Genomic DNA, 144,179 nt, shown 5'->3' with positions numbered 1-144,179 from the left:
TGTGGGATCTTCCCAGACCAGGGCTCGAACCCGTGTCCCCTGCATTGACAGGTGGATTCTTAACCACTGCACCACCAGGGAAGCCCCATTTGAGCAATTTTTAAGTGTACCATTTAGTGAGTGACCTTAAGTACATTCACACTGTTGTTAAACCATCACCACCATCCATTTCCAGAACTTTTTAATCTTCCCAAACTGAAACTCTGCATCCGTTAAACAGTATCTCCCAATTCCTCCTTCCCACCAGCCCCAGGCAACCACCATTTTACTTTCTGTCTTTATGAATTTGACTACTATAGGTCCCTCATATAAGTGAAATCATATGGTATTTGTCCTTTTATGGCTGGCTTATTTTACTTAGCATAATGTCTTCAAGTTTCCTCCATGTTGAAGCATGTGTCAGAATTTTCTTCCTTTTACAGGCTGAGTAATATTCCATTGTTTGTATATATCACATTTTATTTATCCATTTATCATTAGCCATTTTGAATAATGTTGCTATGAACAAGGATGTACAAGTATCTGTTTGAGTTCCTGCTTTCAATTCTTTTGGGTATATACCCAGAAGTGGAATTATTGGATCATATGGTAATTCTATGTTTAATTTTTTGAGGAACAATCATGCCATTTTCACAGCAGCTGCACCATTTTATATCCCCACCAACAGTGCACAAGTGTTCCAATTTCTCCACATCCTCCACATCACTTGTTATTTTCTATTTCTATTTTTTTGTAATAGTCATCCTAATGGGTGTGAAGTAATATCTCATTGTGGTTTTGACTTGCATTTCCCTAATGATTAGTGATGTTGAGCAGCTTTTCCCTGTGGTTATTGGCCATTTGGATATCTTCTCTGGAGGAATGTGATATGATCAGTGGCTTATTTGCTCTCACAAATTCCTATAGCCTCTGGGGACTTTCCTGATACTTGGGGACATGAATTTGAAAATAACGTCTTTCTCTGGGGACTGGAAGAGTTTTCTGTCATTTTCTTCAAGTCCTTTTCCCATTTTTAACTGGATTGTTTATATTTTTGCTGTTGGATTTTTTAAAATATAAATTTATTTATTTAGTTAATTAGTTTTGGCTGCGTTGGGTCTTTGTTGCTCCACGTGGGCTTTCTCTAGTTGCGGCGAGCGGGGGCCACTCTTGGTTGCAGTGCACGGGCTTCTCATTGCGGGGGCTTCTCTTGTTGCGGAGCACGGGCTCTAGGCACACAGGCTTCAGTAGTTGTGGCTCGCGGGCTCTAGAGCGCAGGCTCAGTAGTTGTAGCACATGGGCTTAGTTGTTCTGCGGCATGTGGGATCTTCCCGGACCAGGGCTCGAACCTGTGTCCCCTGCATTGGCAGGCGGATTCTTAACCACTGCGCCACCAGGGAAGCCCTGGATTTTTAAACTTTTAAAAATTGTGGGACTCTGCGTTCAAATGAAGTATTTCAGGAAATCTCAATGCATAAAGCAGATTAAACAAAGATGCCCCAGATAGTTGGGGACGAGACGGAGCCTAGCTCTTCACTCTTTCTTTCCATGGCAGCCCTGAGAGGGCTCCTTGATACCCTTAATGCTGCTTTTTAGCTCTTTGGGAAAACTACTGCCCATTGGCATTTAGAAAGAGATCCATGCTTCTAAATATCTGAGGAGACATAGATATTCACAAAGAAAGACTCATGTCTATGTTTTACCAGCTTCAAATATTGACCATGACAAGAGAAATGTGGTGATTTTTTACTGGACCACGTTAGTGTTGTTTTGTCACTTAGTTCCCAAAGACACACATAGCTATTGATCCTTCCACATATCAAGGGAAGCTCATAAATTATTGGGGAAGTGTCAACAAAAATGAAGAAAATGACAGAAAACTCTTCTAGACCCAGAGAAAGACATTATTTTCAAATTCATGTCCCCCAGTATCAGGAAAATCCCCAGAGGCAATGAGCATTTGTGAGAGCAAATAAGCCACTGATCACATTGCTATTTATCACAGTTGCTCAATTCTTGCTTCAGCCTTCAGACCTTGTTGAGTCAGGAGAATTTTAAAAAGTGAGTGTTTGTGGGCTTAAAGGGGTTTTTGAGTTTGAAAGTAAAGTTCTGAGAATAGTCCTATGATTCTGGAAGCTACCAGCTGGCCCTCAGCCAAGTGGTTAAGACTCGTCTCCCTTTTGAGGGTCCTACTCCCTGCTTTGGGTGACAACCTTCTAGGATGTTCATGTTGTCTGTGCAGGGTCCCCCCCACCCCTACCTCTTCCCCATTGGAATTCTCTATCCCCTGCCACCTTGAGAACCAAAATGCCCTTCATATCCAGACCACTACTCTTTGTGAGCAAGTAGGAAGCCCATCAATAGCACAGCACTTTTACTTGCCTTGACTTCTGAACAATTGAGAAATTTAAAGGACTCTGGAGATAGAGTCTAAAATATTAGCTTTAATATGGATAAAAGGTTAGAACGGAAGATGCGGCTTATAGCTATGAGAAAGCGGGCTTTCCAGTACTGTGCTCCTGCGTTAGGGAGACTTACCCCCTTGGTCACAAATTGTGCCCTAGCACCGCAGGACGCTATTACAGGGGCAGGCCCCTCTCATTGTTTGGCAGAAATCGGAGCAGAACACAACTCCTCTGTAGTCTGCCATATCCCGGGCAGAGCTATGCATGCAGAGTGCCTTGTCCCAAGCTTTACAACTACAAGCTCTTCTCTACAGGTACTGAAAGAAACATCCAGAGTGGGAAGAAGAGTCTCCCCTAATAATCCTCCATTTATTTTTCTCTTAACTCACTGTGTTTAACCATCAAGCCATCTCCATGGAGGGAGGAAGTCAGCAGTTTATGAGGACAGTCCTCTCCCACCTTGAGGAGGCTACTTCCCCAATAGCAATTACTGGGACCACTGATGGGCAGTATAGATGGTAGTGCACATTTCAGAAGGCTCTGAAATGTGTTCGAAGACTACATTAATTAAATCAATATCAAGATCATGCCATGCTCAAGGATGAAAATTTATTCCCTATTCTATTTCCCTTTTCAAATGATGTCCAGCTACATTAAGTTGCCTAAGGGAGCATATCCAGTAAGATCAAAGGACAGCATTAATAATAGCAGCGTGCTACACTAATGTGCAACAATAAGATGCCACTCATTTGAATATAATCTGCCATTATCACATTTCCAGGGGGATGTTAAAGTCCAAATATTAACCCCCCTTGTACTTTTCAGTTAAAGTCCAGAGAAATAAAAGTACACATTTCTTAAATTCCAAAGTTCAAACTAAAGTTTTCTTGTCCTCATGAGGGAAAGCACGAAGAAATTAAAGACCAAAAGCTATCTCCTTAGCTTCTTAATCTGCTCAGCCTTAACTAGGAAAGTTCTCAAGGCCTGTGCAGAGTTGGGGGTTCTTTAGCAGCTTTAGCATGTGCTATTTCTTACTGGACTGGGTATGGTCACTTCAGGGCCCTAGCGTTTGTATTAGTTCAATGCCAAGTCTCTGATGTTTCACTTAGTTCAAAGAATTAATAGAACTGACGAGCCAATCATATCACTGGCCCCATAATTCCCAGTTGGCAAACAAGCACACAATAAACGGTCTGTGATAGTCACCTCATGGCTCACATTGATCCCTGCTTCCTAGAATTCACCCCTTGTGGAGTCCTTTTCCTTTGTGTGTGTGCTGGACTTTGCTTCTAACAAATAGAATATGTCAGAGTGGTGGGGTGTCACTTCAGTAATTAGGTTACAAAGGGCTGTGACTTCCATCTTTGCAGCAGTCTCTCCCTCTCTGGCTCTCTTCACTTGCTTGAGTTGAAGAAGTCAGCTGTCCTGCTGTGAGCTGCCCTTGGAAGAAGCCATGTGGCAAGGAACTTGCCAGCAAGGATGAGGCCCTCAGTCTTTGAGGAACTGAATTCTGGCAACAGCCATGTGAGAGAACTTGGAAGTGGATCTTCCTTTACCTGAACCTTGAGGTGACTGTAGCCAGGCATAACACTTCGACTGCAGCCTTTGAAGGGCCCTGACATGGAAGGTCCAGCTAAGCTGCACCCAATTCCTGACCTACAGAAACTGAGATAATACATGTTCTCATTTTAAGCAACTAAGTTTGGGGATAATCTGTTAGGTAGTGACAGACAACTGATACATAGGCCAATCCACAGTCCCTAGAGAAGTTATCCCAGGCAAAATTATATTGTCCATATCCAGTACTCAGAATTGCTAAAGTTTGTGGCAGAAACTCAATATTATCTGAAGGAGAAATGATAGATGGAAGAAATCTTGGTTGTAGCCTTGCCAGGGAGGCCAGTCTATCCAAATATCTGGAGTCCATGGTCTGTGAACTTCAACTCAATTTGGAGAAGTTTCTCACCCAGCGGTTAATTTTGGCTTTGTATATTTAATAGCCAATTGCATAATTATAGAAACCAGACTCTTGGCCCAACATAAACCTCAATAGACTGCCAAGTTCGAAATATCTTGTCTAAATACTGAAGTCCAAGACCTACAACCACGTGCCCTGGCTCTACCCAGAGATTCTCATGTTATTTTAGTCTGCTAATTCTAGCTCTTGTCTATTTCTCCATGGTCTTGGTCCAATGCATCAGGTGTTTGGCTTTGAGGAAGTCCAATGAATAGCACCTTGAATTCTGAGCTGACAGATACTTAAGAAAAGGTGCAAGGCAGATGGGAAATGAAATTTGCCCCTTTATTCCCAAGTAAGCTGATATTAGAAAATGTAGCTTAGATCTGTGGATAAGTGAGCTTCCTAACACTGCATCCCAGAGGTATCCACCCAGAGGCTGCACGAGACCATTGCATTGCCTTTCCCCTCGCTATGGATATTTATGTTCATGTAAAACTTTCTGCTTAGAGGAGCAGAGCAGGACACACACTCTCTGTCAAGAGCTTTAATTCCAAGAGCAAGGGTAGGTAAAGGGGATACGACAAACAGGACAGGCTTTTTCTGACCACTTAGGGAAGTCCCTCTTCCTGGAAGGAAATGAGGAGCTAGAGTCATGGAAAGAAACATCGGGAGTGAGGAAATGTGTTCTCTGCATATCCTAGTTGTCAAATAAGGCTGACTAAATCCCTACCATGGTGATAATGAGTGATTATCATTCAGGGTTGTTCAGGGGCTAGTGTAAAGTAAGAAGGAATTATGTGATTCTTAGAGATGGGGAAAGCCAAGAGGGCTGGCTCTTGGCAAAATTGTTTAGTTGATTATGTAGTTTTATGTCCACAAGTCCTTTCAGAACCTGCTCCACCCCCTCCAACCCCTAAACTCCAGAAACCAGGACCTCCTTCAGACCTACATGCCTCTGGTCATACCCAAATGCTCTGGCTCTACCAAGATAAGGCCCCCTTCCTGAGAAACTAATATATGCATGCTCCTCTTTGGGGGCAATAACTTTTAAGCAGCACCTCTGTGTTTTACTCCAGAGGAGTGAATTTTGATGCTATATGGCCAGCTGATGAGGAATTATAAACATAGCTACCTCCTAATCAGGCTGGCCCTGGTTTGTACTTAAAATTTTCGGAATTAATTGTCCTATTGCCTGACGTAGTACCTTTGACTTCTAACGCAGACCTCAGGCAGGATCCATGGGAAATCCAAGCTTCTTGGGAAAACCATTTCTTGTTTGAAAGGCTTATACTACCGCACAGCCAAGAGGATTCAGATTTGGGTTCTTTGGGAAATTACCAAGGATGACAAACCCTCCTAGAAGAGATTATAAATTGAGGAATAGGGTGGCATTCTGCATTGTTAATTTCACTTGGACGAACATATGACACAGCCCTTTTGTCTTTACCAATGTCTGAGTGAAATGTCAAAACCCACAGCAGCCAGATACCCTAGCCAGGATCTTTTGCTCCCCTGGAAAAGATCAACTTACATCTAAAAGATTTGATCACACCTTATGGGCCACCAGCGTGTTCAGAAATAACCATGGCAGATCAAATATTCTCAGGAAGAGAAGGTTCTGACTGATTTTGTTCTGTGTTCAGCCTTTTTATGTTTATCAATTCTGAGAAGCATAGAAATATTTTTGCACATTTCTGACGGCACCTGTGCTCCCCTTCTCATGCATTATTTCTTATCAAATGCGTTTGACTACAACACAACACAACACTTACCCTTGGCCCCATGTGACAGAACATTATGATCTTTTACACAGCTTACTTGGTGTTTAAAAATATTTGCTTTATGTGTGTGTTTGCCTTGGGGGTAGAGGACTAGGATGTAGGGAGTCGGGGAGCTAGGGAGGTTGGAATAACAAAGGCTTGTTTGGTTTTGTTCGCTTGTTTTTTTTCAAAATAACATTTCAAACAGCTTGGCTTGAAAGTCAATTTCTGGAATACCTAGTGAAAGCCATTCTTCGCTCTTTTTCTCTTAGATTTGGAGGCAAACAAACACCCCAGTCAGGTCTGCATTTATACCAGATAGAATAAAAGGCTGGCTACAGAATGTGTGTGTACCCAAAATAAAACTGACCCCCAAATCTCTTTCTTTGGAGTACAGCACTTTTGTTTTTGTTATTCTTTGGGACAAGTATTTCAAATATCTCATTAAAATGCATATATGTTTTCATTAGCAGGTTGGGAGGTGATTCGACAGATCAAGCAGATAAGGTCTTGAGGAGAAACGGGATAAGTGTTTTGAGAAGAACCGGCAAGGGAATGATCTGGAAACTGTATAATTAGTACTACTTCCCCCACCACACCATCATGATTTATTGGATGACTAGGGTGTGCCTGGTGTTTTACAGACATTACTTTGTTTCCTACAACAGCCCAGTGAAGGGGATGCCACTACGATTTCAATTTTTCAGTCGAGGAAACTGAGGCTCAGAAAAACTCAAAGTAATTTGCACGGTGCTTCTCAGATAGAAGGTGTGAATTCAGGGTTTTAACTCAAGTCAAGCAGGGGGCAAGTACTGCCGTGGGAGACAATCTGGAACATTTTGCTCAGGTATGACTCAGCTTCTAGTCATGGGTGGGAAGAACACGAACAAGCTGAAGAACTCAAATGCTATGAGTTTCACTAATTTTTTATGAGGGGACGGTGGGCTCAGGATTAACAGATCCCAACTTGGGTTGGGCACCTATACTAGGAAACCTTATCAATTGAGGGAAAACGCAAGTATGATGATACAAATTCAGAATTTCACTGTAAAGGTCTTAAATGCAAGCTGTAGCAGTTCCCTACTTTGTAATAAATGAATGTAGATTGCTTGCTAGTTGTGCACAATTAGGGGTAAGCCATTTTACCTCTTAACTCTTAGGTTTTTCATCTGTAAAATGGAATGAATAAGTCCCTGTAGAATTGTTGAAACTATCAACGTGTGAGAAAGTGTTTTGCAAAGTGTTTTGTGTAGGACGACGTGCAGATACGGAAATGACAGCAGATGGATCATAATAGAAACCTCATTTCCTCATCAGAGATCTAGTTGGTTGTGAGTGACACTGAGGACCAAGGGGGAAAGGGAGACGAGTGGTTCTCACAGCTCTCCTTGCTCTGTCTGGTTTCTGCAAGTCTCTTTAGCCTGTCAAGTGCCGGCACTCACTCATGTCGAGAGACTTGAGTTTAGTTTCTGATGGATGCTTTGTTCCTCTGCAACATGCAGGTATTATGACTGGTTAATGAAACTGTAGCAACATTATGGTTTGAATGAAGATCATTTATATTCCTCTCTGACACTAGAAGATGGAGGATTTCAGGGTCCTGTGTACCAGGGATGGGGAGAAAGTATGGCTGATGCTTATAAGCTGGGGGGGGTCTAAGAGAAATGTTTCTAATAGTCCAACAACTCTATAGAGCATGTTTGTCTAGTTTCTGCATTGTGTTGCGAGAACATTCTATTCTCAGTGCTGTCTCTGGGAAAATTTGGGAAGTCATTAAGTTTGTCTTTGGCAACTCTAGCCTTTTAATAATAACATATGTCATTTATTGAGCACTTACCATGTGCCGAGAATTGTGTTATATGCTTGACAAAGGCTTTATCTAATCACATTTAATCCTTGTCACATGTTTTGGGCTGTTTTTTTACAGAGTGTTTCCTATGTGTCCTGCTCTATACTGTATACTTCCTGTACTTTACCTTATTTAATCTCCACAGTAAATTTATCAGGTAGATACTACTATTATTTCTCTTTTATAGAAGAGGAAACTAAGACCCAATGGCATGAAATTATTTGCTTAAGAACATACACACAGAAATTAGTAGAATTGAAATTTAAAATCTGGCTTTCAAGGAAAGACTTGAGTCCTATTCACACTAGGATGCAGTGTCGGGTTTAGGAAGATGGGGAGGAGAGAGAAATGTCTGGTTCGGGTGGAATATTTTTCATCTGATCATTCATTCAACTCGTTTTTTCAAGTCATTCAGGTCAAAATTCTTGGAGGCATCCTTGACGTTTGCAACCATATCCATTCTATTAGCCAATCCTTCAAAATATAGTACACTTGACCTTTGAACAGTGTGTGTTTGAACTGCGTGGGTCCACTTACATGCAGATATTTTTCAGTAGTAAATACTACAGTACTACACGATCCATGGTTGGTTGAAGCCACAGATGCAGAACCTTGGATTCAGAGGAACTGTGGGTTCAGAAGGTGGACTATAAGTTATACTCAGATTTTTGTCAGCGTGGAGGGTTGACACCCCTAACTCTCATGTTGTTCAAGGGTGGACTGTATATGCATAAGCCAGCCATTCCTCCCCACCTCCACTGCCACCACCTTAGTCCAGGCCACCATCATCTTTCATTTGGATGACTGCAACATCTCCCTTCTTTTGCCTTTGCTCTTTATGGCAGACACTACTAGCTTTTCGTTAAAACCCATTTGACTTTCCTATATAGCCAAAGAAATACAGCTGAATGCACAGCTGTCCTGCTGGGCCACATAACCCAACATTGCTTGCAGTTAGCTGTGGGTATGTGACAAAGTTCTCATCAATGGAATGTTAGCAGAAGTGACACGTGCCGTTTCTGAGTCAGGGGCTTGTGACATTTGGGCTTGCCTCCTCTAAACCCTCATCCTCTTTTTCTGTTTGCTGGAAGCTGGATATCTGACAATCTGGCTTTGACCTTGCAGACTATGACAAGGCGCTAGTTGATGGCAGAGCAACAACTTGGAAAGGATCTGGGCCTATGAATTACCATGATCAATAGACTTGCCCTATGGACCTGAAGTAGTCACATTAAGGCTATTCTGAGAGAAACAAATTCCTTTGTTCTTTAAGCTACCACAAGGTTGAGTCTTTTTGATACAGCAGCCTAGCGTTACCCTAAGTAATACACCCCTACAGTCTGTACTCTACACAGCAACCAGAGTAAACCGTATAGTAACATAAATCATATCATTGTGCTTCTCTTAGTAAAATTCTCCAGTGGATCCCTATTTCTCAGAGTGTAAAAGCCAACATCCTTAGAATGGGCTGCAAAGCCCAACAGGACTTGTCCATACTCCCACACCTGTATTACCTCTCTGACTCTTATCCAATCACTTTCCCACCATCCCATTCACTGGCCTCTTTTCTATTTTTGAACAGGTCAGCCACTCTCCCCCCACAGGGTCTTTGCCCATAATGTCCCTTCTGCCTGGAAAATTCTTCCCCAGATATCTGCCTGGCTCATTCCATCACTTCATTAAAATCTTGGCTCATGCATCACCTTTCTAGAGAGGCCTTTCTGGACCACCCGCCCTGAGATAGCACCCCCATCGCCTAGCCCTGGCTTTAGTTTTCTTCATAGCACTGCTCACTAGTTGACATATGTGTTTGTTTATTTTCTGTCTCCTCCATTTAGAATGTGCACTCCATGAAAGCAGGGAATTTTGGTCACAGCTATATCCCCAGTGCCTAAAACGATGCCTAGCACATACTAGGGGCTCAGTAAACTGGTGAATGAATGACTTTATTCGTTGATCTTCCAACATCCACTAAGTCACCTGAGGTGCCTGTTAAAATGCTGACTCCGGGGGCCATAGTCATTCGGATTTTGATTCAGCTGATCTGTGGTGGGTCCCAGGAATTTGGTTTTTGACACATATACCCACCCCCTATAATTCTGGTACACGTGGTAAGGTGACACCTCTTAGAGAAATACTGCACTGGATTGTAAGCCCCACGAGGACTTTCTCAATAGTGTATCCATAAGGCCTTGCAGAGTGCCTCACACATAGTAAGTGCTCAACAAATATTTTTAAATGGATCAATGAACAAATATTTATTGCAGTTTCTTAGGTGCCAGGCACTCTGCTAGATGCTGAGACTAATCCAGTGGGAGCACCTTAATCCTTAAACTTATGTACCCAACAGTCCAAGTTCCTGAGACCTGAGAGTCCACTCAGCACTGTTGCAGTGTGGACTAAGCTGTTCTTTAAGGCAGCACTTTTCCAATTTCATGCTCACACAGATCACTTGGGTATCTTGTTAAAAGACAAATTCTGATTTAGTGAGCTTGGGGTGAGCCTGGGATTCTGCATTGCTTACAAACTCCCAGGTGACTCTGATACTACTGGTCCATCAACCACACTTTGCGTAGTAACAAGGCCTTAAGCTAAAACAGGGTAGTGGGCAGAGCTAGCCAGGCGATTGCTGTTTACTTGGGGCTACTTGCTCCTCAGCTGCAGAGAAACTTCTGTGCCTAGAGCCCAATGGTAGCTGCTTAATTTTCAAGCTCTACCAACAACTATACATGTTTTAATTAAAAAAGACCCCAAATCAATTAAGATCGACATCTCTGCAACTATAAAATTCATGGATGTAAATTGTGTTGATGTTTTTCTGAGGGGGATGGACTAATGTTCCTGTCTTTGTTTAATTAAAAAGTGAGACAAGGGAGGTTTTGGAGGTGACAGACAGATGTCTGAAAGTGCTATAAAGAACTTGGATGACATAATTTTTGTTTGGTGGATGTATTAGTCTTCTAGTCTACCACAGACTGGGTGGCTTAGACAACAGACATTTATTTCTCACAGATCTGGAGGCTGGGAAGTCCAAGATTAAGGTGTCAGCAAGGTAGGCTTCATTCTGAGGCCCTTCTCTTGGCTTGTAGGTGGCAGCCTTCTTGCTGTGTGCTCACATGACTTCTTCGTGTGTGTGTTTGTGAGAGAGTCCTAACTCTCTTGTGTCTTTTCTTATAAAGACACTAATCCTATCTGATCAGGGCCCCACTCTTATGCCTCATTTAACTTTGATTACTTCCTTGAAGGGCCCATCTCCAAATATAGCCACACTGGGGAGCTAAGGGCTTCAACATATGAATTTTGGGAGGACAGGCATTTATTTACTTCATAACAGTGAACAAGACCTAGAAACAATACATCTCTTGATTGAGGCCATCTGTGTGGGATAGTTCGGTGGCCTTTCAAGAATCCTAAAATTTCCATCGTCAGTCGCTTAATTCTTTTGCCTCAATGTGTTTAGATTCCAGAAGTTCCCCCATGACAAATGAAATGCTTCAGAATTAGGAAAACAGTAACTACTTAATCATCATGAACTTCTAGGCTTTTAACTCTAGAGCTCCTTATTTAGGCTTCAGGGGATCTCTGAATTCCCCCAAATTTAGTGAAATATTTATGTACGTGCATATGTATTGTTTGTGATTTTTTTCCCTAGGGAGAGAGTCCATAGCTTTTATAGAATTCTCAGGTGGATTTTGTGATTTCCCCAAAGGTTAAGAATCTCCTTAAGTATGAGAATAACAGAGCTTAGGATAGGGGATTTTGAATGGTGGGGGAGAAATGTACAACACTTTATTGCAGTTTGTTTTGTTTTGTTTAGTTTTATGTGTCTCTTTCTCTCCATTATCTTGTGTCTTCCTTGAGAGAAAGTCATACTCATCTGTGTATCCCTGATGCCCAGCACGGTGTCTAGCACAGAAAAAGTATTCAACACATGGTTTTGAAATCAGGAATGAAGCTTGCTGCTAGGGTAAGGTGGGAGCTCAAGGTGGTGGGGGCATTGAAACACAGGGCTCTGGGTACCTAGGTCCCCGCCTAGGTGGGCATGGACAGAGAAGACAGAGGTACAAGAGTATCCAGAGGAAACTTGAGTTAATTAATGCTTATTACAGGGCTCAACTTCATACACACATATTCTTTTGGGGGGGAGTCATCCTCAGTAAAAGGTAAAATCCAAGTCTAACATCTCAGCTCGTCTTGTTTCCTAGTTAAGATGTGCTGTTCGATCAATAAAAATGAATAATTTAAATTCAATATCCCTCTGTCACTATCAATAATACTTTTGTGAGTGATGTAGTACTATGGTAATGCAATTTGTTAGTCGCTGCCACACTTTCACATGACAGTCTGCTGAAGTTGTAAACTTAATTTACTCTAGGCATTTGACATAAGTAACATTGATGGGTTTTATCTTTAAAAGTATCGATTTCCCCCCGCCCCAGAATATCTCCTCTGTGTTTGTGTTTATTGAATAAATAGGCACCTGTCTGGTTAAGGAAACCTTTTTTAAGCTAAGGAAGCTTCCCACTTGGTTTTACGCATACCTTTGTTGAACAACTTAGACTCAGAACCTCCGAGTTGGGAGAGACTTACGATGTTGTGTTGTCCTGTTTGCCCACTTCCAGGGACAGCTTCTTATCATCTAGGGCACGGACTCCACTGCTGGATAGCTCTCACAGAAAGTTCTCCACAGTGGAGACAAAACCTACTGTTCTGCAACTTCAGCCCCTTATTAGCTTTCCTGAGTGACACATTGTAAATCTATCCATCAGCTGCTTGCCAGTCCTTTCATGTATTTGAAGGCTGTTTGCATGTACATCCAAGATTTTTCTTGTCCAGGTTAAACTTTCAATTCCTTTCCATTCGACAAGGTTTCTAGATCTCCTCACCCATATCATACTAAAAAGCTGAGAAAATATTTACCAGCAATCTGATAAGTGGTTAATAACTAAAATATATAAGGCACTCACACAACTCAATAGCAAAAAAAATGAACATTTTCATGTTGATATTTATTATCAGGATATTGATTTATAGTATTAGTGACATTCAGTGCCATGGAATTCTAGTGTATATGGTCAGATAATGTCTTTATATTGTGCTGTACATGTAGTGTGATGTTTTGTGGTTTCCTCACTAATACTCGTTGTCTCTTGTCTTTTGGTAATAGCCATTCTAACAGGTATGAGGTAATATCTCATTGTGATTTTGATTTGCATTTTCCTGATTAATGATGTTGAGCATCTTCTCATGTGGTTTTCTCTTGATAGGAGGTAAAGAAAGCTTAGCTTTCTGTTGCCTTGTGAGCATCTATCTTTGCTTAAATTGAGTCAGTATAAGTTGGACTATGTCAAAGAAGGAAAGTAAACAAATATTAGGCATAATTTGGTTTTACTTTCCTTTTTGAACATGCAGTATCACAAATAGGAAGAGTATATGAACAAGGAAAGTATAATTGTTTGATAAGTCATTGAATATATTAAAAAGAACTCACATATAAAGAGAATATTTTTGAAGAAAATGTCTTTATGAAGAATATATTCTTTTATACATTTTAAGTATAGTTAATACATTTTTGAATATATCCTTGAATATACTTTTGAGTATGTTCTTGAATAAATTCTTAATATAGTCTTCAATAGCTCCTTGAATATAGTGACTATATTTAAAATATATTCTTAAATATACCTTTGGATGCGTTCTTGACTATGCTCTTGAGTATGAAGAATTCTTGTGAATGTAACCATGTTGATACTCTTGAAAAAATGTTAACAAGACTTCCTTTTTACAACAGCATATTCCCATGAATGCATTCTCCTTACACCCTCAGTCTCCCTCTTTCTTTCTGCCTCTCATTCTCCAGCTGTAGCTGGAGGGAGCTAAGGCAGAAATAAATTGAACATTCCTCAAAATGCTGTTATGAAGGCAAAATACAAACTAAAACTAAAAAGTTGAAAAAGCAAGGAACTTAAGTCCATCGACCAGTCAGCAATTGACTACAAAGCTGACGGGCAAATTTTGATGATTTGACTTAGACTTATATGGGTTGGACGGTATTTATGGCTGGAAGACATGGCATGTCCTCTGGTGCTGGTGTTGGGGAGTTCATTACCTTCTCCTTGGTCTTCTCTGTCCCCCAGGTGAATTTCCTGCTGCTGTCAATCAATAAACAGTCCCACTAAACCATAATTATTAAAACGATGTCTAAAATAAAAATGGTATCTGAATATCAGCTTGAGAAATTACCCTCTGATTAAATTAAACCACATTAGAACATAGACGTCATGATATCTACTTTTGCTTCTTTGAAACTTGTTTTTTGTTTATTATTTAATTTAGCTTTGTTTTTGCTTATTTTCCTTTATTTCCACCTTATTGCAGATAAATAAGGTTTCTGGAAAAGTGATCTCGAGTTGAGTGAAATATGGGAGATTACTGTATTTCTGTGGTCCTCACTTATAGAATAATTTGTTTGGCAGTTTATTTTAAAGTCTAAAGAAATTCCCAAAATTTGTTATACTACTGCCAGAATCATTTACATTGTTTGATCTCTAGCTACATTTTATCTACAAAAGAGATCAAATTTACTTTTGAAATTGAGTTTATTATCCCAGGTAGTTCTGAAGTTTTGACACGTGTAAAGCATTGAGTGGGCTGGAGGAAATTTATTTTAGAATATATATGTTTTTGTCCTGTGCTTTAGGAAGCATTCTGGAGTAGGAGCAGGGATTGAAAGTCCAAACATGTCAGAACACCTAGGCAATCTGGTTCCCCAGCTGGGGAGAAAGAGTTCATATCTGGATCCCAAGGAGGGTGATAAAGATTAGGGGTGGGTACTACTAAGTCTGTGGTCCCCTAATGTTAGAGTGCTCCACAGTCAACTGGAGGGTTTGTTAAAACGCAGATGGCTGGGCCCCAACCCCAGAGTTTCAGATTCAGTAGGTCTGGAGTGGGTGCCAGAATTTTGCGTTTCTAACAAGTTCCCAGGTGATTCAGTTGCTGCTGGTTTGGGGTCCACACTTTGAGGACCATTGCACTAGATTGCTATATCCCTCACTGGCTCTACCGAAAAATAAGCAGTAAGAGAATTTCTCTTTAGAACCCTCCCCTTTAGGAACCTACTTCAAGTACACTGAGTCATATTTATATCTACATATAAATATGTATGCATATATTCACACATTTATACTGCACTAATTTTACTGTTGGTGTCTCAAGGTCTGTGATTGGGTCTTATTTGGTTTTTAATTTCAGGCCTCTAGTTGAATAAAGGTTTGATAGATTAAATTATGCTGTTAATTTTTTCTACAAAATGATTCATCCAAAAAAATTCTTAGAATTCAGTGTTAGGACAAAGTTACTTTGTCTGATTTGCCTTGTTATTAGATAATGAGTGTTGCGTAATCACTCCACACCACTCTTGCACTGGCTGCCAGGAAGCTCAGAACAGTTTTTTTACACAACCACTGTGCCTATCATTAATCATATAGTCATATTAATTAATATTTTCTTTCACAAATATCTCTTTCTTCTCTTTATTACAAAAATTTGGCTCCATTAGTCTAGTTAATGGTTCATGTCTCTCTCTCTCTCTCTCTCTCTCTCTCTCTCTCTCTCCTGTCATATCTTTAATTATAAGGTATCTTGACTCCTTTACCAAACATAAAAAATAAATCAGTGGGGGAACAAATAACCCATTAGTGCCTATAATGGTAGGAGGAGCAGCGGATGTGATCATTTGGGTAAGTGGACTTCTGTACCCTGTATGCAGGCACCAATTCCAGAACTCCTCTTCTACCTTCCTTGGGGTAAAATAAGTGTCATCTTGGCATTGCCTGTCTGCTAGAGTGAGTATGATGTGTCTGCTTGTACAGCAAATGATACTCATTACATATCACCCTATATTAGTCCTTTGCCAAGGCAGGAAAAGGGGCATGAAATAGCTCTCCTGATTCCGCATATTTAAAAATACTGAGATTATACCTAGACGTAATTATTCTAGATATATGTTATTCTTTTCTGCTTTTGGACCTTAGGTTTAGGAAACAGGGTTGAGGAACAAATCTTCAAAAAAATATAATATCCTATTTTCCATTGAAGAGCTGTACGTAATCAGAGACAATGAGAAAAACTGCATTATTCAGAAAGAGGGCTTTCCATAATACCCTGTAAAGCATCGGATGCTCTTCAAAACTGACTTATTGATGTCGAGGGAGTGAGCATAATGAATACAGCACAGACGTGATCAAGAAATGTGGCTTATGTAAAAAAAACCTACTTGCTACTTGCTGAACCCATCAAATAAGACATGTTGCCCCAGTAGGCAGGCTTATGGAAAGAGCATTGCAAAAAGCTACACACTGCCACTTATAACAGAAGCTGAAATGAGATTCTCAGCATCCAACACAAGACACACAGCATCTCTGTATGTTCACCCAACCCTCCTATAACTTCATCATCATTATCCGTGTCTGGACACAGTCTTGGTGTTCAGTTAATTGTCATTCAAGATTCCCAATAAACGAAAGTTTGTGAGGTTAGCTAGACTTGGCAAGGTATCCTGGTTTGTGCTCTACTCTTTCAACTCAAAGAATATTTATTGAGCACCTATGAGAGGAATAGGTCCAGTGCAAACATAACTACAACTGATGTCAGAATAGGATAAGGGCCTTGAAAGGAGTACACAATATTATGGGATTTCAGAGGAAAACAAGATCAGAACTGATTGGGGGAGTCAGGGAAGGCTCTAAGAGGGAAGAATATGCACAGCTTAAAAAAAATAAAGCAGAAAACAGGGTTTGGTGGAGTGAGATGGGGTGGTGGTAGTGGATTTCTTTTTTTTATCTTTATAAATTTATTTTTTTTAAAACTTCTGAAAAGGAATAAACCATATTTTGGGTAGGATGAAATGGGTACAGGAGAATTATACTTTTTAAAAAAAATTTTATTGGAGTATAGTTGACTTACAATGTTGTGTTAGTTTCAGGTGTACAGCAAAGTGAATCAGTTGTACATATACGTATATCCATTCTTTTTCAGGTTCTTTTCCCATATAGGTTATTACAGAATATCGAGTAGAGTTCCCTGTGCTATACAGGGTAGAGGATTTCTTAATAAAAGAGTAACAAATTCAATAGGTCCCAAGTCTCTCCCCCAAAAGGATATGTTTTGGAATTTTTATTTTGTATATTACATACTTTCTTCCTCCCTTATTTTCTCAAGAACCCACTTTAATACGTGTTTTTTAATGCAGTGTTTCTAAAAACATGGTACGTGCAGTGTCACCCAAAGTGCGTAACTGATAATTATATTTGGTACACAGGTCAATATTTTATATTTTAATAGCACATGTGTAGCTTGATACACAGTGGGAAAACCCCATGGTTTCATGGATATTATAGCTTAGGAGGTGTAAACATTAAGCAAAGGACTTGATTTAAAGAAAATGTGGAAAAAATAATAATAAGGTCCGAAGAACTCCTCTTCCTAACTACAAGCCTACATTTGAGCATTTGAAAATATTGCAGAAACCTTAAGTCTATGACAATGAAAATTAATGCAAAATTAAGCTCCAAATAGAAGGTACCATTTCTGCCCGTTAAAATGATCATAAGGTTTTGTTTTAAAGAGGTGTATGGTATGGGAAATATAGTAATGAAGAAAAATACAGTTTTCAGTCATATTGTCCCTAAACTCTCCTAATGCCAGACGTTATTTGGCAGGAACAATGCTATCTGATAATGAACTATTTTCCATTCAAGGCAGCAAATCAAATATTCGTTTCTCATTAATAATTCAATGTGACAAATTTATTACTTTGAAGGTGCTACAAGTCAATTAGACAATGGGAAATTGTATCTTCCTTTTAGCCCATTTAATTGGCTTCCAAGTGTGACATTCATCAAACCCTTGACTTTTAATGTAAACTTTATTATATGAGCTGGAGTTTGAGTTTGACACAGGGCACACTTGACTAACCCTCAGCGGTTGGGGGCTCTGGCATCTTCAGAGAAGCCTGGTCAATCATTGTTGACATTTTGCTGTAGAATATCAGGACCTGGTTGTGCAGTGCCACTCCTGCTGATGCTGTGCATGGAGAAAAGCCTTTAAGATCTTTCTGAACTGTATACATTTTTTGGCATTTGCATCTTTATCTTTGATGAAATCTCATGATTTTCAAAATGATTGGACTGGGCTAATTTCGAGTTTCCCGAAGTATGGTATATGTGCCACTAGTAATATATTCTTTTAGGTAGTACACAGATGAACATTTTTATCTGGATTTTTTGATTATTTGGGCAATTGTGGATTATTTTGTAATAAATCCATAAATACTGAAATAAAAATGTTCATCTGTGCACTACCTAAAAGATTTCATATGGCTAGCACAAAGACCCACGATTTTATAGATATTCTAGCATAGAATGAGACTACGGTAGATATTTGAATAAAAGTTAATTTAAAGAAAATATTGAGTAAATAATAGTACTGCTGATACATAATGCACAGAAAATCATAGTACTGGCAATTCATGTATGGAAAGACTTGTGAAGTTAGATATGAATGGCTGAATTTGGGGAACACTGCAATCTGTGAGCAAGATTGGCTTTATACATTAGGTAGAAATGATAGGTGGTGTAAGGGACATCAGGAGTCCTTCTCAATCTAAAGGGCTTTCGCTCATCAGTCTGCCTGAGGAGGTCCCCATCATCATGTTTGCATCCTAAACATCCTATCCTAAGGCTCTTGCCAAGGAAATATGTATTTAAACTGGATGAAAACTTTGTCACAGAAAAATATACCAATATATCATTAATGGTTAGTTTAATCTGTTTATCAGATCCATTACTTCTTACTTACTGCAACAGAGAGTAGGATCCTGAGTAAGAGGGACATGGAATCAGCAAGGCCTTGTTGCTGGAATGGGGAAGGAAAAGTCATGAGCATGGATTTCTACTTCTAGTCTACCTATATGTTTGGGTAGGGTGCCTCAAAAGGAGACCCTTTGCTTTCAGGACCCCACGCTATTGTTTCAGTTTTACACTCACTCAGATAGGTCTTCCTTTAAGAAACTATACTATACTAATCCAACCCGAGGGAACATACAAATTAGGGGAAGATTATTCACATGATAAAATGGTGATTTTGTTTACCATGGGTTTCAATGCTGGGCTCTTTTGCATACAGAGCTTCTTTCACTCATTGTACGTTGTTAAATCATAAGCACTTGAGAAAAAGACCAAAGTGGACAGCAAAACTTTAGAACAAAAATGTTAGGACCAAATGTCTATGGAAGTTCATCTAAAATGAGGAGAGGGACTTCCCTGGTGGCGCAGTGGTTAAGACTCTGTGCTCCCAATGCAGGGGGCCCGGGTTTGATCCCTGGTCAGGGAGCTAGATCCCACATGCATGCTGCAACTAAGAGTTCACATGCCGCAACTAAGGAGCCCGTGTGCCACAATTAAGGAGCCCACGTGCTGCAACTAAGGAGCCCGCCTGTCGCAACTAAGACCCAGCACAACCAAATACATAAATAAATATTAAAAAAAATAAAATAGGGCTTCCCTGGTGGCGCAGTGGTTGAGAATCTGCCTGCCAATAATGCAGGGGACACGGGTTCGAGCCCTGGTCTGGGAAGATCCCACGTGCCGCGGAGCGGCTGGGCCCGTGAGCCACAGTTGCTGAGCCTGCGCGTCTGGAGCCTGTGCCCCGCGACGGGAGGGGCCGCGGTGGTGAGAGGCCCGCGCACCGCGATGAAGAGCGGTCCCCGCACCGCGATGAAGAGTGGCCCCCGCTTGCCACAACTAGAGAAAGCCCTAGCACAGAAACGAAGACCCAACATAGCAATCAATCAATCAATCAATTAATCAATAAAAAAATAAATCTTTAAAAAAAAAAAAAAAAAAAAAAAAAAATAAAATAAAATAAAATAGGGGCTTCCCTGGTGGCGCAGTGGTTGAGAATCTGCCTGCTAATGCAGGGGACACGGGTTCGAGCCCTGGTCTGGGAAGATCCCACATGCCGCGGAGCAGCTGGGCCCGTGAGCCACAATTGCTGAGCCTGCGCGTCTGGAGCCTGTGCCCCGCGACGGGAGGGGCCGCGATAGAGAAAGGCCCGCGCACCGCGATGAAGAGCGGTCCCCGCACCGCGATGAAGAGTGGCCCCCGCTTGCCGCAACTGGAGAAAGCCCTCGCACGAACCGAAGACCCAACACAGCCAAAAATAAATAAATAAATAAGAAAATCCTTTAAAAAAAATAAAAATAAAATAAAATAAAATAAAATGAGGAGAAAACATTTTGGAGAGTTAAGTGAAGAAGGTGGAGTTTACTTTCCAAGAGTTTAGTTTACTTGCGACATATTCAGGAATTCATTGCATTAAATGACACTTATGCTACAGGGATTTGATTTTCTTAAACCATATTTTTCCCTTTGTTTTCTCAATGCTTCCTAGACAACAAAATGACCTTTAGAAGCTTCCTTGCAGTCCTTTGCCTCTCAGGAGATGCTTTACTTCAGTCATTCCATTTGCATCTTTGTAGGGTGTGTTTGGCCATAGAGATTCATACTAGCCTCTGTTGAAGTAGGTGCTCGTCCTATTTTTGGATCTGCTGACGGTCTTAATCTTTTCAAAAATTTCTTTAAAATGTATTCTTCACCCCTAGAGGTCTTTCTCAAACCTCAGAAATAATGTGACTACCCTGTCAATACAGGATACTTTAAATAGTAAGAGTTCCTTTAAAGTGGAGCCCAAGGACCAACAGAAACTCAGATGGCCTCTCAGCCCTCTGCTGCTAGAATGCTTCAACTTACTGAATAGCTCCAAGATTCAAACTCTTTCCCTCCCACTCTGACAGGTGTTGGGTATATGGCTGTGAGATGGGTGGTGTAGTAAAGTGTACCGTATACAGGTTGAGAACTGAGAGTGGGAGGTACTCAAGGGACAGGAGCAGAAGAGAAGTGTACATGGTAAGGTAAAGAGAGATATTGGGGTATATGGAAATATTTATTTGAAGCCATGGAGCCCAGTAGAAACTATTTTCTCAATGATGTGTTCTTTTGAAATAGGTAAAGATTATTAGCCACTTGCCTCTGTCTCTCCCAGCTCTTCTTAGTTGGTCATATGGTTATATCAGGACTGCTGCAGAACTGAGCCAATTTCATTAGAGTCAAGGTGTTTAATAGTGTCCCTCTGCACCTCCTGAATACCCCTAAACAGCTTTGTGAAGCTTAGAATTAGGTCAGTCTTCATACCCAAGGATCTGGTTACACTGTCTGATAGTCCTGTCTGCTATTCCTTTCCCCCAGATCAGAATCACAATCTGAACCTTGGCTCAAGAGATGTTTCCACTGAGGGCCTAGGACCATCATTCTCCTTTGGATACTGTACTAGTCAGGGTTCTCCAGAGAACCTATAGGAAATATGTATCATATATATGATATATACATATCATATATATATCCTATTGGTTCATATATGCAATATTTGATATGAACTAATAGGACCTGGTGTAGCCTCACTACTATGAAGAATTGGCTCACACAATCATGGAGGCTGAGAAGTCCCACGATCTGCCATCTGCAAGCTTGACGCCCAGGAATGCTGGTGGTGTAATTCCAGTCTGAGTCTGAAGGCCTGAGAACCATGGGCGTCAATGGTATAAATCCCAGTCCAAGGGCAGAAGAAGACTGGTGTCCCAGCTCAGCAGGCAGGCAGGAGGCAAAAAGGGTAAATTCTTCCTTCCTAGACATTTTTGTTCTATTCAGGCCCTCAACAGATTGGATGATGTCTACCCACGTTGAGGAGGGCAGTTCAAATGCTAATCTCACCTGGAAACACCCTCACAGACACACTCTGAAAAAATGTTTAATCTGGGTACCCTGTGGCCCAGTCAAATTGACACATAGAATTAACCATCACAGATTCTTTTCTCTCTGTCTTAAAGGTATATTCTCTGAACCTAGAATCTGAAGTTAGGTTCTATGCAGGGTCAAAATCTTTGAGAAGTGTGTTTCCCATCAACTGATGAATGGATAAAAAATAATGTATTTTATATATATATATATATATATATGAATATTATTTGAGCATAGAAAAACATGCATGCTACAGCATGGATGAACCTTGGAACATTAAGGAAAGACACCTGACACAAAAGGCCATGCATTGTGTGATCCCATTCATATGAAATGTCTAGGAAACACAAATCTACAGAGACAGAAAGTAGGGTAGTATTTCTCAGGGCCTGGGAGGAGGTAGGAGGTGGAAAGTCACTGCTAATGGGTATGAGGTTTCTTTTTAAGATGATAAAATGTTTTGGAATTAGCAGTGATGCTTGCACAATTTTGTGAATATACTAAAAAACACTGAAGGGTATACTTTAAAATGGTGAATTTTATGGCAGTGAATTATATCTCAACAGAGTTGTTTTAAAAGTATGTATATGGCCTATCTGTGAGATCTTAGGCAAGTCACTCAAGCTTTCTTTATCTCCGTTTCTTCCTCTGTCAAAGAAAGGAGAGAACAATCCCTGACCTTTCTATCATGTGTGAGTAGGATGAAGATTAAATGGGATAAAAGATGTAAAGCATAAAATGCTTTATAAATTCAAAGTCTCATTTCTTTTATGCTTCTAATTCCTCTCCTGCACTTATGGCCAAGTGTCTCTGCCACCTACCCCAGCAGAATCTAGGTGGTCTGAGTGTAGTTAGGGTTGGGGTCATAAGGTGAGAAAGGCCAAAACTTCATTCTCTTATCATCCCCTGTACGTCACTGCTCCCCACCCCTCAACATACATACACACACTCCAGCTGAATAACATTTTCTCTGTTTCTCCTTTACGGGGTAAGGAAAGTCCTGTTTCCTTCCTTCCTTCCCAGAGGGAGAATGCAAGCGATTGCATTAAGATACATGGCCAGCTTTTAAGAAACTTGATTTAAGGATGAAAAAAATACACAGTCTACAGTTGAAAGCACAACAGGGGGGCTAGCAAAGTGGGCTACGTGGCTAATCTCCCTTATCTTCTTTTTTTAATAAATGTATTTATTTTATTTATTTATTTTTGGCTGCGTTGGGTCTTCATTGCTGCGCAGGTGCTTTCTCTAGTTGCGGCGAGTGGGGTCTACTCTTTGTTGCGGTGCGCGGGCTTCTCATTGCGGTGGCTTCTCTTGTTGCGGAGCACGAGCTCTAGGCTCATGGGCTTCAGTAGTTGTGGCACGTGGGGTCAGTAGCTGTGGCTCGCAGGCTCTAGGGCGCAGGCTCAGTAGCTGTGGCGCATGGGCTTAGTTGCTCCGCGGCATGTGGGATCTTCCCGGACCAGGGCTCGAACCTGTGTCCCCTGCATTGGCAGGCGGATTCTTAACCACTGTGCCACCAGGGAAGCCCCTCCCTTTTCTTCTTAGAGCAGCACGTTTTTACACTGTTCAAGTTGTCCTAGATCACATAATGGGCAATAACCCCCCCCCCCAAGTTGTCGTGTGTGGTTAATTCTGCCTTCCTGACTGAAGCCAGGAAGACTGGGGTGTGGGTGGAACCTGACACTCCTAAAAGAAGCACAGTCAAATGTAGCTGAAGGATTTGTCTATAAATACATATAGACACATGCAAACTTGTGCACATGTGTCTTCCTTTATTATATTTGATTGTGCCATTTGTGTATAACCCCTTGGGGTATAAATCAGTTTAACATTAATTAAAATGTATGAAGCCTCATAAAATGGTATTAAAATGCCAGGCTTCAGTTGCCACCCCTTTAGAAAAGGTCTATAAAAAAGATAAATCTTGCCCTGCTCATCTTTTTCACCCTGTCTCTTTTACATTTGTACATAGATATACACACAGAGCTCACAATCCCCTTTTCTGCAGGCCTTTGTATGAGTCTCTCCAATAGCTCCCTGTTGCCATTGGGATCAACTCTGCGTGCCTCGGCCTGGTTTTTATGGCCTGCCGTAAACTGGTCCTACGTTAGCGATCCAAACCTGTCTCCTTTTGCTCCCTAACAGAGATCTTCCACTTCAGGTCTGCGTCCTCACTGCCTCCGGCTCACCTCATGTCTGTTCTCCCCTCCTCACTCCCTATGGTCTATCCTTTCTACCCATTTTCAAGAAGTCCTTTTTTCCTTTGCCTCCATGAAGGCACTTGGGAACTACTTCATTCCATCGTAACCTCTGTCTTCTCTGAGCTCTTATGGGACCTACAGTCTCTGCCGAGTGTTCTCAACCATGTTATTGTAATACCAATGGTGAAACGTGTTTTAATTTGGTAATAATAATAATAACTTATTTGGGGAGGGATTATATCTATATGGATATACAGATATGTATATCTGTATATGTGTGTATCAAGTGGCTTAGTCCTATAATGGACATCCCTTTCAATCACTTTTATTCAAATGGATATGATTATCTTAAGCATGTATAGATTCATTCATACATTCATTCAATAAATATTTATTGAGTCCCTACTCTATTCCAAGTATAGGGAACATTATTCATTATATATGTTATAGAGGGGAAAAAGGTTGAGAACTGCTTGCTTACACCACACAATTTGGCACCTAATTATATATTGTCTGATATCAGTCTCTGATTGTTTCTTGGGGTTAGGTTTTGCTTCCCCAACCCCAGCTGAAGCTTTTTGAAGTCGGTGAAGTCTATTTGAATCCTCTGCAGCAAGCAGTACAGGAATGGGCATTCCATATGTAGATGCTTAATAAGTACTAGCAATTGGTTAAAATATTATTAGTGAGAGACTAAGATATTGGGAAAATTGAAGAAGTACACATGAGAAGCCAGAGAAGCTGATATTTATACTGTCCAATTAAAATTATAAGCTATTAAGTTGTCATCACTCCAGCTTTTATTTCATTTTGTCTCCACCTGAAATTACATTAATTAATGAAAGAATTGTAAATCTGAATGTTCTAGGAGGTTTAATTACTTCTCTTTTTATGTATCTAAAATTTGCTAGTTTAAGAATTTAAAAAATATATTTAGAAAATAGAATGTATGTATGTGGAAGGGGGATTTTCTAATAAAATGTATACTTTTCTAGTAATTTGCATTAGAATGCAAAATAGAATCAGAGAATTTTAGAGCCGGGGGAACTTTAGCTAATATCTAGTCCAAATCACTTATTTTGTAAATGAGGAAACTCATTTACAGTGAGGGTAAGACCCTCAGGTCCAGTGAGGGTAAGGACTTGCTCAAGGTCACACAGTCTGGGGACAAAATGAATGTTCTCAGTTATCTGGACGCACATGGATGGCTCTAGTACCCTGGATTTTATTTGTTAAGAATGGCAGAAGCATAGAAAGATAGAATGAATGCATGTCTATTACCTGGGAAATAACCTGCAAAATGACAAAGCTGACACACTCATCGACATGGTAAATTATAAGTGGCTTAAAGGAATTGCTAACCATTTTTCTGACCAAATGGCACAAAATGAGGAAAGATAAATAATCCTGAAATGACTGATGTGGTGATGATCTCCTGAAGAAGACAAAAGGCTAGCTAGTTAGTTCCATGCTTCACACTTAATCACACTTAATCATGGAATATTTCCTAAACTTCTGGCATGATTTCAGGATACATTGAACAAGGAAGTATTTTAAATAAGAAAGTATGCCATTCTTATGGTTTTCAGCATAGGTCTGTTTCAATCCACTTCTTTTTGTTCATCATCGCTCCCAAGCTTCAGTAGAAAAGTAATTTTGTCTTTACTATCTGGTTGATAATTATTTTCCTTTTTAATTGTAGCCTAAGTTCTACATGTATACTGTACTCTACAATCTTGCTATTACAGTATTGACTGAAGAGTAGCTTTTGGTATAAAAAGGACTAGGATCGAACCTTATTTTAATTCTTTTTGGTTAATTGAGGTACAATTACATCCTTTAAGAGAAAATCTGGTACCAACAGAGTCTCCCTCTCGGTGCTTTGTGACCACCTAGAGGGGTGGGATAGGGAGGGTGGGAGGGAGGGAGACGCAAGAGGGAAGAGATGTGGGGACATATGTATATGTATAACTGGTTCACTTTGTTATAAAGCAGAAACTAACACACCATTGTAAAGCAATTATACTCCAATAAAGATGTTGTTAAAAAAAGAAAGCCAGAGTCTCCCTCTGAGGTGAGTTTGCTCATCACAGAACCCTTTGGAGCTGGACTGGACCTGGAGAGCATCCAGTGCAGCATTTCTGAGTGTCAAAGTGTGTTCCTTGGAATGTTATCTCTGGAATGTGACCAGTGAAAGAGGTTCCTTGATCAACTGAGTTTTGGAAACACACAGCCCAGTCTGTTTCCTTCTTAGAGGTTCTCACTATGTGAGAACACTTTAAGTTTCTGGGAAGCAGTGCAGTAAAGAAACCTGCTTAACTCTAGCCACTGTTACAGTCTTTTGTGCATAACATCTGCTAACATCTCAGCAAACAAGAGTCTTGAGGGATACACTTGGATAAAACCGGTTTAGGCAATATTTTATTTACTGATTAGAAAACTGAGGATCTGCAAGGGAAAGTGATTTACTCAGGGTTGCCAGCTCCATAGTAGGAGAGCTGGGGCAGTACATCAATCAATCTTTCGTTGCTAAGTACAATATACTTTGGCACCTTTCAGTGGAGGGTATGATGCTGGGTAAGGACAGGACAAAGAGCTACTGTATCCCTTTTGTTTCCCTTTTTATGTACCATAGGCTTCTTTCTCATGGTGTCTTTCTCTAAACAGTTACAATGACATCCATCAATAATGTCATTTGGTCCTTTAACTTTTCTCATCAATGTTATAGGCAATAAACTCTGATCTATACCTTTTGAGTATGTGACCTCTCTAATTCTTCACATGACTAATTTTTATCTTCAGGTCTCAGCCTAAATGCTACCTCTTTAGTGAGGCCTCCCCAACAACTCAATCTAAGTTGCCCTTTCCCCTCCCACAATCATTATTCTCTATCACAGCACTGTCTTTCTTTTATGGTACTGCACAGTCTTAGGTATGTCAGCTGCTTTGCTCTCCACGTGCCCTCGGCACAGTGCCTGGCCCATAGTAGAGAGACGATAAATATTTATTGAATGAATGAATGAATAAAACAAGGAACTAAATGTGTCTCTGTTAAGTTTCCACCATATGATCAAAATGCCTCTCTTCACCTTCCTTGACACCCTGGGTTCTTTAGAACATTTTTTTCATTGGAGGATCCACTGGGTAATTTGTGGGATTCCTAACCCATCAACGTGACACGATTTCCCTGCGCATTCTACCCATGGACCCATACCTCTTCAAGTCAAATAACACCATTTATCTCCTTCACTCCAGTAAAGTTGTGATTCAATATTCCCTAAAGAGAGCATTTGATGATTTCTAGAAGTTTAGTGGGGGAGACTTAGTAGAAACATTTGCCAGGAAGGTAACAGACGAATGTCAGGTCTTTAGCACAGAAATGATATACTTTGATTGATGTGATAGATTAGATTCCTGTTCAAAAATATCTACTTCCTTCTCCCAAATCCATGGGATGAGTACACCTCCCCACCCGTTGACTTTGAACTCAATCATGTGACTTGCTTTGGTCAGTGGGATGTTAGCAGACATGATGTAAACAGAGACGTGAAGTATACATGTGTCTCTTGTGCCTCTGCCATCACATAAGAAGACCTGTACCTGCATCCTGGGTCCCAGAATAAACAGTCATAAGTGGACCTGAACCTGTCCTTTCTAAGCAGCCAAGCCCAGCTGAACCTGCAGCTTGACACAGAACTGCTCATCTGAACTCAGTCTAGATCAGCCAACCACTGTCAATCTGCAGACTCATGAATGAGAAGAAATGGTTGTTCTTTAACGCCGTTGAGTTTGTGGTGATTTTTGTTTATTTTTGTTTATTTTTTATTTTTTTTGCTTTTACTAGCAATATGTGACTGACCATTGACTTCTGGTCAATCTGTTAATTTTATCAAGGCATTTTAGGTATCTTTAAGTAGCTTCATTATGGTCTCTTTAAGATAATGCTTGCTAATGCCTTTCCGGTCTAGGGAGAGATCCACCCTTGAAAGTTGTGATAAGTTACCTGGAAGCTTATTAATTTAGTTACTGCCTAAGATTGAGAGGTGTGATGGAGCTAAACTGATAGGACAAGAAATAAGAAGAAGGTTGAATGAAGACAGGAGCAAGAAAGAGGAAGAAACTGGCAAACTGGCAGCCGGTTGTTGAAGGGGAGAAATGCCTATTGAGGATGTTTTTTCATTTTACTAATAGTATTTATTTATTTTAACTGAATTTTTATTAAGATAATTGTAAATTCAAATGTCATAAGAAATAATACAGAGTGATCTGATGTACTCTTTACGCAGTTTCTTCCTATGATAGATAATATCTTATAAAACTATAGTACAGGACCACAACCAGAATATTGATATTGATACAATTCAGCCATCTTATTCAGATTTCTCCAGTGTTACTTATACTCCTGTGTGTGTGTGTGTGTGTGTGTGTGTGTGTTCAGTTCTATGCAATTTTATCACATGTGTAGGTTTGTGTGTCTACCACCACCTCCAGATGCAAAACATTTCCATCACTACAAGGATTCTTCGTGTTGCCTTTTATAACCACAGCAACTCCTTCCTCTCCAGCCTTCCTAACCCCTGGCAACCACTAATCTGTTCTCCATTTCTAAAATTTTGTCCTTTCAAAAACATTACATACAAGGAATTGAGGATTTTGATGAGTTGCTTTCTCTTTGATGTAAACCTCCTTCTCACCACAGAATCTCCAGTAAAACCGACACCATCCACTACTACTTCATAGAGGGTTTTTCTTTTGATGTGGTGTAGTTCTGACTCCTGCTTTGGGGTTGACATGGGGAGTACCAGAGGCTAACCAAAGGCTTGGGTTTTAACACCTACGTTCGAACTGCTGAAATGTTGAAGCACTGGAATAGATCTATAAAAGGCAGGAAGGAGGACCACTCACAGGGAAAAAGTGCTTCTTCTAAAGCATAGTAACAACTTTGTAAGCTCTAGGTGCTCCCAGGTATTCCTTTTTTAATTCACTGCCTGCTCTCCCCAACTTGCTTTTTTCCATTCTTTTACTCTCTCCTTTCTCTTTTCTGCCCAGATCTGGGTTAGTATTCGAGAGATACCATGAACGCTCCTCCTGCTGGTTCCTAAATCTTAACTACTGGTCTGTGTTGGTACCTGAAATTCTAAATTAGGGATTCATTCATCTGGATTCAGGTATCATTTGTTTTTAAATGCAAAGGATGGGTATACAGTGCATACTCAATAAACATTTGCTGAATGGATAAACATTTTAGTAGGAATTTGCTTATAAGAGAAGTGCATTGGAATGGGCATTTTGATGGGGGGTAGGATACAATGTAATTCTTTTATCTTGTTTTATTTTATTTTATTTTATTTTTTAACATCTTTATTGGAGTATAATTGCTTTACAATGGTGTGTTAGTTTCTGCTTTATAACAAAGTGAATCAGTTATACATATACATATGTCCCCATATCTCTTCCCTCTTGCATCTCCCTCCCTCCCACCCTCCCTCTCCCACCCCTCTAGGTGGTCACAAAGCACCGAGCTGATCTCCCTGTGCTATGTGGTTTATTCCCACTAGCTATCTATTTTACGTTTGGTATTTATTTTTAGATTATGAACTATTTCAAACAGAAAAGTATAAAGATCAATATACTGACCACCCATGACTCTAACCCAAAGTTAATAAATGCTAATGTCTTGCCTTTTTTGTAAGAAATAAAGTGTTCTGGATGGAGTTGTTGTCCCCTTTGTACTCCAGCCTCCCTGATTACATTGCTCTCCCCTCTCTCCTCAGAGGTACCCTGTAGCCTGTAGTTTGTGTCTATGCTTCCCATGCATGTTAGTATATTGTGTGTGTGTTCACAGATAGTATACGGTATTACTGTTTTTTGAACTTTGTATAAATGACTTCCAGTACACGTGTCATTCTGCACATTGCATTTTTCATTTAACATTATGATTATATTTACCCACTTCGAAACATGCATGTCTAGATCAGTCATACCTTGTATTACACGGTATGACTATAGCACAATTGATTCATTTCTCTTTTGCTGAGTACCTAGATTGTTTCCTAATACAGTGCTGTGTCAAACACCTTGAACATGCTCTTTCTTCATGTGCGCAAGAGTTTTTCTAAGATAAATGACTAGAAGTGGAACTTCTGGGCATTGGGGAATGTGCATATTCAGATTGACTAGATGTTGCCAAATTACTCTCCTATGTGATATCCCAAAATACAGACAAACCTTGTAGATGATGCAGTTCGGTTCCAGACCACCGCAATAAGGTGAGCCACATGAATTTTTCGGTTTCCCAGTGCATATAAAAGTTATCTGGGGGCTTCCCTGGTGGCGCAGTGGTTGAGAGTCTGCCTGCTAATGCGGGGGACACGGGTTCGAGCCCTGGTCTGGGAGGATCCCACATGCCGCGGAGCAACTGGGCCCGTGGGCCACGGCTGCTGAGCCTGCGCGTCTGGAGCCTGTGCTCCGCAGCGGGAGAGGCCGCGATGGTGAGAGGCCCGCGCACTGCGATGAGGAGTGGCCCCCACTTGCCGCAACTGGAGAGGGCCCTCGCATAGAGGCAAAGACCCAACACGGCCAAGGATGAATAAATAAATAAATAAATAAATAAATAAATACAGAAATAAATAAATAAATAAATAAAGAATACTGTAATATCAAAAAAAAAAAGTTATCTGTACACTCTACTGTAGTCTATTAAGTATGCAATAGCATTGTCTAAAGAAATGATAATGGCCTATATGGGAAAAGAATCTAAAAAAGAGTGGATACATGTATATGTATAACAGATTCACTTTGCTGTACACCTGAAACTAGTACAACATTGTAAATCAACTATCCCCCAATATAAATTTTAAAAAAAGAAATGTACAAACTTTAATTTAAAAATACTTTTAAAATTAATTATTGCTAAGAAGTGCTAACTGTCATCTGAGCCTTCAGAGGGTCGTAATCTTTTGGCCGGTGGAGGGTCTTGTCTTGATGTTGACGCTGCTGACTGATCAGGGTAGTAGCTGCTGAAGGTTCGGGGAGATGCGGCAATTTCTCTAAATAAGACAACAATGAAGTTTGCCGTGTCAATTGACTCGTCCTTTCCCAGATTTCTCTGTAGCATGCAATACTGTTTGATAGCATTTTACCCACAGTAGAATTGTTTCAGAATTGGAGTCAATCTTTTCAAAATCTGCCCCTGATTTATCAACTAAGTTTATGTAATATTCTAAATTCTTTGTTGTCATTTCAACACTCCTCACAGAATCTTCACCAAGAGTAGATTCCATCTCAAAAAACCACTTGTGTTGCTCATGTGTAAGAAGCCACTCCTCTTCCACTAAGGTTTCATCATGAGATTGCAGCAATTCAGTCCCATCTTCAGGCTCCACTTCTAATTCTAGTTCTCTTGCTATTTCTACCACACCTGCAGTGACTTCCTCCACTGAAGTCTTGAGTCCCTCAAAGTCATCCATGAGGGTTGGAATCAATTTCTTCCAAACTCCTGTGAATGTTGATATTTTGACCTCCTCCCATGAATCACGAATGTTCTTAATGGCATCTAGAATGGTGAAAGCTTTCCAGAAGGTTTTCAGTTTAATTTGCTCACATCCATTAGAGGAATCACTATCTATGGCAGATAGAGCCTTATGAAATGTATTTCTTAAGTAATAAGACTTGAAAGTCAAAATTACTCCTGTTCCATGGGCTGCAGAATGATGTTGTGTTAGCGGGCATGAAAAAAGAAACCCATGAATCTCATTGTCTATCTCTCTCAGAGCTCTCGGGTGACCAGGTGTATTGTCAATGAGCAGTAATATTTTGAAAGGAATTTTTTTCTGAGGAGTAGGTCTCAACAATGGGCCTAAAACATTCAGTAAACCATGTTGTAAATAGATGTGCTGTCATCCACGATTTGTTGTTCCAAATACAGAGCACAGGCAGAGTAGATGTAGCATAATTCTGAAGGGCCCTAGGATTTTCAGAACGGTAAATGAGCATTGGCTTCAACTTCAAGTTACCAGCTGCATTAGCCCCTAACAAGAGAGTCAGCCTGTCCTTTGAAGCTTTGAAGCCAGGCATTGACATCTTCTCTCCAGCTATGAAAGTCCTAGATGGCATCTTCTTGGAATACAAGGCAATTTCGTGTATGCTGAAAATCTGTTGTTTAGTGTAGCCATCTTCATGGATTATCTTAGCTAATTCTTCTGGATAACTTGCTGCAGCTTCTGTACCAGCACTCGCTGCTTCACCTTGCACTTTTATGTTATGGAGATGGCTTCTTTCCTTAAACCTCATAAGCCAACCTCTGCTAGCTTTAAACTTTTCTTCGGAAGCTTCCTCACTTCTCTCAGCCTTCACAGAACTGAAGAGAGTTAAGGCCTTGCTTTGGATTAGGCTTTGGCTCAGGGAATGTTGTGGCTGGTTTGATCTTCTATCCAGACCGTCAAAACTTTCTCCACATCAGCAATAAGGCTGTTTCGCTTCCTTATCATTTGTGTGTTCACTGAAGTAGCATTCATACCTTGGCTAACTGTTTGGCTCAAGAGACCTAGCTTTTGACCTATCTCAGCTTTCAACATGCCTTCCTCACTAAGCTTAAGCATTTCTAGTTTTTGATTTAAAGTGAGAGACGTGTGAGTCTTCCTTTCACTTGAACACTTAGAGGCCATTGTAGGTTATTAATCGGCCTAATTTCAATATCGCTGTGTCTCAGGGAATAGGAAGGCCCGAGGAGATGAGAGAGATGGGGGAATGGCTGCTTGCTGGAACAGTCAGAACACACACAACATTTATCAATTACATTTGCCATCTTATATGGATGTGGTTCATGGAGCCCCGAAACAATTACAATAGTAACATCGAAGATCACTGGTCACAGATCACCATAACAAATACAATAATAATGAAAACGTTTGAAATACTGTGAGAATTGTCAAAATGTGACACAGAGACACAAAGTGAGCAAGTGCTATTGGAAAAATGGTGCTGATAGACTTGCTTGACACAGGGCTACCACAAACTTTCCACTTGTAGAAAATGCAGTATCAGTGAAGCACAATAAAGTGAAACACAGTGAAACGAGCTATGTTTGTATATGAAATTCCACCAGTGTATGAAATTCCTCTTTTCTCTATTTTCTTGACAATATTTGGTATTGTCAGACTTTGCCTTTTTTCTAGTAGTGGAAATGGTACCTTACTGTTTTAATTTGTATTGTCTTGATAACTATTGAGGTTGAATGTATTTTCGTATGTGTAATGGGCATTTGAATTCCCTCTTTTGTAAAATGCTAGTTCAAGTCTTTTGCTCATTTTCCTATTGTGTTGTTTTTCTTACAGATTTTTCAAAAACTCATTATATATTCTGGATCTCTATCTTTTGCCAGTTATATGCTTTGTGAATCCAGTCTGTGGTTTGTTTTTTTTGATGTGTTTATGATGTATTTTGTATATAGAAGTTTTACATTTTCATGTAGTGAAGCCTATCCATCTTTTTATTCATAGCTTGCGTGTTTGTGCTTTGTTTAAAGAAGGCTGAGCACACTGAATACCTGAGGGAACAGAGGACTAGAAGGGCAGATGATAGAGGGTGGAAACAGATATCCCCTTCATTCTTGTTTTTCTCTTCTTTCTTCTTCTATTATTTCTCCATTTTTCCTTATCCTGAAATCGATGCCTTTAACAAACAGGTTAGCAGCTTTTTTGCTTTGATTTGTTCATTTTTGTATCAAGATATCTTTGGCTCTTTTTTGCTGGGCTGCTTTCTTCAAACTTTTCCATCTACTTGGGGCCACCAGTAAATGCCAGTGGAGAAGATTGCTTTGTGCCTTCAAGAATAAAAAATGAATAAGTACACCTCGTGACTGAAATAATTGTGCCAAATGAATTACCTCATATAATGAAAAGTAACAAGCAAGAAATCTCATCTGGTGCATCTCTATTGTTTTTTGGTAAAGGAAAACTTTTTATACAATCATTTTCTAAACTTTTATTGCTTTAAATCACTGCTGCATTACCACAATGCCATGTCCATAAACCCCCTCACAATCTAATCAAAATCATTGTAACCTGGGTTGGGCATCAGGGGAGAACTAAGAAAACTGAAGGGCAATGTTGCATCAAGCTTTCTCTGGCTCCCCCTAGTCCTTCCTCTCTGCCCGCACCCTCTACTATACTTTGCAGCTTGAATTATTTAGTTGCTCAAATCAATCCATTTTTCTCTGTTTGGTGGTTGGACAATAAAAGAGGAAAGATTTACTGCAGCAAGTGAATAATAAAAAACGAATTAGCTGAAAACAAACAAAAAGCTGCTTACGTGGCAATCCTCTGTGTTAATCAAAACCTTGACGACAGGTCGGAGGATCGATATTTGACTACAAGATGAAAAGAAGCAAAGCTTCCATTGAGGGTCAGAGAAGAGGGAGATCTGGGGAGAGACAAAAAAGACCTAAGGGCAGGGTTCATCAGAAGTGGCCCATGGCAAAATTTCATCCAATTCTCTGGTCGACCTCTTAGGGAGGCCTCCTCTGTTTGAGAAATGACAGTGTTTTTTATGCACATATCAAAGTTCAGCTTGATTGTCTCATCTGGGGAAGAAAGCCATCTGTCAGTATTCTCCAAATAATCTACATAATTGACTTTCAAACAAGCCTCAAAGAAACGGGCATTTATCACCCTAACTGTGGCAGGCAGAGTGTGTGTCGCTGCCATTTTATCAAGATAATGGTAAACGGCACCCGGGTTTCTTCTCTCCTGCCTTCTCCCAGATTTCTTTCAATTTGTACATACAGCTACGTTCCCCTTTGAGACCAAATTCAGGAAAAGGTTTCCTGGGCCTAGAGCAGTGGGAAATTTTGCTTGCCTTGTGACAATCCCTGGAATCAGCCACCAGCTACCTGCCACTCTTCGCTCTGTTTCTAGAAACTCGATTCAGGGGTAGTGAGTAGGAGGGCATCACTAAGAAACTCTGTACCAGAGCTGGACCCCTGAGAAGCTCTATTCTCTGAGCCCAGATCTCCTGGCTTGAAGTTCCCTTTGGGTACCGATGGTGAGACAGGGGAGGGACACCCTCAGAAGTAGCTTGGCCTTAGCTTCGAGCCCAAGCTAACTGGGCTAAATGGCCTCCAGTACACAAACAGAATATCTTAAGGGATGGTGTGCTTGTTCCCATAGACCCAGGGTGGGACTGGGGTGGTGTCAAGATTATCATGAGGTTCTTTGGGAATTCCCTGGTGGTCCAGTGGTTAGGACTCTAAGCTTCCATTGCTTGGGACCCGGTTTTGATACCCTGGTTGGGGAACTAAGATCCCACAAGCCATGTGGCCAAAAAATAAATAAATAAAATGAGTTTCTTTCTTCTACAACTGAATACTGTAACTCATATCTGTAGGAAATTGCTGCTCCACAAAATATATATCAAAAACTTTGTCCATTCATCTGTCAATGGACATTTGTGGCACATATATACAATGGAATATTACTCAGCCATAAAAAGAAACAAAATTGAGCTATTTGTAGTGAGGTGGATGGATCTAGTCTGTAATACAGAGTGAAGTAACTCAGAAAGAGAAAAACAAATACTGTATGCGAACACATATATATGGAATCCAAAAAAAAACATGGTACTGATGAACCTAGTTGCAGGGCAGGAATAAAGAGGTAGACATAGAAAATGGACTTGAGGACATGGGGTGGGAGGGCAAAGCTGGGGCCAAGTGAGAGTAGCATCGACATACATACACTACCGAATGTAAAATAGTTGGCTGGTGGGAAGCAGCAGCATAGCACAGGGAGATCAGCTCGGTGCTTTGCGATGACCTAGAGGGATGGGATAGGGAGGATGGGAGGGCAGCTCAAGAGGGAGGAGATGTGGGGACATGTGTATGCATATGGCTGATTCACTCTGTTGTGCAGCAGAAACTAACACAGTATTGTGAAGCAATTATACTCCAATAAAGATCTATTTTTTTAAAAAAACAACCTTTATTCTCAGATCTTGCCTCAAATTCAAGATCCAGGACAACTCTGCCTTTAAGTGTAGTCTTTTGTCATCTTCAAGGCAAAGGCCACTCTTGGCTTTACCTTTCCAGACTCTATGAAATGTGTCTCTTAACCAGGCTAGCTTGAGACGTCCCCATCTTTCCTGTGTGTCCGAGACCGAAGACCTCACACTGCCCAGTATTTAGCAGAGAGGACCACAAAGCAAATTGTTGAAACTTCCTCCCCCAGAGGATTGTAACCACAGCAGAAATGGAAGTGTGTTTGGATTTCTAAAGAATGTTTGAAAATGTGTTTGCCTGTCAGTAGTCCCATTTCCCCACAGACAGTAAGTTACTCAGTAATCCATTAAGGGGGTGGTAGAAATTGAGGCAGAAGGCTCTTGTTAAAAAATAATCCACTGAGGGAAAAAATATAAATGAAAAGAGCAGTCACATATCTGAGAATGATTCTCCTTTCTTGTGATCTTGAACCAGTTTTGGCCTCTAGCTAGCATGTGCATATTTAAGCATCTGTACATGTCAGCTCTACAATCTTCTACATACACAGAATTTCATATAATGATAACTATTTCCCAGTGTCAGAAGAAGGAAATATTTAAGGCTTGAGTCTTGGATATAAGACATCCTTTTTGTCCCTACCCAGTTAACTCCAATATTGAACTGTCTTTTCTGCTCTGTTTTCTCTCTGATGCACACAGCATGTGGCGTTCTGTGTTCTGATTAAAGAGTGGAAAACAACAGCAGCATCTGGGCTGAATGGGGCAGGGAAAATCCAACTGGTGCAACCAGTTATGATGCGCAGTGTTATTCAATGACCTAGTAAGGAAATGAAGGTAGAACAAAACCTGACATAGGGAGGCAAGTACACTTGTTTCATTTGGCATGAATGTCTCTCCCCAGTGGTTTTCACCCGGTGTACTACAGGACAGTGGTGTCCTTGAAGCCTTCCCTGTTGCACAGGGAAATTGTGATCATCATGTAAATTGCATGCATGTCACAACTGAGGAATCACACTTTGAGAGTGATGTGTGCTGTGTGAAAGTAGAGCCAAGGACCACCTGCTTGAGGAAGACATAATAGACATAGTATGTCAGACCACATCAAGGAAAGATCGTGTGTGTCCTGGAACATCTGAGAATTTTTCTTGTGGAGCAACCAGTTTGACTTAAATGATTTAGGGCTGAAGGGCAGTGAAATGAACACATAACTTTGGATATTTTTATAAACACAGTGAGATAGTGAAACACTGCCACGGGGATTGTTTTGTATTTATTGCTCACTTGTTTAATGTTGTTTTGAGTCTTTTAGTCCCTTTGAGTGTGCTGTCCCCAGTACTAGTATGTCTGCCCAGATGCAAAAGAGTAAATACTGTACAATTCCCTGCAGGTGAAGTTCCAGAACGGGCAAAACTAATCTATACTGATAGAAGAATTTACGACACTGATTGTCTCTGAGTGTCTGTGTACATGGAAATGACTAGAAAGAGGCAAGGGGAACTTTCTGGGGTGATGCGGATATTATATATCTTGTTTTGAGTGATGGTTACAGGGGTGTATACATTTGTCAAAACATCGAACTGAAAACTTAAAATCTGTGTATTTTATTGTATGTGAATTCTGTCTCTACAAAAACAGAAAAATGCAGAAAAAGAAGTATTTCCAGATCACAAGAACACTGAGAAGCACTGATGTTCTGGCTAATTCAAAGTTCAGGTACTTTGGTTTGGGGCCATTTGTCATGGGTTTGTCAGGGGTTCCATGAAAAATTTCCTTTACATATAAACTCACTTCGGCAAAACCAAACAAAAGGTCAGCTCCCTTCATATTTTGTGGCATAATTTTATTTTTTGTTTTAAGTGATATATTTCCCCAAATCAGAGCTATTCAGTCTTAAATGTCATCCCATGTGGAATTTATTCCTTCCGCAAAACTTTCCTTCTGGTGCTTCTCAGCAAGGATATGGTGCCCTTGAGATCTTGGGCTTCTCTCTTTGTTGATTGTCTTTCCCACCAGAAAGTGTACCTGGAAGCTGGGCCTGTGTCTGATTTATTGCTGAATCCCAGCACCCAGCACAGGGCCTGGCCCACAGGGTAAGAAACTAAGGCAACACTCATGAAATAACGTGATCATTATACAAAGGGAAACCTGTGTGTTTAAATAAAAAAATAATTGATTCAGGGGATGGTCTCCACTTTCTGAGAGCTCACAAAAAAGACATCCGGGTAGGTGATTCCTTACGTGGTGTAATTTGCTGTAGCTCTTAAGACGCTACATCTTACCCCCTGTATTACTCTTTTTTTTTTAATATGCCTTCCGTCTTTATTTATTTATTTATTTTTGGCCACGCCACACGGCATGCGGGATCTTAGTTCCCCCACCAGGGATTGAACCCGTGCACCCTGCAGTGGAAGCGCGGAGCGTTAACCACTGGATGTCAGGGAAACCCTCCCCTTTATTACTCTTATTACCCTATTGCCCATCCCTCCAACCTGCCTTGGACCTCTCTATCATGAGTAAAATTAGATTAGACAACAAAAGTGGGGACACCACTTTTTCCAGAAGGCTCTAGAAGAAGTGCATCTATGCTAGTTTCCTGTAGACTCCTTTAGTCCCTTTCCGTTACTATGCCAATATGGGTTAGCATTCAAATTGAGTTAGCTGATACATGGAGAGCAGACAGTATGAACTATAAGAAGTGAAGACACTTCTAGGCTTTACACATTTCCGCTCAGTGGCTTGGAGTAGTGGGGTGATAAGGTGTTAGGCTAGACACCACAGGCCAAGGGAAAAATTGGGCTTCATAGGGTGGTGGAGGTGATGGTAAAGACACTTCAATTATATGATAGTGAAGGGTCCCTTTTTGAATGGTTGCAAAAGGCAAATTTCAGACAAAGAAAAGACTTATTACCTCAAAAGGTGTGGTGCAGGCTGCTGAGAATATAGTTTTTAGGAAGGCTCAAAGCCATGGATAGAGACCCATACTGAGTTAATGAGGCACATTTGAATACTTGAAGAGCCTCACGGATCTCTACCTGTGAGGTTAACTGGTTACAGGTAGAAGTGTTTTCTAATGGTAAGAAATGTCGGTAAAAAAGCAAGGCTGCTGATCACTGGAGCAGCCTCTCTATGGAAACCTAGGACCATGAAGGATAGTTTGCTCTTTAAGGCTATTATGAACTTATCCTCCTCATGAGTGTCCCAGCTCTCAGCTCCATAAAACCTGCAATAACTGCTGTTTTATGACTTACACCTGGTCATAACACAAAAGATTGATTGGGGCTCCCATCCTACAAGGGAGGAAGACGGCACTTTCAGATATCTGGCCTCCCAATAGATTTTTCTTGAGATGAGCTAAAAATCCGTCTTCAAGATTCACACAAGCAAATGTGATCAGTGCCCAAGTCGGTAAATAACATACCCAGTTTTTCAAGCTTACACTCTGAGCCTTTTGAGTTTGTGGTATCCTGATTAGAGCTAATAATATGTTAGAGATGAACTATGTTTTTACAAAAAAAAAATTTAGATCAAAGTCTTTTAGGGAAAAAAATATGGCCCCTCTCTCTGTATTCTTCCATTTTCTTATCTCCTCTCCCCACTCTTCACCCAGTTGAGGAAAATTTCTCTTAAATCAGCTTGATATTCTCAAGACTAGCATAAGCTGTTGACAGTTTTATGCTACTAATAAAGAAGATTAAAAAATAAACTCTAACTTTCTGTATTCCGAAATCCATTACAAAAAAAAAATCCCTCTTGTGTGGGAAATGTTAAATGCTGCTTTGTCAGAGGGTGCTGGAAATATGATAGGAAAGAACGACTTCCATATATCTAAATGGCATTCGAAAGAACAAAAATCAGGGGCTATTAATGTAGCTAGATCTTGGGATTCAGGTAATACGCCCTGTAATTCATTCTGACTGACAGTTGTGAGGAGAAATCAGAGTAAGGCTGGCCAAAATACCATCCCTTGAAAAAAAAATCAGCAATAGGACTTCAAAACTAATCCCTCACATATCAACCTGATCTCTCCAAGGGGACTCTTTTCCAGCTAAATGCTGAATTTAATTCTGTACATCACATTTCTTTGGAGAGATTTAGTACTTTAATTATATTTTTTATGTGTCACAGAACTGTAAACATAAATTACATTTTTGTTTTCTTTATCTTTAAAGGAGAGCTTAGAAAAATAATGATTAAAGGTGTATGTGATTTTTCTTTGAGTCTTTGTTGCTTGTGTGGCGGGGACAATAGTTCTCTGTATTTGTGACTGAGGAACCCTCTGGTCATACTTCCAGGCCATCTCAGGAAGACTGGAAAGTCTAAAAGCCAATCAATCACCTATCTGTTTTGCCTACAGAGATGATGATTGTTTTAACACTTTCTTCTTCCTGAAATGCTTTGAACTAAGCTTTCATTTCTATACAGTATTGATGTTATAGCTGCATCATGGGCCAGACGAAAATCATTGGAAATATTTTTTTAATTTTAAAAATATTTTAATTGGAACATTGTGACTCAGACCCAGAAAAATCTTTTTGACATAAATGTTGAAATCAGTGGTAATGTATAATATAGGCAGAGTTAATAATCTAACAGAACTGTCTGGGTATTCCTTTGCATATCAGTGAAACCGAGCAGGACCCTGTGGGGCCCTCCCCAATACAAAAGCCTTTCTGAGTCCTGAGTCCCTTATTTCTTATTTGTAAGAAAAAGGTTTCAGCCTCCTAGACCTTCCCTGAGTTCCAAAGGGCAGATTCAAGCAGTTACTAATTAGAGTGAGGCAATGCAGAAACAAAGGAAAGGCACTGAAGAAACAGTACTGCAGCAATGGGGCAGGGTCCTGGTTCCTCCTCAAGGGATATATATAACAATCTGATATATATCTCTGAGTTCTTCTACAGGAGCTAAGATCCCGACCCAGCTGGAGGCTGATAACTTCAGGCTGAGCACAGGCACATGGACCCCAGACTGATTGGAACCAGAAGGCTGATGATAGTGATTCCTGGAACATCACCCTGTTACCTCCCCACCAACCAATCAGAGAAAGGTCACACACCCTGCAGCCCGCCCCCCAAATTTTGCCTATAAAAACTCTTCCCTGAAAACCATCAGGGAGTTCAGGCTTTCTGAGTACAAGCTGCCCATTCTCCTTGTATGGCCCTGCAATAAACCTTTCTCTGCTCCAAACTCCAACGCTTCAGTTTGTTTGGCCTCACTGTACATCAGGCACATGAACTTGGGTTCGGCAACATCAATACTGCATGGAGTGGAGTGAGATATTTAAAAACCAGTTGGTCTTAAAAAAATCTTCTTGGGACTTCCCTGGCAGTCCAGTGGTTAAGTCTCCATGCTTCCATGGCCGGGGGCGTGAGTTCGATCCCTGGTTGGGGAGCAAAGATTCCACATGCGGCAGGCCATGGCCCCCCCAAAAAAATCTTCCTATTGTATCATGTCAGCAGTTATTTATAATGGAGAAGTTTGCTGGAAAGCTGTGTTACTCAAAGACCAACCTCTTCCTAGCCTTCATCTAGCTTGCCAACAATGCTTAATGTAATGGGTCACATCTGTCAAGGAGGATTATAAATTGTACCTGTGATGCCCTGTAATTAGTAACCCCCAAATGGCTCCAGCTGCTTTTTCCCTGAGCATTTGCCTTGGTAACATCTTATAGAAAATATAACTCAGGGGCTTCCCTGGTGGCGCAGTGGTTGAGAATCTGCCTGCCAATGCAGGAGACACGGGTTCGAGCCCTGGTCTGGGAGGATCCCACATGCCGCGGAGCGGCTGGGCCCGTGAACCACGATTACTGAGCCTGCGCGTCTGGAGCCTGTGCTCCGCAACAAGAGAGGCCGCGATAGTGAGAGGCCCGCGCACAGCGATGAAGAGTGACCCCTGCTTGCCGCAACTGGAGAAAGCTCTCGCACAGAAACGAAGACCCAACACAGCCAAAAATAAATAAGTAAATAAATAAAAAATAAAAAATAAAGGAATTCCTTTAAAAAAAAAAGAAAAAAAAAAAAAAAAAAAAGAAAATATAACTCAGAACCAACAGTATTTAGGTCCAAAAAACACTGCCTGTAGTGAAACAGAAGCATTTTCTTCTAATCGAAAAATCCCTCTTTTCTTGTTGCTCTCACCGAGTTTACCAGAGGGTCTTTCATCCAGAGACCAGTGTGGAATGTGCTTCAGCTTGTTGAAGAGAGAGATTTGGTTGTTGACTTGGTTTCAGAGCAAAATTCACCCTTGAATCGTGTGAAAAGTAAATATGTCTGTTTTCTTTGTGTTAGGACGATTTGAGAATGAATGTGAGTCTGTGATTGGAGACTTCACACTGGGAAGTTGACCTTTTGCTTGCAAAGGAGCTTTGCTATTTCGTTGGCTCATGGGTACCTCTGCAAATGCTGGCATGCTGGGTTGTGTTTGCAGATCAGAATTCATTACTTGCTGAAACCTAAGGTGCAGTATGGAAAATGTAGGTTTTGAAAAGAATTTTCACTAGTTCGAGAATCAGTACACCCTTTCCTGGATTTATTTTGGTGAGTTTCTAGTGAAAAATCATTACCCCATAAATGGCTATATACTAACAATAAACTAAAATCAGACCCTTGCCTCATACCATTCAATAAAAACTTGCTAGATGGTTTAAAAATTAAAATGTGAAAATAAAACTATAAAATAACAAAAAGAAAATATAGGTATTTATTGTATTTATATATTCTTGTAGTAGCATATCTTTCTAAGCATAGCAGCAAAGTCATAAAATCGGGAAGGTACACACCGAGAAATTGAGTTAATGCTACAAAAACAAACATATTAAGCCCCCTTTATAAATTAAAAATCCATAATAAACAAAAATTAAAGGAAAACAAAAATGGGAAAATGTTTGCAGCAGATATTAAGTATAATTGGTTTGTTTAAACAGTTCTTATAAGTTAATTTTTAAAAGATGAAAACATAAATAGGGAAATGGACAAAGGACATAAAAGGTAATTCACAAAGGAAGAAACAGAAAAAGGCCAATAAATAAATGAAGAAATATTGACCTTCATTAGCGATCAAACAGATACAAACTAAATCCATCCATCACATTGGCAAATTAAAAAAGTTGATAATAACTTGTGTTGACAAAGATTTGAGGAAATTGAACTTTCATATACTGAAGTCAGAACGTAAATAGGTAAATATCTTTGTGGGGTAACATGACAATATGTATCTAAATCCACAAATTATGCAATTCTACCTGTAGGAATTTGCCTTAAGGAAATAATTAGAGACGTGTGGAAAGCAATAATTATAAAAATGTTTACTGTTTTTAATGGCAGAAAATTATAAGAAAAAGACAATAGGAGATTGGTTAAATAAGTTAGGTACGCTCATAGGTCAAGATATTATGTAGTCATATAAAATCATGTTGTAATAGAATATTTACTGACCTGGAAAAGCAACCACAATATGTGCTGTGTTTAAAGAAATAAAAGCAATTTATAAAACAGTAAATACAGTACTACACATACACACACACACACACACACACACACACACACACTTACAAACACACACACAGAGACAGAGATTGAGACACAGACATAGGGAGTTATAGAGAAAGACTTAAGACAAGAAGTAAATGCTCCTAGCACAGGGAGATCAGCTCCGTGCCTTGTGACCACCTAGAGGGGTGGGATAGGGAGGGTGGGAGGGAGATGCAAGAGGGAGGGGATTTGGGGATATATGTATATATATAGCTGATTCACTTTGTAATACAGCAGAAACTAACAGAACATTGTAAAGCAACTATACTCCAATAAAGATGTTAAAAAAATAAATAACTCTTAAAAAGCTTATTGCCATTTCCAACAAAACAAAGCAAAACCAAAAAAAACAAAACCAAAAAGAAGTAAATCCTCCAAGTAAATAACTCTTTTTATCTTGGGGTGATGAGATTACATGCATTTTTTTCCCTTTCTTTCGAGATGTATTACTTTTGAAATTAGGAATTAGAAACAATAAAGTTATTTAAGAAAAGAGATAAATGCTATAAAAAGACACACCAGCCCAGTCATGGGGAAGTATTATCCACGACCAGCTTTCAGGAAAATGGTTACATAGGCCAAGATTGCCTTTAGAGTCCCACTGCCTTTTTTGTGCATCCTTCTTTCTTTAAGTCATCATGTCCTACCAACTTCCCGAGTCTTCAGTGTTTTCATTCATTCAGGTATTCATTCATCCATTCAACAGCCATTTGTTCTGTTCATACCACATGCCAGGCTCGGTAATTTTCCCTGACTTATGCTCTATATGGTAAACAATTTCCTAGTTGTTTCTTTTTTTTTTTTTTTTTAAAGGTGGTATTTTTTTTTTTAATTACATTTTGCAACCTTTTTTATTTATTTATTTATTTATTTATTTGTGGCTGTGTTGGGTCTTTGTTTTCTGTGCGAGGGCTTTCTCTAGTTGTGGCAAGCGGGGGCCACTCTTCATCGCGGTGCGCGGGCCTCTCAGCATCGTGGCCTCTCTTGTTGCGGAGCACGGGCTCCAGACGCGCAGGCTCAGTAGTTGTGGCTCACGGGCCTAGTTGCTCCGCGGCATGTGGGATCTTCCCAGACCAGGGCTCGAACCCGTGTCCCCTGCACTGGCAGGCAGATTCTCAACCACTGTGCCACCAGGGAAGCCCCCTAGTTGTTTCTTATCTGAATTTGCTTATCAGTCTTGGAGCCTTTCTCTCAGACCTTGTTAAGCGACTGACTAGGAAATATTTTTAACAAGTTCTCTCTGAATTAAATAGGTGATGTTAGTATGAAACTTGAACTTTAAGGAGGACGTTAAATGCCTTAACTCAAATAGTGAGAAATGTGAAAATTGCAGACAATTCTGCATGAATAGGCTTGCCAGATGACACCACTCTCTCCTGCCCACACATGTTCTAACTGGACAGCGTGCTTCCAACTGTGTTCTCTCTACAAGGTCTGGGCTCCCTGCTTTAGCATCAGTCCCCTGGCCTGAGGTTCCATTGTCAAGAGTGCTTCTAGGTATTAGTAATGCATACCAGTTCTTCTACTTTCTTTGTCCTGATCTCCCTCCTGTGGCTTTCCTCGTTCTTGCCATCTGCCCTGCTCTGCCTTGTGGCATTTACATCTTCTATTCCACCACCTGCCCTTTTGATTCTGGCTTCCACACTTGTTCTGATCCAAACATTTACTCTAAATTTCCTCAATACCAGCATAAATTTTCTATCACTGCTGTAACAAATTCCCACAACTTTAGTGGCTTAAAACAATACAAATTGATATCTTACAGTTCTGGAGGTCCAAAGTCCAAAATGAGTTTCACTGGGCTAAAATCAAGGTGTGGGTAAGCCTGCATTTTTTTTTTCTGGAGGCTCTAGGGAAAAATCTGTTTCCTTGCCTTTTTCAGCTTCTAGAGGCCACTTTCATGCCTTGGCTTGTGGCCCTGTTCTACTATCTTCACAGACAGCAACGTTGCATCTATTTGACCATTCTTCTGTAGTCACATCTCCCTCTGACCATAGCTGGAAAAGGTTCTCCACTGTTAAGGACCTGTGAATTGAAAATTAGCCCCCCAAAATATATGTCTACATCCTAATTCCCAGAACCTGTGAATGTTACGTTATTTGGAAAAAAGGTTCTTTGAAGATATAATTACAGATCTTGAGACAAAAGTTCACCCTGAATTATCTGGCTGGGCTCTAAATCTAATGACAAATGTCTTTAGAAGAGAAAGGCAGAGGGGAATTTGACATAGATGGAGAGAAGAGACAGAGAAGAGGAGGAGGCCGTGTGATTACAGAGGCGGAGATTGGAGTGATGCAGCTACAGGTCGAGGGACACCTGGACCCACCAGAAGCTGGACAAGGCAAGGAAGGAGTCTCCCCAGAGCCTCCAGAAGCAGCGTGTCCCACCTGACACTTTGATTTCAGACTTCCAGCCTCCAGAACTGTAAGAGAATAAACCTCTGTTGTTTCAAGCCACCCAGTTTGTGGTAATTTGTTACAGAAGCCACAGGAAACTAATACAGGACCCATCTGATTACACAGAGTCCTCCAGGATCATCCAGGATCACCTCCCCATCTCAAATTCCTTAACCTTAATCACATCTGCGAAATCCCTTTTTCCAGGTAAGATAATATACTCACAGGTTCTAGGGATTAGGACATGGACACCTTTGGGGGGGCATTATTCTGCTAACCACAGTAGGCATGAGACTGTTCATCCCTAAAACCATTTTTGCCCATGTGCCCTCCACGCACAGAGCCACCTCACAGGCTACTTTTTGTATTTTGCTTTCATTCTGACTTAATTGTCTAGGATCTGTCTCCTGGGTGTCGCTGTGGAATAATAGAAAACACATAAATGTGGAGTCAGGCAGACCTATGTTTAAAGCCTGGCTCTTTATTTATTCTCTGTGTATCCTTGGACAAATTATTCAAGCTCTATGACTTTGTTTCCTCATCTGTAAAATGTGAGTAGTCATGCACATATCATAGAGTCATTGTGAAGATTAAAGGAGATAGCATATGTAATATGCTTGCCACATAGAAGGCATTCAATGAATGTTGCTTTTTTTTTTTGCTATCATCCTATAATCTGTGAACCTGTGGCAATCTATGGTCTTGAAGGAGATGGTCTGGTAGAGAAGATATTTGTATAGGAGCTGTCTAATTTTCCTTCAAATCCCACTGTAGATATAGTTTCTAATCTGATAATAAGGTTCCCCCTGATATCTTTGCATTTTATTTTGGACTGTGATTCTACCTACACAACACTAAAGGTCTTGGGTGAAAAGGAAAAAATCCTACCAAACTGGCTACTGGGAATAACTCAGCTATAATAACAAATAAACAAATATTTCTTGTGTACCTACGATGCATTAAGTGTTGTTATAGTCACTAGGGAAGGAGATTGACACAACACTTAAGCTCCTGGAGTGGGGAAGACTGACAGGTAACTAGGTGATTCTAATGTAGTGTGATCGGTGTCAAGATGAGAACAAACACAGAGGGACTTAGGGATCACAGAGCAGGGAATAAAGGCTCCCTGGGGTAAGTGCTGTCTAACATGAGATCTGAAGGGTAAATAGAAGTTAATTATGTAGAGTCCCTCTTACCCTCCACAGAAAAGAAGGGGAGAAGAATAAAAAATGAAATCTTGTTTTAATAAATTCAGTTGACTTAAACATTAATATTAATAAAACAAATTTGGTCATATAAATTTAGCCATTCTTGTTTATTTAAAAAAATTTGTAGATATAGTTGCACTACTGTGATAAGAATAAATGGTCCATTGATAGACTTCTTTTAGGTCACTTGGAGAAAAAAAAGGCTTTTATTACATTTTGTGCACACGAGCCCAGTGGGCCGGCTGGTGGTTAGGAAACATACAAACACTATACGGAAAGTGCCCTTGAATATAAACTCTGACTTAGAGAAGAGGGAGGCTGTGTTGTGGTCATGGTATGATGCTGGGTAGGTGATGGTGCCAAATGTTTGGAAGACATAGTTTGTGGTTTATAGGAATAATAATAGCAGCAAAAAATATTGGGCTGGCCAAAAACTTCATTCAGGCTTTTCTGTAAGATGGTACCAAAAACCCGAACGAACTTTTTGGCCAACCCAATATGTTGTGAATTTATTACGAGCTAGGTACTGTTCTAAGCACTTTTTGTATATTAACTCATTAATCTTGTCAATGATGCATGAGGTAGGTAATACTATTACCTTTATTTTAGAGATAGGAAAAGTAAGATACAGAGGTTAAATAACATTGTCTAAAGTTACCAAATGACAGAGCTGGAATCTGAGTAAAGACAGTTTGACTTGAAAGCCCGTGCTCTTAACCTCTCTCTATAGTAAGTACTGCCCCTTTGGGGAAAGAGGGACCTTGTGGGAATGTATGGAAATGACATATAAAAAGGGAAAAACAGAAGCAAAAGTCCAGGACTTCCCTGGTGGCGCAGTGGTTAAGAATCCACCTGCCAATGCAGGGGACACAGGTTCAAGCTCTGGTCCGGGAAGATCCCATGTGCCATGGAGCAACTAAACCCGTGCGCCACAACTACTGAGCCTGTGCTCTAGAGCCCGCGAGCCACAACTACTGAGCCCGTGTGCAGCAACTACGGACGCCCGCGCGCCTATAGCCCATGCTCTGCAACAAGAGAAGCCACCATAATGAGAAGCCAGCACACTGCAATGAAGAGTAGCCCCTGCTCGCTGCAAGTAGAGAAAGCACACGCGCAGCAACGAAGACCCAACGCAGCCAAAAAATAAATAAATTTATTTTAAAAAATGAAGCAAATGTCCATATGACCATATGAACATATATCTAAGTGCCAAGAGGTTGGTTGAATGAGTAGTTACTGAACCAGGGGTTGGGACGGACTGGGGGTTACTTGATCAGGAAGATTTATAGAAAATCTTAAGTAGTGTTTTGTTAAGAGAGGAATGCACAGTTGACCCTTGAACAACATGGGTTTGAACTGTGCAGGTCCACTTATACACAGATTTTTTTCACTAAATACATTCTACACTACTATATGAACCGCAGATGTGGAGAGCTGACTGTAAAATTATTCTGGATTTTCAACTGTGTGGAGGGTTGATGCACACAACTCCCATGTTGTTCAAGGTCAACTGTATCGCATGTAGCAGACAATTCCCTTGGCTTCCAGGCATCGCACCTGGTTTTCTTCCTATCTCTCTGGCTGCTCCAGTTCCTTCTGCTGGTTCTTCCTTCTCTCCCCAGCTTCTTTTTTTTTTTTTTAATAGATCTTTATCGGAGTATAATTGCTTCACAATACTGTGTTAGTTTCTGTTGCAGAACAAAGTGAATCAGTCATGTGCATACACATGTCCCCGTATCCCCTCCTTCTTGAGCTTCCCTCCCATCCTCCGTATCCCACCCCTCTAGGTCATTGCAAAGCACCGAGCCGATCTCCCTGTGCTATGCTGCTGCTTCCCACCAGCCAACTATTTTACATTCGGTAGTGTATATATGTTGATGCTACTCTCACTTCGCCCCAGTTTCGTTCGCCCTCCTACCCCATGTCCTCAAGTGCATTTTCTATGTCTACCTCTTTATTCCTGCCCTGCAACTAGGTTCATCAGTACCATTTTTTTTTAGATTCCATATATATGCATTAGCATATGGTATTTGTTTTTCTCTTTCTGACTTACTTCACTCTGTATGACAGACTCTAAGTCCATCCACCTCACTACAAATAACTCAATTTTGTTTCTTTTTATGGCTGAGTAATATTCCATTGTATATATGTGCCACATCTTCTTTATCCATTCATCTGTCGATGGATATTTAAGTTGGTTCCATGTCCTGGCTATTGTAAATAGTGCTGCAATGAACATTGTGGTACATGACTCTTTTTGAATCATGGTTTTCTCAGGGTATATGCCCAGTTGTGGGATTGCTGGGTCATATAGTAGTTCTAGTTTTAGTTTTTTAAGGAACCTCCATACTGTTTTCCATAGTGGTTGTATCAATTTATATTCCCACCAACAGTGCAAGAGGGTTCCCTTTTCACCACACCCTTTCCAGCATTTATTGTTTCTAGATTTTTTGATAGTGGCCATTCTGACTGGCGTGAGGTGATACCTCTTTGTAGTTTTGATTTGAATTTCTCTAATAATTAGTGATGTTGAGCATCTTTTCACATGCCTCTTGGCCAGCTGTATGTCTTCCTTGGTGAAATGTCTATTTAGGTCTTCCACCCATTTTTTAACTGGATTGTTTGTTTTTTTGATATTGAGCTCCATGAGCTCTTCGTATATTTTGGAGATTAATCCTTTGTCTGTTGTTTCATTTGCAAATATTTTCTCCCATTCTGCGGGTTGTCTTTTCATCTTATGGTTTCCTTTGCTGTGCAAAAGCTTTTAAGTTTAATTAAGTCCCATTTGTTTATTTTTGTTTTCAGATCTGTTACTCTAGGAGGTGGGTCAAAAAAGATCTTGCTGTGGTTTATGTCAAAGAGGGTTTTTCCTATGTTTTCCTCTAAGTGTGTTATAGTGTCTGGTTTAAATTTAAGTCTTTAATCCATTTGGAGTTTATTTTTGTGTATGGTGTTAGGTGGTGTTTTAATTTCATTCTTTTACATGTAGCTGTCCAGTTTTCCCAGCACCACTTATTAAAGAGGCTGTCTTTTCTCCATCGTATGTTCTTGCCTCCTTTGTCATAAATTAGGTGCACATATGTGCGTGGGTTTATCTCTGGGCATTCTATCTTGTACCATTGATCTATATTTCTGTTTTTGTGCCAGTACCATACTGTCTTGATGACTGTAGCTTTGTGGTATAGTTTGAAGTCCAGGAGCCTGATTCCTCCAACTCCGTTTTTCTTTCTCAAGATTGCTTTGGCTATTCGGAGTCTTTTGTGTTTCGATACAAACTGTAAAATTTTTTGTTCTAATTCTGTGAAGAATGCCATTGGTGGTTTGATAGGGATTGCATTGAATCTGTAGATTGCTTTGGGTAGTATAGTCATTTTCACAATATTGATTCTTCCAGTCCAAGGACATGGTATATTTCTCCATCTGTTTATGTCATCTTTGATTTCTTTCATCAGTGTTTTATAGTTTTCTGAGTACAAGTCTTTTGCCTCCTTAGGCAGGTTTTTTCCTAGGTATTTTATTCTTTTTTTTCAATGGTAAATGGGAGTGTTTCCTTAATTTCTCTTTCAGATTTTTCATCATTAGTATATAGGAATGCCAGAGATTTCTGTGCATTAATTTTGTATCCTGCAACCTTACCAAATTCATTGATTAGTTCTAGTAGTTTTCTGGTGGCATCTTTAGGATTTTCTATGTATAGTATCAGGTCATCTGCAAACAGTGACAGTTTTACTTCTTTTCTAATTTGTATTCCTTTTATTTCTTTTGCTTCTCTGATTGCCGTGGCTAGGACTTCCAAAACTGTTGAATAAGAGTGGTGAGAGTGGGCATTCTTGTCTTGTCCTTGATCTTAGTGGAAATGCTTTCAGTTTTTCACCATTGAGTATGATGCTTGCTATGGGTTTGTCATATATGGCCTTTATTATGTTGAGGTAGGTTCCCTCTATGCCCACTTTCTGGAGAGTTTTTATCATAAGTGGGTGTTGAATTTTGTCAAAAGCTTTTTCTGCATCTATTGAGATGATCATATGGTTTTTATTCCTTAATTTGTTAATGTGGTGTATCATATTGATTGACTTGTGTATATTGAAGAATCCTTGCATCCCTGGGATAAATCCCACTTGATCATGGTGTATGATCCTTTTAATGTGCTCTTGGATTCTGTTTGCTAGAATTTTGTTCAGGATTTTTGCATCTATGTTCATCAGTGATATTGGTCTATAATTTTCTTTTTTTGTGATATCTTTTTCTGGTTTTGGTATCAGGGTGATGGTGGCTTTGTAGGATGAATTTTCTCCCCAACTTCTTAATGTCAGAATCCTCCACTGCTTCTCACTTCTGTCCACAGTCACTCCCTCAGTGTTAGCATCCCGTCTTGTGGCTTCAAATACCATGAACATGCGGTTGAATCCGAAATTTATATCTACAGTCCAGATTTATCTTCTCAACTCCAGATCTGTATATCCAACTGCCTCTTTGTACCTCCTCTTGTATATCTAATAAGAATCTGAAATGTAACAGAACCGAACTGCTGATATTTTCCTCACAATCTGATCCTCCCATTATGTGGCCCATTTTAGCAGATGGCTATTCATTCTTCCAGTTGCTCAGGCCCAAAACCTTGGCATCACCTTTGACTCTTTCCTTTTTGTCATCCCCCCACCTCAGTCTAAGAGCCATCTTAGTAGTTTATCCTTCAAAATATAATTAGAATCTAACCACTTTTTACTAACTTTACTGCAATCACAACTGCTTGGATTATTGCAATGGCCTCTTAACTAGTCTCCTGATTCCACCCTTAACCCTCTAACCCACAGCAGCCTGAGAGATCCTGGTAAAGCCTAAGTCAGATCATGTCACTTTTCTTATCAAGACCTTTCAATGGCTCCTCATCTCACTTGAAGCAAAAAGGAATGTCTGTACAATGGCCTGTGGGCTTGCCCTAGTGGTTTTTAATCATTATTACACATTAGAATCACCTGGAAAATTTAAAAAAATAAAGCCCCAATATCTGGACCCTGCCCTTAAATAAATTGAAGCCATATTTCCAGGGGGGATAGTATGTGGTGTGGTCTAGGTATCTGCAGTTTTTAAAAGTTCCCCAGGTGATTCTGAGGCTCAGGGAGAGCTGAGAATCTGTAAGCTCCTTACCTCTTGATCTTACCTTCCACTCCTCACTATCTGACTTATTCTATTCTAGTCTCATTGGTCTCGTTGCTGGAAGAAGCCAGGCTCACTCTTCCCTGGGGTCTTTGCACTAGCTGTTTCCTCTGCCCAGTGTGTCTGTCCCTAGTTCCCAGCATGGCTCACTCCCTCACCTTCTTTAGGTCTTTGCTCAAGTGCTACCTTCTCAGTGAGGCCTTCTCTGGTCTTCCATTTATTGATAAAAGCGCATCCATATATTCTGCTTTATATTCTATCTATAGCACTTGTCACCATCTCACATAACACTGTTTTATTTATTGCATATCTCCCTCAGCTAGAATGTAAGCTCTGTGAGGGCAGTGATTCTGATCTGTTTTGTTTACTGCTGTATCCTCAGTGTCTGGTGCATAGTAGGCATTCAATAAATAAATTGTTGAACAAATTGACTATTTAATAAAACAATGCACGATAAAACGAAGTTAAGATAATAAAGCAGTCAAGTAAAATGAAGAGCAGAAGGAATTCCACAGTTAAGTAGTTAAATCTATTTGCTGAGGGCACAAAATACCCATGAAGTAAATCTACATGTTCAGTCTTACAGCTTGAGCTTCACTCTCAAGTTAGCCAGGCATTCCTAAGCTTTTCTTGTTCATGAACCTTTTTGTCAGTCTGGTAAAGCTTCTGGAACTTTTCTCAAAATAATGTTTTTAAATGAATACAATAAAATCCATAGAACGTAAAAGAAGACCAATTATTCTGAAATACAATTAGAATAATTATTTTAAAATTGTAATATAGTAATAGTATATATGCCTCCATATTAAGGTATTCAATCAGGGATTAGTAAGCTTTTTCTATAAAGGGCTAGATAATAAACACTTTAGACTTTGTGGACCATATAGTCTGTTGAAACTACTCAACTCTGCCATCTGTAGTGGGAAAGCATCCACAGACAATATGTATATGAATTAACGTGGCTGTCTTCCAGTTAATATTTTATTGACAAAAGCAGACAGTAGGCATAGTTTGCCAAATTATAAGATCGACTGATGGGTCTAATAATTATCATAATTTTGAAGTAGCAACAAGCATAAATGGTATTTTGAGATATCTGTAACACCTGTAATGTGATATGAAAATGTCTGTGATTTTTTTTATTGGTGACAAACTCACAGTTACTGCTAATATTAACTGAGATTTGTACATTCATAGTTGAAGGAAATGCTAAATTATAGTTAGCCGTTAGTGAAAGTGCATATTTAAGTTTTTCCCATCCAGATTCACAGGACTTCTTAATTCTATTCATGGACCCCAGTATAAGAACCCCTGAGCTAGGAGTCTTGAGCAACAGTCAAAATGCACCCATTAACAATGGAATAAACAACTGGAAATGAAGGACAATGCCTTCTGAGTTGCATAAGCTTGGAATAGACACAGATCCTGGTCACGCATAGCTTTGAGGTGGTGATGTGAGGGTGATGGCAAGAACTGATCTCCAAACTATCCCACAGCCCCTAGTAAAGAGTGTTAGGAGCAGTTACTAAAAGGAAACAAGTCTAGAAGGACGCAGAGAGGGCTGACCACAATTCTTTTGAGTACAGAAAAGGAATGAGACACCTGGGATCTTCCAGCAATCTTAAAATTCTGAGAAAGTTGCACAAACTTATTGCATTGCCAAGATTGGAAGGCTTCAATGAGGCTGGCTGTGTTGTACACATATACACAATGAAAAGGAATATTGGTCAGGGAAGCAGTGGAAGGCCCATAACCTTGGCCAGAAAATGGTTGCTATCTTTTCTGTGATTCACACATTACCCAAAAGCCTCCAATTTCTTAGAATTGCTAATAAAAACTCCAAATATCCCAGCAATAACTTTCAAACACCTCCATTTTCACTAATGCTGCCTCATATGCAATTCTGCTTTATAGTGCATTTCAGTGTAATTGTATCTACTGCATTGATTGGCTCAGAGAATCTATGTGGATTTCTAACCACATCCGAGTAAGAGCTTTTTCAGGACCCAGAAACTTTAAAATGGTAGTTAAAAGAAAAAGAAATAAGCCTGGTATTTTGAATTTATGGCAATAATAGAAAAATTGCTAGGCATTTTTGATGAAGGAGTTTGAAGTAAATGTAACACTGCATATATTGACTTCATATTTCAGTGCACATCCAGATTTATTGATTAGAGAAGGACTGACTCAAGCCAAGATTGATTTGATAGAAATCACAGCCTGCTTATTTATCATGTGAAGAAAATTTACACATCTACCTAGGCATAGGAGTATTACTTTATCGACTCTGAATTAAGTCTTGGCTGAATGTCAAGTTTTCACCTGCAGCCTGTAGACCCCTTTCAGGACAATTTTTGTTTGCATTTGAGAAAAAAGTATGAAAAGAATTTTTTTTAAGTTTAAATGCCCAGAAGTACTTTGAAAAATCAAAATATGGTAAAATCTTGTTAACTGGTGTTTGTGGTGATACTAAGATTGTTGGCTGAATGAAGTTTTTTAAATATACTATTTGTAAAGAAAACAAATGAAGAATAATGTTAACAAGACAAAATTTCAAGCACTTTAGAAATACTCATTTATATATAAATATTAGTGTACCAATTAGAAGTCTCCACTTAATAAGGCAGGATGTTAAAGCAAGTAGTCTAAGAATAACCATTCAAAGGTGGCTAAGTAAATCTACTTAGACGTACTTGGTTAGATTAGCAGTAACTTAGCTAACATATAGGAAGCACTTAGAATAGGCCAGGATTATGCTATATACTTTCACTGATGATTTTTAAAACCTTTAGAAAAGGCCTATTAAGTAGGTATTGGTATATTCTCTTTTTTACATTTGAGGAAACTGAGATTCAGAGAGGCTCAGTGACTTGCCAGAGGTCTCAAGCTAATACATCCCTGACTCCAGAGTCTATGTTCTCAACTATTTCACTCTACTGCCCCTTGCTTGAAAGCAAAAACCTTTAAGTTAAAATATTATGCTAAAAAATAGATATATATGTATGTATAACTGAATCACTTTGCTGTACGCCTGAAACTAACACAACATTGTAAATCAACTATACTTCAATTTTTTAAAAAGGACCAGGAAAAAGTATTACACAATTCAGATATTTTCTTAACTGCGAACGGACTCACCTAGATGTTTTGAGTCATAGGCATTTTACCCTAAATTTGATGGGTTCTCCAGTTTGGGGGGTTCTTGAGTGAATTATTCCTCCCTTGGAGTAAGGAGTAGGTAGGGGAGTAGGGGAGAGAAGGACTAGATCAAAAATGTTTACCTGAAAATCCACATTTTTTCATCTTTCAGGAATTAATCACTCTGGGCACTGGTTCCTAACTAAAACTAAGTGGTATTCGATTTTGGAAGACAAGGCGTTAACCCAGTTTGTTACTGGTTATTTCCCTTCGGCACAACTGCATTGCAAGGGAAATAGCTGCTCATAAGTGTTAAGGGCCTTATTACTGTTCAAATGCCCTTTTCTTTTTTCCAAATGCCCTTTTAACACTTTTTATGCTGGCAAAGGTACATTACAAATGAAATACAGGGGAGGAATAATTCAAACTCCTAGGATGGTGGCATTTTGTACACCTCGAAGCCACAGTACAAATCTCTCTGGAAATCCATCTTCGTACCATAGAGTAGGTAGGAAGGGGCTTGCAAATCCTTTTCAACCTGACAGCTCAAAAACCTAACTTGTTTTCTGATGCCTCAGCCGTGATAGGTTGTTCGTGGTGTGTTTTTCACTTCAGAAGCTAAGGACTCTTGCTAGAATCTGGGGGTCCAAGCAGCTGGCTTTCATGTTAAATTCTGGGCAGGAGAGACAAAGGAAAGAGCAGAATAAATTATATGTCAGGCCTCTTCTGGTGTTTTGAATGAAAAGTATTTGATGATAAGCATTATGGTTTAGGAGTTCCTGTGCCTTTAGACACAATATCCTCTTTGCAAATTCTCAAAATGTATCTTGCTTGCTATCTGTACAAATCCATTTGCTCCAGTCAACCCTTTTCTTAACCCTTCCTCTTCAAAAAAGTCTATCTCCATACAATTTGAGGTGACAAATAACCTGTCTGCCCCCAAATGTTACTCTTACCATCCTTCCAGTGAGCCTGAAATTTCTACCATAGTGTTCTACTTATTCGATTAATTTTTCCACTTATATCTGTCTATCCATCCATTCATCCCTCCATCCCTGCATCCGTCAGTCTATCCCCCAAATATTTATTGTCTGCTCTGTGCTAGGCACTCTGCTGGGTTCTGGAAATTGTTTGGTGATTAAAGCAGATATGGTTTCTGCCCTTGGTGTGCAGCCTATTGGGAGAGATAAACAGTAAGGGAAGGAAGTAATTGACTTCAAATTGCGCTAAGTGTTATGATGACTCTGAATGCAGCAGGGAACAATGATAGAAAATACCAGGAAGGGAACTCATTAGTGTGCTCAGGTGTCAGTTCAATTGAGAGTGAAGCCATTCCCGTAGGGGGAACTCCGTTTAAAATATAAATACATTATGTAGCAGGAGTAATGCACTAAACTCACTAGCGTGGTCATATTAACAGAGGATAGGACTCTGAGGGTGTGGGTCTCAGAACAGTTTCTCTGGGTGGTGTGTGGGTCAGGGAGAGGAAAAGTAAAGTAACTGAAATCCCTTCTATGTGTGAGGCTCTGGACCAGGCGCTAGTGTTTGAAAGGTTATTCTCTTTTCATTCTCATTGCAACACTAAGAGATAGGTATCAAATCCATTACAGGGACGGGAAAACAGGTTCTGAGAGGCTAAGCAACCTGACCAAGGTCACAAGGTTAGTTGTTGGCCTAGCCTAGGGGTAGGAAGGTTGAGGTGTTGTAGGGAGATTGGGTAAAATCTCAGGGTCACCAAAAGAGTAACAGAAGCAGAAAGAAGGGAGAAGGGATATAGTGTCATTGACCAAAGATAAATTAAAAGACCTGGTCCTGTCTTTGAATTGCTTACAATTCAACTGAAGAAAGATGGAGAACCCTTGAGAAAGGACAGGAGAATATAATAAGCAACACTGATAAAGTCCAAACTGGTGTATTATTCCTGAAGAAGATAAACAAGGAGCATCAACGGGAGGAGTCAAGATACTTAGAAAAGGTGACTGGGAAGAGGTTGTCAAAGGCATCTAAAATGGAGACTTTTGAAAAATACAGTGCTTGCTTCCCTTTGCTTGGATAAAGTAGTTTTAGATTTCAAGCAAGTTAGACACAAAACAGTGATGACTGAACTATCCAGAAGGTCAACAGACACATTAAGATCATTGAGTTATGAATCACTGAAGGCTCTATGGGTCCGGGCAACATTCCAGCTGTAGGTACTGTTTCAGGTCAAAATACAGGATACCAATTGTCGTCCCCAGCTCCACTTCCCATCACTAAAATGTGACAGTGATTAAATGCAAAATGCAAATATTACAGTATGTAAGTACAAATTTAAAACAATAATAGCCTCTTGTCAGACAATATGGAAAGGCGAAGTTGCATGGAATTTGTTATTATACTTGCAAATGCAGCAATATTTACAATGGGTTGACACAGTGCCACATAACCCAGGACAAGGCAAGGCAAGGATTATGGAAAGCAGGACTGGAAAATTGTGAGCACAGAACAACACTGCCTTTTAAGGAATCACAAAGGAAGGCCCAGAGAGGATGAGTTTCAAGGTCAGTGTTCCTCGGACGTTTCTAAATAGCCCTTGTGCTCCAACTTTCATGAATCAAGGCAAAGGCCAAGGCCAAATTATCAGGTTACTGAAGTTGGCTTTTGGACTGAGGTCCCCAACCTCAATTCTAATTTCTTACTTATACTTCTTTGATGGCTCATTCTTCTACCAACTCTAGGCTCTGTGGGGCCAGAAACCATGACTCTGTTTTGTTCACCACTGTATTTCTAGTGTCTAAATGTGCCTGGCACATGGTGCATGCTAGATAAATATTTGGTATTTGAATGAATAGTTGTTCTAATGGCTCTCCTCTCTTACTGAGGAAATACCCCTAGGCTGTCTGCATCTCTCCTTGCCTAATTATTTTCACGAAAACATCCTCATTCTATATTTTATTCCCTCAGGGACTTTCAAAAGAGAGACGATTTTAACCAGTAAGATTAGTTGTTTCAGGCACAGCATTAATCCGGGTCCAACCAGATACAAGACAACCGCTCTGAGCGGTTAAAACAGAGGTGATGATATGCAGGGAGCTGGTTACACAGATGATGAGGTGCATATAAGGACAGTTTTATCTCTCAGATGAAGAGTATTTTGAAAGAAGCTCTCCTAAAACATAATTCTATATATGCTCACACGATCTAAGGGGTGGGAAGAATCTTAAACTTCATCCAACTCAGGCTCATCAGATAGCTGTTATGTCACAGATGTCAACTGCCTACCCCAATATCCCTTCTCCTCTTTCTCCTTAGATCCAAAATGCTGATTTTCAGATGGATACCTTTCTACCTAGATTGAAAGATCCTATTCTCCTGCCTTCTTTGCAGCTAGCCAAGGCCATGAGACTCACTTTTAGGCAGTGATATGGAAGCAGTGGTTTCATCTGGGACTTCTAGGAATGTTTCTAAAAGGGAGTTGGCACATTTAAGAGGGGCCCCTTTTTGTTCTTCTGCATTTCCTCCTTCTTCAGGCTGACACGGAGGACGTGGCGGTTGGAACTCCAAGGAACCACGAGGAATCCTTAAGGGTGGAAGACAAGTGATAGGATGATTCAATGGAAGGATAGGAACCTGGGTGTGTGAGGACACCATGGAGTCACCCCGCGGCTTTGCACTGCCTTCCTCCAAACCTCTTTCATATGAAAGAGAAATATACCTCTCTATATTATTTAACCCATTATCTTATTTTCTGATATATAGTTTTTGCTTTCTTTGTGTTATATGCAACTGAATAGAATCTGAACTGATCCAGCTATATTGTTTCTATTGCATCTGGGACAAGGAGCCATTTAACTATGGCTTGGGTACTTCGGTGGTGGGGAATTGACTAACCCTTGAGGGAGCCTATCTATCATGGGACAGCTATTAATAATGGGAACTTTATGGAGTGCAAATTTCTGTTTATGTAGAGTTCTCCCATAGGTCCTAGAATGACTTTGGGGTTCACAACTTTCTCATCCTTTTCCCATGTGTCACGTGTTTGAAGAAGTGCTCCTGTTCCTTTGAGGTGACTCATCAAGGCTAAATATCCCTTGTTCTCTCAACTCCTCCTCCTAAGACATGACTTCTTCATTTCAACAAGTTTAGGCTAGCTTCCTGTGTAAGTTCGCTCAACAAACACTTAAGGGAAAGTGCTCCAGGCTATAAAATTTAGCTGTGTTGCCTGCAGCCCTATTTATTTAACAGATTCCATTGAATTAAAGAAAAGATACTTTTGACTCTCTCTATGCCAGATTAACATGCTTCAGTTTACATAATGGACCTCACTATTTTGGGTGGGCTAAAATCTGGGTTAAAACAAACATGATCATTTAATCCTCTACTATATTATAATCAGTGTGTGCAGCAAGAGACTTAAAGTTTTAATTCATTATTAACCACACTGTACACAAACTAGCTTCTCCTTTTGCATAGTAAGAGGCAACGTTCCCAGAGTCATTAGCTGTTGCTTATCTGCTTAAACAAAGCTTCCTTCCTACCTGTTTTCTGTAGAGGTAACCCATCCAGACGGTCAGGCACTCATCTCCAGGACTGTCCGCTTAGCACCTGTCAATCACTTCTAACGGAAACATACTCTAGTAGTCTACTGAGAAACCACTTTGGATATGCATTAAAAGAACTTTACAGTCTTTCAAAATGTGTGTCTAAGAGTTATGCTTCTCCCCCTATCACTCCACAAAACAACACTGGCAAAAGTCCCTGACTCTACCTGTCAAATTCAGTAAACTAGTATGTTTCCTCTCAGCTGACATGTCTCTGTGGTATTTGACACTGATGACTAATCCATTTAGAAAATTAGTTCCTCCCTTGGTTGCTGACACCACATCCCTACTGGTTCTTCTTCTCTATGGCTGTTCCTCAGTCTCCCCTATTGGGTCCTCTTCCTCTAATCACCTATTTTTTTTCTTTTTTTTTTTTTTGGCTGCATTGGGTCTTCGTTGCTGCGCCCAGGCTTTCTCTAGTCGCAGAGAGTGTAGGCTACTCTTTGCTGCGGTGCACGGGCTTCTCATTGTGGTGGCTTCTCTTGTTGCAGAGCACGGGCTCTAGGCCATGGGCTTCAGTAGTTGTGGCACACAGGCTCAGTAGTTGTGGCTCGCGGGCTTAGTTGTTCCGCGGCATGTGGGATCTTCTGGGACCAGGGCTCGAACCTGTGTCCCCTGCATTGGCAGGCGGATTCTTAACCACTGCACCACCAGGGAAGTCCTCTAACCACCTTTTAATTGTTGCTGTTCTTCAGAGCCCTGACCAAAATCCTCTGTACTCCTCACTTTCTTTCTTTTTTTTTTTTTTTTAAATCAAATTCCTCTTTTATTTTTTTTTTTAAATTTTTATTTTTATTTTTGGCTGCTTTGGGTCTTCGTTACTGCACGTGGGCTTTCTCTATTTGTGGCGAGCGGGAGCTACTCTTCGCTGCGGTACACAGGCCTCTCATTGTGGTGGCCTCTCTTGCTGCAGAGCACAGGCTCCAGGCACATGGGCTTCAGTAGTTGTAGCACACGGGCCCAGTTGCTCCGCGGCATGTGGGATCCTCCCGGACCAGGGCTCGAACCCGTGTCCCCTGCATTGGCAGGCAGATTCCCAACCACTGCGCCACCAGAGAAGTTCCCAACTCCTCACTTTCTACCTTTCCCCTAGGCAATCCCATCCATTTCCACAGTATCAGCGTAGTCTGATGACTTTTGTGTCTGTATCTCTGGCTCTTACTTCTCTATTTTAAGCTCCAAACCAATATTTTCAGCTGACACAGGGGCAGCATTACCGTGGTGACTCATAGGCACCATAAACCATATATCCTCAAGACTCATCACCTTCCCTTCCAATTCAGACATTCAAGCCAAAAATCTGAGAATCAGGCACTTTCTTACCTTTCTATAGCCATTCCTTTTAACAACCATGTCATGTAAGTATAATATTATTCCCATTTAGATATGTGAAAACTGAGGTTTAAGACAGTTAACTGGTGTGCCCACCAAGCCCTCAGTGACCACATGGCAGATTCTAATGCATTTCAGGCTGACTCTGGAGCTGAAACTCTTGACTATGTTAAATTCCCCTTACTAGGGGATTCCATTATAGGATATTTTGTCTTCATCCTGAAAATCAGAGGGCAAGACCCTGAAGGAAGAGAACACTCAAGGGGAAAAGGTTACAAGGACTTACTGTGTAGCACAGGGAACTATACTCAATGTCTTGTAATAACCTATAATGGAAAAGAATATATATATGTATAACTGAATCACTTTGCTGTATACTTGAAACTAATACAACATTGTAAATTAGTTATACTTCAATTTTTTTTAAAAAGAGGAAAGGGTTATTGAGGTGATTAGGTTAAAAGGGAAGGTGAAGCCCCCGAGCAGCCTGGGAGAAGCACGAACTCAAGGAAGGCAGAGAGCAAAAGGTCATAGAAGGAACAAGGGAGTAGAGCCTGGGCAGCAGGACGGGAAGGGCCTCAGGCCAAAGTTGTCTTCCTTAGGGTCTTGGGGCGAGACAATTGACCTCACTGAGTTTCACTCATACCTGTAGGTAAGTGGTTTCCAGGTGGGGAAGGGAAAAGCTTTTGGTAATCCCAAACTTTGATTCCCGTATAACTTTTGTATTGAAATTAAAAGGGCCTATTGACTGATCCACAGGACTGGTAAACAGGATGAATAGCTGCAGGATATAATAAATGGCAATTAGTTTGGAACAGAACCCAAAAGGTACAATTTTCATAGAAAGCTCAGCCATGAAAATTATAAGCAAATTGAGAGAGTAAAATAATTATTCTTAAAATATTTTTTTAAACTCAGTTTGGTTAAGCATCTTTTTATTGCTGTCATTTTTATCTTCTCCTCCCCAAATTTCTTTAGCCATTTTTTTTTAACTTCAGGTTTTAAACTAAGCATTCCTTTTAGGAATAAACTCATATTCAGTACATGAAAGGCACTGGGACAGCAAATTTCTTTAATCTCAACATTCTATTGGTATCTGTTACTTGACCAAAGTGATGTATTCCAACAATGTTGACTATAAGACAAATCCTGTTTTACTGTTGCATCACATTAGAACACTGAAGATGTGTTCTCATGTGTACCACCCCATTGCCAAATAGAACATGTTACAAATACTGAGAGAGGTAGGTACCAAGAAGACATCTCTTAGATGGCATTGATGCCATGATTATTTGAGGGGGGGGTATTTTGTTTGGAGTCTCCCTTCTGCCATAGGTCCACTGATCCTCTTAGCCTTCTTCAGGAAACGGATTTATCCTAAGCCTGGGTGACTTCCTGAGCATACATCTTCACTCTTTCTATGGGTCAAAATAGTATCTAGAAAGTGTAGTGTGATGCTATATCTCACCACTAAGTACTATGTTTTAACACAAGGTACTCCAGCATGGAAATCCCTTAGATACTTCAAAAAGTAAATTAAATAAACTTTTAAAATCAATTATCTAAATTAGAACTCAGGCAAAGTGAATTTGTTTGAAACAAGGAATCATTTTAGTTAAAGCTCAGGTTTCTATCACCTCCTTCTTAACAACATTGTCAAAATGCTTTCATGTGGCTTATGGTTTAATTTATAAACTAGTTAGAAAAAAAAGCCAAATACTTAATCCTAAATAGCTACTGATTTATTACTGAGGCAACCGAGGCCATGCAGTCTTTATAAATTGATAAAAGGCAGGACTGAGAATTTATTTCACGTGTTTCAGTTTCTAAATGTCATATTTGTTATCTGTAGACAAGCTACATAACCTTTGGGTTGTTATATTTAAAATAATAATTTATCATTGCCCTGTTTCCTTATGGCATTATGTGAATTTATGAATTGATGATTAGAAAATGCTTTGAGATTCATGGATGAATCTGGCTTTTTAAAGATGCCTCACAGGCATTCAATGATATAACTAGTTTATGAATTCTGAATTTTCATATCCTTTCTCTGAATTATTTTGTCCCTTTCTCATGCATTTATAAGAATTTAAGGGGCTTCCCTGGTGGCGCAGTGGTTGAGAATCTGCCTGCTAATGCAGGGGACACGGGTTCGAGCCCTGGTCTGGGAAGATCCCACATGCCACGGAGCAGCTGGGCCCGTGAGCCACAATTGCTGAGCCTGCGCGTCTGGAGCCTGTGCCCCGCGACGGGAGGGGCCGCGATAGAGAAAGGCCCGCGCACCGCGATGAAGAGCGGTCCCCGCACCGCGATGAAGAGCGGTCCCCGCACCGCGATGAAGAGTGGCCCCCGCTTGCCGCAACTGGAGAAAGCCCTCGCACGAACCGAAGACCCAACACAGTCAAAAATAAATAAATAAATAAATAAGAAAATCCTTTAAAAAAAAAAGAATTTAAGACCTGCCAGATTGGGTCATATCAGTATTCTCTATAGCCTAAGACTGTACTTTCAACTGTGGCAGTAAGAGAAATTTTGTGGGAAGATGGATATATTTGCTTTTCATGACATCAACCTTCAAAGTTTAGGAACAATTCCTACTAATCTTAACTATTCCCCAATTCATTAAGGATCTGTCTTCCATAAATTTACCTTAACATCATTATTAAGTATTTTTCAGTTGGACTACTATGCTTTTCTATGTGCTGATAAACAACTGGCTTTACTAATCTTCATCCATTGAATTGCCTGACTTATTGACAGAATAAGTTGGATGTTTTGGTATTTTACGGAAGCAGCCAAAGGCGCAGACCAAATAAGAAAACTGAATAGAGAAAATGCTTGTTGACAGTTAGGCCTGAGGGCACTGTCAGCCTCCCCTGGTATTCGACAAGATCCCTTTTCAGGGAAACCAAAGGGCATGACAAGACCAATTGTCAGATCAGGTCAGCATCAAACATTAGCAACCATGGAAAAATGGAGGGGCTGGTGGCAGACCTGGGTCAGGAGCCAAGTGCCAGGTGGTATCAGACATATATGTGGGTATAAATGACCTCTGACCTTCTTGTCACGTGTGAACTGGTTGGTCATTGATTTCAAGATAATAGTCAAGATTGGAAACTCCTCTGGCCAGGTCCATGGGCTTCCAGATGATTCAGATACTGACAGAATCACTTATTTAAATTGGAGGACAAGAGAAGGAGGGGATATTTATAGAAGTATAGAATCCCAAACTAGCAAGGAAATGGGCCTGCTCTAATCCTTACTGACCAGGCTTCACCTGGAGTATTAGAATCCTTTTTGGACACTATCCTTTGGAGAGATATAATCAGGGGCTTCCCTGGTGGCGCAGTGATTAAGAATCTGCCTGCCAATGCAGGGGACACGCCCGTGCGCCACAACTACTGAGCCTGCGCTCTAGAGCCTGAGAGCCACAACTACTGAAGCCTACGTGCCTAGAGCCCATGCTCTGCAGCAAGAGAAGCCACCGCAATGAGAAGCCCGCGTACCTCAACGAAGAGTAGCTCCCGCTCACCGCAACTAAAGAAAGCCCACGCGCATCAAAGAAGACCCAACCCAGCCATAAATAAATAAATAAATAGATTTTTTTAAAAACCACTTAAAAAAAAAAGAGATATAATCAGACTGGAGTCCTTTCAGAAGAGGATTGCTAGTTCGATGAACGGACTCTAAACATGACATAAGGAACTCAGGATGTTTAATTAGGAGTGAAAAAAATGTTTAGAGAGGGCTGCTTTATCCACAAGGGATGAAATTTGTGGTGTGGCTACTTATGACAAATCTAGGGACAGATTATAGCTGAATACAAGGAAACATTTTCTATCAGTTGGAGCTGCTCTAGCAAGAAAAAGGCAGCCCTGATGGTGTTTCCTCTTATTCTAGGTCTTCAGGTACATAGATGCAGGCTGAACAGTGGGCAGGAAGAGGGAGAAGCGATCCTTGAAGTGCGTGAATGCTTGGAGCCAGTCACTTGTTGGTACAGTACTGGATCTCTATGACTAGTTAGTGAAGATTAAACAAAAAATTGAAAGTACTGATATAGGTTTCCAGCTTTTAATTTTTTTTTAACCAAGTGAGGCCTGATAAGATTTTTGAGATAACACTTTTCTGGCAATGGATAGCACTTTTCTTCTCTTCCTGAGTCTGAAACCCATTGGAAATTGGAGCCGGGCTGCTTGAGTCTGAATATAGACCTGTGGCACTTACTAGCTGAATAACCTTAGTAAAATTCCTTAAACTTTCTGTGTGTCAGTTTCCTCATCTGTAAAATGGGATAATAATACTTAACTCAAGTGTAAAGCATGTGAACAGTTCCTTGTTCATAATAAGTGTTCTATAAGTTTTAGCAATTAGCTCTTAATTGAGGTATAGATACAGGAGTTAGCTGGAAGATAAAATATCACTGCTAGCACAGATAAAGCAGAAATGGAGATTGGGGCTTTAGATCTGCAGCCAAGTGGCTGTGGTAATACTTCAACCCTGCTCAACTTACCCACCTGGCCATTGTTCCAGTTGGACAACGGTTTGGCGCAGAACATCCATAGACAAGATGGCTCCAGAAAGTGAGAAACTCAGAAGGGGCCAAGTTGAAGATGCGCAGCTCCTTCTTTCAAACTTATTAAATCAAATAATTCATTCCTTCTCCCATGGAGACAAGTAAATGAGGGGTGAGAGAGGGAGGAATATTATTTTAGTGGAGCTCTTTCCCCGTGGAGATCTGAGACAAGAAATTAAGGTTCACACTCTAATGAGGACACTAAGGAAAAAGAAAAACCTACCGTTTTGTACATCATCGTTTCATACCTCAAAAATAGAATGAAGCGAAGTCCATTAATAAATGTAGCTTTCTACTACATTGCCCCGATTTTTCATAGACCTGCAAAATTTCATTAGGATTTGGCACTGGTCCCTGGACTAGCCTTTGGGAGCCACTGAACTAGATGACTTTTAAGATCCTTCTAACCATGAGATGTTATAATTCTATGATAGAATTTCATTTGTACCTGGTCTGCAGAAGAGAACCAAGGGACTGAACCTGGGTCAAGGGACAGGCAGATCCTGAAAATGTGTTTGTGAAGGGGTTGGCAGTCAGACCCAGAGCAGGATACTTTTTCTCCTTGGAATTCTTAATCATATTTCCCTACTGTCAACATGAAGGCCAGAGGGTTGTTGTGAGGAGAACTTGATGTTGAACCTCTGTGCCCCATCTTGGCCTTTGGGATTTCCATTGCCAGACTGTGCGCCATGATAGTTGGAAGAAAAGACAGATATGTCAGTTTCAGCATCTCTCACAGTAATAACCTTTCAAATGTGTTTATTTCTTTGTCTTAATATTTTATTATCGGCTTGTTGTTCTCCTCATCCCACCTGTGGCCCCTCCCCACCTTGTGAACTGATAAAGCTACATTGCAGCAAATTGAAATAGAAAACCACATATCCAAGGTGATGTATTGTTAATGTGAAATTCTATCCTAACCTGAAAGTCGAGGGGCAGGAATCCCAAGCTGTTTCAAAATTCACGTTACAACACAGACAATCAGATGCCCCCAAACCACAACATCTTGTACTCTATTAATCGTACACTGACAGAGCCCTTTGGTTGCATTTGTATTTCCAAATAAATACAAACATATGTCACCATTTTTTATTGATTTTGGACTTTCCTAGGAAGGAAAATGCTGTTAAATTATAATAAATGGTGTCAACTAAAACAAATAACGCAAAACCCATTAAGAAGGCATTTGTTGCAGAGCTTGGTTTGATTTGTTGGCATCAGTTGAAATCATGTCAAAATAATGTCTTTGGAAACCAAATAAAAATTTGTTTGCAAATTTGTCTGCAGCAAGCATTTCTAGAGCATAAAAATCCTTAAGAATCAATATGGTTTTATTCAGTGTGCAAATGTACCAAAAAGCATTATGGCAAAAATTCCATTGCTGAATTATATGATAGTGCTAGTGAATTAATAAATAATAATAGATGATAAATAATATAGTGACGGAATTAGATAATAGATTTATGAAGAAGTAGAGGGAGAAAAAGATTAAGGGGGATAGTCTTGGGAGAAGATCAATTTTCAGATAAGTGAAACTAACATTTTATATTCAGAATATTAATGGAGTTTAGTCCACTGACTCACAAAGTCCAGTTCAGCTAAATTTCAGTGCCGCCTTTAAAAAAGGAAAGGAGATGCAAAACGCCTAGTTCTGAAGTGATCACCATTTGAGTTCTAATATTAGTCAGCCCGAATCGATAATTTGTGTAACTGTGTTTGCCTTCCAGGTAATTGGGAATTTAATTGCTATCAGAATAAAATTTGAGTCTTATTTCCAAATGATGTCAGTGCAACGTATCCCAATTTGCAGTTTTGAGAGTCACTGTAATCGGGCAAATGAGAGGGCTATAGGGGCAGCTGGGCTTCAATATAAAATCAGAAAAAAGTCCTCTTCTGCGACTATCCACATCCTCCTTTCACTGCCTCCCAGGGCCCAGTTTTTAAAAAACACCTCACCTGTGGAGTTTAAGCTGAGTCTGCCATCCTTGGCCCTCTCTGTTTCCTCCTCCCACTGAAACAGATCCGTCCTCCCTCCCTCCCACCGCCACCTTCTAATCTCATTCCTGGAATGTTTAAAGGAGCTAATTTGATAAACTAGTTAATGTCTTTGTCTTTCTCTCTTATCTCTCTCTCCCAGATATTTTATTTTATTTTTGCAAAGTAAAAACAACAACAACAAAAACCAACACACAACCAAACAAAAAAAAACAAAAAAACAGGTACCGAGCTGAATTTCAAGCACCAATTACTATCACCATAGTACTTAGGAAAATAAAAGAAAGGGCACTTTAATGCCCCCCTCGCCCCACAGTGAAAGTAAGAAGGATTGACCCCGGAATAAAGGACAGTCCTTTTATTTGCATACATTTAGCTTTATGACAAACTCTCATTACATTGACCTTATTTTTCTAATTTTGTAAAAAATCAGTGAGACTTCAGCCCAGCCCAGCACTATTTCGTAGACTGGTGTGTGAAAACCGCTGTTTTAAACTGATAGCAATGCTGTGGTGTTCAGGGGGAGGGCTTTGGTTCTTGTTACTGATTTTCTGTGGTGGAGTGAAGTATGGTTATGGAAACAAAGCAGGAAGAGGCTATGGGGCTCACCTTAGGGATGAGACAGTAACCACAAGCTCTGGGGTAAAGTAGAAAGGATGCATAGAGTGCAGGAAAGACAAATAAGGCCTGATCAGTGGGGAAGTGGGGTGGAGGGGGGCGGTCACAGAAGCTTTACAAATCTGGCTGCTCAAGGGGAAATGCCTATAAGTTCTTTTCCTGGCGCTCACAACCTCTTTGGCATGAATGATTGGAATTGTGGGGCTTTGTACAGCGGGGCTGGCCTTTGCTGTTCACATCACCCTGTGCAGTCAGCTTCCTTATTATGGTGACTGGATACTGCAATCCCCCTTCCTGTGTAAGGCACCACTGATATTACCCCGCTCCAAATCGGCAAGACAGCATTTTAAAATTGAGTTGAATTTTGCAAGGTGTTCTGTAAGCAAAGTCTTTTGGAATCAGGGAGAGCGAAGTTGCTATTATGCATGTTATATGTACATCGTATATTTGTATGTGTGTGTGTTTTCCAACTTCCAATACAGATCATACCAGTTTCTTTTTTTGTTTGTTTGTTTCTTTTGCAAAAATAGGACCCAAAGAGCTAAATCAAAGCTTGAGCTAAGTGCTGTCAGGGTTCTGGCTTCGAGGGTTGTTAGAAGTGTTGCGGAGGAAAAATCCAACAGAACAATGCCCTGTTGTTAGTTGTGAGTGAATCCTAGAGACCATGAGAGGGAGTACTTTAGCTGCTGTGAAAGGGCTCAGAGGGAGACAGATAATAAATGTACAACAAACAATCCAATGTCAGAAATGATCACTATTGCAAAATGAAACCGAAAGCCTATTTTTCAGCAATTTCTACAGAAGAAGTCCCAACTCTGGCTATGCCCAATATTAGCTGGATAATTCTCTGAATCTGGCTAATATGGAATCTTGCAAGGACAAAGAGGATTTGCTCACTCACCGGTAAGAGAGGTACTAGTCATGCATGCTTAAATGTGCTAATAGCTCTGGTCTTTAATGGTACCGATTTAATGAAGACGATGTTATGCATATTTAATTGTTTGCCTATGATTTGACATTAGCCATGCCTTTCCGACGAATACGAAGGTTTGTTGCCCAGCACTGACATTAGCTGAAACCTGGATCTTTAAATTGCCAGTTCCTCCCACATTCCCCTTGCCTTTGCCTTCCATAGTGCCTTGGTCTTCTATTGACAGGCCCCACTTGTAGCCCAGACCACTCCCAACCCTATTCCTAAATCAATTTTTTAAATGACAGAAAATATACCACCAACCTCAGACCTATTTAATGGAGCTGGAAGCACTGAGCCAGGAGCGAGCTTTATGTATTCATTCCACCCCCGAATTGCAGTGCTCCTCATCCCCCTTTCTAGGTGACTTTTGCTGTAATCTCCCACTATACAGTTTATCCAGTAATTCTGCTTTGTCTCCCCGTAGGACTGTGTCCCCACCCTGAACATTGCCTACCTCCTGCCAATCTTCTCTCCCTAGACTCTGCCCCAGCCTACCTCCTTGGTATCCTATCAACTGGCAAGATATGGACAAGTCATGATGCTGACAGACACTATGCTTGACTTCTGGGTTGGAACCTTTCTAGAATTTCTTGTTGCTGGGTTGGATCTCCTCCTTCTGACCATTGTTTGAAGCTGTGGACACTGCTCTGGAAATCCCAACTGTCCTGGCTGAGGCCAATCTCTATATTCTGCTCAGGTTTCCTCAGTACCTAGCCTAGTTAATGGGTCTTTGCTTTGGTCCAGCTTCCCCTTCCATCATCCTCTGTGGTTGAATGCATCTATGATTTGTCTTTGTACATGATATGATGGGTACTGCCAAAAGCTCTATCCCCAAAATCTCTATCAGTGATACCTGAAATCTATTGCTGTTAGAGATTCAGCTCTTTGAGTTAGGGGATTGTGTGTATAGCAGACATCTGTAAAAATGCATATATTCCAGGTGTCTTAGTAAGGGTAGGCTAGGCTCGTTTGTGGTAATGAGTAAAACCAAATATGGAATGTCTCAACACAATGGTTTATTCTTGCTCACACTCTGTATGAGTTTTCAGGCTGGCAAAATGGTTCTCCTCCCCACAGTCGTTTAGAGATTTGAATTTTCCCCATCTTGTGGCCCCTCAACCCCCCAAGGCCTCATTGGCATCTACACCTAGCTGGTAGAAGAGAAGAGTGAGCCCAAAGAGTCAAACCCTTTTCTTAAAAGCTTTGGCCTGGAGGTGGTACCTAGAAGTGATTCTCACATGTCATTGGTCAGATTCAACCACACGGTCACATCTAATTGGAAGGGAGGCTAGGAAATGTAGTCTAGTCATGTTACCAGGAAAAAATGGCAGAAAAGATTTTGGAGGACAGCTAACAGTCTCCGCCATACCAAATAGGATAACACTAATTCATTTTCAGTCTTTGATACCTCAACAGTTTTGTTCATTAAATTACTAATACTTTAGGAAACAGATTACAAAAGAATAGGATATAGGCTAGATTAGGGGAGCAAAATAGGGGGGAGTTGCCAATACATGGGTCAGTGATGGAAAAAGTCAGGTTTCTCTGAGGTGACAAATTTAGGGGGACAGGACTCTTAGAAAGCCAGGGATCAATACAAGAGTACCGGAAATATAAGAGACAAAGGGATGGGGACAAAGTAAAGATGAAAAGGATGTCTCGATTTTGTTTCAGGTTAAACCTGATTCAGTATCTATATCCAAAATGTTTGCCAAATGAGGGTCTTCAAAATGTGAGTAATCTAGTTTTCTGCCTATTTCTACCAGTCATCTGTCTTTGTCAAGGAGTGGGAGCAAAATACTTACAAAGCCCTGGTTCTCAGTGTGCTCTACTAGGTTCCCGCTTCTCATAAGATTTTTAATTTGGTACCAAACCAGAAGAATTAAAATCCCATCAATTTCATCATTCTTTGATCTTTGCTCAGGTCACAGTGAAGCAATAACTTTTTTATAGCTATCCATTTGGTGTCAGGCTGCCCACTGGGAGCCTTATTATGTATGAGACAAAATCTTTTCATATAGCATTGGGTTTTGTTTCCTGTTGTACTGGTCACTTTATACAAACAAGGACTGATGTCTAGTTCATTTATATCCTCCCTTCTTTCACAGCCCTACAGACTGTGAAAGATTGATCCATGCTGGTGACCTACCGACACATCCTTAACCACCTGGGTTGGAGCATGAGTTGATTCAGCAGGAAACAGGGAGGTGAGTGGAAGGGTGGAGGTTGCCAAGAAATGAGCCTCAGCGGTTGTCTGCGGTGCTGTTAATGGGGCTGAATCTGATTTGTGTTCAGCTTGAAATCACTTTGCAAAGGCAGACAAGAGGCAAAGGTCTGGAGATGCGGAGGCATAGAAACCATAGCTTTTGCTTTTTAGCTTGTGTCCTGGATGTGTTCACTGGATGGCAAAAGAATCATTGAAAGTGGATAGTAATGGGCAGTCAATCCATCCTGGATGAATAGATTTGTAAGGGTTTTAAGGCCTTGTCAGTGGTAGATGGTTATCCCTGCAATGTGATGTGAGGAGTGCTCCAAAATATGCTTTTCTTGTAGTGACTTAAACCCCATCATTAAAGATCATCCTTTAAGAACTTTCAAAAGCAATTTTTAATAAACTAACTTCATTTAATAAACACTTATGTAGCACTTACTGTATGCTAGGCACTAGGGGCCTTAGAGATGTTAACTATAGATAGTTATTCCCTGTTACAACACTTTGAGGTAGGTATTAATTTTAGTATCCCCATTTTAGAGATGAGGAAACAGAGAGAGAGAGAGAGAGAGAGAGAGAGAGAGATCCAAGAACACACAGCCAGTGAATGGCAGAGCCAGGACTGCAAATCCAGGCAGGCTGGCTCTAGAGTCTGTGCTCTCAACCGTTAAACTATGCTGCCTCTCATACCATAGGATGTTACATTTATTTGGGGGATGTGTGACCCGTTCTAGCAATTTTTTTAACCTAATTATACTATCACCCCTTCCCCCTAGTAGAGAGCAGGACTCTGAATGCTTTGAAGGGAAGGGGTATAAAAGGGCCTGATGAGACTGTTGGGGAAATGAGGGTGTCAAGATGAGTGTCTTGTTAAAGGGCTAGATCCCCCAGCACCTCTTCTCCCTAAACATGTATCATTCAAGGAACCATGCTTTCACCTCTTTCTTCTAGTCTGTATGAATTTGATTCCAGTGATTAGCACTTTCAATCTCATCTTATTTTGTTATGTTATTTTATTTTATATACTCAGAGGTGGACTCCCATTCACCCAGGGAACAAAGAATGGTTTGGGCTGACTGGAAGGCCATGGGCGACCGTCTTAAAACCAGTTCCCAGTTCTGTATTCAGAGTCGGTGCACCTTGCTTTCCTGGGACAGCCCCTGGAGGCTGCCCTGACAGGATTACCGCCTCTTCCCTGAATACTTTGCTACTGGACACTGCTCTCTGATCACTCAAAGCCCCCATTAGCTTTTCCCCATCCTGTTTCTTCCTCACACTCTATAGGTGACTGACTGCTTCCTCTGTCGGCAGCACGTAGCAAAGGGTCACTGCTGTCTCTCTAGAATGTTTTCACCTGTTGTCACATAGCCCATTATTTTCCGTCTAAAACTGGCTCTTTTACACGCCCCTGTCTATGGTTTTTCAAAACTTTAATTTTCTGTAGACTTACATGTTTCACTCAGTATTCCAGAGGACTATCTGATGGAAAAGGGGAGTGGTGATGATTTTGGTGGGTATTACCCTATGGATCCTTGTCCCTGGAACATTTGCCCCAGCCAGGTACTATAATTAAGTCAATCAGCCCACAGCAATCCAAGCACCTACTACGCACAGGACGCTGCATAAACCATTGCATGCCCCAGGCACTCTGAGCTGACCTCACTAGACCATTACATTCTCTGCTCCAAGAGAAAAGAGAAAAGATATCTTGACCGACAAACAGACCTTTCGTTCCCTGTGTGTAACTAGGAATTCAGCTCCTACACTTGGGCGCTGAGCTCATTGTCTTCATAATTAATGCTAAAAAGAACAGATTCGGAAAAAACACGGGAACAAGAGGCTAAGTCTCCAGAGGGAGCCTTAGAAGTGGATTCGGTGCATTTTCCCCACACCATTAATCCCCTACGGTCACACGTGGGGAATACAAATGCCCTTCTCCGGCCCTCTGGTTCAATTTCACCAGAAGACAATTGACCTATCGCCACCGTGAGGAGCCAAGCCTTGAACAAAGCAGCTGCCGAAAGGACTCTGTCAAGCTGGAAATGAATTATTAATATGGCTCTGAAAGGGAATGGCATCGGAAACCAGGTTCTTTATTATTTACATTAATGAGCCGGAAGACGATGCAGTGAACAAAAATCCCAAGTTTGGAGAATGCTACAACGAACGAAGAAACAATGCAATCCAACAAATGTAAATTCACACTAATATGTCTCTGAACAAAGAGCCCAAAGAGGGAATCGTTTCAGAGCAGGAAAAGCCTAGAGCAGGGTGTCAAGTCATTACTGAAATTCCCTACAGTCAGTTTGTTTGAGAATGAAGTTCAGACTTAGGAAGGAAGAAAAAGACCCAGATTGCCTGCTGGACAGACACAGTACGATGCACCTATCGAAGGGGGCAGCATTATCTCTCTGAGAGATGTGTGCCCAGTACAATATGCCATTCGCTTCTTATCTGGGTTGAACGGTAAATTATTCTAATACAATATCATATTCTGCTCCTCAGAGAGATTCCGAATCTTCTCAGCTTGATTGGCAGAGGCGTGTGTGTCTGTGTGTGTGTGTGCAGGCTTTCTGTGTACCTCCTCTAATGCTAGATGCTTTCCTTTCGCTGCATAGAGAGCCCTCTTTCCCATCAATAACCTCCCTCCCTTTATGAAAAGTGGTCTTTTGTTTAACCTTCTCTGTCTTCACTCCAGCCCCGAATTCTGTTTCTCCGGTAAGCCCCAGTGTGGCAACGCCATAGCAGCGATCCCTGCCTCCACAGCAAGCCCAGCTATCTCCTCAGATGAGAGACGAGGCGACATTTTTTGCCCAATTAAATTAGATCCTCCCCCCCAGACTGACATTTCTATTTTGTTTGAATCGTAATTTGTCCTCTATTATATCTCTCAGTTTCTGGATATTTGGCTACTTTTTCTACCTTTTACAGAGCTCCCAGTTTCTGTCTTATTCTGGCTTCAATCATCTGTGGCCTCTTGATTACTGTTTGTTTATCAGGTTTCTGACCCACTGCTTGCCGTCACCTTCCCAGTTGCCTTTTGTTCTGACTCTACCTTGCCTAGGCTGCTTGACCCAGACCCATTGCCAGCTGTGATTTCTAGAACTTGAATAACTGCTAGTAAAATTCCTTGCTTCGCTGGCCCGCCTCTTCTCCTATGTAGTACTTGGACTTGCTATAATTGATACTTCGAAGTGTGCCATTATGGATACTTCTTTTTTTTATAAATTTATTTATTTTATTTATTTAGTTTTGGCTGTGTTGGGTCTTTGTTGCTGCACGCGGGCTTTCTCTAGTTGCGGCGAGCGGGGGCTACTCTTCGTTGCAGTGCGCGGGCTTCTCATTGCGGTGGCTTTTCTTGTTGCAGAGTACGGGCTCTAGGAGCGCGGGCTTCAGTAGTTGTGGCTCGCGGGCTCCAGAGCGCAGGCTCAGTAGTTGTGGCTCACGGGCTTCGTTGCTCCGTGGCATGTGGGATCTTCCCGGACCAGGGCTCGAACCCCTGTCCCCTGCATTGGCAGGAGGATTCTTAACCACTGCGCCACCAGGGAAGCCCCATTATGGATACTTCTTGTACAACTCTGTACTCTTATTTTTTTTCCAATACAGCTTTGGGTCAATTTGAGGAGAGATAGGAGGATGGCTGAGGGGGTGTGTGTGTGCCTCTGTGTGTGGTGTGTGTGTGTGCGCATGCACATATACACATCTAGGGGCCCACTTGGAAATTACTTGGGTCACTTTCTGTTAAATACCTATTGCAGTAAGGCAGGACATTTTAATGTATTTTTTATTTATTTATTTTTATTTTTAAATTTTTAAAATTTATTTTTATTTTTTTATTTTTAATTAAAATTTTTTAAAAAAAATTTTATTGGAGTATAGTTGATTTACAGTGTTGTGTTAGATTCTGCTGTACAGCAAAGTGAGTCAGTTATACATATACGGAATATGATATTGTATTAGAATAATTTACCATTCAACCCAGATAAGTGAATGGCATATTGTACTGGGCACACATCTCTCAGAGAGATAATGCTGCCTTCTTTGATAGGTGCATATATGTCCACTCTTTTTTAGATTCTTTTCCCAAATAGGTCATTACAGAGTATTGAGTAGCATTCCCTGTACTATACAGTAGGTCCTTATTAGTTATCTATGGGCAGGACATTTTTAAATGATCTTAAACAGTGTCAGTGTCAGTTCCCAGTGATAGACCTGGCTGTGGCTATCGTAACCTTGACTCTTGAGTCAGGAAGGCCTTTGGCAAAATTTGGGAAAGAGGTTTGATTTGATTTAGCTGCTCTTATTAAGTGGAGCATAATATAATCCATATGCATATTTTCTGAAGTAGCAACAGTTATGACCGATCATAAACGATCTTTGGCATTTTACAGTTTAAAAATTGTCTTAAAATATGCTATTCGGTTTAATCTTTTTATTACGTTGAATATGAAATTGCTGATATTTGAACATTTGGATCTTCAAAAATGAAATGGCAATTTCATACAGTTCACCCTCACAGTTTACAGATGAGGAAACTGAGGCTTAGAGACATGAAGTGGCTTCTCCAAGGTCACACATTTACACACTAAGTAGTAGAGCTGGGATTCAAATTCCCCTGTCGCACCCTTGTTTGCTACATTGCTTCCTACCTCTGTTTCAAATTCAAGATTCTCTGAAAAAGCACTGGCTACACGTTCCAGAGCTCAAGCATTCGTTTTTATCTATAGTGGCCCACTGGAATTAATGATTTTGAAATGACCCTGAACATTTAAAGAACAGACCCAGAAACCTCAAACTGACCAAGACAAAAAATTAGCAAAGCCTCACACAAATAGTAATGCCCCACCTGTGTGTCCTCTGCTTTGGAATATGACAGTATCTGGATATCTGTCTCACTCTGTTTCTCCCTTGCTCGCTACTTTTTTTTTTTCACTTTGCTGTCTCTTTTTTTGTCGCCTTCTATTATTCTCCATCCCCCACCCCCACCCCCACCCCGCCCCCAATCTTGTGTCTTGAGCCTCAGATCCTGAGCTTCCTTCTCTCTTTAGGGGTCTTTTTCTTGGCCAAGATCTGATTGTACCAGTTGACCTCAATTCCATTCATCTCAGCAAATAATGTCTTGGAACAGGAAAACTGGAGTGTGGAATCAGACATCACAGCAGGGGCTACAGCACTTGCTCTCTGAGAGCTTCCTGTTTTCTAACAGGAAGAGTTTCAGGAAGAGGCTGGCAGGCGCCCCGCCCTGCAGTGTTGCTAATGCTGTCCCAAGGGAACACCCTTCAGACCTGCGCAGCCTCCTCTCTCTGCTGGACCACAATATTATCTTCAAGTGGTGCTTCACTTAATTAAGTCAAACTGGCGAGCACCGTGCATATTAATGAGCGCCCTAATGAGCATTAATTTTTGATGTTCTTCGTTAACAAGCATTCTAAACTACGACAAATTTTGGTTTGACTTTGTGCCAAAATGAGGATGAGTCGTTGTTTAAAGCTGTAAATCCAAAAGCTTCCCCTGGGACGTGGAGGGCTGCTTATTAATACTTCTGGAGCTCCCAATGTCAAATAAGACAAATAAATGGCCCGATATGATTCCCACTGGCCCTTCCCCTACTTGCCTTCATCACACCTTTCTTTTCTAAACAGACTCCTTAAAGCATGCGCGCACACACACACACACGTTTACTGAAAACCACTTTTCACTTTAGACTGTTGGAAAAATGCTCACATCTTGGGAGTTACTAGACCTAGTAATTGCCTGCAAATTTCAGATAATGAAACTTCCAGCTTCAAAACACAAACGCTTGGCAGGGATAAATAGATGGATGGAGAGATGTTTCTTTTAATTGAGAATTGGAAACTTCATTAGATTTTTTTTTTTGAAGAAGTCACATTTTGTTCTACTGCTGGTTGTTGAATAAGTGCAAGCAATGATGTGTTTAAGGCACACGTCAAACCCAGAAGGAAGGATAGGCATGAGAGGAGGGGCAGGAAAATGTCTTTTGGCTCCAAATCTTCTTCCCCGTGGGCCTGCCACGGTGTCCAAATTCCTGTCATTAGATTTCCTCTTTAGGGGTTTTCTCTTTTAATGGAGCTAATGCTTTATATTACCTGGGAGGGGTAACCCATTAGTTACCTGGTAACAGGATTTGATTATTTCATTACATTCATTGCTATCCCGCAGGCTGTGGAATTAGGGGCCTGAAATATACAATGAGTACACATACTTTGTTGGAAGAATAATGCTGGGATTTCTTCCCATCCTGATGAGGTGCTGTGGGTAGCCAGAGGGAAGTCATGTAGCAGGAGGTTATTACCAGGTGTCTGAGTGTGGATGGGCACCAAATAGAAACTTTTTCCTGCTTTCCAAATTTCCTGAATCTGCTACAGATATTTCCATCCAAGGTCTACCAAAATGAGGATAGGGGTTGTATCTAGAGTGTAGAGATTAAGAATATGGCTTTTGGCTTCAGGTAGTACTAGGTTCAAATCCCGGCTCAAACAACTCCTAGCTGGGCAATCTTGGGGAAATCCCTTAACTTTTCTGAGCCTCAGCTTCCTCATCAGAGAAATAGGAGTACCCATAGCAGCATTGATCTCACAGGGGTTGTTGTATGGACTAACATCAGTTGATTTGTGCAAAGAGTTTAGCACAATGGCTGACAATAAACACGCAAAAAATAGTGGATGTTATCCTTTTGTAAAATGGTCTTTATCATCGGATGTGTGGAATATACAAGGCCTCGAGGTTCTCTCTCTCTCTCTCTTCCTCCCTCGGTCTCCATCTCTGTGTTACTTGTTTTTATCATTACCTTTGTCGTGGGTTATCTATGCAATATTTATCTCCCTCAGATAGTCTTCCTTCATCAGCCACTGTGTTCTCAGGTCTCCCCTGGCTCCTTTCTCATTGTGTTCTTTTTATTTTTAATATTTATTTATCTACATGTTTATTTCGCTGCGCTGGGTCTTAGTTGTGGCATGCAGGATCTTCATTGCTGCTTGTGGGATCTTTAGTTACGGCATGCGAACTCCTAGTTGCGGCATGCATGTAGGATCTAGTTCCCTGACCAGGGATCGAACCTGGACCCCCTGCCTTGGGAACGTGGAGTCTTAGCCACTGGACCACCAGGGAAGTCCCTCCCATTGTGTTCTTATGGATGATCTCAACACTATTCAGGAAAACCCTAATGAGTTCACAGTACATCATAGAAGGGATTTCAAATCCAAAATGAAATGGCTTTTGGATTAACTGTGACATTATTTTCTCTTTCATTGCTGCCTATAATAAAAGTTGTTCTCTCAAAAAATATTACCTTTTTACCTGTCAGTGATGTGGAGCAAATAAATGAGACAATAATTTGGTATAGAGGAAGGAGGTAGGGAAGAGGCGGGTGGATTTTGCAGAGATTCTCTCTGTGGCTCTAAAAGCCGGGAGTACATTTTGGCAGTGCTTGTAGGCATGCAGCCACATTGAACGTGACAGGCAGGTTCAGTCAACTGACACCTACTTACTTTTTCTGTGTCCAGCCCGATGCCAGGTACCCCGGAGCTATTAAGACTTATGAGAGGGGAGTTCCCTGGTGGTCCAGTGGTTAAGATTTGGTGCCTTCATTGCCATGGCCCAGGTTCAATCCCTGGTTGGGGAACTGAGATCCTGCAAGCCACGTGGCGTGGCCAAAATTTAAAAAAAAAAAAAGACTTAAGAGGTACTATTCCTGACCTGAAGGTGCTGAAAATCTAGCTTGGAAGTTGAGATTCTTTATTTAATAAATAGTTAAATAATAGTTCATAAAACTATTGGATAAAAATGAAGTGGGGAAAGTTTTGTGGAGGAAATGGGACCTGAGCTAGGCCTTGGAGCTTGAGTTTGGATAGCAGAGGAGGATGGAAGACCTTCCATTTTTACATATTGGTGATGGTAGGGAACAAGGAGCGATACTGCTAATAGAAAGCTTAGGACCAGGAATAAATGTGGTGTATGAAGAAGACGATGAGGAGATCAGGTGAACAGGTGCAGAAAGTGCCTGGTGGAGAGCTGTGGGGAAAATGACTATAAAGCATATATATAGCCAACTCCTAAGGGGTCTTGAAAGGCAGGCTGTGGACTTTTTAAAAAATTTATTGAGGAATAATTGACAGACGTAATTGTATATATTTAAAGTGTTGGGACTTCCCTGGTGGCGCAGTGGTTGAGAATCTGCCTGCCAATGCAGGGGACACAGGTTCGAGTCCTGGTCTGGGAAGATCCCACATGCCACGGAGCAACTAAGCCCATGCACCACAACTACTGAGCTCACGTGCCACAACTACTGAAGCCTGCGTGCCTAGAGCCCATGCTCCGCAACAAGAGAAGCCACCGCAATGAGAAGCCCGCGCACCGCAACGAAGAGTAGCCCCCACTCACCGCAACTAGAGAAAGCCTGCGCAGCAACGAAGACCCAAAGCAGCCAAAAATAAATAAATAAATTTATAAAAAAAACTAAATGTGATGATTTGATATATATATATATATCATTGTAGAATGATACCAAGATCAAGATAATTAACACGTCCCTTCACTTTACATAGTTAACACAGTTACCTTTTTTTGTGTGTGGTGACAATGCTCTCAGCGTCTTTCAAGTATACAATACTGTATTATTAACTATAGTTACCATGCTCTATGTTAGATCCTCAGAACGTGTCTTCTTATAACAGAAAATGTGTACCGTTTGACTTGTATCATCCCATTTTCCCTTCCCGTAAGGCTTTGGCAACCACCATTCTGTTCTCTGCTTCTTTGAAATCAGATTTTTAAAAAAGATTCCATATGTAGGTGATACCCTGTAATATTTGTCTTTCTCTGTCTGGCTTATTTCACTTAGCATAATGCCCTCCAGATTCATCCATGTTGTTGAAAATGGCGGGATTTCCTTCTTTTTATGGCTAAATGATATTCCATTTCAATGAATATCCAATGAATGGATAAGGAAAATGTGACGTTTTGTTTATCCATTCACCTGATGAAGGACATTCAGGTTGTTTCCTTATCTTGGCTCTTGTGAATAATGCTGCAATGAACATGGGGTTGTAGCTATCTCTTGGAGATACTGATTTCAATTCCTTTGGGTATATGCCCAGTAGTGGGATTGCTGGGTCGTATGGTAGTTCTATTTTTAGTTTTTTAAGGAACCTCCATACTGTTCTCCATAGTGGCTGTATCAATTTACATTCCCACCAAGAGTACACAAGGGTTCCGTTTTCTCCACACCCTCTCCACGTGTCATTTTGATAATAGACTGCGCACTTTGACTTTACATGGTAGGTAATAGGGAACCAACCTACACTGGGAAACAGGGATGTAACAGGATTGGAGCAGAGAGATAATTGAGGTAGAGATTAGGTGAGAAGCTGCTGCAGTGGTATGTGGTCTGCTACTAAAGCAAGATCCAACAGCATCAACATTAGTAACCCATGGGGGCCTGTTAGAAATGCAGAATTTTTCCGGCCTTACACCAGACCTACTGTATGTTATCTACTGCTGTATAACAAATTACCTCAGAATTCAGCAGTCTAAAACAACAAATATTTATCTCACATTTTTGTGGTCAAAAATCTAGGAGTGGCTTAGCTAGATGATTCTAGTTCAGGGTGTCTCCTGAGGCTGTAGTCAAGATTTTGCCTGGAGCTGTAGTCATCTGAAGGTTTGACTGGAACTGAAGGGCCTCTTTCCAAGCTCACTCATGTGGTGTTGGCAGCTTCAGTTTTCACTAGCTATTGGCTGGACATCTCAATTTGTCACTATGTTGGCCTCTCCGTAGGCTGTCTAAGTGACTTCTCCACATGGTAGCTGGCTTCCCCCAGAGTGAGTGATCTAAGAGAGAGAGAGAACAACCAAGACAAAAGCTACATTGTTTTATAATCTAATCTGAGACACGACATACCATTACTTCTTTCCTATTTTTTGTTCATGGAGACCAATATAGGTTTCCTTGCAATATAGGAGGAAACAATACAGGAAGTGAATACTGGGAGATGGGGCTCATTAGAGGCCATCTTGTAGGCTGGCTACCATACCTACTGATGCAGTATCTGCATTTTAACAATCTCTCCAGGTAATAAGTATGCACATTATTCACTTTGGTCTAGAGCAATATGCCTGCCATAGCAAATGTGAGGAAGACATATGTGAAAGGGTAAATTGATGCATTTAGTGGATCTAGGGGGTGAAGTGGAGGGATGAGTCAAAGTAAAGAATCCAGTTTCTAGCTTGGGAGATAAAAGGGAGGTTGAGATGAGAGGGGGGTGACATGCTCACTTTGACATGCTGAGTTTGAGATGATGAGATATCTAGCTCTGAGGATGTGAGGCTGCCATTTTGGTGAAAGGTGCCCTGGGGAGCCAGCAGCAGAAAGGTAGTGAAATCATGAATGAGTGCAGAAAGTTTGAGACAAGTGAGGAGACTAGATGATGGAAAGGAAAGGGATACTAAAATTAGTAAGAAGCAACAGTGAAAGGCATGGAAAGTGGAAATTACGTACCAAAGAAGAAGATAAGTGGGATGAGATGAGGCCAAGTATTAATATGCTAGGGAACAGAAATCATTTATACTTAAAATTATTTAATTTTTAAAAATAGGTATTATTTAAGCTTTTGATACAATATTCAGAAGGTATAAGTATGTCTTTCATTCTTGTCCTTTAGCCAGATATAACTTCCTATGTAACCTCCCAAGTATATTCTCTGCATATTTATTTATTTAACATATTCTTAAATAGTACTCACTATGTGTCAAGCACTGTTCTCAGACTTTTACAAACATTAACTAAGTAATTCAATCCTCAAAAAAAGCCTGACAAAGAGGATTTTCCTGGTGGTCCAGTGGTTAAGACTCTGCGCTTCCACTGCAGGGGGCGCCGGTTTGATCCCTGGTCGGGGAACTAAGATCCTGCATGTCGCGTGGTATGGCAGAAAAAAAAAAAGTTAAAAAAAAAGCCCAACAAGGTAGGTAATATACTTATCCCCATTTCACAGATGAGGAGATTGAGGCACAATGTTATTAAGTGGTAGATCCAGGATTTAAATCCAAGCTAGTTGACTTCAGAATCCATGCTCTTAACCATTATGCTCTGCTTACTTTCATATACATATATTTTTCCCCAGATTTTAGACAAATTGTAGCATACTAAGAACGTTGTTATGTTCTTTTACACTTAAGTATATATTTTGCAGGGCATTTTCTACCAGTAACATATAGATGTCCAATGTTTGGGTCTACCAAAATTGATAAACAAGTTTCCTATTGATAAACATTTGAAGTATTTGTAATCTGTGGCTACCACAAAAATATTCCAATTAATATCTTTATACATTTGTCATTTATTATACATGAACATACCTGTAGGATAAATTCCTAAAAGTGGAATTTCTAGGTCCAAAAGTAAGTGCGTTTTAAATTTGATAGATATGGGCAAATTGATCTCCATACAGGTTGTATGGAGATTAGTTTCCCTTCAGCAACTTGGGAGAGTGACTATTTCCCTACATCCTCACTAGCACAGTGTGTTAGCAAACTTTTTCATCATCACCAGTCTGATGGGTGGAAAATAGTATCTCAGTGAGGTTTTAATTTGTATTTCTCTTATGGATGAAGTTGAGCAACTATCATGTTTAATTTGATGTTTCATTTTCTATAAACAATCTATTATCCTTTGACCATTTTATATTTGGTTGTTGGTCTTTCAAAATTGATTTATAGGAGATCTTTTTTTATATTAAAAAAGCTCATTTTCAGTGATATAAATTGCAAATATTTTCTCTCTTTGCCATTTTTTTTAAACCTTATGGAAGTTTTTGCCGTGAAGGAATTTTTATTTTTATGTAGTCAACTGTATTGAACTTTTTTTTTTTTGGCTTCTGGGTTTTGTGTCATACTTAGAGAGGACTTCTCCCCACTCAAAAGATTATTTTTAAAGTTATTTCACTTTTCTAGTCTTTTTCATGGTTTTATTTTTCATGTTAACACTCTGATCTATTTGGAATTTATTTGGCTCAGGTGTGAGTTGTGGAGTCAACTTTACATTTTTCTGCATTTCTCCCTAGTTCTGTCAACACCATTTATTCAACTATCTGTTCCTCATGGATTCAAATACCACTTTCAGCAGGTACTAAATTCCTGTATGTGTTTGAGTTTAGTTCTGGACTTTCTAGTCTGTTCTACTGAGGGATCCCTCATTTTTTGAAAGGACTCTTCAGCTTATTAAAAGATTCCCAAAGGAGTGCTCTAAATATTGGGCTGCCTTTCGTATTTGTGTTTGTTTATACCTCATTAAGTACTTGGCAGAGAAGATTGGGGGAAAGTGGGAAGGAGGCAGTGAAGCTTAAGACTAATTTGTTAAGAAAAAGTACATCTGGAATTTTCATGTAAATCAGTGAGAAAATAGCAGTTGATTTACAGAAGGAGTAAGGGATCCCCTGGGAATCTAACATGTGCGATGCCTCCATGAAGCCCCTCACAAAGTGCTATTCCAGAATATGACAGTGCTCTGGAGTCAGTCTGTATGGGTTCAAATCCTAGCTATAAATAATATCAGTACTAATACTTTGAAGAAATGCTGCGGCTGTTCTCTAAGGGCCTCGACATACTGCCTAGCTTATACATTCTTCCACAGTTCTTTTGGAACGTAGCTTGATAGATTCACCTGCTCTAGGTCCAGTTAACTTTGGTCACTTAAACACTTGGTAGGTTTGTGGTCTCACTACTACTGTTGCTTGATTGCTTAGAATTCTTCTAAGGCAGGGCTTGGCAAACTACTGCCAGCAGGTCAAATCCAGCCTACGGCCTGTTTTTCTACCCAGGTTTTTAAACAATTATAAAAAACAAAAAAACGGACCTGAAGAAGATGTGACAGAGGCAGTATATGACCTGCAAAGCCTAAAATATTTACTATCTGTTTTTTTGCAGAAAATGTTTGCCAACCCCTGTACTGAGTATGGATTGGTTCTTTGTCTTCTAAAAATCATATTCATCTTGCCGATAAGAAAGCAAGATTTCTATTACACTCGAACACCATGTAAATACGGTATAGAAATAGGGTCTTGTTGGTTTATTCCCCACCATGTAGCTCATCTAACCTTCATTTTCAATGTAGCAGCTGATGGAGATTTAAAAGCTCACGAGAGAATTTCCTTTGCATGACTTTGAGGCAGGATTCGTGTTGACAATCTGAGCGCGTGTCCAAGAAAGACTTTTCAGGCTGCGACCTATCCAGGTTGCAGACTTGTTTAGAGTAAATCAAAGTAACTAGACATCAATTTATTTTTAAACCATCTATTTTCTTCTGGTTGGTTTTCTTGTGCGCTCATAAAGAATTTTCTTTCTTTCGCTCTTCCCCTCCTCCCTCCTCTGTGCACGCACACACATGTACATGCTCTCAGCTGAATCTCTGCTGTCTGGAAATTATTTCTTGGGTACATGGGATCACTGAACATAGAATATTAGAGCAGTTATAATATCATATAATATTTTTATAATATTTAAGGAGCTTCGAGATATTTTACACAATTGCATTGTATACATAGTTACACAATTAAACCAAGAGTCTTATTTTACACACCAGATAACTGGAGTCATGAGAAGTTTAGTGAAATGCCCACGGTCACACAGCCAGGAAGGCACAGAGCTGCACTAGAGGATAGGTCTCCTGACTGCCGTTTCATTATCAAGAAATACAGCACTTTCCCTCCTATGTATGGTCTCCTCTTTTCTCTGAGGTGCTAAAAGCAAGCTGGGTTGGAAAGGAAATGTAAAGGCAGAGGCTGGCATTCTAGCTTGTTCTCTCTTCCTTAGCATTCAGATTGGGCCTGTCCATGTTACCAGTTTCTCTCTCCACAGTCCACAGTAAGGGAAAATATTCCATTCAGTTTTATTCTTTTATTCTTACTTGTCTTATTGTCCCTGGATTGCCATGACTGCTCTTCTTATTGTTTATTTTCAAAACTAAAGCTATTGTTGATTATTTAGAGACAGACTCTGTTCTTTTTCTCTTCCCAAATATTTCATCATTTCCAATCTCATCTGGGATATAATAAGTTGGATTACCTTTGTTAAGATAGAGAACCCACTGGTTCTGCTAATCTCAACCTAGGTATACTTTGGCAAGCAGGGGCTGTGATTTCTAGCCTTCATATTTTGGTCTCGACTCCCAGATCTTCCGTGATCTCAGTCTCTCTCTCTCTCTCTCTCTTCTCCCCCACCTGAGGAATATGTTTTGGAGACTTCTGTTAAAGTACTTAGGAAAGGCTTCTTTCTCCATAAATGGGAAGATAAACCACCTGGAGCGTTCACTTCATTTTAGAAGCTACTTGGTTCATTCTTTCACATCTCTACAGACCTAAAAGAAGTGTTTTGTTTTTCCCAAGGTAGAGCAGATCCTAGTGGTATATAACAAGTGGAAACCGTGTACAGAGTGACAGAGTTTAACTGAAGTGGATAAAGATTCTTATTCTTTTTTTCAACTCATGAGAATATCCTTGTTTGAATTCAGAGAACTCTCCGCATTTTAAGGCAGTCTCTTGGGGCTTTTGTCTCTCAGCTCAAATTCCAAGCTTTTCAGGGACCACCTAGCATTAGGCTAAGATATGTGATCAGTGACTGGGAACAAGTGATGGAGATGCTGAGCGGAGATGAGTCTGAATTAGTGAAGCACTTTAATATTCTATTGCCTCGGATATGGGTCCTTAGAAGAGCCACTTAAAAATCTTAACATGATTTACTCTTGGGTTGTCCATAAATGGAATGAATAGATTAAGTAGCCGCCTGATTAGCTTGTTTATAGTAGCCACTGGTTAAGTCATCACCAATTACATGTGTGTAGGGTCCAAATCAGCGGGTCTCCCATGTAAACCAGGCTCATTCTTTGGATTACAAGAAGTGATGCTACAGTCACCGGCAGGTACACCCACAGTCAGATCCCATGGAAACGGATGCATCTCTTAAGTATTAATAAAGGAACAAAAGAGAGACAGTTTCGTGCATTTAGAAGAAAAACCAGATGCTACAGAATGGAGTGGGAGGTGCAGGATTTTTTTTTCTCAAAAAAGCAAATATCTACCTCTGGTCACTGGGCATCTCTACCTGGCCTCATGCTACTTTTCTGACTTTTTCACTCAACACACATCGATCCAATGTGTACTCTGCCCAGGCACTGCCTTTTGTCCTATAACTCACAGGTCCCTTTTCTTCAGCGGCTGTTTAGTTAAAGTGAGCAGTGTGGAGGTCGGTTGAAGGTTTCTTTGTAGCTCCTGCTGCTGCCGATCATTGGCTTCACTTCGCTTCGCTTCCCCTATTCATTACTCTGACACTTGGTGAGTTGAGATCCACCCTCCCCGCACTGCTCTGAAAGGCTGCAGCCTCTTTAACCAAGTAGCGGGTGTTCACTGAGTACACGGACGTGGATGCAGCAGGTGCTGAACAAGAGGTGAGCAAGGAGGTTCTCCTCAGTGATTCCGTAAGTACCGCATTTTGAGAGAGTGGAGGGCGCTGAAGGAGGAAATATTTGAGATGCATGCAGAAGATGGTCAGATGTCTTGGGCCAAGAACCTAAGTTATATGACACTGGCAATTTTTAAAAAAATAAATTTATTTATTTATTTATTTTTGGCTGTGTTGGGTCTTCGTTGCTGCACGCGGGTTTTCTCTAGTTGCGGCGAGCGGGGGCTACTCTTCGTTGGGGTGCGCGGGCTTCTCATTGTGGTGGCTTCTCTTGTTGCGGAGCACGGGCTTTAGGCGTGCAGGCTTCAGCAGTTGTGGCACGTGGGCTCAGTAGTTGTGGCTCATGAGCTCTAGAGTGCAGGCTCAGTAGTTGTGGCACACAGGCTTCCTTGCTCTGTGGCATGTGGAATCTTCCTGGACCAGGGCTCGAACCTGTGTCCCCTACATTGGCAGGCGGATTCTTAACCACTGTACCACCAGGGAAGTCCGACACTGGCATTTTTAAGTTTCAGAGCTTTGATTTATTGCAGATAAAGCTTTATTAGTTAGGTCACTGATTCTTACCTTTTTGGACTTTCCACACCCAGCACTTTGATGATGGGAAAATCTTTGAAGAAGATATCTTGCTAAGATTGCCTTCTAGTGGCCCATTCTCTCGTTCATTCATAGCCTTGACTGACTGACATAGGCATCCAGACACCCACAAGTTGGAGCTCTATCTGGGCTTGTTTCCTGTTCTAGACTCTCTTAATATCCCCACCACCCATCTTCACTTTACCTCAAGAGTCCTGTTCTCTGAGGGCCTTATTCTACTCAATGAAAAAGGGTAATTGAGGCACCAGATACATGAATCCATTCCAATCTCTTGCTTCTCTCAAGCAAAAATGTTTCCATATAACTTCAATGCACATGATTCCAGAAGGGCCCAAATGTTGAATGTCTGTCTCTGAATTCTCTCACTGAATGGTGAAACTGTCAGGCATTTAACAAATTAGTGGAAGAAGGAATTTTGGTGGTGGTGATGATGTTCCTTGGTATTTCCTTTTGATATTCCTTGGAAATAACCACCTTTTTAGCCATGTGCAAAAATCCCAGTAAGCATTTTTCATTCTCTTGGATGCCGTGGCCTAAGTGGTTGCGATTCCTATGATACTGCCTAGAAGCACAAATGTTCAAAGAGACACAGTTACTCTAGAGAGGTGGGTAGAAGGCCACACTCCAGCAAAGGCAATGGAAAAAGACCCAATTCTACAAGAGGTAGGCCTCATTCTATATGGGAACTACTGCCAGTATTCAAATTTGCTGCTACTGGAGGGTAGCTATATGCTATAAGCAGAAGAGGGATTAGCACCCTTCCCATCACCACATCCAGTCACCAGGACTCTCAACTCTGCCTCCTCAATAAGTCTTCCATCATTCAATTACCATTTCCACCGCCTTTGTTAAGATGTTCATTGCCTTAAGCCTGGACAATGATAGCAGATGACTCATGAGTTCCCCTACTCCCCACCATAGTCTTTAGTTTCTCCCTCCTACAGTCCTCTCTGTGAAGCACATAATAGATACTGCAAAATGTTTACTCAACTGAATAGAATGCCACAAATTCAATTTTCCGATAGTGTGGTTGTGATTGGGTTCTTTTTTTTTTACTGAGCTAGAATTGACATACATAATTAGTTTCAGATGATGATTAGATTCATTCTTGCTCAAATCCATTCTTTATCTCTCTGTTGCCTGCTGAAGTAGGTACAGGATCCCTAAATGGCCCTCCCCAGTCTTTCTAGCTTCTTCTCCCACTGTGCTCCAAGATGGACCTGAGGTTCCTAGCACACTCACCTTAGCCTTTGTCCTTTCCTACTACACAATGCTTTCTGTGTGTACCCTTCCCCACTTGAAGTTCCTGCACTTATCTCCTTCACATTGAATCCCAGTAATTCTTCAAGGTCCATCTCAAATGCCTTGACCATCTTATATAAAATAACCACCTGCTGTCAGCTCTTCCTACCTTCCCACCCCAAATTATTTTACCCTGTATCATATCACCATCTGAAATGCATTTTACTTGTTTGTTTATTGTGTCCCTTCACCCCACTAGAATTTATATTCCATGATGACAAGGACCTTTGTAGTTTTAGTTACTGTTATATTGTTATATTGGTTACTGGTGTATATATATATATATATATATATATATATATACCAGTACCTAATAGGTTCTTAATATTTTTGAATAAATACATAAATATTTATCATGAAAACCTACTGAACATCTCAGTTGAAAGTCTTAGCTCCCTCCTCTGTGATGTTTTGGTACTTCGTTTATATCACACTTCTCACATTGTGCCTTGTACTGTGAATATCTGGTTATTTTTTATATACCTACATACACCTGTGTAGTAAGGCTGTAAAAGCATTCATTTTGAAATAAAAAAAATATCTGAGTCAGACTATTAGATATTTCCACATACCCACCACTATGACTAAAATTTGAAAGAGTGATAAAGCCAAGTGTTAGTGAGGATGTGGAGGAATTGAAACTGGCACACATTGCTGGTGGGAGTGTTAAAATGGTACAACCACTTTGGGAGAAGGGTCTGGCAACTTCTTATAAAACTAAAATATACCTACCCTATGACCATTCAATTCCATTCTAGGTATATACCTAAGAGACGTGAAAATATATGTCCACACAAAGAGTTGTATATGAATGTTCATAGCAGCAGTATTTCTCATAGCCAGAAAGTAGAAACAGTATCCATTAACAGGAGAATAGATAAATAAAGTGGGGTATATCCATAACCACTCGATAATAAAATGGAATAAAATACTGATTTACAAAATGGCATAGATGAATTATTACCCAAAAGAGTACATACCTTATGATTCCATTTATATACACTGTAGGACAGGAAAAACTAAATATGGTGGAATAATGTAAGAATAGTAGTTGCCTCTGGGGATGGAGGTAGGATTGACTGGGAAGTGGCATGAGGGAACTTTCTAGGGGGGACGTCAATGTTCTAAGTCTTTATAGCGGTTTGGGTAGCTAAGGTGTATGCATTTGTTAAAACCCAACAAATGTACATGTAAGATTTGTGCATTTCATTATAAGTAAATTTTATGTAAAAAGCTGTGCAAACAAATATTAAATGCTAGTTAATGATATGCATGCTATAATCGTATAGCATGTAGGCTGAAGTATGTTGATGTCTGCAATTACTCTGAAATGCACCAAAATTAAGATGGATTTATCAATGAATAGAGGGATACATAGATGGATAAAACAAACATAGAAAAATGTAAATTATAGAATTTAGGTGGTGAGTTTATGATTTTCAATCTCCTTCAACTTTTCTGTATTTTAAAAAATTTTCCAAATAAAATTTTGGAAAAAAACTAAGACCTGGGTTTGAATCCTGGCTCTCTGGCACTTAAAGTGACTGGGAAAATCACATAAACACTCTGACTTTCAGTTTCTCTCTCTGTAAAATGGACATGCTAATAGTAGCTACCTCATTGGGTATTCCTCCTCCTGACATTTTCCCAACTGACATTTGGGGCCAAAATATCAACATTGTGAATGCAGATTATGATTTTTTTTTTATTCAAAAAGTTTTGTTGCATATGGAGTTGCACAAGCCAGGGTTAGGCCACTGATCAGCAACCTTTCGAGGCTGATGTTACCCTGGCAGACTACTTAATTTGTTACTATCCACATCTGTCCCTTGCACATAGGTAATATTTTTGCAAAGACTTTTATCCATTCAAATTTTCAGAGTGAATTACATGAATTTCCTTTCGGTATTTTTTTTCAGAAAAAATGAATTTTTTTCCAGTGAGTTATTATAAGACAATGGCTGGGAACCCTGAAGCCCTTCATCACTCATTCGGCAAAGATTTATTCAGCACTTACTATGTGCCAACACTGTGTGAGGCGCCAAGGTTACAGAGTTGAGTAAGACACGGTTTCTGTTCTCCAAGAGCCCACAGTTTAGTGGGAAAAACAAATAGGAAATGCGACAATGACAATATAGAATGAGAAGAGCTGTGATGGTGGAAAGGATGGGGGCAGAAGGACTCCAGCAGGCCATTAAATAGAACTTGGTGCCCTGAAGTGTTGCTGTGCTGCCCCTCATACAAAGAGGTGACACTTGGAGCCAACCACCTTCTCTCGGTGACCCCTGTGACCAACGGCACAGACCTGAGATGACTGGCCAGAATTCAGGGGTCAGTCGATGGCTGTGGAAGAAAGCAGAGCTAATTGGCCCACCTGGGCTTCAGTTTGGCTAGCACAGCTTCGTTAGCCCTGTGTTTGCTCCTCCCTCCTGCCTGCTCTGGCTACCAACTCTGTTTCCCAAAGGGTCCTTTAGAATCCAGGGATCTTTGGTCAGTTTCTTGCTCTCTGGGTCTTATAAGTGTGCCCGAGAGTATTCTTCATCCTTGATTTTCAGAAATCAAGGCACAAAGAAAATCAGATTGAAGTGATATTGCTGACCATTTCATGAGGAGTTTTCTAGCTTCTTTGATGAGTTTTATATCCTCATCTGATCTGCTCACCCCTAGGGTGGGTAATAGAACTGCTTCTCCTACCAACACTCAACCTTCTGAGCTGTGGAGGGTTGCTCATCACAAATTGTAAGGTTAGCTCTGACAATGAGTCTTGCAAACACAGATGGGGGGCGTCTTCATGCCTCCTCCGAGTTCAAACCACTCTGTTCCTCCAAAATTTCAAGTTTTCTCCCCTGCACTCCCCAGTCCTTAACAAGCTGTTGACGTTCCAGGAAATGTCTTTTCCTATGAAAGACATATCAAGGCAGCTAAACAGCTGGAGTCCTCTGATAGCAAATCAGCCAGGCCTTGGGGTATCAGTGTGATGAGCAACTCAACCAGAAAGTGTCTATTCTCTAGCTGAGCAAATGTCATCTCCACCAGGAAGCTGCAAAAGGATGGCGAGAGACTGCACTGAAGTGTCTGTGAGGCTGAGTTCCAAAGAAAAAAAATCTATAAATACAAATATGCTGCATTATGGGAGTGCCTGATTCAAGGGTAAATATATGAATGCATCTCTCTTTAGAAGGTTCAGAAGCACTATTTACATGCTCTGTGCATTAAATGGAAGTGATTATAAGTAATGTGTCTTAATACCTTAGCTTAACAATATTAATTCATAGATTTCCCTATGATGGACTCTTGTAAGAAATTTATATTATTGAGGAACTAAAGTAAATAAAATTTACTGTCTTTTGTACTTGAAGAAAATGGCCTCCTACCACCAGCTGGATAAGACTGCTGAGTTTAGCTGTTAATTGGAATTGGTTTGCGCTAATCCTTCCATACCCTTGTTAAATTTATCAACATCTTTCTGAGCAGAGGTTCCCAGGCCAGTTGAAAAAAAAATTGTGTGTGTCTGTGTGTGTATAGGTAACTGTAGATATATACTTGGAGAACTAATATTAAATTGCCAGGAATTTATTTTGCCACGTAAGAACACACACACAAATACCAACTACTATTATTATTATTTGATGAAAGAAAAGGCAGTTTAAAAACAAGCAAGCAGGAAGGCTGGAGTATTAAAATAATAACAACCATTTTAGTTGACTACATTAAATTATATGACTAACTTAGTCGTTATAAAAAACAAAATTAAAAAGATAGACAAATCACAAAATAAGAACAAAAGCATAATTAAATTTAGTCTTTGTTATCTTTGTCTTTGTTTTCATTTCATCCCCAGCAGGGGTAAACTCTATCACAGACTGACACAGTTCCATGAGCTGGCGTATGGGAACCACTGATTGAGAGTTTGGGCAGATCCCAACTGTAAGAAATGGGCCAGGGACCTGAACTCTGAATCAGGTCCCTTCACAAAGCTTTGTTCCAAATGTGGACCTTCTCTCTGACTAGACCATGTCCTCTCATTATAGGATTTTGACAAGGTTTCTAAGCATTAAAAAAAAAAAAAGATCTAGGTACAGCTTGGATTCTCTAGTCTGCTGACTACCCAGTGAGGGATTGTACAAAAAATCAACAGGATGATTAATAGAATGTGAAAATCTGATGGATCCAAAAAATTGTCAGCATGTTACACAATGAAGCTACTCCTCTCCTACCTTGGAAGAGCCCGTCAATAATGGTAAGTCTTCCAAAATTATACTCTTTGTCCCAGATTCTACTGAAATAATTTGACATTAAACCAGCTGACCACTTATTATACTGCATTAAGTAATTAAACTTTCTGTATGGTTTTGACTATTCCCTTTCCATTAGTTGACTCTTTTTGACTTTATGTTCTGACATTTACCAATTTAAATTATTTGATCATTTTGACTCTTATGCTGGATTCCCATTGTTCACTTGACCCTGTGATCAGGATATTAGCAATTAATAGTTGTCCTCTTTATGACCTTGTGGTTTTCATCCTGGCACATTCTCATGCCAAATGGTTCACACTCTTCCCAGCTTCCTTTACCATGTAGATTTGTGGTAGTTATACATATTTCCTTCTGGCTTATTTCTTATGCTGGGACTATTCCGACATCTCTTCCACTTTACATTTTTTCCCCACATCTCTCACTGTTTTCACTTCTTTGTTTCACAGCAAGATGTAAATGTAGTTCTCGACTGAAAATTCAATTCAATAAAGATATATTTGGATCCACTATTGCAAGGCATTGTGTTAGACTGTGGAGAATTCAGAGGTGAGTGTGGCTCAATTTCTGCCTCTAAGGAATTTATGGTTGAGTAGACGGTGAGGATAAAATAATCAGCCCAATATCTACTAAAAGCTAGACCAAAAATATCTACTAAAAGCTAGTTTCCCAAGGGAGAAATATGAGGAAGAAGAGATTGTATCTATCTACGTGACTAGAAAAAGGTTCAGAGAGGAGGGAGTATTTTTTTTTTTAATGATATTCTTGTCTGCTTACATTCTTTTTTTTATGTATGTATGTATGTATGTATGTATGGCTGTGTTGGGTCTTCGTTTCTGTGCGAGGGCTTTCTCTAGTTGTGGCAAGCGGGGGCCACTCTTCATCGCGGTGCGTGGGCCTCTCACTATCGCGGCCTCTCGTTGCCGCGCACAGGCTCCAGACGCGCAGGCTCAGTAATTGTGGCTCACGGGCCGAGTTGCTCCGCGGCATGTGGGATCTTCCCAGACCAGGGCTCGAACCCGCGTTCTCTGCATTGGCAGGCAGATTCTCAACCACTGCGCCACCAGGGAAGCCCAGGAGGGAGTATTTGAGTTAGATCTTGAAGGTGTATAGGATTTTTTTTTTTTTTTTTAGGGTTTTGATAGGTAGGGATGAAGGGAGCAGAGAGTTGGAATGATTCCTGATGATTGGCCACGCCTAGAGCATTTGGAGTCTATGGCAAAGATAAATGAATAAAAATTCTACTAATTTAAAGGCTCTGTTGATTTAAAATCAGCAAATTATAATTAGTTTAAGATAAGTATTTTTAATTGTGTTAAGAGTAGTGAGTTGAATAAATTAATTTAAAAAAACACATGGAGTTAATTGGGTTCACATCTGTTAGCTGTGCAATCTTTGGCAGGTTACTTAGCAGATCTATGCCTCACTTCCCTTACCTGTAAGAACTGAGATAACGGTTAAAACAGTGCCTGGCGTATAGTAAGCACACAATAAATTGGTGCCACTATTTTTTGGAAACAGAGTCTGTTTATGGGTTGAGTTTCAGTTTCTCTCTTGAAGTCTCTCTGCACTTAAGGAGGTCCTATTGGCCAATTTGCCAACTGACCACTGAAGTTCTAGGTCTGGGATCTCTGCTTATAGCTGTGATCTGGAAGTCCTGTACTGGGTAGAGCTTAGACTTGAAAGATTACCAGGAAAAAGGAACAAATATGTGTATTCCAAATCATATGTAGCAGGCAGAGAGGTTTGAAGCTTACTGAGTCACTTTCCTTGAAGTAGACAATTTTCCAGATTCAGTCACAAGATGCTCAGAGCTGCTGCCACCTTTGCGAGCACAGGTGTGAGGCAGTTAGGCGTAGATGTGTGATTTTCTTGTTTTTTCAGCTGATACAAAGAAAGTCTGATTGCTTTGCGCTGGTGCTTAACAATAGGCAGCAGCTGTGGGTTCACGCAACCATTGCTGGGAGGGAACGTGTTTTCCTCCGGGGGTATATTTAAATCTGGGAGGTTGCTTTACGGAAGAGGGGCTGGAAGAAGTTGCTGCTGCAGGCGGCCCGGCTTTAGGAAGACCAGGTTTGTCAAACTTACTTAAAAAATCAACTACGTTATTGCGGGGTTATTTTTTAGGGTACAGAAGGGTTCCTAAAAATTGAAGGTGCTTCCTGAGTGTGTTTGTTAACCTATCATAGACCGTTGACGGAGAGGAGTCAAAACGAAAGCGTTTGCAGCTATGACTTATTAGGAAAATTCAAGTCTCTCGAGTTAGTGAAAAAGGATTCTCTTTATGTATAATCCTGTTTGGTTGCCACCTGTATTTGTTGCCGCGTGCAAGCTGGTACTGCTCACCCCACGAAAGGCTGATAAGTCGAGAGATGAGGTGTTGGGACAAGGAATAGCGACTTTGTTTGGAAAAGCCAGGAAACCGAGAAGATGGTGGGCCAACCATCCTAAACTACCATCTTGCCCGGGTTTGGATGCTAGTTTCTTTTGCGCTACTAAGAGGGGGAGGTGCTGGCAGGAGGAAAGGTCAAAAGGCAATAGGCCTGGCAAATTTCTTGGTGCCAGCCAGACCCGGAGGGGATTAGTTACATTCTTTGTTCCTGCGGCCTTTCAAACGTGGGCCTGGTTGAGATGTTGCCTTGAGCTACAAACAAATGCATTTTAATTGAAGGCTCAAGCGTGGGAGGCAGGGTTCACATAAAGGGGCCATTATGTATATTTTAAGCTATAGGCCACACGCCCTTAGCGATTCCTTTGCCTGCGTGTTCCCAAACACAAGTTCCTGTGGCCGATGCACAGTGAGGCCTAATTGAAATGTTGGAATTTGGAGCAGAGAAAGGTTTATTGCAGGACTGAGCCAGGAGACTAGGTGGCTTGTGCGCAAAACCCCCCAAACTCCCTGGTGGTTTGGGGGGAGAAGTTTTTATGAGCAAAATTTGGGGTGAGGGCTGCAACGTGTGTGTGGCTTTCTTCTGATTGGTTGGTGGTGAGGTAGCAGGGCGGTACTCCAGGAATCCCGTGCTCAGCCTGAAGTTACCATCCCCCACCTGGGTGGGCGCCTTTAGTTCCTGCGGAAGAACTCTTTCCGGAGGAACCAGGAACTTGCCCCACTGCTGCATTACTGTTTCTTAAATTTCTTTTTTAAATTTTCACTTATTAATTTATTTATTTTTGGCTGCGTTGGGTTATGTGCAGGGTTTCTCTAGTTGTGGAGAGCGGAGGCTACTCTTCATTGCAGTGTGTGGGCTTCTCATTGCGGTGGCTTCTCTTGTAGCGGAGCACGGGGCCTAGAGCGCAGGCTCAGTAGTTGTGGCTCACAGGCTCAGTTACTCCGCGGCCTGTGGGATCTTCCCAGACAACGGGTCGAACCTGTGTCCCCTGCATTGGCAGGCAGATTTTTATCCACTGTGCCACCAGGGAAGCCCTGCACTATTGTTTCTGGACTGCTCCTCCTTTGTTTTGCATTCCCTCCCTTCCTTGATTAGCAACTGTTTGAATCTGCCCTTTGGAACTCAGGGAAGGTCTAGGAGGCTGAATGAAGCCTGTTTCCTACAAACAAGAAATGAGGGGACACAGGAAGGATTTGTACTTGAGAGGGCCCCACAGGGTCCTGCTCGGTTTCATGCCTGCTTGAGCTCGTACGACTAAGCAAAGAGATCGAATACAAAGGTTAAAGTAAAAGAAACCAATCCAGTATGGAGTCAGATTTGTTCTTCCCGATTACACGTCGAGTTTCTGCGATGAACCAGGCATTGTAATAGGCACTAGAGAAACAAGGATATTCGCTGTCCTCAAGGATCTTCCCCTCCGGTTTGCGAGGAAATGGTGAGTCCCATAACAGATGTAAGAGGTAGCGTGTGGCTACTAAGGTGGGGTTATTGGGGATTGTGTTTTCTTCATCTCTGTGGTCTCATGTGTCTCCTGGTGCCTGCTTGACAAATAGTAAGAGGTAAAAATGTTTTTTTGAATTTACAATAGTAAGAGGGAAATTTTACACAAGTCTGCTGGAGTCCAGAGTGTGTGTAAAGTCCAGCCACTGAAGCAAGTCATAGCAGCCGTAGAGTCTTTTCTGCATCAAGGTCTCACCTCTGATGAATGAGCTCCCCCCACCGTCATTTCCCTACCTTGTGAGGGTCTGTGTTCAGCTGAGGTCTCTGAACAGCCCTCTCATAGGCTCTTAGAGCCTGGATGCACTAAACAGGTGAGGCAGCTCTAGGACCGTTATATCCCCGTGGCTGCCACTGTTATTTAGGTCTAGAAGTGCTCACTGCCTTCCTCAAGAAACGCACAAAATCAAGAGAGCAGCTACACTTGGCCCTAATCTGCTCAGAAATTGAAGGTGGTATATGTGAGTCGGGAATGAGGTATGAGGGAAGAAATGACAACAGAAGTAGAGATGCTGTTAACCGAGGCAACAGTTTTGAGAAATCCATCTTCTTGGCCAGTTGAGCCAGTTTTTTTAGTAGTAAAAGTTTGACGGGTTAGAATATTGAGGAACATTCCTTCTCTTTTCATTCCAGGTCAGAAGGAACGTTGCTCAGCTTGCTTTCTATAATATGCAAACCAACTCCTGGCAAAATGACGAAGTCAGGAAATTTGGCCTTTGATAGTCCCTCATCTTTACTGTCTTCCTAGCCTACTTCCTCACTTTTATCCCCTTGATGGTCTGTCCCTTTCTTTTTCCTCTCCTCCTAGATTCCCAGAGCCTGCAGCCTTTCTTCTGCCTGACCTCTGTTAAATCCTATTCTGTGAGAGCGTGGAAAACTGCTCCTTCATAAAGGGGAAATGACTGATGGCAGCTCTAAGAGCCACTGCATAGAAGGGGACTGACTCAGTTAACAGGCTAAATCTCTGTATGAAATGTTTGGCACCTGGCAGTTGGAGGCGGGTGGAGACGGGTGGGATGGGATGGAAGCGTTTTGTTTCCTTCCTGAGGCTCCCTGGGTTTGAATCTCAACAGGCAAGTGGACTGCCTTGCTCATCACAGTGGTAAAGGGCATAGGCTTTAAAATCAGACCGACCTGGATTATATCCCAGATGCATGGTTTAATAGTTGTATGGCCTTATACAAATTCTGTAACCTGTTCTGTAACCTATCTGTGCCTCAGTTTCCTCCTCTGTAAAATTTGGGTGAAAATACCTGGCTCACAGTGTTGTTTTATGGATTAGGTGATGTGGTAAGGCTCTTGGCATAGGTGTTAGCCCGTAGGGTGATCATTTAAGTATTTAGTATTCCAAATACCACCCTATTTCTGTCACTCCTCTGCTCAGAAAGCTTCCATGATTTCCTGCTGTCCTAGAGAATCAAGTCCTAAACTCTTATTTTGGCATTTACAACTCTGTAAGATTGGACCGAAAGTTAAAGTTAAAATACTCGAAGAATGGTTCAGACATTCTCTTTACATCAATTCTTTGAACTACAGAGTCAGACTCAATTGAAGGAAAGGGCTTCTCCTAGAGAGCAGTGAAATGTGTATAAGCATAGGTAAAGCCAGTTCTATTCTGTAGAAAAACATACAAAAATCCGATATACGTCCTCTTCACTTTGGGCTAGGCCCAGATAGATCGCAGGAGGCATGCAGGGCAGTGCTGGTAATCCCTGAATGGGTAGCAGGTTCTGGTCACAATTGAGAAACTGATGCCAGAAAGAATAAATCACACAGCTGAAACACCAAGACCTTGAACTAGGACCCTGTTGGCCTGACTTTCAATCTGGTGGATTTTTTAGGCCAGCTTTCTTTTACTGTACCATGCTGTCTTCTGTTTTCTAGAGTGGGATAGATGTGGGGCTGAATAACGAAACTCATTTTCAGTCATTAACAAATTAGGACTTCCCTGGTGGTCCAGTGGTTGAGACTCTGCGCTTCCACTGCAGGGGGCATGGGTTCGATCCCCGGTCAGGGAAGTTCTGCATGCCATGTGGTGTGGCCAAAAAACCCACAAAAAACCAACAAAAAACCAGATTAGTTGTAATTAATTTCTCAGAGCTGTTTGCAATCCCATGTGCTACCCTAAGGAAAGGAGTCACTTAGGTAAGTGTAGGTGAGAGACAGGAGATTCTGCAGGGAGGGCAATACCAGATGGTGCTCGGCAGTGGGACGCAGCAGGAGGGCACTGGGGAGCTGGAGAGCTTTGAGCCAGAAGGGAAATGCCCCAAGCAAGATTTCCCTGCCTTTCCTGTGTACTTCATTTGCCTTCGGGCGTGGCTGTGGGGAGGGGGGGATATATTGATGGCTGGGATTCAGGGTTGACTTGAAATCTGCTGAAGGGGGGTCACCTAATTCTGACCTTCAGTCATTGACTGATGCTGAATTCCGCATTCAAACAAGTCACTCTTTGCAGTTAAAAATCTCCACAAATGAGTCCTTTTGTAAGCTGTGCTTAAAATGCTCATGAATCATGGTTGTTTATGGATTTACTCTTGAAGGGCTTAGGAGGTGCAGTCACTCAAAAATGGCTTAGATCTTCAGCCTGCTTCTAGGATTGTCATTGGTATTCACCAGTGACAATTTGGATGCTCAGATTCCCCATTATGGCGCCTCACTAGAGCTTGGCCCGGACCCTAATTTTTATCTGTGCTTGTTTTGTGCTCTGACACCTTATGAGCCTTGCTATTTCTAAATATTATGGAATTTAAATTAAAAAAATATTTCCAGAGAATAGAATACCCACATTGGATGGCCCAGGAAACATTTCCTGATCTCCATGTACCCAGGAAACCAAATTGGTAAGGTAGATTCAGTGTATTGTCAAGAATACTTAACACTTACTAGCTGTGTGACCTTGGTCAAGTCACTTCCCCTGAGTCTTCCATGATACAGGGAATGATTTGCCTACTAAAGAAGACTGTGGTGTTGATTAAATGAGAAGGTGTATGAAAGTACATGGTAAGCTATGAAGTGCAGAAGGAGCTCATCAGAGGAATAACAGCCTGGAGGAGGCAAAATAATATGCAAATATCCAGTATTAATGTCAAGAGGTACTGGAATGCAGTGATTTAGAGAACAGGCTCTGGAATCAAACACCTTGGCCTCACATGGTGCTACCATTTACTAGCTGTGTGATCTTGTATGTTAAACTCTTAAGGCTCAGTTTCCTTATCTGTAAGATGGGATAATAATGGAACCCATTTCCATAGGGTAGTTATGAAGAGTAAGTTATTAATGAATACTAAGTGCTTATCACAGAACCTAGCACATAGCTGCTATTACAAACTAGCAAAACAGTAAAAATTCCTTGCACTGTGCAGCAGTGATCAACTTTCATACATAAAGTCACACCTGATTATTTTTTTTTTTTTTTTTTTTTTTAAAGAAATTCACGTTCTTTTATTTATTTATTTATTTATTTATGACTGTGCTGAGTCTTCGTTTCTGTGCGAGGGCTTTCTCTAGTTGTGGCAAGCGGGGGCCACTCCTCATCGCGGTGCGCGGGCCTCTCACCATCGCGGCTTCTCTTGTTGCGGAGCACAGGCTCCAGACGCGCAGGCTCAGTAACTGTGGCTCACGGGCCCAGTCGCTCCGCGGCATGTGGGATCCTCCCAGACCAGGGCTCGAACCCGTGTCCCCTGCATTGGCAAGCAGATTCTCAACCACTGCGCCACCAGGGAAGCCCACACCTGATTATTAAACACCTTTTTTTGTGTGGTTGGCAGGACAAGTATTGGATTGGCCAAAAAGTTCGTTCGGGTTTTTCCATAAGATGTTATTTCCCACATCTAATGGGAAACCGCGAACGAACTTTTTGGCCAATACCAATATCACCATTTTACAGAGAGGTTGATGATTCCCTCAAGGACCCTCAGCAAATAGATGGTAGGCCCTTGATTAGAACCCAGAGCTCTGGATTCCTTACTTCTTAAGGCTGAAGTGAATTCTGAGACTGTCCATATGATGGCAGCCCGGCAGGGGAGAGCTTTCTGGCCAGGGACCTCCTCCCAGGCAGAAGCCTCCCTCCTCTGCTTATGTTTGGGGCCTGACCTACCATATGGATTATTATCAAGTTACCAATTAAGCCATGGATGGGCAGGGGCAAATGAGGCTTCGTCACTTCCTCACTGTGTTGGGTAACATGCCTGAATCGGAGCCCCCTCACTTTGGCTCCTATTAAAAATAAATACATTTCATCATGAATTAGATTGCAGCTTCTTTCTAATATAATTTAAGAATGTTACTGTTTATTGTGCATTGTAAGCCTTCCCCACACCTGTTTCTATGAGGCTGTCTTTTTTTTTTTTAACTTTGTTAATCACAGCAGATATCGCTGTCATTTGGGGACCCACTCTGTATTAATGAATATGGATTGGACTCCTCCTAATTGTTCTCTGAATACCTCCCAATTTTCAGGAGGGTAATTGATTTCAATCAACTTTTTTAGTGCACTCTCTACACTTTTGAAGCCTGTAATTTTCAAGTTCAATATTTGTGTGCTTGCACCCTCAGGAGCGCTTCAGTTAGATCCTGTTATAATCCTGGAATTCTAACCAGTCACCAACTTGGAGTATATTTATCATTAAACTCATTTATTTTTTTTAGTATGGCTGAGCCATGCTTTAAGGCATAAGTCATATCCAACATCTAAACTTTCTGAAAAGCCAAAGTACAAGAGCACTTTTAAATTTAAACTATAAACAAACTACTTGGCTTTAGTGAAGAGTGTATTGAAATGTTTCCCATGTCTTTAGCTGTATAATATAGTCTGGGACGAAGAAACTAAAGGTCAGATGTTAGGTGTTTACTGTGGACAGTTAGAGAAAATAGCTCAGAAATGTGAGGAGCTCATTGGGAAGATAATAGTTCATTTACAAAAATTCAGTTGTAGTTTAAATTCTAGAAAATTTTAGATATAAAATAAATAAAATAATCCAAATAATATTTGGATACATTCCATATAATAGTGAGCTTTTTCAAGTTTTGAAATTTTTCCCCTATTCTAATCTCTTTCCTCTTTTTTCTCAAGTCCATATTCAAAGATCTATGGTGATGTACTGTTTCTCTATGGAATTTGGAGCAACAAATTTTACCCTACACTAGATAGTCTATCATTAGTTCCACCTCTAAGAGCGCAAAGCTTCTTATCAGAGTTTTTGGGAGGAATATCTAAATTGAGAATAGCCAGTTTCATCACTGTATTTGTACTAGAATTAACCTCATTGAGGTTCTCATTGCCATTCTTCAGCTGGACTATTGCAAAAGCTTAACTGGACTTCCTCTCTTCTCTCCCCACTTCAACTTACTACACACACTGTTGCCAGAATAATTTCCCCAAACATTATGCATTCCCTTGTTAGATCTGCTGTGGCTCCCTGTTACCACTGGCCTGGAATGCCAGATCCCATAATCTGAATTTTGAATTTACCTTTCCAGCTCTGTTCGGTATTATGACTTCACATACCATATGCTCCGGCCAGCCAAACTATCGTGATTCCTTGAACACTCCATGCACATTCACACAGACCCCTGTGTCTACTTAGGCTGCTCCTTCAACCTGCCATAATACCCTTTTCACCACCTCTCTGTCTGCATTTGTTAGGGTAAATGTAGGGCCCTTGGGGGGTGGTGTGTGTGTGTGTGCGTGTGCGTGTGCACGTGCGCGTGTGTGTTAAGCGACCATAGAGTAGAATGAACTTAGGTTCGTTTATAAGTTGTCAATTCAACAAGTTATCGCTGTACCATCCCCTGGGATGTGATTCTCATCTGAGTGGTCAAGGCTGGCCCATCTCATCCAGGTTCCAGCTGGAAGAAGAGGAAAGAGTGAATAAGATGGGTCCATTCTTTCAAGGTCGAGGCCTGGAAGTGGCACATGCCACTTCCTACATTCCATCGGAAATAAATTAGCCACACGCTCGCACATACCTGAGAGAGGCTAGGCAATGTAGTCTGAAACGGAGGGCAAATTTTGGCGGCCAACTAGCAGTTTGTCACATTGTTGAAATCTGACTCATGCTGTCTCCTTCTTCAGGTGTTTCTTGCGCCCCTCAGCTGAAAACCATTTCTCCTTCCTCAGAACAGTTCTAGCCTGGGGGTTCTCTGTCAAGTGTATCAGAATCCCCTGCGGCTCTTGTTAAACTAGAGTCTTGGGATTAACAGATACACACTGCTATATATAAAATAGGTAAACAAGTACCTACTGTATAGCACAGGGAACTCTACTCAGTATCTTGTAATAACCTATAATGGAAAAGAATCTGAAAGAATAGATATAACTGAATCATTTTGCTGTACACTTGAAACTAACACAACTTTGTAACTTTTCCTACTTCATACTAGCTATTCCTGTGCATATCTTAACCTCCTTACTAGACAGTTAACTCTCATAGCAGACTTGGGATTTCGTTGGCATCTTTCTCACCCTGCCTCCCTCCAGCACCAAGAATAGGGTCTTGTACATTTAGAGGTACTTAATAAGTATCAATATTTGAGTAATTGAGCACTGTCAACTAATTCAGAATGTTGAGCATAAACTTTCGAAAGGCATCACAGCTTGTGCCAAGTTCTGGACTATGCTTAGTGCAGTCTCTTGTTTGGAAATGCTCTGTTGGAAGCCCGGCTCCCACGTGGCCCAGCCAAACCGAGGGAGAAGCCGCCAGAGAGCTGAGCTAAGTGGAATTTAGCAAATGGAAACCACATCTTATCAAGGACCTTTCCCCTTGGTGTGCTGTGACCGTTTGAAAGGAAATGCTAATCCCTGTGTTTGGAATTCATTTCCAGAGAGCCTCTCTGTTCAACAAGAGTGGTTGTTTTTTGTTTCTTTGTTTGTTTTTGGGGAGTGCCCACAGAGCCTCATGAGCCAGTTTGATAAATTTTGAAGAGGTGGCGGTTTTTCCCACCTGGAAGCACTCAATGATCTTCCGTTTGGCAAGTCTCAAATTGGGTTCCAATTAAGGCTGGATAAGGATGACTCTTCTCGGCTTGACACCACGTTAGCCTGTTCTTTTTCTCAGTCCTGACATATGCAGTCACGTTCTGGGCCTTGGGTGGGAGTAGGAGAAGGGAGAGGGCATGAAGTAGGCTGGGGTTTTAAAACCGAGGATACTTGGTAATCTAACTTGAGCCACAGGAAGCAAAATAAGACCTGAGGTCTCCCGTCTCTCTTCTCTTGCCTGCAGTATGAAACCCCTACCTGGAACTATTTTCTACTTGGAACTTGTCCTACATGAGACAGGGCTGAAGTTTCCCTTTGGGGCTCCGTATGAAAAAAGGTCTCACGAGCAAATGAATCATGTTGCCAAGATCTTAGAGATTCTTAGCCTAGTTGAAGAAATGAGTCTTAGTCGCTGTTAGCCCCACTGGTACAGTTGACTGAGGCACCAGTCACAGCACGGAACTTCAGCGTGGGGTCCTCACTGGTCACCTGCAGGTTCGCCTGGTCCTTGGCAGTACCTTGTTAGCCCTTAATTCCGTTAGAAGGCTTTGGAATTGAGAAAGGGATATTCAGACATGCTACTGATTTCTCCTGACCCCTCTCTTTCCTTTCTGTGACGATGTAAGGATTTACGATATTATCTGCACAGTGTGTCCTGATAAGTTATTGCACGTTATTGTACATGATTTTGTAGCTGTTGTACATTTTTTGGCCTTCCCACTTCCTTGGTGAGATCTTATAGCATCAGAACTTAAGAAAAGAAGTTCCTAACAGGGTTGGGACTAGGGCGAGCCAAGTTAGGTCCCTAGGGAGCAAAATTTAAGGAGGTGCCCAGTTGACAAGTATAACCCTCTTCTTGCTGGACCCTGAGAGTGAGCGCCTCCTGAAATCTTGTGCCCTAGGGGCCTGGCTTGCCTTATCCAAGTCCTCCAGGTCCTGATTCTCATGGCAGAGAAGCTGAAATACCAGTTTTTCTGAGATCATTTGGAGAACAGAGTCCGCTCTCTAAACTCTCCCACCCCCTTTGTTTTTGGTAAATGCAGGGATTCTCCACCTGCACACAGGAGACAATAAAAATGAAATCCAGCAATCATGCATGATTGTATTCATCACATGAATGTAACTGTCAGTCTGTTCATTTGCCCTCTATGCTGCAGCTAAACAAAGTCTTGACTAGATTTTTATAACAAGCACACATTCATTATTGGCTTTGGGGATATGCTTGGATTTAACTCTTGACATTGGTCTCAAAGTCCCAGGAATTTTCAGACCATCAGTGGCGCATCTCAGTGCAGACAAACACATCATTCCTCTCCGCTTCCTAACTATAGCCACTTGCAAGGCATATTCGAACACCACCTAATTAGCTGTGATGTGCATTTTGGCATATGTCGGAAGTCAAAGCCACTTCCTTAGGGGAACTCAAACTCCGAATTTATCTTTATTAAGGCCTTGTCCAAATGATAAATATACACTGCCTCCTTGCTATCTACTGCTTGGAAATAAATCACTTTAGGATTGATTTCCTAACGGCTTTCTTCACTCCAAGGGTCCTCCTACCCCAGAGGTCACACTGTCCTTCTTCACAAACGCTGGTAACCAAACAGAAAACCGCAAGCTGACCATGCAGTGAACAAAGCAGGGAACCTGGGGTGAGGGGAAGTGATTCCCTTCACACAGTCCAGGAAAAAACAGCCTTACAAGGCACAATATTCTGGAAAAAAGCCCCCCAAAGCAGCGTGGAGTATGTGAGTAAACAGATGGGGTGCGTTCACTTTTTTTTTAAGCAAAATATTGATACTATGAACTTTGGTACTTCAGGAGTTACAAACTCCTCCAGGAGTCTGCCAGGTAGTATAAATAAGCAAAACTGGCTGAGTGTGAGGCATTCTCTACTGGTAGGGACTTCAGGGAAGCAGAGGATACACTTGCCATCCACTCCAGCCTCCTTTTACCACATGGGAACGTGGGCCAAATCTTGTTAGATCTTCTGATTCTTCAAGAGCAGGTATATGATTATTTTTTTTTCCTAATGTGATACTTCTATTTTTTTAAATGTTTGAAAGTTAAAGAAAATTTTCAAGTTACTATGAGGGACAAAATATCCCTGAAGGACAGATTTGTCTCACTAAGTCTTGAAGTCTATCTCCAGCCCATTTGTGTGGTTCCCTGCTCAGGACCACGACTCTTGATTCACTTGATGACTTTTTAAAAAATATATAATGTTATTTTAAAAATATATAATGCTATTGTTTTTTAAAAATTTATATATTTTTTATTTTTGGCTGTGTCGGGTCTTCATTGCGGCATGCAGGATCTTCGTTGTGGCATGCGGGGTCTTTCATTGTGGTGCCTGGGCTTCTCTCTAGTTGTGGCATGCGAGTTTTCTGTCTAGTTGTGGCGTGCGGGCTCCAGAGCGCGTGGGCTCTGTAGTTTGTGGCATGCTGGCTCAGTAGTTATGGCATGCTGGCTCAGTAGTTGTGGCACATGGGCTCAGTAGTTGTGGCACATAGGCTTAGTTGCCCTGCGGTATGTGGGATCTTAGTTCCCCAACCAGGGATTAAACCCGCATCCCCTGCATTGGAGGGCAGATTCTTTACCACTGGACCACCAGGGAAGCCCCCACTTGATGACTCTTAATGTCTCGGCCAGTCATGATTAGGTTGTATATTCTTAAGATGCCAAGATGTTAAGATTTTATTTTCAACGGTCAGGTTTACAATGATCTTTGTCTCACAGCACTCACTTAGGTCTTTCTCCTGTCATAACACAACTGTAGACACCTGACTGCCATTACCACAAGCAACTAACTGTCCTGCCTTTACCTTTAGAGCAAGGCCACAGGAACCCCATGGAAGCTCCTGCTTCCTGAGGAAGCATCTCATGGAAATAGTGCTGTCTTAACCAGCTTGGCTTTCTTAAAATTTTTCATACGTTGCTTGTCTCAACTGCTTGCTTCTTGGCCCTTTTGAATCTTCCTGGCCTATTTCTGAGTTTGTCAGGTGTTGACTTATAGAGGTGGAGCTTCAATCCAGGTGGCTACATTCTTGAGGGAATGTGTTCTCTAAATTTATTCCTTGTAGGTTGAAGTAACATGTCTTTGAATTGCCTTGAGGCCTATATGTTTTACATCAGCCTGGCCTGCCCTTATGATCTAAGTTGTGAAATTACTTCATGGCCTGTCGAAGTTCAAACACATCCCAGTGATTTTGGAGAACTTCGTGGGAGCCTTATATGCTCCCTGGTCACTCATGCTGTCCCTGTCCCACACTATATTTACTTGGTATGAAACATAGGGCCCACCTTTCTCCCTCTCAGGCCCTGCCTCTCTCTGCCCCCGGTCAGTAGACTTTCCCCAGCATGTATATGGGCAGGGTCACACCATCACCCACTCCCACAGACTTGCTCTGTCTTATTCTCCCTGTTACGCTTTCATCTCAGCTCCTCACCTCTCTTCCTCCCATGTTGTCCTGGCAATACTAAAGTTCTAAATTTCTCCTCTATACTGACTGAGCAGCCACCTCACGCTTCTGTGGTCTTGTTGCCAGTTAACACTCCGGTCACCTTTGTGAACCTATAAAAACAAATTCTTCTTGTTAATTAATAGAAGTATCTAGGGCTGAAAAATCTTAAAATCTTAGGCTGACAGAACTTTGCTGTTTGAAATTGTACCAGTAATAATGGAATATCCCATTCTTGCCTGGAAACAGCCTTGATTTCCAATCCAGTTGCAGAGCTTCAGATCAGGGGATTTTAGGACACACCATTCCACATTTATCTTACTTCTGTGGTTTCCAAGGAGACAGGACCCTGGGTCCACTTCTCAGCTCAGGGCTAAGGTTCACCCCTTTATACACAGCCCTGCCCTATTTTGAAACCATCAAACCATGGCTTCATTTACATTGTACCTACACCCTTCTCCCCCACAACCTGCCTGCCTGCCTGCCTGATGCGAAATAATGCTGTCCCTTCCTTTGTTTGGTGAGGTTATGCCATGGTTTCTCTGGTGTGCAGTCTCACTACAGGGGAGTCGGTGGTGATCTTTATCAAATGGGCTTTGTCACCTTCTCCACTGCTCCAAGCACTTTATTAAAGTATTTGTTCCAGTACGTGCAATTTTCTCCCTAAGAGGGCTTATCTTTCATTGTATTAAAACTTCCACAAAGGCAGGGAATTTTGTCTTTTTTTTTAAACTCCTATAGAACAGTGCTTGGGACATGTTGAGAGAATGAATGAATTCTGTTACTAGCCCCTAAAGTTATATAAGAATGTGGAGATCATTTAATAAAAGAGTATGATACCTCATTTTATCTTCCCTAGAAGTCTGCCTGGAGTTCTGGAATCAGAAAGACCTGGGATAGACCATGTCTTAGTCTCTTTAGGCTGCTATAACAAAATACCATAGACTGGGTGGCTTGTAAACAGCAGAAATACATTGCTTATAGCTCTGGAGGCTGGGAAGCCTAAGATCAGGGTGCCAGCATGGTTGGGTTCTGGTGAAGGCCCACTTCTGGCTTGCAGACCATGACTTGTATTCTCACGTGGCAGAAGGGACAACGGAGTTCATTGAGGTCTCTTTTACAGGGGCACTAATCTCATTCATGAGGGTTCCTCCCTCGTGACCTAATCACCTCCCAAATGTCCCACCTTCTAATACTTTGGGGGCTAGGATTTCAACATAGATATTTTGGGGGAGATATAAACATCTAGTCTATAGCAGAACCCTATTCCAACATTTAACTAGCTGCATGATTTGGGGTGAAGTATTTAATCTCTTTACTCCTTGATTTTTTTTTTCCAGCTGGACAGTGAGGATGATGCTACCTATCTTACTTGTGAAACAGGAGGGAAGGGGGCAGGGCACAAACTTTAAAAGAATGGCATAGACAGTACATGACGAAAACTAGTGAGAACCAACTAGGTCCAAGATGGCGGAAGATTTGACTTCCAGTAGACTTTGAGCCTCATTATACACTCATTGTAATACATTAGCATACTAAATGACACACCCACCAGTGCCATGACAGTTCTGAGGCTATCCATAAAAGGCCAAAAAGTGGGCAGTGGCCCAATTCCTGGAAATGCCCACCCCTTCCCCAAAATAATTGGAATAATCCTCCTGCTCATTAGCCTATGAAATTACCAGCCCATAAAAATTAACCACGCAATATTTCGAGGCCTCTCACCTTCCGAGATGGCCCACACACTGTCTGTGGAGTGTGTTTCTCTCTAAATAAATCCACTTTTTACCTATCACTTTGTCTCTGAATTCTTTCGCAACGAAGAAAGAACCTTAAATTCACCGCGAACACTTGGTGGTTGTGAGGATTAAGTGAGGTGATTTATGTAAGGAACTTATCATGGAATCTGGCACATGCTAAGTAAACATCAGCTAATCTTTTTCATTTTAACTCCCTTTGGCCTTCATCTTTCCAGATGCCAGGGACTTACATATCTCTGGGCCTCTGCCTCCATCAGCACTAAATTTCATTTTATTCTGTACTAGGGTAACATATGTATGTCTTCTTTGTTTAGTTGTAAACTCTGACAGGGCAAAGTCCATGCCTTATTTATCCATATATCATTTTAGATAAATATATCTATATATCATTGGCACATGGTAGACACTGTAAATATTTGTGGTTGGAAGGTTTGCCTAAAAAGGAAAATTTCAGTAAGTGTGCAGAGCCAGGCCTGATTGGTGAATGCAGAGCATGCAGTGAGTGCTAGATGATGACGATCCAACATTAACAGCTTCTTTCCTGAGCAGTTTCAGAATCTAACAACTAAAGAGGAGGCACAGGGGCAATGAAGGAGCTTTTCGGGAGTGCTGTGTGCCCCTGTGGAGTGCGCATTTGAAGGGCGCAGGGAAAATGAGAGGGTCCAAGGAGGTGGGAGTGGAGAAACGCGGTCATTTAATTCCTCTATTTTTGGGGAATTGCCACTTGAGTCCAGCCTAGCAATTTGAGCAGCTGGGGAATTATGTGCAGCTAATCTGTAACTAGGGACCATTGTGTTGAGCTGTACTGGAGTTTTGCTTTCCTGGCGACCAGGTGGGCATCTATGACCCCTTTGCCATTGAGTCCCTCAGGGGTCTGACACTAAAGGCAGAGGAAGTAGGCTGAGCTCTGAGTGGCTCTCCACTTGGGGGAATATTCATGGCAACTGCTATCTTGGCCCTTCCCACACACACTATCTAGTGCAGGACTGAGAAAAGGGAACAAGAGCCAAGACCTAGGGGATGGTAAGAAGGCAGGGTTTCTTCAACAATCCTTTCCCTCACAAATTTACTCCTTCTGGCTTTGCCCCCTCCTTTTCCCAGTGTCCCAATCCTCTTTAGTATCTTCCAGGGGATTACCTTTGATGATGACTAAGGTCCCTTTGAGTTCGTGATGTGCTAATAAACTGGATCTCTAGGGGGAAAAGCCCTGATGTGTAACATTTGCTGATTTCTGTGTGCAAATATTCCCATCAGGGTGGACTTAAACTACCACCTCGTAGTCACTGAATGTAGTCTTGGGAGGAGATGTGCATAACTGGCTCTTGTGAAACTGTGTTGGCTCCAGCATCCTATCGCCTTGAACTCTGACATGACTATGGTCTTGACCCTTTTTCTCTCCATTTCCCTATACAATCCACTTGCAATAGCTACAATACCAAAATTAAAGTATAAAGCACCTTCTCAAAGACGAGGCGAAAAAGGAAAATATTTCTTGCAGACTTAATATATATATTATGATATCAAGACTGTATCAAGGATGGGTGCTGGCTGCTAACTTTTAGTAGTAATTAGGGCCAAAGCAGCAGGAAAGACTAGGGCTTTGTGGTTCTGGAATAGTCTCTGTGTATTGACAAGAGCCTCTCAAAGTCAAGCTTCAGGTAGGCTGATGGTAGGTCCCACTGTGCCACCAGGGAAGCCCTGTATTTCTTGTATAATTTGTCACACATCTTGCTAAATAGTTCTTGGTGTGCCCATACACTTCAGTCAAAGTAATTGAGCAGAAAATACACAAAGAGAAGGAATGTTGCTGCAGATGACCAGAAACTGTTTTTCCTAGTTCTGTTCTTCTCCCATCCTTAGTCATTTTTTATGTTTATTGAATTGAAATATGTTTATATCTCTTGAGCACTTACTTTGCACAGGCACCGTGCTAGGCCCTAGTAGGGAATAGAGAAATAATTCAGGGATGGTTCCACAATTTGACGTTTCAGCTTGGTGGGGAAGAAAAATGTGTACCTAAAATACAATTTCAAATAATATGGAAAGGGAATAAAATTCTTGTTTAGGGACTTCCCTGGTGGCACAGTGGTTAAGAATCTGCCTGCCAATGCAGGGAACATGGGTTCGAGCCCTGGTCCAGGAAGATCCCACATGCCGCGGAGCAACTAAGCCCGTGAGCCACAACTACTGAGCCTGCACACTAGAGCCCGTGCTCCACAATCACAACAAGAGAAGCCACCACAATGAGAAGCCTGCACACCACAACCAAGAGTAGCCCCCGCTCGCCGCAACTAGAGAAAGCCCACGCACAGCAATGGAGAGCCAGTGCAGCCAAAAATAAATAAATAAATTTATATATATATAAAAAAAATTCTGGTTTATTACAAGCCCAACCTGCTCATTTTGGGAGCTTTATCTTCTGTGCTCTGCTTGATTCATCTTGACATTAGAATGACTCTGAGTGCGAATGACCTGGGCCTCTTGGAAATATTCTGAGACTCGGCGGCCAGCCTGGGGTTCCAGAGTAGCTGTGCGTCACCCACATTATTGACCAGTACAAGTTGGCTCTGGGCCTCTGTAGAGGGTCGGTGCTCCCAGTCCAGCAGAGGGCCAGATGTGGTGCTTTGTGCTTGCCTTGCTTCTGTTCACACTCACTGGGGGATAGCCTGAGCTTTCCCTAATTTCCTTTTGGCTCCTAGACCTCCCCCCCACCTTCAGGTTGCCATTTCCTTGCTTCCTCGCCATCCGCTCTTTCTCTCCCCAGTCTAATTAGTGGATTGGTGGGAGGTAGCCTCAGAAAGGGAAGGCTTTTCCCTGTGAACCTATTCTTTGCAGCAATCCAGCCATTTGGGCTTTAATTGGCTTCAGAGGTCCCCTCAGTGCTTTGTCCTCTGTGCATCAGGAAGTTAATTACTTAATAAACCAAATGGGAGTCTTTCAGAAATGCAATGTTAGCCCTCTTCTTTCTTAGAGCACAACCTGGGCCAGGCTAGCGTACTCCAGTCACTATGAAAACCAGCCTAAGACAAACGTGTGAAGCTGGGAGAAGCTTGTGTTGCGTGTTCCAGACTTAGGAGTCCTCTTTCATAGTATGGCCTCGCATAGGCCCCCAGGGCCCCTCCCTACGGCCCCTCCCTGGGGCTAGCCCTTTCCATGCCTGACCCTATGCTTTGACCCTTTTTTAGTAGTTCCTTCTATCAGAATATGTAGGCTTTGTGTTTCATTCCTAGGAGGCCTTGTTCACTTAATCTGATAAAGCAATTTACAGTAGCGTTAACAACTAACACAATGTAACCCAACACTTACAGGCATTCTGCTAAATGCTTTATTCGAGTTCATTAAATCCACCCGACAACGCTATGAGGTTGATTGTTCTTATTCTAGCCATTATTCAGATGAAGAAATCAAGTCCCAGAGAGGTTAAGTGACTTGTCCAAGATCCAACAGCTAGCCAGCAGTAGAGCTGGGATTTGAATCTAGGTTGTCTGACACCAGAGCCCATGCTCTACAGACCAAGTTGTAAGGCCCAGTGTGTCTTACTAATGACTAATAATGACCTCCTGCTGAGACATGTTTATACTTTCCGAATCCTTTCCCGCAGTGCCCATACATTTATTGAGTACCTACTATGAGCTAGATGACATTTTCATCTTAACAGTGACAATTTCTTAATTCTTAGGAGTGATTAATGTAGGCATCACGAAAGGATTAAAGGACAATTAAGTGTTAAATTGCCTAGTATTGATTGTAACTACACTGGTATTTTAGGAGGTGGAACTGTGCTAGGGTTGGATAGGTACAGATAAAGTAGGGGGAAGGCATTTTCGTCAGGGCGGACTAACACAGCAAGAATAGAATTGAGAAGAAGGTGAGAAGGGAGCAATAAGGAGATGTACTTGGCTAGCACAGTGGTTCTCATGTCTCTATGTAACTAGGATTAGAACCTCCCAGACCCTGTGGCCGTAGCTCTTCCTGCTATGTCTACCAAGGAATATCTCTAGCAGAGAAGGCATATCAGAACAACCTTATGAATCTGGAACTGTTAGTCTCCCCTCTTTTTTAAAATTAATTTAATTTTGGCTGCATTGGGTCTTCGTTGCTGCACGCGGGCTTCCTCTAGTTGCGGCGAGCGGGAGCTACTTTTCATTACAGTGTGCTGGCTTCTCATTGTGGTGGCTTCTCGTTGCGGAGCACGGGCCCTAGGCGCTTGGGCTTCAGTAGTTGTGGCACACGGGCTTAGTTGCTCCGCGGCACGTGGGATCTTCCCAGACCAGGGCTCGAACCCGTGTCCCCTGCATTGGCAGGCGGATTCTTAACCACTGTGCCACCAGGGAAGCCCCTAGTCTCCCCTCTTTAGTTGAGGAAACAGAGGTTCGGGGATGCTAAGAAACTTGCCCAAGGTCACATAGCTGGTAAGAAGCAGGGCTGGAAGATGAACCAGGGAGTGTGGCTCCAGAGAATTTGGTCTCCACCATAAAGCTGTACTTCTTATGTTTGGGCTGTACTCCTGGCTAGGCTCTTGTAACCCCTTGGTAAGCTTCTCCCCTGGTTTGTTAAGCCAGACCTAATATTTGAAAGGAATACTTTTGTCCTTCAGCCTGTGACCTAGATCAGAAGCAGACCAAGTAGTCTCTCTGAATTTTTTTCCCCCTAGGGCCAAACCTTGGTTTTTGGCTTTCAGTGTCATCCCCACTCTTTTGAAATACAGCACAGAAAAACAAAACCAAAGAAAGTAGGGCCCTCCCTCCTAAAGTCTAGAGCAGATCTGGCCTTATTTGTCCTTGCTGGGTTTCTTTACCTTGGGCTCAACCATGATCCTGTTGGGCCTTACAAGCGGTAAGAGCCCTTCCTGTTAAATGCGTGAAGAGGAAGACTTAATTCTAAGAGAAGGAAGCAATAGAAAGAGCAGTTTCCTTTGGCCAAAAAGTTCGTTCTAGTTTTTCCATAACATCATACAGTAAAACCCAAACGAACTTTTTGGCCAACCCAATATCCCTTTTCTCCACCAAAAGTTGTACCTTCTAACATGGTGGGTAGGTTGGGTTCTTGGAGGTCATTTTGACTCTCGGCCTTAACAAGAACTTCTATACTGTAGACTTAGAGAAGATGGAGAGAAAGGCTTGCATTCTCCTTTGGCCATAGGGCAAAGCCACCACTACACCACAATTTGTTGCTTTGTTTACCCGGGAGGGTTAACAGTCCAGTCTGTGGTCACCCAGGAGTGTTGTTCTTTTGTTTAATGAAAGAACTCAGTGGAGAGTCCCAATCCTACCTCTGCATCTCTGTGTGTCTGCCTTTCTGATTCTTGCCACCTGGGCCCAGTGAGATGGGAGTTGAGGCCCTTAGAACTTCTGTGAATGTCTCTTTCATGTGTGCCCCCTCTCCTAAAGATTCTGGAATTGGTCCACGCAGGGAGTTACTTCTATTCAATTTACCAGACTACAGCAGAAAGCTGCCTGGTATTTTCTCTCTCTCACTTCTTTTATACACAGCTCTGTTAGAACATCCTTGCCAGAGAGGATTTAGCAATGTTTGCGTTGCCCCAAATTGGCCCCCACCCAGAAAAGGTCAACACGGAAACCCTTCTTCTATTCTCAAATGTATCCCTGTTCTCAAAGAGAATTTAAAGTTCTAAGAAATAGCAACAAAATCCCCGCCTCCGCAAAACAATCTCCCTTCCCTTGTTTGCACAGAAATAGGCTTTATTTAGCATGGGGGTCTCCAACCCCTGGGCCAAGGACTGGTAGTGGTTGGCGGCCTGTTGGGAACCGGGCTGCACAGCAGGAGGTGAGAAGTGGGCAAGCGAGGGAAGCTTCATCTGCCGCCCCCCATCGCTCCCCATCATTCGCATTACCGCCTGAACCATTCCACGCCCCCGCCAATTCCCTGTCCGTGGAAAAACCGTCTTCCATAAAACCGGTCCCTGGTGCGGAAACGGTTGGGGACCACTGCTTTAGCAGATAGTAGGTGCCCATTATAAGTCCTTAAGCAGCCAGGATAACAGTGGTGTTACAGGAGGGTTGATCTGGCAAGCGCCCACGGCTAATACTTTGCAGGCTGTGTGGCTGGTCTCTGTGATAACACCTCGCTTCCGCTGTTGAGGTGTGAAAGCAGCCATAGACAGTAGGTGAAGGAACCAGTGTGGTCGCGTTCCCGTAAAACTTAAGTTACAGAACCAGGTGGCGGGCTGGATTTGGTTCACGGGCTAGAGTTTGCCAACCCCTGGCACAGAAGGAACTGAGTCGAGCAGGTTCTTCATCAGTGTCGCCAATAAGCAAAGTCATGCCTTGAGGAATAAGGGAACGAGGGGTTGCAGAGAGGCCATGTGTGTTACCCTAGTGGAAACTTCTACAGGGAAAACCTGAAACTTGGGAAGTGCTAGTTCCTTCTGACGGGGACCATTGACAGAACTGAAGGTAACTTGGAAGAGCATGTTTGTGGAGAGATCCTTACTTTTGGAGATGTGGAGCCTGAGGTGAAATTGGCAAAAGCTAGAAACCAGATTCTCCGCCCTTACCAGCACAGCCCTACATGTAGGAGGTGTGAGGGGTGAACCTGGGATACACTTGCAGGTAGGACCCGGTGAGCGAGTCATCTGCTTGGAGGAGAGAGCTGAAGTTTTGGCAGTGGGTGGGTCTACTGAGCGTGGGAAGGAAAAGAGCAAAGTAAACAAGTCAAAATACTTGGAATATTCACAGTTTAAGGTCTATAGAATTAGAAGGCGGCAGAGGCTTGGAAGAAAGATGGGAAAAGTAGAAGAAGAATGGGGAAGAGACAGTGTCAGTAAGTGGCCATCCCTCACTTCCTATGATGCTAAGCCCTTTGACAGACATATCAGAAAAAGACAGTTTACTCCCAGTCAACTACGAAACAAAAAGCTCTCATCCTCCCGAATAGATTGAGTGGAGGGGAAAAAGAGGCTCCAGGGAGCCTGTAGACCTTCCAGACAGACCCAAGGTTGGTCCCTTTTAAGGCTTCCCCCTTGGTCCTGCATGCAATTTCAGACAAGATCAAGGGAGACAGCACTATGTCAGCTGACCCAAATTCTATCTAACAATGCCCAACACTAAAAATTTAAAAGCCCTGAATTTCACATTATTGCACCTTGACTCACAAAGAATCTAGCCGCTGTTGTGGTTTAAAGCCTTGGACTGCCGTCCTAGCTGAGACATACAACAGTGGAGGAATCCTCCTAAACACACAAAAAAGCTGAGCCTATTAACTACTGTCACACACTCGAGATCAATTAATGCTCACAGTAGCTCCTTTTGAGGTGAGCCATTCCTGAGTCTAGTAAGGACCTTGCCCTTTTCCTGAGGAGTTGTGAAGCACGTGGAATTCTGCCACCTTTGCAGTCCAGGTGCCCCAGGATGCTTCTGCTGACTCTGGAGCTCGCTTTGCTCTTTCATAAGGTAATCCCTGTAAGGCCCCAGACGCCGAAAATAAAGCTTTGTCGGTGTAAATCATTGCCCTAGACCCAAACCTGAGGATCCCAGACAAAGCCACATGTAAGGCTGCAAACACCAGTGCTGGTAAAGCCCACCAAAAACTTTGGTTTCTCAGTATAGTACTTTAGTCCCCAAACACCACTCCTTGTGTTTGTCCCCTCAGTTTTCCAGGCCATGTTGGAGATTTGTGAGGCTAATCTACCTGTCTACCCTGCTTGGCTCTAACCAACTGACAACAAACACGAGGAAGTAGATGTGGATCATTGTCGTACCTTTACTACTTTTTATTAGTGATAATAACAAAAAATTATTAATTGTTTGCTAGATACTTGGTATCATATTGTTCCTTATATCAACCCCATGAAGTAGATATTAACGTTCCCATTTTATAGAGAAGATTAAGGAACAGAAATATTAAATAGCTTATCCAAGGTCACTCAGTAGGTGGCAGAGCCAAGAGAAAAACCTCAGTGACCTAAGTCCACACATTCTATCATTCCCCTGCCTGTATCTAAAAAAACAAGATTCTCTGTTAAAGATGAACCAGGGGATATGGTTTAGGCAGGAGATAGAATGGGGCTTCTGAATATTCCAAATTAAAATTAGCTATAGCAGGGGTCCCCAACCCCCAGGCCCTGGACCGCTACCGGTCCTTGGCCTGTTAGGAACCGGGCCGTACAGCCGGAGGTGAGTGGCGGGTGAGCGAGCGAAGCTTCATCTGCCGCTCCCCCATCACTCCCCATCTGTGAAAAAATCGTCTTCCACAAAACCGGTCTCTGGTGCCAAAAAGGTTGGGGACTGCGGAGCTATAGGTTTCGAGGCGGAAGAATAGAGGACATTTTTGCAATTGAGAGTCCCCAGCCAGATGGGCTTACTGAATGGAGTCTAGAAGCTGGGAAAGTGCTAGAGAGAAAAGACAGGCCCTCATTATCCTTTCAATGAAGTGACCCTAAACCTTCTGGTTAATGTTGCCCAATTAATGTTTGCTCTTCCCACTTTAAACAGGAGCAAATGTGGGATTCTAATGCTGTTCCCTCCTAAGCACTGGAACAATAGGCCCTCCCCCGTGGAGACATGAGGCAGGGAATAGTCTATGCAAAGGGGCTGCTACACAGTAGATACCCCGTACATGTTGACCGTGGCCCATTTAGATAGACGCAGTCTGCTCATACACATGCACAAGACAAGGCATTCCTCCCCTGGCTTCCAGAATTTCTCTCTCCCCACAGCTTGTTAGCTGCTCTGATTTGCAATGCTTCAGTTTCACCTCTTTTGGTTCTCTGTCCTGTCTCTTGCGGAGGAAGAACCAGACAATAAGGAAGTAATGTCTAGTAAGTGTCAAGAAGAAAATATGGTAACGGGAGAGACAGTGGCTGAGGGATTGGGAGACGTTAGTAGAAAGGTCATCAGAGAAGGAGGTGACATTTGGGCTGAAACCTGAGTGGTGGCCAGGCAAAGATATAGAAGATAGAGGAGAAGAGGGTCGCAGACGGGAGGAAGAGCTGGTGCACGACTCCAGGCTGGGAATGAGTTGGCAGGTCTAAATAATCTAGAGAAGGTCAGTGTGGATGGAGCTAGTGATGGGGTGGGGGGGGTGAGTATATGAGGTGACGTTGGAGAAGCAGGTGGAGTCTGGGTCACTTGGGGCCTCAAGGGCTATGCAGCTTGGGTTTGATTCCAAGGACAGTGGGGAGTCCACACTGGGTTTACCAGTCCGGCTTCTGAGATTTGCCTTTGGGCCCCCTTGTGTCCCTCATTCTGCTGCTTTCTATAGTGAATGATGCCTGGTTTTTACTGTCCCAGAGGAATGCTTGGATCTCTGGTGGTCTAGAACCATCCATTCTGTGCTGTCACTGCCCCTCCCCAATTTCACCTCCTCCTGCCCCGGCTCAGAGTGGGAACCCCTCATTGTTCTCAACAGAGGGGCACAGCCGGAACTGGGGGACAGGTCAGAAAAAGACCCCCCCACCTCCCAGATGGAAGGCAACATGAATCTTCCTGGAGTAGAGCTTTGCCACTTCTTGCAGCCGAACCTCAAGACAGGGGAGTGAAGGTGCAGCCGTGGGTGGGGGCATGTCTGATGCCAGACAGGGCAGTGCACCCAGGAAGGCATCTATCTTGGAGGGAATTCATGGCAGAGACCCTGCAGTGTCAGTCATTTCAGTGTGTGCTTTGGGTGTCTGATAAGGAGTTTTGAAAAAGGTGTTAGAGACTGAGATTTCTCCACGTGTCCAAGGCACAGAGACTACGTGTGGTGTCTTTGAGTCCTTAGAAAAGCCATCTCTATAGTGCAGTAAGGATTTTTTTTTTTTTTTGGTTCCACTGGAGTGAGGGTAAAACTGCCTGTAGAACACTCTAGCTCCTTTTCAGATTCTGTGTGCCCCAAACTGCCATCTTATTGCCGAACATAACCACTCCAATTGTATCATGTTCTCCAGTTCACAAAATGTTTTTCAGATAGCCTAAAAAAAAACAATGCTAAGTGGTAAACACTGTTCTTTTTTATACAGATCAGAAAATCCAGGCCCAAAGAATTAAGTTACGTGAAGCAATGAATGTAAATGTAAATGGATGTAGTTTATTTTCTCTTCTTTTGAGCTGTTTAATGAGTTCAGTTTCTCTCCTGGAGACCAGGTAGTGGGCCCAAGTATTCTGGCTGTTAGGTCCATCCCACCATCTGTTCGTAACTTGGTGGTCCAGGTTTATCAGTCTGTTTATTTGAGTTTGGCTACTGTGAACCAGGCCCTGGAGGTTGGGGAAGTTGACAGAACAAAGGTCCTGTAAAGTAGAGTGCCAGACCTTGGATTGTGACCATACCGAGGTGCAGACACCCTCACAAGGCCTGGCTAGAAAATAATCTGCTGACCTTTCCCAGACTCTTAACTGCAAGATCACTCAGCTGTTTCCACTTTGTTTTCAAGCTGCTTGAAAAAGAGCAAACAACTCTTAACTTCACTTAGCGGTTTGCCAGCTGGAGACGCTGCCTGGCATGGGGGAGCTGATTAAAATGAGGCGGTGGCTTAAAACTCAGGAACCAATTGACCTTAACTGTGTTTCTTCCAGCTTTTATGTCATTGCTGAAGCTGTAGGTAAGTGATTTGCTGGCCTCAGCTCTGGAGAGGTTTTATATATTGTTCATGTGGTCATAATTCTCACCCATTTTCCTTTCACACCTCTCAGGGGAATTATTACTGCCTTGGGTTCCTGCTTTTTGGGTATTATTACGTGATTCATTGAAAAGCCAGGTCTGTCTGTCCTTTCTTCTTCCTTCCTTTCTCCTTTTAACATCTCTTTGTTTAGAAGAAAGAAATCAATTTTTGAATTGATTTCAAATTGCATTTGAATTTGGAAAATTAAAACAGATGGACAGCAAAATACCATTATTTTTAGAGCTCATAAGACAAAGCGTGGCTGACTTGGGGTTTGGACTATTGGTTCTTATAACAAATGGCTCCTTTAAGATGGCACCAAAGTCAATACTAATGGTTATTATGATTAAGTACAGCTCCCTTGGCATCTGTTTGCTGCTTTCTGCCTTCCCTCCCCTCTCTCCAATGCACACACATGGCTTCTGTAAAGTCAAACGTCCCTCAGATGAACACGAGCCAAGGAGAGAAAGTTTGTAGCTGGCACTTCTACCTCGCTTTCTATGTCTTCCCTCTGCCTAACAACTCCGTGTAGTGCACTCACTCCTGAGCTTAAAGCGTTCCAAGGCATTTTAAGATTCTCCTCCCAGCTCCCCTTTCCTGAGATCACCTATCCTGGGCCCACCCTTTTAAGGATCCTGCTCTCTGCCGGGTAACAATGAGGTCAAGTGCCTGCACTAAAGGTTCGTAACAGTTTTCAATGTAATTTTGTCTTTGAGATAGCATTCAACCAAGGGTGTGACTGGTTTGATTTTTCAGGTGCCTGTGGTGGGTGTCCTAGAGAAAGCAGAGATACCGTTTTAGGTGCCTCACATAATAATAATTCATGTTTGTACAGGACTCTACATTTTACCGATTATTTTCACATTCATTTTATTTTTTTCTTCCAAACAGTATTGTGAGGTAGGTGATCTTATTTCATATAAAAAAAATGAAGAAACTGAGGCTCAGAAATTAGGCAGTTTGTCTGATGTTGTGCAGCTAGTAAATGGCTAAGCTAAAGCTGGAACCCAGATCACTTGATGTGAAATGCCCTGTGTTTTTGGCTTTGCCACACTGTCTCATAATCATTTATCTCAGTTTTTTGAGAACTAATTTTGCATGGCCCTGTGGGGATACAGTGAGTGAAACAGACATAGCCATATCTTCACTGGAGCTTATTATATTCAAGTATTGATACATAAGTATATGGAAACATAGACAAAATATGGGTGAATATATTTTTAGAGTTACAGATCGTGAGAAGTGCTATGAAAGAAAGCAGAGGTAAGGCATATTGCGTTAGGAGCTTCTCTAGATAGGCCTCTTGGAGTCGGGTGACATTTAGGCTGAGGCCTGACGACCAAGAAGAAGCTAGTAAGGAGGGGTGGAATCCAGGCGGAGGTTGTGTAAGAAGGCCTCGAGGCATATTCATAGTACACAAATAGTTGCCTGCTGAACCCCTCCATGTTCTCAGGAACCACATTCTGTACATGCAGATGCTTTTAGAGCTTGATAAAGTCTCAAGGAATTGTTACACTATCATGCCAACCATATACACCAGTTCCCTTACACACTGGGCTCATTTTCTTGCTCACTTTAAGAAGGACCTTAGAAACTAGGCTGATTTTTTTTTTTTTTCTCACCAGAACTTCACAAGGTTTGCTGTTGAATTTGGGCATTTCTCCCAAGCTGCACCTTTAGCCTCACCTGTCATTTTTACAAATACTGTGTCCCAAGTGTGAGATTGTGGATGGCTCAGGCAAACCCATCCCCCCTGCTGGAGACACAGCTAGCTCATAAAGGCTGCACTGACAGGGGGCCACAAGGATGTGACCAGCTGGAATTCTGTGTATGAAAAACAGCATAGTGAAGAACAGATCGTGGGTTTTGGGTTTGTAAGAAGAGAGGACTTGGGCATCTTTTGCCAACGGGGTTCTATTCCAGTAAGATGAATTGGGCACCTTACACCTCGGAGGTGCTCAATATCTTGACAGTGCAAGAATATTAGGTTAACCTGTCTACCTGACTCACTCATTCACTGGTAGCCTTCCTTTCCAGCATTTCTAAACCACTTCTTTTTTCAAAAAACTTTATTTTTTGGCCGTGCCGTGCAGCTTGTGGGATTGTAGTTTCCTGACCAGGAATCGAACCCATACCCCCCGCACTGGAAGCGCGGAGTCTTAACCACTGGACTGCCAGGGAAGTCTCTAAACCACTCATTTAATTAAGCCTCAGCTGTGTGCCCCTCCCTGTACCAGGCCTTGTGATAAATGCAGAAGTATCATGATCACAGCCCCTGCCTTCGAGGAGGCTGTAGTCTACGTGAGGAGACAAAACATAAACATACGTAACAGATAGAGAAGAGTCAAATATTCCTTCAAATGCTAGGTGTTGTCATAAACAAGTGCACTAAGAGTTCAGGAAAGAAGAGGGCACTTCCTGGAAGCTGTCCGGTTGGAGAAGAGGTTTGAAGGGGTGGTAGGAGTTGGCTTTGTAGAGAGCAAATACCAAAGGACATCCCAGGAGGGCCTGGGCTGAGCAGAGGGGTGGAGTTGGAATGAACATAATTCAGGCTTGAGGAGGGGAAGGGGCTGTGGGGAAGGGGATGGTCACAAGTGGAGAAACTTGGAGCACAACTAAGAACACTGCCCAGCAGCCTTCGAGCCCGCCACAAACACCATGGGGGTGCGTAAGGAGCAGGAGACATGGTCCACGCTCTCACAAACCATCTGGTTAGTACAGTTGCAAAGACACAGTGCACAGATAGAAATAGCGTCAGATGGCAGGAGCGGCAGACATATTCCATGTAGCTCCATAGGAAATCCAGGCAGGCAGATGGGGATTGGGTAAGAGGATGGCCTTTTAACCATTAGAGCTGTTCAACAGCAGAAGGGCTGCCGCCTCATGGTGTGCCAAGCTTCCTCCCGGTAGAGGTGTTCAAAGGTGGGTTGCTTCTCTGCCTGGGATGTTGCAATCCAGGGAGTCTAGTCGGTGTGTCCGCAAGCCTCCTCTTCCCTCCTCGAGTCTGGGAGTTTGCAGCTTTGTGCCTTTTAACTGACCTCACACTGGGAGGACCATGTAAGCCACCTGTGGTGACAGCCAAGGCTCGAGTAGCAGTTTGGAAGGGCACACCAGACGAAGAATTTGTCCCCCAGCTCGGCAGCCGTCCCGGTGCCTGGCTGGGAAGAAAGGCTGCGGAAGGCGGCACTGGCTGGAATGCTCCAGGGCTGCTCTGGGAAAGTGGTTTCAGCCTCCTTCCTTCATAGGCAGGTGTCAGCCAAATGTGTGGCGGCGTGTCCTCGCACCCTGGGAGGTGCTTTTATGCCCAAAGCCCAGGAAGCACTAGAACTAAAACATAGCCTGAGGGATTCAGCTGCCGGTTTGGCTCTGCAAACCTTCTCATCCAGCTAATGAGGAAGGCCTGATGGAAAGCGTGGAGGGAAATTAAAAAACAGAGGCAGCAGCTTTGATCATAGCAACCTCCCACCTGCTCTGCTAAAAGCTAAGGCCTGGACCCCATACTCCTGAGGAAAAGGAGGCTCAGAGAACTGGATTGAGTCTTTGGAGCTGAATTCTGGGTGCCTCCCATGGTTAGGTTCCCCAAGCTTGGAAAGATTCTGTTTTCATGATCTCCGGGGACTAGGGCTCCATGGAAAGCAAAAAGCACTTCCCAGCCCTTCACTAATCCGCAGTGAAATTCATGGCGCTAGGCTGAGTGAGCTCCCTTAGAGGAAGATAAGCTATTACTCAAGTTTCATAGCGGTCTCCAGGGGCATGATAAAGAGGCCGAGAAGCCAGAAAGGTCTGCTTCTTGCTGATGCAGTTTTTAGCCAAGGTCTGGTTCTCCACCAGGTCTAAAGGAATTATCACAGTGATTCATATCCATGGCTGGTCCAATGTAAATTTCCGTTGCCTACAGAAACCCCAAGGGACTCACTTGGGGGTGAAGTGGGGAACTGGACTCCGAAAGCAAGGGATCTGATATTTATCAAGACCCTGCTATACATTTAACTGAAAAGTTAGGTATATCCTGGCTCATCTTAGCAGTAATTTATACCTTTCTGGCTCTGCCATTCATCACACAGTTTGGTTTCCTTTATGCCCCACCTCTTGGGGAGAATGTGTTCAGTATGTGGGTGTCTGTCTGAAGTAGGACGGCCTAGTATTTGCCCTCAATAGTAAACTGCCCAGAACTTGACTTCCAACAACCAAGTGCCTTATTATGGCCCTTGGCTCTGGCTTGAACTATCGATGGAGTCTGCTTTGGCCTCAGTTTCTCCGGCAGGGGATCTTATAGATTGCCAGGGCATCCAAGATCATTCTGGGATTGTTCTGGATCATTGAAGTCTGCCTCTGCTCCAGCTGACTTGGGATAAGCCTTTTGTTTACTCCAATCTAAAGGGACTTGACAGAGAAACTGCTCAGGGCCAGGTGTGGCCCTGCTAGCTCTCACAGTAGGTTACTTAAGTTTCCTGTGCCTGGGAGGCGCACAAGCGCGCAGCTGCAATTTTGTTAAACTTTTTGTAGCATTTCAAAATCCGACGTTCCAAAGGCTCTGATACATACACCCCCTTGGCATCTTCATCATTCTGGGCTCTCCCTTTTCTCTCCTCTTTTCTCCTTGTTGAAATATGTTTCTAATCTTCCAGGCCTCTCAAACACATCGGTGTTTCCTGCTTCACTGGTCCCGGTGGAGTCGCTTATTCTGTATTTAATGTATTCCGCACTTTAAATGGGCCTGTTAATTACTTCCTCATCACTCTGAATTTACTAATTTATTGATCAAATTTCTTTTTGTGCATGTGAGTTTTATTTTGTATGTGCAAAGAATTTATTTGGATCAATTTTATTGACCCCCCCCCACCTCCCGGGATAACTTTCCCAAACTTTAATTAAGTCTCTGGGAAGTCTGTTTGCTTAAAGGGGAGCCTCTTGCTTCCTCCTTTTGTGAGGACTAATAGCATCTGAAGACTCCGGGCTACGGTGGGTCTAAGCACATTTTCGAGCAGGTGGATAGTTGAAAGGGTAATTAGAGTGGAGAACTAGGGCAGGGGCTCTTCTTGAAAGTATGGTCTCCGCACCAGGAGCCTCAGAATCACCTGGGAACTTGTTAGAAAAGCAGATTCTCAGACACCATTTCAGAACTACTGAATTGGAAACTGCGGGTGGGACCCAGCAATCTGCGTTTTAACAAGTCCTTTTAGGGGATTCTGACGCCTGCTGGAAATTGAGAACCACTGCTCTAGGGCAGGGCTTCTCAACCGCAGCACTAACATTTTGTGCCAAATGATTCTTTGTGGGGCTGTCTTCTGCACTGTGTGCTGTTTTGCAGCCCACTGGCCTCTGCTCACTGGATGCCGGTGGCATCCTCCAGTTGCGACAACCAAAAATGTCTCCAGACATTGCCAGATGTTACCGGGGAGATGAATCATTGCCAGTTGAGGGCCACTGAACTAAGGGTTCAAATTGCTCTCCTTTCCCTCTTTAGAACTGTCTCTTTATTTCACTTGGGGGTTTACACATCTCATAAAAGTAACTAAGAGTAAGTGCGTACCTCATGGCCTCTAGCATACTGCCTCGTTTTATGTTTCATGTGTATATATTTCCTATCCCCAACTATTCTGTCTTGGGCTAGGCGGATAATAAGCTCAATGCCTGATTTGTTTTAACAGTTCATTTAACCACCTAGGATCAGTGCCCCATCTCCTGGCCTTTGTACAAAACTCCTTAATTTTTCCAGAGTGATCTGATTTTTCCTGTCTCCACCCCCACCCCCAGCCCCGAGACTTGAGAGCATTTCCAGGCTGTGAAAGGAGTGAGTGGGTAGGGGATTTAGTGTCATCACTAGGGAGGGGCGTGGTGGGAGGGGGTATGCAGCAGCTTCTGCAACTGCCCCTCTCCCTGCTCAGAGCACCCAAATGCCACTGTGAAGAGGATAGGTGAGGCTTGTTATCTGTGCCTGGAGTAAATGGGTTAGGCTGAATGAATTTGCCTCTGGACACTAGTCTTCCTACTGCAAGCTGCTTCCTCTGTATATATCTTGCCCTCTTCCATACCAGCTCCATGGCAAGCCTGCCCTTCACTCCCATGAGCCGAATGACTCCATTTCCACTCCTGGTGGAGCACAGCTGTTAGTATAGAGACGGCCAGAATGCAGACTGAAGGAGGCGCTGGGTGTATGGTAATGCCACTTGTCACCTCCAGCATCTGGAGGCCTCCCACCGCAGAAGTGGGCCATAACACTTTGCTTTTTTCCTAAGTCCAACCTGGGAGATGGAGTGTCCACTCCTGAGCGGTACCTGCAAGCCCACAGGGCATTTTCCCCCCCACCCAGGCCATTTTCCCCCCATCCATGGTACCAGTCTGGCCGGGCCCTAAAACGTGACTGGGTTAAACCAGCAATGTATTGCTAGTTTCTTCAGGTTTTCATATGCGGCTTCACATAACTAGTGACATGCAGATTGGTTCTGCTCCTTTCAAAGTAGACAACGTCCTCGTGCAAGAATGAAAAAGAAAACCCGAACAAACCACCACCACCAAACTCACTTTACAGTCAGTCAGCTGAAATGCTGACCGCCTAATCACGTATAGCACAGTGTGGATAACAGCAACAGAAGATCTACTCACCAAACTTTATTCCCTTTAATATAACTCTTAAAAATTTATTTGGTTCAAAAATTTGCAAAAGAAAAAATGGAGAGCAAGAATGAAGAGAAGTAGAAAACATGCTGCTAAAATAGCCTTGGCTCCCAGGTGTAAATTAATCAGTGACTTTTATTAATAGCAAATCAGTTTTACTCCACCCCCCCTAAATTAATGTTAAACAAATATTTAAAGTGTGCCCAAAGCATCCCCAAGTCTCAAGCCTTCCCTTCCCAGGTCTGCAGGAAGGCATCTAAAAATGCACTGCATTCACTGGCTCAGGGAATTAAGCCTTTCAGCCCCCTTCTACCTTCTCACTGCCTGTGCCATGCCTTGCTCTGTGCGTGCCTGTGTTTTAAGACACCCTTGGGTTCCTGTCTTGGCTCTCCCTTCTCACCTTTAGAATTGGTAGCCTGGTTCCCACAGGAGCTGCCAGTAGGAATTGCCCCACTCTCCCACCATCAGAAATTCCGTTCGCGTGCACCTGCAGCAGCAATGAATCTCAGTCCCAAACTCAGGTGTGCATAAAATGTAGCTTTCTTAATTTAAGCTGTTGCGGGGAAAAAAGAGTGCAGACTCAGAATTTTTAATTGTCCTTGTCGTTTGTAAGAAGTGTACTATAAGAAGGAAGTTAAGTACACACTAGCCAGAGGCTGAAGCCCACCATACCCCTGATCCTTACATCCAAATCACAGGCTGTCTTATATATGAGTACAACCTAAGAGTCCTTCCCAAGAATTGTCTTTTGGTAGCAGGGGATGAAAGTTCTTGCGATCCTTGGATGGAGATGGCGAGACCTCGTGACATTCAACAGGGTATAAGAAGACATGGGACTTCCCTGGCGGTCCAGGGGTTAAGACTCTGCGCTTCCGGTGCAGGGGGTGCGGGTTCCATCCCTGGTCGGGGAACTAAGATCCCACATGCCGCGTGGTGTGGCCAAAAAAAAAAAAAAAAAAAAAAGCAAACTTCCAAAAGGCTATTTAAAAGAGGGGCTGTTAATCTCCATTTGAAAGGGGGATCATTGTTTGTCTAATGAAACGTTAGAGATCATTCTGCTGACACTTTCTCTCTTCTAATTACTGACATGGGACAGTGCCTTTTAATGGAGGAGCTAATTTCTTCCTCATATTCTATCCTCTGTGGATTGTGAGTCCACACATTTTTACCTGTACATGAACTTGGCTATGAATATGCTTCGCCAAGTATAACACTTGTTCACCATCACCATAACAGACGTTCAGGGGAGATGGACAAGGTGGAGGTAGAGAAGGAAGCTCTTCCTGGTGTATGATGGCAAACTACCGTGGTAAGCTAGGTGAATGTGGTTAAGACTCCGGTTGGCATTAATTAGCTCACATGTTTCCCATTTTATGTAATTACCCCTGAGGTTATCCGCCCATGCATTTCTGAGACTTCTTTGTGGTCTTCACCGCAGTGACTCTTGTGGATGCCAATAATGACTCCCTTCTCCCTTCTGGGCTAAAAATGCCATGGGCTTTGGAAGCCTAGAGGTTCCCATATAGGCCCTGAGATCTTCAGTTGTATCTGGGCTCTGCAGAGGAGTTAGGTTTGCTCTCTTTTATGGGCTTCTGGCTTGAGTTCTTGGCGCTCTGGTTCACAGATGAGGCAGGCTTGCAGTTAGATGTGTTTCTGTTGGGTGGCCTGGAGTCCACACAGCTATGTGTGTGTGCTATGGACTGAGTGTTTGTGTCTTCCCCAAAATTCTTATGTTGAAACCGAACCACAAGGATATATTTTATATATATTTGGCTCTTTGGAAGGTAATGAAGTAACGAAGGTGGAGCCCCCATGAGTGGGGTTACTGTCTTCATAAAAGAGACTCCAGAGAGCTCCCTTGCCTCCTTCCACCATGTGAGGACAAGCAAGAAGATAGCCATTTATGAATCAGAAAGCAGGTCCTCATCAGACACTGAATCTGCTGGAGCCTTGATCTTGAACTTCCCAGCCTCCAGAACTATAAGAAATGAATGTTTGTTGTTTAAGCCACCCGGAGTATGGGATTCTGTTACAGCAGTCCGAACTAGGGAATTTCATAGTACCTGCCACTTCTGAGTTTGAGGTGGTTTCTTTTCTGATATTTCTTTGCCTAGACCTAGTTTCCTGGCTGGCATGGATAACTTGCTGTGGACTCCAGTGTTGGTCTGGCAGCCTGCACACATTGTGAAAGGAAATGTAGACATTTGCCCTTGACTAGAAGACTGCAGTGTATATCCTTCGGCATTTGAGGGGAAGTGCTGGGCTGTTAGCTGGAGGACAATTATGTGTAGGCTGAGTTGTGACTTGCAGCTCACAGGTTCATCATAATTTGAAAGGCCTTAGGTCACTTAAGGCCTGTTTCATGGCAAAATGTACTTAGTCCTTAATGTCACAATTTGTTTTGCTTCTGTTTTAAAAAATTTGTTTATCTTTGGCTGCGTTGGGTCTTCGTTGCTGCACACGGGCTTTCTCTAGTTGTGGCGAGCGGGGGCTACCCTTCATTGCAGTGTGTGGGCTTCAGTAGTTGTGGCTTGCAGGCTCCAGAGTGCAGGCTCAGTAGTTGTGGCACGTGGGCTTCAGTAGTTGTGGCTCATGGGCTCTAGAGCGCAGGCTCAGTAGTTGTGGCCTACGGGCTTAGTTGCTCCGCGGCATGTGGGATCTTCCCGGACCAGGGCTCAAACCCATGTCCCCTGCACTGGCAGGCGGATTCTTAACCATTGCACCACCAGGGAAGGCCCTATTTTGCTTCTATTTTGCTGGAGCTTTGAGAGTGGTAAAGAAAAGGTGTTTGAAATGTGATTTTTTTTTGTTTTTTTACAGCTTTAACTACAGGTTGAAAATTTTATCCCATAAAACAAAAACGTAGGTCTGAGTTCATGTTAAAGGGAATTCCACAGAGAAGAAATTCCTGGAGCACTTTTTAAAAGCAGTGGTAATAGCATTCATCCTTAGTGCAGAGGAAAGCTTTGTGCCATCTATTTAAAAAAAAAAGTCACGCAGCTAAGATGTGGGAGTGTCCCATTTCCTGGAAACAGTAAAATCAATTTGCAGGTAGGTGAAAGTTCTATATCACATTTCCAGCAGCTTCACCACATTATAAGCAGCACAGAGACAGTAGCACATACACACTGAGAAAATGCTATATTGGAAAATCTCAGTATAATTTCAGCATTTAAAATTTATTCCATTATTCCTGCCCACCCCCACTTCACCCATGTGTGCTTTAAATGGGACGCTGGGCTAGGACAAGGGGGAAGGACACAGAGGCCGTAGCATTCCGGTCAGGGTTTAGAGGAGGCAGGTTGCTGTCGAAGCCGACTTTCTCTTAGGCCCATCATGTGGATGGGACAGGTAGGACCTGGGGGATAGAGCAGAGCGGCGTCTCTTGTGGGCTGACAGTCCGAGGGGGAAGCAATATTAACAGCTGTGTCGCCTCAAGCATGTCCCTTTTTAGGATTTTAGCTGTCTGATCTACCAGACAAATCCGCCTAGGAACTAAAAATTTCTTAAAAATTACATTTATAAAAATGACAGACCTAAGGGTCTTAGGTGTGTTAATACTGAAAAGAAGATTTTACCTTGAAATCATAACTCCAAATTAATTACCCATTTCAAATTAGATTTATAAGGCTCTCACTAACAGAGTAAATTCTTTCATGTATCACAAATATGCAAAATATCAAATATGCACAGCTCTCTTAACACAAAAATAAAAACATAATGGGTTATTTCACTTAAATATCTCTGTACCTAATTCTGAATCATCCCACAGAAAGAATTACCATACCAGGTAAGTTAGGATATTTACCACCAGAGATTTAGCCCTGGTGGCTGACTGGATTCTCATTCATGACCCAGAAGGGCATCTTGGACCCTGTTTGTGGTGGTTCTGTGAGTGATTCCATAACCTTAAGCTGTGAGCATTCAGCTAATGAGCCCACTCCCCTGGAGTAAAGTTTTACACATTACGTTATTAGTCTGCAGCTTCCATCTGGTTGATAAAACCTTATGATATATTAATGTATTTTTCCTCAGTCTAAAAAACTTGTAAATTGATGAGATCCTGAGGGATGTTAATACTTTCCACATTCATTGATATTCTTAGAACCATATAAATCTTAAGAATACTTAAATTTATACCGATTGAGTTCTAGATAATTCACTCAACTTTGTCTAATTGGGGACTGCAGTTTATGGGTCATTCTGATATTCCGCTGGAGTCAGAAAATGCCCTCCAACTGATGTATTTACCATTCTAATTTCTATATTTTCCACTGATACAATAAATTAATCGATAATGCCTCATGAATGAGAAATACATTCTATTCATTCTATTCTGTTAACCTTTTATAATCATTTATCTTTTCTCTTTGTGTCAATCATTATGGGCATATGGCTTCTCATATATTAAATATAGTAATTTTTCTCCTTTTTTAAAATCACTTTATTGAGGTATGATTGACATAAAATTGTCACAACTTTGACCAGTGGAGTCTCTTTAAATTTGTTCCTGTGTCCTTCTCACATGACCCACTAATTGTTGAAAACTTTGTTGCTTTCTGGCACAACAAGATTTTCTAGGCTCATTTTGTGCCTTTCTGCCCCAGACACAGAATCATTCATTTCTCCAAGGAGCCATGGTTCCTTTTAGTGTAAAAATAGTATCAGAGACCAGAATCTGAGCACTAGGGGGCACTGTGGGGATTTCATTGCTCTTGGGTCATTTTGATGAACAGAGCCAGAAAAAGACTTGTGCTTTTTCTTATTTCGTATTGATATTACCAGTTCTCTTCTAATGGTATAGAATTCCTTCATAAATTTTTGATTCCTGACACAATAAATAGAATTACTTCTTTGCTTAATCTGGGAAAACAAGAGTTCCAAAATAACAATACAGTATTAAAACAAACGATAAAGCTATTGAATAAAGTTCAAGATTTTCAGTACAGTTCCTTTTGTTCTTAGCTGCGTACCACTAAGTATGTGCAGTCAGATTTCTTTATTCTAAAATCACTCAGCTCCTCATTCTGTGTGGTTAAATAAGAATTTGTCTGATGGTTTTGTTCAATTATTTGTTTGCCTTCAATTTGAAGGCCTTGACTTTTAGCAGTTGATAGTTTTTTAAGTGAAAGTTTCTACTATTCTTTTTTCCTGGTGGAGATAGGAATTAAAGGAAGGGGAGGGTGCACTTACCTGTCTACCTGAAGATGATGGAAAATTTCAGATGCAGTTTACAAGGTTCTGTTCCATATATGATGGTATAACATTCACGTATATGATTTCTGGCTGAATAAACCAATTCTGACTTCTATTTAATTTCCAGTAATGTTAGAACTTCATATTTTCAAATATGTTTTAACTCTACTGAATTCTGTCCTTTTTTTTTTTATAATTTATGTTGACCCTCTTATTTATTTTTTTTGGCTGTGTTGGGTCTTCGTTGCTGTGCGCAGTCTTTCTCTAGTTGCGGTGAGCGGGGTCGGGGGGCTTCTCATTGTGGTGGCTTCTCTTTTAGCGGAGCACAGGCTCCAGGTGCGCGGGCTTCAGTAGTTGTGGCACATGGGCTCAGTAGTTGTGGCTCGTGGGCTCTAGAGTGCAGGCTCAGTAGTTGTGGTGCACAGGCTTAGTTGCTCCGTGGCACGTGGGATCTTCCCGGACCAGGGCTTGAACCCGTGTCCCCTGCATTGGCAGGTGGATTCTTAACCACTGCGCCACCAGGGAAGCCCTGGCCTTATCTTAATACTACTTAATTTCTTGTTCTTTTCTGAGCTACACACACTTCTCCTTTTTATTACATTGCAACATTCCCTTAACAATTACATATATTATGCTCTGTAATGTTAACCAAAGTTTGTAGTTTATGAAACGGTTTTTCCAATTACTATTTTATTTTACTTTTTATTTTTTATTGAAGTATAGTTGACTTACAGTGTTGTGTTAATTACTGCTGTACAGCAAAGTGATTTATATGTACATATACATTCTTTCTTTAAAATATTCTTTTCCATTATGGTTTATAATAGGATTTTTTTAAAAAGATATATGTACTTTTTTTTTTTTACTTTATTTTATTTATTTATTTGGCTGCATTGGGTCTTTGTTGCTGCGTGCGGGCTTTCTCTAGTTGCTGCAAGTGGGGGCTACTCTTTGTTGCAGTGCGCGGGCTTTCTCTAGTTGTGGTGAGCAGGAGCTACTCTTCGTTGCAGTGCGCGGGCTTCTCATCGTGGTGGCTTCTCTTGGGGAGCGTGGGCTCTAGGCGTGCGGGCTTCTGTAGTTGTGGCACACAGGCTCAGTAGTTGTGGCTCGTGAGCTCTGGAGCACAGGCTCAGTAGTTGTGGTGCATGGGCTTAGTTGCTCCGTGGCATGTGGGATCTTCCCAGACCAGGGCTCGAACCCATGTCCCCTGCATTGGCAGGTGGATTCCCAATGACTGCACCCCCAGGGAAGTCCCTATCATAGGATGTTGAATGCAGTTCTCTGAGCTATACAGTAGGATCTTGTTGTTTATCCATTCTGTATAAAAGCTTACATCTGCTAACTCCAATCTCCTGCTCCATCCTTCCCCCAACCCCCTCCCCCTTGGCACCCACCAGTCTATTCTCTTTGTCTGTGATTTTTTCATAGATAGGTTCATTTGTGTAATTTTAGATTCTACATGTAAGTGATATCGGTATTTGTCTTTCTTTTTTGACTTACTTCACTTAATATGATAATCTCTAGTTGCATCCATGTTGCTGCAAATGGCATTATTTCATTCTTTTTTTTACAGCTGAGTAGTATTGCACTGTATATATGTACCACATCTTCTTTATCCATTCATCTGTCGATGATGGACATTTAGGTTGTTTCCATGTCGTGACTATTGTGAATAGTGCTGCTGTGAACATAGGGGTGCATGTATCTTTTTGAATTATAGTTTTGTCCATATATATGCCCAGGAGTGGGATTGTTGGATCATATAGTAGTTCTAGTTTTAGTTTTCTGAGGAACCTCCATACTGATTTCCACAGTGGCTGCACCAACTTACATTCCCACCAACAGTGTAGGAGGGTTCCCTTTTCTCCACACCCTCTCCAGCATTTATTATTTGTGGACTTTTTAATGATGGCCATTCTGCCTGGTGTGAGGTGGTACCTCATTGTAGTTTTGATTTGCATTTTTCTAATAATTAGTGATGTTGAGAATCTTTTCATGTGCCTATTGGTCATCTGTATTTCTTCTTTGGAGAAATGTCTTTTAGGTCTTCTGCCCATTTTTGGATTGGTTTGATTTGTTTTTTTGTTGTTGAGTTGTATGAGCTGTTTGTATATTTTGGAAATTAAGCCCTTGTCAGTTGCATTGTTTGCAAATATTTTGTCTCATTCTGTAGCTTGTCTTTTCGTTTTGTTTATGGTTTCGTTTGCTGTGCAAAAGCTTGTACATTTGATTAGGTTCCATTTGTTTATTTTTGTTTTTATTTCTGTTGCCTTGGGAGACCGACCTAAGAAAACACTGGTACTTTTGATGTCAGAGAATATTTTGCCTTTGTTTTCTTCTAGGAGTTTTATGGTGTCATGTCTTATGTTTAAGTCTTTAAGCCATTTTGAGTTTATTTTTGTGTATGGTGAGAGGGTGTGTTTTAACTTCAGTCATTTACATGCGGCTGTCCAGCTTTCCCAACACCACTTGCTGAAGAGATTGTTTTTTCTCCATTGTATATTCTTGCCTCCTTTGTCGAAGATTAATTGACTGTAGGTGTGTGGGTTTATTTCTGGGCTCTTTTTTCTATTCCATTGATCCATATATCTATTTTTGTACCAGTACCACACTGTTTTGATTACTGTAGCTTTGTAGTATTGTCTGAAGTCTGGGAGGGTTATGTCTCCTGCTTTGTTCTTTTTCTTCAGGATTGCTTTGGCAGTTCTGGATCTTTTATGGTTCCATATGAATTTTAGAATTAATTGTTCTAGTTCTGTGGCCAATTACTATTATTTTACTGAGGTAACATTATTTTTAATTTTCCTACTGAGAATCAAGATGATACCTAGTAGAATTCCATGCAACTAAAAAAAAAAAAACAAAACCAATACCAGTAAATAGAAGTTCTGAAGGTTTTGCCCCAAACTCCTTTGATCCATGATTCACAATTCAGATTTTTTACTTTATATTACCAGTGTCCTTATTTAATTGTATATATTCATATTGTAGAATTTTCATTTCTTAGAGGATTTTGGATAAGTATCTTAATGCTGTATAAACTCAAACTTCTAAAAGCCAGTTAAAAATGTTAGAAAATATAACTAGTATATAAAAATACTGGAAAACATCTTTAAATTTATACAGAAGCTTCAATTAGTTTTTTTGTGTGTAGATTTGAAACATTTCCAGATTTTCTGTGTCTGCTAGAATTTAAAACCAGTTTAGAATTATAACAATTTCCACTGAGATCACAAGTCTTATATTTACACAAAGCTCTAGATATTTTCATTTCAGTGCAGAAATCCTAATCTTTGCATGGGATCAGTTATGCCATGCTCCCATTCCTGATTTTGCTTTCTGTACCAGCTGCACAAAATTGCATTGTTTCATATTAAAGTAAACAAAAAACCTCCTATTTTAATTATACCATGTGACTTTCAATCATCTTTTGGAATTTAAAAGGTATTCAATACTAAATTCCCACATAAATTATACATATAAGAAAGAAAAACAACCAAGATTCAAAATGAGTATTTTATGCCAGAAAAGATTTAAGATGACTGACTCATAAGATTGTTGTCCACATCCTGTAGACCATCTCTGCCTTTTTTTTAGTACTTCCTGTCAGGAAGTTGGGGCATTTATCTCTTCCTGAGGACCAGCCATAGGAAGTCCATCTAGTCTAGTCTAGACACAAAGTCCACCTCAGGTCTTTGAGGTCCTAATGGGGGAATATTCACAACAAAATGACACTGGCAGGCTGGATTCCTACTTGAAATGGCAAAGCTTTCTGAACTGAAAAGGACTCAGGTATCATAAAGATTTCCAGGTAGCAGAGGGGAGGTGAGGAAGAATAAGGCCTTACTAGGTACGTACTTTCTCTGTATCCACTCATCCATCCCCACCTTTCATGGTGGGTCTGTGTTGCTTTTTCTTCTGTGGGGTCTTGGCTATCTTCTTGGCCTGCAATCTGAAAGCTGGGGTCTCTGGACTCTATTTTGAAGACCTGCAGATCTCATCCTTTGGCATCTTGCTGCTGCCCTGCAGACAGGGTCAGGAGGTGAGGTGGAGAGCACCCCTGTCTTCTAGCCTTATTTTCCCCAGCAGTGGGGAAACCTGTCTCCCTTCACAGTTGGGCTAAGACATTTTGTCTTGACCAGAGAATCCCCTTCTCCTAAGCATTTCAGCTTTGGGAACTTAACTAGCCAATCATTCTGTCTTTTAGCTCTGTTTTCTACTCTGCTACATGCCTCTTTTGAGACAAGAAGCACAGAGCAACTACTTGCTTGAATAAAGGGAAAGGAAGGAGAAAAATGCCAGGGGGAATCTATCTCCTAGATGAATAATAGTTTAAAAAAAAATCGTCACAGTCACACAGCCAAGCCCAGGCCCTTAGGAAATGAAGGCCTACAGAAGGGATCACATCTTCTGAGGACAGTGCAGAACTACGGTGCTTATGGGCCCCAAAGATTCTATAAGAACAGTGTTAGAAGGAGTCCTTTAGATGTAAATAAGTTTTAAAAAAGCAGGAAGCACATCAGTTGGCCATTTTAGGGAGAATTCAGGAAGATTCCTTGCTACTAGGTTTAGAAGTTGTATTTAACATCTTATTACCCCCAAAAGACTGTTTATCTCCTATTGGATTATTATTTTTTTTTCTGAGGAAGTTGCTGGAAAAAGAGAGGATTCTCCAGCTACTGGGGAATATTTGAAAAAAAAGAAACCAAGTTTTCAAATCTTACCCCACCCATCCAGTGACCCTGGGGAGAGGGAGAATAAGCTATTTCAACTCGTGGGGACCTCTCCCCTCCACTACTATTGCCCCAACATGCACTGGCAGATTATATGTGCCCAGAAAGAACACAGAAGAGTAGCCCTCCAGGAGTTGACAAAAGGTAGAGAAAGTTTTCTTTCCACTGAAAACCTTTTCTTTCAGCTTTATGATCAGGGCTGGGGAGGCTGGTGGACTGTGGCCCTGTGGTAGAGGGGAGTAGGCATGTGTATCCAAATCCCATGGCCTGGGAAGAGCTATGATATCCCAGAAAGGAATGTGCAGTGCAGAGTAATACAGGGGAAGAGTGAGCCAAGGCTAGCCTGGGGAGAACGTCGACACCTATTTGACAATGGAGCTGAGCAGTACACAGTACATTGTATGTATGTCTCTTAAAAAGAAAAAAAAAAAATCCTGGGATGCCCAGGTATGGCCACAGCCTAGGATAGCGATGATAAGCTGAAAGCTAGTCGATGAAAATTAAAAGCCACCCTCAGTGCAATGAGGCAGTGACTGCCACTTCCAAAAAATATTTGGGTAAGAAAAAGATTCAAGGACATCAATGCAAGTAAAGTTGCCAACTGACTAGATCGTCTTATACTTTTCTCAAAGACTCCAGGAGACTGATCCTATCAGTAAGCCTATATTTTATGCTTTATTCCAAAAGATGGGAAGAGACTATCTCAGACTAGATACCTTAAAAAAAAAACTGGTTAAAAGAGCTTGTTGGAGGTCTGATAGTGACCTGTATGAAACTTTTACCTATTCAAAAGAAAGAGTAAAACCAATACCACTGGCCTGGCATACAGAACAGAATTGGAGAAAGCTTGTCCAGAAGCTCTTGGGCCACCGTGTGGGGAGTGGCATTCGCGCAGGCTTACTAGTCCAGAAGTCAAAGTCACAAGCATTCACTGTGTGTTTAGCAATTACGGAGCAGGCTTATGCTAAAGAGACCAGATTTACAGATTAGCAATGCATTTTAACGATTTAATTATAATCCCGAAGTGATATACAAGGGATGAAATTTTACATTGCAATGCTTTTAGTAATTGGAGCTGCTTTGTTTGCTTTCTTATTTTTAAAGGTGTACACACATGGGTTGGGGAAGAGGAAGGAAATTTATAGGAGTTCTAGGGATGCTCATGTAACAGATCCCCAGCTTATAATAAAATAACTAGAGCAGAGAAACTGCAGCATTGTAAACTCAACAGAAGGGGTTTCCAAGAAATGTTTAGCTTCTGAAAGGATAGACTGAGTAAGGGGCCATCTATCTCCAAATGCCACCCCTCGTAAGAGCCAGTCAATGAAGGATTTTGTTGAAATTAGTGTTTAACCAGTGTGAAGGCATAGTAAGCCACTAAGGGTCAAAGATAACATATGGGTAAATAGTTTTAAAGAAGGTCATTTATCTGAATTTCTTATTTAGCATTCACTGTCATTTAGTTGAGAGCAGGCTCTCTAGGAGAGACCGGAAGATTGCTAGGGGTTTACCAGAGAGAGGAGAGGAGAGGAGAGGAAAGACTTGCAGATGAGGCCCTGTTTCGGCTTTCCCTGGCCTTGGGAGTCACAGTATGAGGGCATCAAGGCCAGGGCACAGAGGACCAACAGCAAACTTTATCCACTTCCAAACCTGGCTCTAGTAAATCCTATTATTTACTTTACCAGGAAACCTGAAACTAGAGAGAGAAGTCCTTCGCATTTTTATAATACTTTCTAACTTTGTAATGAGCTCTGTTATCACTTTTGATCTTCCCAGAAACCCTGTGAAATTCTCAGGATCGAGTTTCTGTACATTTGGCAAAGAGCCACCTGCATTTTCATCCTCTTCTATTTTCGTGGTGGCTCATTCTTGAGCAGGGAAGAGGCTCAAGGAATTGGGTGTAGGTACTTAAAGAAATACAGTGCCAACTGGAAACAGCATTTACTATTATATCTGGATAGCATTTTTTGGAAGTATAACTGACCTACTACACTGTTAGTTCCAGGTGCACAACATAGTGATTCAATATTTCTGTACATTGCAAAATGATCACCATGATAAATCTAGTTACCATCTGTCACCATACAAAGATAGTATAGCATTATTTACTATATTCCCCATGCTGTAGATTTCATCCCTGTGACACATTTATTTTGCAACTGGAAATTTGTACCTCTTAAGCTTCCTCACCTATTTCTTTTTTCACCTCTTCCGGCTGGCAACCACCTGCTTGTTCTCTGTATCTATGAGTCTGTTCCTGTTTTGTTTGTTCATTTGTTTTATTATTTAGATTCCACATATAAGTGAAATTGTATGGTATTTGTCTTTCTCTGTCTGACTTATTTCACTTATCATAATACCTTCTAGGTCCATCCACGTTTTCGCATATGGCAAGATTTCATTCTTTTTTATGGCTGAGTGATCCATCACGTGTGTGTGTGTGTGTGTGACACCACATCTTTATCCATTCGTCTGTTGATGGACATGTAGGTTGCTTCATATCTTGGCTATTGTAAATAATGCTTCAATGAACATAGGGGTGCATATATAATTTTGAATTAGTGCTTTTGTTTTCTTTGGAAAAATACCGAGAAGTGGAATTGCTGGATCATGTGGTAGCTCTATTTTTAATTTTTTGAGGTAATCCATACAGTTTTCAGTAATCCATACCATTTTCCATAGTGGCTGCACCAACTTACATCCCCAGCAACAAAGCATTGAGGGTTCCCTTTTATCCACATCCTCCCCAACACTTGTTATTTCTTGTCTTTTTGATAGTAGCCATTCTGACAGGTGAGGTGATATATCATCGTGGTTTTGATTTGTATTTCCCTGTTGGTTAGTGATGTTGAACATCTTTTCATGTGTCTGTTGGCCATCTGTATGTCGTCTTTGGAAAAATGTCTATTCAGGTTCTCTGCCCATTTTTATTTGGGTTGTTTGTGTTTTTCATGTTGAGTTGTGTGAGTTCTTTGTATATTTTGGATATTACCCCTTAACACATATATTGTTTGCAAATACCTTCTCCCATTTGGTAGGCTGTCTGCCTGATGTCAAAGTGCACACTGCTTATGTTTTTCTAGGAGTTTTATGGTTTCAGGTCTTAAGTCTTTAATTCATTTTGAGTTTATTTTTGTATATAGTGTGAGAAAGTAGTCCACTTTAATTCTTTTGCATGTAGCTGTCCAGTTTCCCAGCACCATTTATTGAAAAGGCTGTCTTTTTCTTATTGTATACTCTTGCCTCCTTTGTCATTGATTAATTGCCATGTAAGTGTGGGTTCATTTCTGGGCTCTCTATTTTGTTCCATTGATCTATGTGTCTGTTTTTGGGCCAGTTCCATACTGTGTTGATTACTATAGCTTTCTAGTATAGTTTGAAATGAGTGGGTGTGATATCTTCAGCTTTGTTCTTTCTTCTCAAGTTTGTTTTGGCTATTCAGGGTCTTCTGTATTTCCATACAAATTTTAGGATTATTCTAGTTCTGTGAAAAATGGCATTGGTATTTTGATAGGGATTGCACTGAATCTGTAGATTGTCTTGTGTAGTATTTTCATTCTAACAATACTTATTCTTCAATTTATTGAGCATGGTATATCTTTCAATTTGTTTGTGTCATATTCACTTTCTTTCATCAGTGTTATAGTTTTCCAAGTACAGGTGTTTTACCTCCTTGGTTAGATTTAGTCCCAGGTATTTTATTCTTTTGATGCAGTTGTAAATGAGATTTTCTTAATTTCTCATTCTGGTATATTATTGTATAGAAATGCAACAGATTTCTGTATATCAGTTTTGTGTCCTGCTACTTTGCGCCTCCCTAAGGTTTATCGATTTTATCTTTTTAAAGAACCAGCTCGCTCCTTTATCTTTTTTTGGTCTCTAGTTCATTTATTTCTACTCTGATCTTTATTCTTTCCTTCTACTAAATTTGGGTTTTGTTCTCTTTTTCTAATTCCTTTCAGTGTAAGGTTAGGTTGTTTATTTGAGATTTTTTTCTTGTTTCCTGGGGTAGGCTTGTATTGCTATAAACTTCTTTAGAACTGCCTTTGTTGCATCCCATAGATTTTTGGATCACTGTGTTTTTGTTTTCATTTCTCTCCAGGTATTTTTAAATATCCTCTTTGCTTTCTTCAGTGACCCATTGGTTGTTTTGCAGCAAGTTGTTTAGTTTCCACATATTTGTGTTTGTTGCAGCTTTTTTCCTTATAGTTGATTTCTAGTCTCATAGCATTGTGACCAGAAAAGATGCTTGATAAAGTTTTAGTCTTATTAAATTTATTGAGACTTGTTTTGTCACGTAGAATGTGATCTATTCTGGAGAATGTTCCATGTGCACTTGAAAAGAATGTGTGTTCTGTTTTTTGAATGGAATGTTGTCATTTATTTATATATATCTATATATCTGTATATATAGATATATATAAACACACATTAGATCAGATTGACATTTATACAAATATAAATAAATGCCAGTCTGATCCAAAGTGTCGTTTAAGGCCAGTGTTTCCTTATTGATTTTTCTGTCTGGATGATCTGTCCGTTGATGTAAGTGGATGTTAAAGTCCCCTACTATTATTGTGTTACTATCAATTTCTCCCTTTTTGTTTGTTAACATGTGCTTTATGTAGTTAGGTGCTTGTATTGAGTCCATATATATTTACAATTCTTATGTCTTCTTCTTGGATTGATCCTTTTATCATTATGTAATGTCCTTCTTTGTCTCTTGTTACAGTCTTTTATAGGTATTGCTACCCCAGATTTATTTTTGTTTCCATTTGCATGGAATACCTTTTTCCATTCCCTCACTTTCATTCTGTGTGTGTCTTTGGCTCTGAAGTGATCTCTTATAGGCAGCAGAATTATGGGTTTTGTTTTTTTAATCCATTTAGCCAGTCTGTCTTTTGACTGGAGCATTTAGTTCATTTACATTTAAAGTAATTATTGATGAGTTTGTACTCTTATTGCTATTTTGTTTATTGTTTTCTTGTTGTTTTTGTAGTTTCCTTTTGTTCCTCCCTTCTTTTGTTCTCTTCCTTTGTGGTTTGATGACTATCTTTAGTGTTATATTTCGATTTTTTTCTCTTGTGTGTGTGTGTGTATATCTATTATAGAGTTTTGGTTTGTGGTTTCCATGGGCTTTGTAAATAAAACTATATGTAAATATATATATATATTATATATAAATGATTAAGTTGATCTCTTCAGTTGAACACATCTTAACAGCCTTGCATTTTTACTCCCCTCACCACACATTTAATGTTTTTGACATCATATTATATCTTTCTGTATATCCCTTAACTACTTATTGTGAATATAAATGATTTTACTACTTTTGTCTTTTTTTTTTTTAACTTTATTTATTTATTTATTTATTTATGGCTGTGTTGGGTCTTCGTTTCTGTGCAAGGGCTTCCTCTAGTTGTGGCGAGCGGGGGCCACTCTTCATCGCGGTGCACGGACCTCTCACTATCATGGCCTCTCTTGTTGCGGAGCACAGGCTCCAGACGCGCAGGCTCAGTAGTTGTGGCTCACGGGCCTAGTTGCTCCGCGGCATGTGGGATCTTCCCAGACCAGGGCCTAGAACCCGTGTCCCCTGCATCGGCAGGCAGACTCTCAACCACTGCGCCACCAGGGAAGCCCACTACTTTTGTCTTTTAACCTTCCTACTAGCTTTATTAGTTGACTTACTACCTTTACTGTATATTTGCCTTTACCAATGAGACTTTTTCCTTTCATAATTTTTCTATTTCTAGTTGTGGCCTTTTCTGCTTAGAGAAGTCCCTTTAACATTTCTTGTAAAGCTGGTTTTGTGATGCTGTATTTTTGCTTTTGCTTGTCTGTAAAACTTTTGATCTCTCTTTCAAATCTGAGTGATAACCTTGCTGGTTAAAGTATTCGTCATTGTAGGTTTTTTCCTTTCATCACTTCCTTCTGACCTGCAGAGTTTCTGCTGAAAAGTCAGCTGAGAGTCTTATGAGAGTTCCCTTATATGTAATTAGTTGCTTTTCCCTTGCTGCTTTTAAGATTTTCTCTTTTTCTTTATGTTTGGCCTTTTTAATTACAATGTGTCTTGGTGTGGATCTCTTTGGGTTCATCTTGTTTGGAACTTTGTGCTTCTTGGACCTGGATGTCTGTTTTCTTTCCCATTTGAGGGAAGTTTTCAGCTATTATTTCTTCAACTAAACTCTCTGCTCCCCTTTTTCTCTCTTTCTTCTAGGACCCCTATAATGCAAATGTTAGTATGCTTGATGTTCTTCCAGAATTTTCTTACCTTATCCTCAATTTTTAAAATTCTTTTTTTCTGTTCACCTTTTTTTGTAGTGATTTTTCACTACACCATCTTCTAATTTGCTGAGCTGTTCCTCTGTATAATCTACTGTTGATTCCTTCTAGTGTATTTTTTATTTCAGTTATATTGTGTTCTTCAGCACTGTTGGTTCTTCTTTATATTTTCTAACTCTTAAACTTCTTTATTGTGTTCATTTTTTGCCTGAGTTCACTCAGCATCTTTATGATCATTACCTTGAACTCTTTTTTTTTTTTTTTTTAAAGGATTTTCTTTTCTTTTTTATTTATTTATTTATTTATTTATTTATTTATTTATTTATTTATCTATTTTTGGCTGTGTTGGGTCTTCGGTTCGTGCGAGGGCTTTCTCCAGTTGCGGCAAGCGGGGGCCACTCTTCATCGCGGTGCGGGGACCGCTCTTCATCGCGGTGCGCGGGCCTTTCTCCATCGCGGCCCCTCCCATCGCGGGGCACAGGCTCCAGACGCGCAGGCTCAGCAATTGTGGCTCACGGGCCCAGCTGCTCCGTGGCATGTGGGATCTTCCCAGACCAGGGCTCGAACCCGTGTCCCCTGCATTAGCAGGCAGACTCTCAACCACTGCGCCACCAGGGAAGCCCCTTGAACTCTTTATTGGGTATATTGCTTATCTTCCCTTCTCTTAGTTCTTCTGGGGTTTTATCTTGTTCCTTCATTTGGAACATATTCCTTTGTTGCCTCATTTTGTCTAATTCTCAGTGTCTATTTGTATGTAATAGATAGGTTGCTTATGTTGCATGATCTTGGAGAAGTGGCCTTATATAGGAGACCTTCTATGGGGCCCAGCAGCACAGTCCCCTCTGGTCACCAGAGCTATATGCTCTAGGCATGCAGCCTATGTTGGCTTCATGGGCCCCTCTGTTGTGAAGGGGCCGACTGCTGTGGGTGCACTGGTAGGTGGGGCTGGACCCTGGCACGGTTGGCTGCCAGGCCCTGCCTTGTGTTCAGGATGCTGGCCCACCGGTGGGTGGAGATGGGTCCTGGAATGCTGGCTGCAGAGCCTGGAGGGTCCTGGAACTGATGCCTGCCCACTGTTCGGTGGGGCTGGGTTCCTGCATGGTTGGCTGCTTGGCGTGGGTCATCCCTGGACTGGTGCCGCCTGGCTGGTGGGTGGGTGGGTAATCCCTTGGTGCTAAGAGGTTAGAGAGAGGACTCCAAAATGGTGCTTGCCAGCATCAGCATCCTCAAAGTAGAAGTAGCTCCCCAAAATGGCTGCTACCAGCATCTATGTCCCCGGGGACATGTCTCAGTAGTCTTCTGCCTCTCCAGGAGGCTCTCCAAGATCAGCAGGTAGG

The sequence above is a fragment of the Balaenoptera acutorostrata genome, chromosome X (genome assembly GCF_949987535.1).
Source record: "Balaenoptera acutorostrata chromosome X, mBalAcu1.1, whole genome shotgun sequence".
NCBI lineage: Eukaryota > Metazoa > Chordata > Mammalia > Artiodactyla > Balaenopteridae > Balaenoptera > Balaenoptera acutorostrata.
This window is presented reverse-complemented; position numbering follows the sequence as displayed.